Source organism: Xenopus tropicalis, chromosome 7 (assembly GCF_000004195.4).
Source record: "Xenopus tropicalis strain Nigerian chromosome 7, UCB_Xtro_10.0, whole genome shotgun sequence".
NCBI lineage: Eukaryota > Metazoa > Chordata > Amphibia > Anura > Pipidae > Xenopus > Xenopus tropicalis.
The window spans coordinates 53,635,382-53,760,161 of NC_030683.2; the positions used below are offsets into that span (position 1 = coordinate 53,635,382).

General features: G+C 39.0%; 2 protein-coding genes across 4 annotated transcripts; one reads left to right on the forward strand and one right to left on the reverse strand.

Annotated features, from left to right (window-relative positions):
* Window positions 1-42,465: 42,465 nt before the first annotated feature.
* rps24 (ribosomal protein S24) lies at window positions 42,466-52,242 on the reverse strand. 3 transcript variants are annotated; one of them, XM_012966613.3, is made up of 7 exons: window positions 52,142-52,242; window positions 50,057-50,122; window positions 48,521-48,730; window positions 46,811-46,921; window positions 46,008-46,025; window positions 43,865-43,888; window positions 42,466-42,553 (listed from the first exon to the last, which is right to left on the reverse strand). In XM_012966613.3, exons 1-5 carry the CDS (start codon window positions 52,142-52,144, stop codon window positions 46,020-46,022), a joined length of 396 nt encoding a protein of 131 aa, XP_012822067.1. In that variant the 5' UTR covers window positions 52,145-52,242; the 3' UTR covers window positions 42,466-42,553; window positions 43,865-43,888; window positions 46,008-46,019.
* Window positions 52,243-55,090: 2,848 nt separating this feature from the next.
* On the forward strand, window positions 55,091-120,778 carry polr3a (polymerase (RNA) III (DNA directed) polypeptide A, 155kDa). The gene is given in 31 exon segments (NM_001102708.1): window positions 55,091-55,200; window positions 57,879-58,014; window positions 58,244-58,381; window positions 61,609-61,780; window positions 63,502-63,656; window positions 64,546-64,785; window positions 65,002-65,164; window positions 65,329-65,465; window positions 66,941-67,044; window positions 68,827-68,968; window positions 71,748-71,888; window positions 71,999-72,068; window positions 75,653-75,780; window positions 75,921-76,059; window positions 76,295-76,459; window positions 77,628-77,800; window positions 78,053-78,164; window positions 79,462-79,580; window positions 81,373-81,510; window positions 83,918-84,088; window positions 84,164-84,277; window positions 90,068-90,154; window positions 95,247-95,329; window positions 95,967-96,137; window positions 98,756-98,849; window positions 99,047-99,139; window positions 100,568-100,732; window positions 104,882-105,046; window positions 109,168-109,299; window positions 114,979-115,111; window positions 119,692-120,778. Coding segments are annotated over 31 exon segments (4,173 nt in total). The 5' UTR covers window positions 55,091-55,159; the 3' UTR covers window positions 119,844-120,778.
* Window positions 120,779-124,780: the final 4,002 nt, after the last annotated feature.

Consider the following 124,780-nt stretch of genomic DNA (forward strand, 5'->3'; position numbering starts at 1 on the left):
TCCGCGGGCTGCTAGTTGGACAGCACTGCCGTAGCACATTATACACTTAAAGCAGATAGGAACAGTTATTACTGACAACCCATTATGCAGTTGTTACAGTAGTTAAGGTTGTCACCAGCACCTATACAGTAACAACAGTGAATTCTTCCATTTCTAACACATTATACAATGATCACACCAGGTGTTGCCAACCTTTGACATTATACAGTGAAAGCAGTGGGTACAGCAGCACAATTATTACTGGTATCCTCAGTACATTATAAGCTGTGAGCAGAATTAACTGGCACCCAGCATTGTACTGACATCTCCAGCACATTACATAATCATACAGATATTACTAGCATCCCAGTTATGACTTCCAGTTATGGTGCCTAGAAGGAAGGAGGGATGAAGGAGGGCCCCTTGCATCCTGCAATGTTATTGTCTGTAATCTAAGATAATGGTAAGACCCATTTATTTCAATACCAAATAAAACAAGAGAAAATACCAACATCAGGATGGGAACATCACATAGTAATACAAGTATTATGATGTAATATACAGCGAAAGCAATGGGAACTGGCATCCCCAGGACAATATGAAATGGTTCATAACAATTATTACTGGCATCCTCAGAACATTAATAGCCATGAACTTTGTACTGACATCTCCAGCACATAATTATAGAGTGACTTTTATCATTAAAGATAAAACCTATGTGTTAAGTGTAAAGTGTTAAGAACTGAACGTGCCTGAACTACTGATGTTATACGTATCTATAACCAAGAAGAAAGCAAAATATAAAGATGTGTAACAGTAAGTTAGGATGAAAAAAAATGCATGTCCATCAAGTTCAGCTTATGTAATTAATGTTTTATAAAGTCATACTATCTGGAGAAAAGCGGACAGTGACTCTGAAAGGAAGTGCTAGGCCAAGAGGTACATGTACCAAGATAAAGGAATAAACAGATTTTTTTATATTTAATTTTGAAATTTGACACCATGACATTCACCTGCCTGAATTGATAGTGCCTCCATAGGCTAAAAGTACTGTGGTGTCCTGAATTTTAGCGTGTGGTAAACAGGCAAAGCTACCTATACTGCCTCCTAATAATTATGGGTGACTTCAGGAATTTCTGCCAGCTAAAATACACAGTGGAAAAAGTGCCTCATATATAGTTACATTGTTAAGTTGGGTTGAGAAAAGACCAAAGTCTATGAAGTTCAACCCTTCCAAGTGAACCCGGCACACACAACAACCTATACGGACCTATCTATACACTCACATATATAACCTATATATACCAACATTAATACTAATTGTAGATATTAGTATCACAGTAAGCTTGGATATTATGCTTGTTCAAGAAATCATCCAAGTCCCTCTTAAAAGCATTAAAAGAATCTGCCATTCCACAACCTCACTGCCCTCACCTCGAACAACCACCTAAGCTGCTTCAAATGGAAGCTCCGTTCCTCTAATGTAAAGGGGTGACCTCTGGTGCAGGTACTTGTTATTGGAAAAATGAACATTCCCTAACTGTCTATAAACCCCCTAAAATGTACTTGTAATGTACTTGTAACGTAAAAAGTAATCATGTCCCCTTGCAAGCAACATTTTTCCAGAGAAAACAGCCCCAACCTTGAGAATCTAACCTCATCCCCTTTACCAGTTCAGTAGTTTTGGAGCCCAAAAACTGCACTACATACTCAAGGTGAGGCCTTACCAGAGACCTATAAAGAGGCAAAATGATATTTTGAGTCAATGCCCTTTTTATACAAGACAGCACTTTATTTTCTTTAGTAGCCACTGAATATGACAATCCCTGGATAACTTTTTATCTACAAAAATCCCCAGATCCTTCTCAATTAAGGATTCCCCCAACACACTACCATTTTTACTTTGCAATATTCATTTATAACAAATTTGTAATGGTTTTTGAGTTATTTGTATATATATAACTGCTTTTAAAAGCAGTGTTTGTCTGTCCTTTTCTATTCTCTACCCTGGTGGCTCTGACTTGAAACAATGTAACACAAGGCAGCAGCAATGTTGTTTAAAAAGTAACAACCAGGAGTTCATCAAATGCCTTTTTCAATAGCAATTACATATAACTTTTAAAGCACCGAAAATTGTTAATTCATATCAGAAAGTTGTTTAGAATTAGGTTTTCTTTTACTAAAAACTTATTTTCGGGGTTGACATGTCCTTTAAAAAGCAAAAGACCAAGAACAGACCCCTGCGGTACGCCACTAACACTGTCCCAATTAGAAAATATTCCAGTTACCACCACTCGTAATCTATCCTTCAGCCAGTTCTCTCTCCAATTACACATATTATGTTCTGGGCCAATATTCCTAAATTTTATCATTAACTTTCTGTGAGGTACTGTATCAAACACTTTAGCAAAGTTTAAGGAGATGACATTCACTGCCATTCCAGTGTCGAGGTTCCTGCTCACCTCCTCATAAGTGTCATTAGCCTCAATTAAATTGTACAGTAAAAGATATATACTGTACATATATACATACACACAGTATGCACTTGTAAATTGTGGTACATTGACTACAGAGAACAATAACTCCAGATACAGTGGCAACTAAAATGCATTAAATACAATAAGAAACAGAGGAGCACCACAAATACTGTAAATTCCAAATAGAGGAGCAGCAAAGCAGAAAGGTTTAAGGCAGGAAACGGCAGTAGCAGTGGGGAGTGGAACCAAGTGGTTGCTCTGAGAGAAGCAGAGGAGTTGGCCAGGAACCTATGGACACAAAAGGGAAAACATTTAGGGAGGTGCAGATGAATAAATGGCTTCTTGTTTTTATGGGAAGCCATGATAAGGACTTTAGCAATGGAGGGGCCTGAACTCTCCTTGATGAGAGGAGGAGAATTCTGCCAGCAGTATTTAGAGGGAGGAGATTGGAGTTAGGGAGTCCAGTTAGTAGCAGGTTACAATAGTCTAGTCGGGATAGGATGAGAGCATTCATGAGCATCCTAGCTGTTACAGTTGAAAGAAATGGGTATTGAGAAAGTTAGTACAGGTATGGAACCTATTATCCATAATGCTCGGGACCTGGGGTTTTCCGGATAAGGGGTCTTTCTGTAATTTGGATCTCCTACCTTAAGTCTGCTAAAAAAAATATTTAAACTGTAATTAAACCCAAAAGGATTGTTTTGCCTCCAACAAGGATTAATTATATCTTAGAGAAAAATGAAATCATTTTTAAAAATTTGAATTATTTGCTTATAATGGAGTCTATGGGAGAGGGCCTTTCCATAATTTAGAACTTTCCGGATAATGGGTTTTCGGGCCATTTGAACAGAGAGGGGAAAGTTCCAGATGCCAGAGAAGAATTGAAGATATAAATAGGATCTGGAGCAAGCTGAGCATAGAAGAATAGTGATGAGCGAATCTGTCCCGTTTCACTTCCCTGCAAAATTTTGGAAACAACAGGAAAATTTGCGAAAAAGGCGAAAAATTCGCCCATCACTACAGAAGAAGGCATAGGGTCAAGAGAGCAAGTTGTGAGTGGAGATAGCAAGCAAAGCCATTAAAGGATGGAAAGAATAAAGACATGCAGAAAGGGGCTCAGGAAGGAGAAGCTGAGCTGTGTTAGTTGAGTTGAAAATCTGATTGCGAATGGACTCATTCTACACTACATTATTTTTGCAGAAACATCAAAGTCTTGAGGAGAGTGCAATAGGTTGAGTGATACCATTGATGAGGGATGCAGAAGGGTATTAAATATAGAAAACATGCATCCAATGGATGTCTTTATCATACCAGTAGTGCACAGGGTAAAATTATACGGTTTCTTCATATAAAGAATGGCAAAATATGCAAAAACCATAATAAACTGTAAAGAAAAGAAAGTAGCCATTTGGTTACCTTAGGGATCTTAAGACTGGGATATTAAATAGCTTCCTTGGTAATAATACAAATTACCTGAGAGAAAAGCTATACACTTCTGCTGATGATACAAAAATCTACAACAGGGCTGATATCTTAGGGAGTTTAACAGAATGATTAATGCTGTAGTTAAATTATAGAAAAGCTTAAAATGCGTGGCAACTAAGAATGAAATAAGTTCAATACTTAAAAAAAAAAAACTTTATATGCCAAAGATCACATGATCTATTAAAAAAAATCAGCATCATAATTCTTCTGTCTAAATGACATAGAATTCCCTAATTGTGCTGTATGTTTCCTGAGCTGCTGATGCTCCATATTTGAAGCCCTCCTGCGCCTGTTCTGCTGCTTGCCATCCCTATAGGGTAACAGCACACAAATATCACACATGTAGCATTTCTCACCCAGCAGTAATTTCAGGGATCCCTTAGCAGGAGGTTCCAATGGCTGACACCACATTGCCACCTCCTCCTTTACTAAAAGATATGATATTTTGCATAGTGTTTAAGGGAACTAAACAATGCGTTATTGTGAACAGATCGTTACAGAGATTTCATATTAAAGGGGTTCACCTTAAAGTTAACTTTTAGTATGTTATAGAATGGCCAGTTCTTAGAAACGTTTCAACTGGTCCTTGTTTATTTATTTTTTATAGTTTATTAATTATTTACCTTTCTTGCCTCTTTCCAGCTTTCAAATGGGGGCCATTGACCTTGGCAGCCAAAACTTTTGCTCTGTGAGGCTACAATTTTGCTATTATTGTTACTTTTTATTACTTATCTTTATATTCAGGCCCTCTCCTATTCATTTTCCAGTCTCGCATTCACACCACTCCCTGGTTACTAATGTAATTTGGACCCTAGCTACCAGATAGCTGCAGAAATACCAAACTGGAGACCTGCTAAACAAAAAGTGAAATAATGAAATAACTACAAATAAAAAAATGAAGATCAATTGCAAATTTTCACAGAATATGGCTCTCTACGTCATACTAAAGGTTATGCAAAGGTGAACAACCCCTTTAAAGTATGAAATGTCAAAGGGAGTCAGTAAGGAATGTTACTACACATGCAGTAACATAGTATAGGAATATCTAGTATAAATAAATTTAAAGCAACTGGACTTGTTTGGTAATCATTGAAGACGTTTCACTACTCATCCGAGCAGCTTCTTCAGTTCAACTGACTGGTATGGGAAGTCCTCAGCATATATACTCTTCCACTAATCCAAAAATACAAAGACTTGGATTTGTGGAATTGTATACGGGCTCACTATTTCTGGAGCACACAACACTATTTTGTTAAAAATACTATTCTGCTGATGGGTACTCTCGGTTACTTAGTACCTTTTTGTTCTACCCAACTTTGACTTACCAGTGGCAACTCCCAGTACAGCATGTGTTACATGGGGCTTTCAGGTGGGCCCAATGTACTGCTGGAGAAAGGGTTAACCACATTGAGTTCAAACACAAAAAACTTGGTATCAGTGGTCAAGTGGTCAAGATCAGTGGATCTTGCTATATGAAAGTTTTCTATGCATATGTATAACAACCCAAGCCTTTGATAAAAATGACACAGGCTTCAAAATAAAGCAGTTACGGCTATGTATTTTTACTTGAGCTTTCATTTTATAAGTTAATCAGCCATTCTGGAAAAATGCATATCACTCTCCAAAGGTGGACATTTTACAGCTATGATAAGTGATACAGTAAAAATAGTACAATTTATATATCCATGCTTGTTTTTGCTTGCTCTATAATATATTTATTTAACCCTTAATCGCAAAAAATGATTTATGAGGGTTGCTTGGTGTTTCAACTACAATAGTTTTCCTGCTTTATTTACAGGGAACACATGTTAAATATAGTAAATTATACTAAATATATGTTTACACACTATGGGGCTGATTTACTAACCCACGAATCCGACCCGAATTGGAAAAGTTCCGACTTGAAAACGAACATTTTGCGACTTTTTCGTATGTTTTGCGATTTTTTCGGATTCTTTACGAATTTTTCGTTACCAATACGATTTTTGCGTAAAAACGCGAGTTTTTCGTATCCATTACGAAAGTTGCGTAAAAAGTTGCGCATTTTTCGTAGCGTTAAAACTTATGCGAAAAGTTGCGCATTTTTCGTAGCGTTAAAACTTAACGCTACGAAAAATGCGCAACTTTTCGCGTAAGTTTTAACGCTACGAAAAATGCGCAACTTTCGTAATGGATACGAAAAACTCGCGTTTTTACGCAAAAATCGTATTGGTAACGAAAAATTCGTAAAGAATCCGAAAAAATCGCAAAACATACGAAAAAATCGCAAAATACCGATCATTACGAAAAAAACGCAATCGGACTCATTTCGACCCGTTCGTGGGTAAGTAAATCAGCCCCTATGCCTACTTCACTAGATTCAGTACAGATTTAAAAAGAAAAAAAATATGTGTGTGCTGGGACTTCAACACACTACTGCACCCAGAGAAAGGAAGAGAAATTCAGCCCATAATCAATTGCTTTTGTCTTCATCCAGTCCTATAAAACCTGCAGTAAAGAAATGATTATGCTATAATAGGAAAGCTGTATCTAGACTGCAGATAATAGGTCTCATCTCTTCCTCTTAGGAAAGCATTCTTTACCCTAAAGGCAGCTAGAAGATGTAAAGTGTTCCCTGCTGAGACAGAACTGACAGCCTCAGTAAATATTGTGAGAGGTAAGGCATATATGAGAGAGAGAAGGAAGAGGGGTTGGTCAAGGGAAGGGAGGTAGAAAGGCAGGCAGTGTTACAGAGGGGAAAAAATTGAATTGTGTTGGAGCAAAGTAGCAGTAGTGACTGGAAATGAAGGGAGGACAAAAGAATTAAAATAAATAATGACAGAGAAATAAAATAGTGCTACAAGGACTGCATATTACATTCAAGTAGGGCAGAAAGAAAGGTTTGGGAGGGTAAAGAAGGAGAAAAAAGTCAAACATAATGTCAGAATAAATCACAGCACCCAAGAAATCGATCCTCAGTAAAGGTACAAAATACCAGGAAAATGTAGAAAAAATAAGAAAGTATAAAATACTGTGACCAGGAGTGTGATAAAGTAAAACATCAAAACATGTTGAAACTGAATTCTGAAAGCATTTGCATCATAATAAAGAAGCTTTGTAATCTGCCATATTATTAAATGCAGAATTTTTGTCCACATAATCTAACTGGGATGCTATACATGTGTCTGTAGAATACTGATTTCCAGATTATGCCAAATTTGAGAGGAAAGTTCAATTTTTTTGTGCTATATGTAATAGTTTTGTTTCAAAATGGCTGCATTGAGCACTGGAATTTCATAAATGCACTGGCAATCTTTACTCTGACACAAATAAATGAAATGGTTCCAAGAATGATGACAAATGAGGCAAAAAAATGAACCAGCATGTATTTTTGTAGCAAAAAAAGAAGAAATGACACAACTCTGCCCAGCCAACAAAAAAAAATGACCACTTTCATTGTACTTATGTATCTTACTAAGATTGTGCACACGTATGCATTTTTACATCTCTGCAGTACGTAAAAGAGTTCTGATGTTAAGATAGTTCAGTTGGGGTGTCAGATTATGAGTAGTTTATCTGGAGGGAAGATATTCTTCAAGGGGCAAGGATGAAAGTGGTTTTGTTTTTAAAACTATTGACCCCTGGTATATTGGTAGATTTTCTAATTAAAGTAATTAATAGTGCAACTGCAGCTTTTTCTTGCACCACTTCTTTTTTACACAATGGGAGTTGTGAGAGCACACCAGGGTCTGGATTGTATCTATAACGCTCTTTGTGTGTTCTTGTATTTTAGCAGAGTTATTCTGCAGGAAGAATGGTCAAGCTTCCATTGTGGTTGCAGCACCTCCACACCCATCCTATTAATGGTGGTCTTATACTTATATTTCTTCCCTCTAAAAGCTACAGTTTGGGAGGATCAGTCTGTAAGATGAATACTTTGGCCAGGGGACACTTTCCCCAAGAAATGCAACCATGTAGAGAGGTGCCAGCCTATAAAAAATATGACCACAGATAAATAATTAGGTTCTCCATATGAGGTTTATGTTGACATACATAGGGTGCCTTGGAAATTTACTGATCATACTTTGTAACTAAAGACATCTTGGGCCTGGAATGTGCACTGATCAACTGCCTTTTTTTGTATGTTTCTGTAAATATAGACTATGGGGCAGAATGTGAGTTTAAAGCTTAATTCTTAAAAACTCACCCATGTTCTGTGCATTCATATGGGATTTTAGAAGCATATTTATCAATGGGTGATAGATAGATCTCACCATTTGATTAACGCACTTAAATGCACTAAAAATCCTATTGGAATGAATAGAACTTGGTTGAGTTTTTATATATTAACCTCCTATGTTATGTTTTGATAAATGTACCTCTCTAGGGGGCTGATTTACTAAGACACGAATTCCGACCGAATTGGAAAAATTCCGATTGGAAAACGAACATTTTGCGACTTTTTCGTATTTTTTGCGATTTTTTTCGGCGCCTTTACGACTTTTCGGAAATTATCTCAACTTTTTCGTTACCAATACGATTTGCGCGAAAAAACGCGAGTTTTTCGTAGCCATTCCGAAAGTTGCGATTTTTTCGTAGCGTTAAAACTTGCGTGAAAAGTTGCGCTTTTTTCGTAGCGTTAAAACTTAAAAGGCGCGACGTTTCGCGCAAGTTTTAACACTACGAAAAAAATCGCAACTTTTTGCGCAAGTTTTAACGCTACGAAAAAATCGCAACTTTCGGAATGGCTACGAAAAACTCGCGTTTTTTCGCAAAAATCGTATTGGTAACGAAAAAGTCGCGATAATTTTCCGAAAAAATCGCAAAATACCGATCATTACGAAAAAAACGCATTCGGCCCGTTCGTGGGTTAGTAAATGTGCCCCTATGTGTCAGTTTGTATAATTGTTTAGCAAGGGATTGCAGCATGTAAGGGAGTATGTAATGGCCTCGGAACTTGATGTATCAGTCAATAGCAATATATAGGGTTAGCACTTGTTTTGATCATGTGAATATTAAGACACAATTTCTTCAAGTTTCACATTCGCGGCAGGAAGCAAAAGAGGATATTCAAAAATAAGGTACTATAGTTCTTAAAGTCCATGAAGCAGTTGTAATGGGGAGCCATTTTGTGTGACTGTATTTAAGGGGTTCCCATATTTCTATTCAAAATTAACATATTTTGGGTAAATTAAAAGTTGGTAACAGAAAAATTATTTGCAATGTGAAAAATATGTGCCTCTGTGTGAACAAATTGTGACTATTACATGGGCTTTGCAAACATGGAAACTGTTCCAACAGTGGCAGAAAGGTTGCAAATTTTATTGTTTGCAACAGGTGTAAACAATAAAATTTGCAAACTTTCTTATATACACTGTGCAAGTGTATGTAATAAAACTTCTTAATGAAAGAACTGTTACATTTGCCCCAAAAAATTGCGCCACTTTCAAACATGCTTTCAAAAGTTTACAATGTGCAATTAAAATTCTCAGTGCAATAACAAGGAACAATGAACAATATTACACTGCAAAATGCAATTTTTTATTCTTATTTGTGTGCATTTTTTTTTCTGTTTACGGCTTTTATTACAATCCCCCATCAGAATCTTAAGTTACCAATAATAAGGTCAAGTTTTACTGACCTCTTTAATTTATATAGGTTCCAATTAAAACAGATTGGTAGTTATTTTCCAACAGAATTAACAAACAAGTATCCATAGTGCACCGTCAGATTAATAAGGAATCCATTCATGTAATTTTAGTTCATAGTACAGAAAATGATTTATGTTGTTAAAGTAATTAGGTGCATCGGTTTTTCTATCCTATTTTAACTTGTATTAATGAAAGAGTAAATAAAGAATATATCTGCTAACAGATTTAGGCACTGCTTGCATTTTAAAGGCCTATTAAATGTAAGTATAGGAATAGTTTTTATTTTTTAGCATAAAGGAAAGGCGTTGTCTCACAGGTTAATCACACAGTGCTTGAGGTTTCAGAGATATGTCCTGCTTCATTACACCACTGAATAAAAAGCTGTTGAAATAGGTTGGTATAAACACAGTACTCCATTCACTCCCTGGCTTTGCATGTGCCTTTTTCCCATGGAATATAGTGGCACAGGGGCGGCATTGGTATTGATAACATCACCACCAAGCCAGACAATAGTTTTTTTCCTCTCGGTCTCCCCCAAAGGGAATTATAAGAGGTATTGCATTTTAAAATAGCTCTTAAATGTCCTACAGCTAATGGGGGTTAATTATCCTAGCAGAGATCTGAATTTTTAAAAAAGTGATACATTTGAGAGGGCTTTTAGTAAGTGACTTTGTGTAATCTAAGATAACACATTACTTGAAAGGTATTTTATATCTGACTGTTAACGAGGCAAGGTATGCAACCATTGCTAATGAAAAGCTAGAAGCTTGAATTTCACAATAAGGTCAAAAATACTCTTATAGTTTTCAAGCAGCTATTTTGGTAACACTAGATAATTTGTAAAGATCTAGTTGAAAGAAGGTGTGTAAACTGACCATTTTACTAGACTGTTGCATTTTGACATTTGTAAGGTTTGTACGCAAAGTTATTTTTAATAACTTGGAATGTTGTAACGTTTAATAACTTGGAATGTTATATTTAAAAAAAAAAACAATATTTAGACCTTTTTTCAAAGAAACTGATCTAGATTAGAAGAGTTAATTCAGAAATTGATCATTTAAGGGCAGAAAAGAACCCGCTTGTCTACTACATACTTGCAGCATGATCTTGACAAACTGGCAAAATGGGACGCTAAGTGGCAGATGAGATTTAATGCACCTGGGATGTAAAAATATGCAAGCCACTTATACCCGTAATAGGGCTGCACTAGGCAAATCCATAATGGAGAAGGACATTGGAGTCCTTGTAGATAATAAACTTTGCTGTAGCAAGCAATGCCAGGCAGCAGAGCTGTATTAAAAGGGGCATAGATTCACGGGAGGAGGGTGTTATTCTTCCCCTTTACCGAGTGCTGGTAAGGCCCCATCTAGAATATGTGGTTCAGTTTTGGTCTCCAGTGCTCAAACGGGACATTATTGAATTAGAGAAGGTCCAGAGAAGGGCAACTAAGCTGGCAAAGGAGGTTCCAAAACAAACTTTAACAAAATGAAGTACCAATATAGTATTTTGTGCATATTAAGTATCCATTCTCTTTGATAAAATTTGGTAGCCTCAATTTCCACTTCACTGAGTATGGATGAATACAAGGACTCTACACACAGAGCCACTAGGAGGTGTCCTACTGTATCATGAAATTGGCAAACTTGTGAAGGACATTAGTAGTATCCTTCACACAGGATAGTAATGCATGTACCATAAGTGTTAACAGATCTAAATATTTAATAACATGTTGAGTAACTCCCCTACCCCCAAAATAACTGGACATCAGATATCTGAAACTGCCCCATTGGCCTGTTTGACAGCTTAAGGTACTTAAGGTGTCCAACAATACAATGTTACAACTCTTATCTGATGGCTTAATGATTATATCTTCACACTTAATTACTTTAATCGCTTTAATATTTTAATAAAAATGAATGCTGGGGAACGGGTACAGACACAGGGAAATATTGCCCCCCCCCATTTTGATTTCATTTATTTAGCTTATGTAGAAAAGGTGCACAAACACTGTCTGAACTTTTAGAAACAAATATAAATGTATTCTATTTTTACACTAACATAGCTTATTCCACAGACTTAAAAGAAACTGTGAACTTACCTCCTATAAGAGGAAGTTGGGCAAATCCCTGATATTTAGTTGGTAGATTACATAGATTTAGACATTTTCACAATTTTATTATCTCATTCACTTAATTTTACAGTCTGTATCTGAATTTTATGGACTCTTTTCTGCCCCTTTCTAAAAAATGGCGAGTATCATTACCCCTTATGGGTTTCTGGGAGGTTTGCTGAGTAGTAACTCACGCCTCCTGTTCCAATTCATAAATAGATGAATAATCATGATTTGTATACTCTAAATTATTACTCTAAAATAATTAATTTTTGAATTATCATTGTAAATTCTACCTGTTCTATAATCCTCACTTTAGCTTTGAAATTGATGCGTCTTAATTTCTATGTAACCCCTATTTGGCTATAAAAGACAAATGTCCAGCTATGGGTACAGCATGAGGTACACTGAAGTCGCTTAATGGAGGGTGTTGTATAACTACACCTCCCACTGCCAAGTGTAAGTAAAATGTGTAAATGAAATGAATAGATGGACGCCAGAAGCTCTTGCAAAACAACTTAATAACTGTTTATTTGTCCCAGACAAATGATGTAAATGCAGGGTTGAAAATATTCACACTCCAAGGAGGTATAGCAATTACTCAGAACTACATATGATGTTATAGTAGATCAAGCATAAGAGTATGGTGTCCACCGTTTTATCCCAGCTCAGCAGAGTGTGGGAAGAGTAAAGACAGCCAAACAGCAAGCAGGATGATAGGAAGTCCACTGGTTTATACTACCTTGGGTAAGTGTGTGTAGTGTAAAGACTAACCTAATATCCCTGTTAATACTGTGTTCCTGTACTACTCCTTTAACTCTCCTCTCCCGGTTGGAGCCGAAAAGCTGCTCTTTTTAGCTAAACACTAACAGTCCGTTTCCTAGAAAGTGCTATGAAAGGGTTAACCTTTGCTTTCTATACCTCGTTTATAGGGTCCCTGCTCCCCAACGTCACTAGAGTTTTGATGATCTCTAGGGTAGATGACTTTACTGGGCCCTGTTGATCCTAGGCGCAGTGGATCTTCCCCTTGAGTCAACATATGCAGGCCAAAGAGGAAGATCCACCCCTTTGATAAACACTGTGTTAGAGTGTAAAAGGGAGTTGACTACATGTGAACCACCAATGCACAACATGCTAAATAGCAAAACAGATACATAAATCCTTGCTCAGTAACAAGGAGAAAACCCAACCCAAAAGTGTGCTGACAAACCTTCAGGCTGCTGATTTATATACCCGTGCCAAGGGCAGTTCCATCTTGGACGTGGTGCCGAAAAGGAGTGCCATCAGGTGCTCCTTACAGTACCCCCTCCTCTTGGGGAGGGGGGGAGCACTGAACCACAAAGAGCAGGTTTCTGAGGAAACTGTTTGTAGAATTCTCACACTAGACGTGGATGAATATTAGACTGTTAGAGTGTTTTACCAATTAAACTTTTTTCTCAAGGGCAAAACCATTCCACTAGATGAGATACTGTAAAGAGCCTCTGGAGGATCTAAAGTCAAGAATTTTCTCTACCTTATATTCTTGCTGGCCATTAACAATGGCAGGAGAAGGAAATAGTTGCCCAGAGGAGAAATGGTTAGAAATCACAGGTTTAATTAGAGACACGTGAAACACTTTAGGCATGCACATGTCTGGAGGAAGTTGGAGTCGAACCAGTGCCAGGTTGATAATTTCCATGATAAAGAAAACCAATTAACTTAGGACCCAGTTTGGGAGAGGGAATGTTTAAATAAATATTCTTGGTAGATAGCCAAACTTTGTGCCCAACAGAGTATAGAGGAGAAGAGGCGAAGTTTTTCTTTGCCACAGAACTTTTCTCCTAATTTGCTTTAGTCGACATATTGCAGTACAGGTAAGTAATGTTGTTGATGGCTGCTGGTACATCCAAAAGAAGAACATCCTGGCGAAAAGCTTGAGGATGTTGGCCATAGACCAGTCATCTTAGAAAAGTGATAAATGACATCTCAGAAATTATTTGAGTGCTGAAACAGCCTCCAGATCACTTATGAGGGCTCTGTTATTTTATGCAAAAAAAACTGTGGCCCTACATGGTTGGAGTCTCCAGCAACAGCTGTCTAAAACACCATAATACGCTCTCCATTCCCTCCTTTCCTTCCTCTTCCTCACTTTCCTCTTTCTATCATTTTCCCCCTTTAGATGTGTTTAAGTTAGTTTTATAGAGAGAGATGAAAGTTTGTGTAGCAGGATTTTAATGAAACAGTTGATTACCATCCATATAATGGTATTTCCTTTGGAAAGTTGCAGTTCAACAATAAAGTCCATGGCTAAATGGGTCCTAGGTCTAGAGGGAACAGGTGGAGTTTGAAGGAGACCACAAGGAATGGAAAATTTGGAGGAGACACAGAATAATACAGTAAGTGATAAAGTCTTTTTCCATTGACGCCCACCATTACTAGATAATTTAACAGATCCAAAGTCTTATTAATAAGAAAATCAATAAAAGTTGACTATTAAAAAAGACAAGAGATGGGAATATAAATAGTTAAGGGCCCTGCATGGAAAAATAAGTAATAACAAATTACAATAATAAAATTGTAGCCTCGCAGACCCCCATTTGAAAGCTGGAAAGCGGCAGAAGAGAAAGGCAAATTATTCAAGAATTATAAAAAAAAAATAATTAGAAAGACCAACTGCACAGTTGCTAGGAATAGGCCATTCTATAACATACTAAAAGTTAACTTGAAAGTGAACCACCCGTTTAGATGTGTTTAAGTTAGTTTTATAGAGAGAGAAGTAGTCGGTACTGACATCCCAGGCACATTATAAACAGTGAGACACAGTCTGTATTTACAAAACCAGCACATTATATGCAGTGAGAAGCAGTGGGTACTGACGGCAGATATTCAGGCCCTCGCACACTGGCACTGATACACAACATTGGCTCCACTGTAACTAACTAGAAATGAACAAAACAATGACAAAAGTAAAAAAAAAAAATAGTAAGTGCAAAAAACAACAACAAATATGTAAAAGCACAATTAGCTTTTTCAGGAGGAAAGAGTTAACTTACCATCCATATTTTAGGGTAGGTGATAGGCATATTATAAATGTCAGGTCAGGCAAGGATTAATTATATCTTAGTTGGAATCAAGTACAAGGTACTGTTTTATAATTGCAGAGAAAAAGTAAATCATCTTTAAAAATTTAAAATATATGCTTATAGTGGAGTCTATGGGAGATGGCCTTTCCATCATTTGGAACTTTCTAGATAACGAGTTTCCGGATAAGGGATCCCATACCTGTACCTGTGTATAGTACCTGTGGGATGAAATCTGCGGAAAAAGTTGAGAGTTTGTTCTTAGGTAAAGTTTACAGTCTGCAGATTCTTCTTTTCAGTCTTCATTTCTGCACTTACAGTTTGCAATATCTCCCGAGCCCTGTGCCTTGATTGGTCAATTTTACTGTCTGTCAAGAAAGCTGTGCTCTGATTGCAGAATCCACAAGAAGAAAGATCCAATCAGAGCACAGCAGCACAAGCTTGCAGGAACAGGAGAAGATTTCCAGGACAGTGCAGAAACGAAGTGAGGTTTTTTTTGTTTTTTTAAAGGTGCCAAGCAGGTTTGGGGAGGCTTAGCCTCCCCTAGCCTTATTGAAAATCCACCTATGGCTTGGGTCACAGGTTCTGCTGTTCCATTAGACTGAGTGTGGTAAGCAGAAGAAAATCGGAGAGAAAAGCCAAGAGATTTACACAAACATCGCCAAAATTTGGAAACAAATTGAGAACCTCTGTCAGACATTCCGCTGGGAATCCATGAAGCTGAAAAATATGAAATATAAATAATTGAGAAAGTTTCACTGCTGATGAAAGTTTGTGTAGCAGGATTTTAATGAAACAGTTGATTACCGCCCATATAATGGTATTTCCTTTGGAAAGTTGCAATTCAGCAATAAAGTCCATGGCTAAATGGGTCCTAGGTCTAGAGGGAACAGGTGGAGGTTGAAGGAGACCACAAGGAAGGGAAAATTTGGAGGAGTCACAGAATATACAGTAAGCGATAAAGTCTCTGATATCTTTTTCCATTGACGGCCACCAATACTAGATAATTTAACAGATTCAAAGTCTTTTTTACACCAGGGTGGCCCACTTGTTTGGAAAAATGGGTTTGCTGAAGAACAGAAAGATGAAGTTCAGGAGGAATATCATAGCAACAGGAGTATTTGTGGATAACTAAATTTGAGAAGCAAATTGTAGGAGCAAAGAGGCAACAATTCCGCAAGGGGAGATTATCCTTACTTTTGCAATCTTCTAGGATGAAACGTCTAGAAAGGGCATCTGCCTTTTTATTCTTGGGACCAGGAAAATAGGTAATAATAAAATTAAACCATGCAAAAAAGAGTGCCCAACATACCTGCCAAAGATTCAGTCTCTTGAGAGTCTGGATATTTTCCAGATTCTTATAGTCAGCGAAGATGGTAATGTAATGAGGTGCTCCTTCAAGAAGATGTTGCCAATCTTCCAACGCCAGCTTGATATCAAGTAACTCCTGATTCACTCCTGATGTTGTAATTCTTTTCATAAGGGGAACATCCTCTGAATGAACTGTCTATAAAAGTTGTCAAAGCCAACAAAATGCTTCATGCTGGTAGGAAGGAGCAAATCCTAAATTGGCAGGATCCATTTCAAGCCCTTCCTGAGAAATAATATGGCCAAGGAAGGGGATTTTGGGAATTTCCAGTTTAGCATAAAGAGGATTTCTCCTTAATCGAATTTTAATCTTGACTGGCTAGAACGGTGCATCACCTTTTCCTGCATCCTTAATCGAGAAAGCACCTCTCGCATGTGGTCTCTGTGGCTGATTAAGTCTTTAGAGAAAACTAGGAAATCATCTGAATAGACAACCACAGATTGACCTAGAAGATCTCTAAAGATTTTATTGATGAATTCTTGGAAGAAAGCAGAAGCATTACAGAGCCCAAAGGGCATTACCGGATACTCCTAATGCCCATCTCTGACATCAAAAGCTGTCTTCCATTCATCCCCCTCATGAATCCAGATCAGGTTATAGGCTCCGCAGAGGTCTAGCTTAGTACAGACCCTAGGTCCTTTCAGTTGGTCAAATAATTCAGAGATGGGGGGTAACGAATAATGATTTTTTTAAAATAATCTTGGATGAACATCTCCATCCTTTTTTTCTCACAAAGAAGAACCCAGCCCTGGCAATCATATGGGTGATGAGGAGGAAAAGTCATTATATGCAGAGAGAAGGGCCTGGAGATCAACAGAGGCAATTGGTAAGAGGTGAATAAAGGTAGAAGGTTGACAATTCTTGAGACAGTAGGGACTTCAAGGAGAGATGTCTCTGGTGGACCAGTATAGGCAAGCAGAGCCAAGGTATACCCAAGATCACTGGGGCAGATGGACAATAATGAAGAAGGACAACTTTTCTTTGTGCAGTGCCCCCGCAGTTAAAGGTAATTCCCCCCTAGTTTCAGAGATTATTCCTTAGGTCAATTACCAATGCCTACAAAGGGGCAGACATGGAAAGTAGAGACATTCCAAGGAATTTGGTCCATGAAATTCACTGCAACTTCAGAATCTAGAAAGACTTGCCAACTATCAGTTTTAGAAGCCAGAGGAAACTGTACTGGAAGCAGAAATCTATCAGTATTGTTTTGGGGAGAAGGTTCTATACTGCCCAGATACTTATCCTACTCTCTTATCCTACTTAGGCGTCAGTGTTTCCTTCTTAGGACAGTTTTTGGCAAAATGAGCCTTGCCATCACTGTACAAGCACAGGCCAGCTAAACATCTCCAAAGCTTCCCTTGTTCAGAGAGATGTGCCCTTCAAATTTGCATAGGTTCCTTGGAGAAAATGGAAGGGGACTGAGGAGTGGAGCTCTGGAGTAGAGGTCTCTGAAATCTTGGTGTCAGGATGGGTTCCCTGCATTCCCTAAGGCAGGTGTCAATTGTGATACTGAGAGCAGTCACATTCTTCAGCTGTTCAGGGAGCTCTGGAGACTAGGTCATCTTTTAGCTTCCAATCACACTTTCAATGCTTATAATGGAGAGGCAGAACAGATACGATACTTGAATACATTGCAAATAGTTTTATCGCAGCATAGTTTTATGTGTAACAGATCTTCCCAGACTAATTTAATTGCTTTTTATGAGGAGTTGAGTGGGAACCTCGACGCTGGAATGGTAGTGGATGTCATCTACTTGGACTTTGTTAAAGCATTTGATACAGTACTGTACCGAAAGTTAATAATAAAATTGAGGAATTTTGGCCTAAAACATAATATTTGTACTTGGATAGAGAACTGGCTGAAGGATAGATTACAAAGAGTGGTGGTAAATGGAACATTTTCTGATTGGAAAAATGTTGTTAGTGGAGTACCGCAGGGGTCTGTCCTTGGTCCTTTGCTTTTTAACTTGTTTATTAATGACCTTAAGGTGGACATACAAAGTACTGTTTCTATTTTTGTTTATGATACTAAATTGTGCAAAACTATAAGTTCCACGCAGGATGCTGCCATCTTTGCAGAGCGATTTGACAAAATTGGAAAACTGGGCAGGAAAATGAAAAATGACGTTCAATGTTGAAAAGTGCAAAGCTACGTACTTTGGTAGAAATAATATAAATGCAAGTTATACAATAATTGGTAGTGTGTGGGGTATCCTTTATTGAGAAGGATCTGGGGATTCTTGTAGATAACAAGTTGTCTAATTCCACGCAATGTCATTCAGTGAATGACAATAAAGCAAATAAAGTGCATTGATTCAAGGGATGAAAACATGATTTTGCCTCTTTATAGGTCTCTGGTAATGCCTCACCTTGAGTATGCAGTGCAGTTTTGGGCTCCAGTCCTAAAGAAAGATATTAATGAGCTGAAGAGAGTGCAGAGACTGCAACTAAACTGGTAAAAGGCTTTGAAGAGTTAAACTATGAGGTTAGACTGTCAAGGTTGAGGTTGTTTTCTCTGGAAAAAGGGAGCTTATGAGGGGACATGATTACTTTGTAAAAGAACATTAGAGGGGATTATAGACAGATAGTGGGTGTTCTTTTTTCCCATAAAAAGGATCAGCAAACCAGAGGCCACCCCTTTACATTAGAGGAACTGAACTTTAATTTGAAGCAGCGTAGGTGGTTTTTCACGGTGAGGGCAGTGAGGAATGCGGAATGCCCTTCCGAGTGATGTTGTGGTGGCAGATTTTGTTAATTCATTTAAGAGGGGCTTGGATGATTTCTTGAACAAGCATAATATCCAAGGCTAATGTGACACTAAAATCTACAATTAGTATTGATGTTGGTATATATAGTTTATGTATGTGATTGTATAGATAGGTCAGAATAGGTTTGTATGTGAGCTGGGGGTTCATTTCAACCCTATGTAAGTATTTTTCCCTGGCCCTCTCCATGTCAACACTCTTCGGGATAGTCCCTCCCTCTCCTCAATGAAGAACACAACCCCCCTAACCAATAAATTAGGAGGGATACCTCCCCCAGGTGTCTTTTTTGGGTTGTTTCTTCTCCTTGCTCCTGTTGTCAAGAGCCAGTTTTATTTTTATGTGAAAGAAGCAGGGGCTTGCTATTTGGCGTCCCGGAGGGAGGGGTTTTGCCTTTGGGCTTACCCCTGCAGCTTACCTCTTTCATCTGTCAGGTCCGCAGAGGACTTTTGACGCTGCTCTCCCTGCGCCTTAGTCCTACCAGCCTGCCTCTCCAAGGGCGTCTGGTGGCTAGGAGCTGTGCCTTCTCCAGCTCTCAATATTTTTAGGCAGCAGGCAGGGGTGGCGGCAGTTTAGTTCTATGGGGCTGGGTGCACACAGTCTGCTGAAGGAACTTCCTGGTTCGGGTCACTTCCGGGTCCCGGTAGTAGGGGGTCCGTGTTTTTGGTGGCAGAATCAGCTTTGCTTGGGGGAAGCTGGGAGCCTGGATTTGGGGTCTGTTCTGGGTTTTCAGTCCTCTTGCGCAATTGACTTTGTGAACCTGGGGGGGCTGACTATTTAACACAGCCTTTGTGGCTCTGCCTCGTGGCTGCCTGTTCCAGCTTCCGTTTGTGCAGGTTGTTTTCAGGATTTCCTGCATACAGGGGCCCTTCTTTAGAGGTACTTGATTTTGGATGCTATTTTTATTTTTGCAGGTGCCTTCCGCTACTGTATCATCCCAGCTGCCACCCCTAAAAAGTCTTCTTTCCCTGGTTGAGATCAGATGTCGTCATCTTCTGATGATGATGAAGAGTTACATTCTTCTTTTGATTTTGCCCTTGTGAAGTCTCTTATCAAGGCAGTTAGAGCTTCCCTAGCTCTGGAAGATAGAAGCCAGGCCTCTGCTTCTTCATCCTTCCTGCCATCTCCAAAGGCTAAAGGTCAGACTTTTCCTTTGCATCAGGAAGTCATGGATCTTATTAAAGCAGAGTGCGACATTCCTTCCAAGTGGTGTTCAGTACAACCCAAAGGCAATAAACTTTATCCGTTTAAGGAGGATGAAGGGTAGGATTTCTGTGCAGTTCCTAAGGTCAAAAAAGGGCAATTTTCCAAGCTTGTGTCTCCATAGACTTCCAATTTCGGATCTCATGATACTCCAAGGTCCATTCTCTCACCCAGATCCAGGATCTGTAGCCCTCACTGAGAGGCAAAAACTAGAAGCCCAAGGGCTATCTCAGAAGGTTGTCTCAACATTGCTACAGTCTAGGAAGTCTTCAACCAACACAAAGTATTCCAAGGTATGGGACATCTTTCGGACCAACTTTGGTTTTAGTTCTGTGGACTTGGTCTCTGTTCCCATGGTCCTGGAATTTCTGCAATCAGGCTTCGATAAGGGTCTGAGTATGAGTACTTTGAGATCACAGATCTCGGCTATCTCGGCGGTGACTGTTGTCAGATGGGCTCTTCATCCATTAGTAAGACGCTTAATCAAGGCAGCAGTTAGGATCCTTCCAGCCAGAAGATCAACTTGTCCAACCTGGGATCTTCCTTTGGTCCTAAGGATGTTATCATCTGGTCTGTTCTCAGTTGCTAACCCCATATCTCTTTGGTTCCTGACAGTCAAAGTGGTGTTCCTGGTGGCTATCACCTCAGCGAAAAGAGTGGGCGAACTACAGGCTCTTAGGTTTGGGGAAGGTAGTCCTGCCTTCTTCCCAGACAGAGTAGTATTGAGATTCTGCCCTTCTTTCAAACCAAAGTTAGTTTCTCCTTTCCACTTGAAGGATGAGATTGTGGTTCCAGCATTTAACCATCAGGATGCAGATCCAGAGTTAAGAGAACTAGATGTCATGGATCACGTGAGAAAATACTGTGATGCAACTGCAGCTATAAGAAAATCGGGCAGGCTGTTCATCCTTCCCAGGGGCCAGAGAAAAGGTGAAGCAGCCTCAAGTGCTACAACATCCAGTTGGATTTGTTTGGTTATCAGGAAAGCTTACGTCCAGGCGAGTCTCAAAAAACCACCCACAGTTAAAGCACACTCAACCAGGGGTCAAGAGGCATCATGGGCAGCAGAATCAGGCATGCCATTAGATGTCATCTGCAGGTCAGCTTCATGATCGTCACCGAGCACCTTCATCTCTCACTACAAGTTGGATGTTAGATCTTCAGAATACTCGCATATTGGATACAGCATCCTTAAAGTTGCTAGTTCTGTCAAATAAAGTGTTTTTGCATTATGTCGAGATCTTTATTTACCCACCCAGGGACAGTCAGCTTGCTAAGTCCCGGAGAGTGTTGACATGGAGAGGGCCAGGGAAAAGGGAAAATTGTGTCATACTTACCGTGATTTTCCTTTCCTGGTCCTCTCCATGACAGGATTCCCTCCCATGGATCAATGTACAGGCGATTAGAACTTGGTACGAGACACCTGGGGGAGGTATCCCTCCTAATTTATTGGTTAGGGGGGTTGGGTTCTTCATTGAGGAGAGGGAGGGGATATCCCGAATAGTGTTGACATGGAGAAGACCAGGAAAGGAAAATCACGGTAAGTATGACACAATTTTCCCTTATCTGCAGTTTCCACGCCAAAAAAAACATACAGGCAGGTAAATGGTAAATTGGCTTCTTGAGTGTGTGTGTGAATGCTATAGAAACCTTAGATGGAATGGGGGGTTTGTGGATGATGTATAATCTCTGTAAAGTGCTGCAGTATAACAATAATAACCAGTTCACCCCTTTTTGTCACCTTGGTGATATTACTTGGAGTTTATACTTTAGACAAAATTAAAAGTTGTTAAGGATGATAATTTGGGCACTTTATACTGGATTCACTGTCTCTCGCTTATACACCATGGATAACCAACTTTGTTTTGGGTGTTCCGTTATGTCTCATTGTAAATGTGTGCTCTGTAACACAAAAGAGTTGCAGTCTGAAATAGGACTACCCTATTAAACACAGCATTACACCTGTGCTGCATCCAAATATCTCTTGCCTGCCAGTGATCTTGATTTTTACAGTGACAGCTGAAGTAATGAAAAGTAGCTTCCACAACTGGCTATTGTTGAAGAATAAAGAAAATGGCTGGTGTACTCTGACAATGTATAAGTGTTTAAAAAAAATCTCTTATTCTCTTGTGATACAGCTGTGTTTAATAACTGGAGGCCTTAGCGAAAGCACAAGCTACTTTTGGTATCCAATAAAAATGGCAACCATCTGAAAAAAACATAGCCCCTGTAAAGATACCAGTGGAGTAACAATTACATATTTGGAGGGCCCTGGCTCACCTGCAAACCCTCCTAGCACCCTCCACACCACTGCCCACTCACATCCAGGTAGGAGTGTGGGCCAGGGAGCGTAATCTTAAACTATAGAGGAAACAGACCTTCCTTTAGGGGTCTGCTTCATGTATAGTTACACCACTGCATTGGACTTATTTACTAGCAGTTGTGCTAGAAATTGCCCTTTGCTCACTGCATTTGTTTCCCAGCTGTATAAACCCTAATACATTACTAGAATTTTTAATCCGAAGCAAAGCAGGGATAAGTCTAAAGCTAGCTATACACGTTAAGATTTTTTAAAAGATCTTTTCATTGTCGAAGGACCAAGCTTATCTTAAATCATTTAAAAGTACCATTTGTCCATCAATGAAAACTACCATTTTTAGCGATATTGTCTAGCTGAAGCTAGGAAAACTTCCTGCTTAATCCTGCAAACAATTGGACAAGGGGCAATTTTGATTTTGAACAATGAACATTTTTAAACCTGCCCAATCGATTTTCTGGCTAATGTCGGATGAAAAATCGGCAGATGTGTGATTGTCTAGTGCCCACTAACCTTACGATAAGTTGAAGGATTTGTCAGATCGCGCTGAAATTGAGGAGAGAAAAATCTTAGGGGTATATATATTATGCTGTGTAAAAGTAAAAAGTAAGTGAAGTAAAACATTAACAGTGATGTTGCTGATAGCAGCCAAACAGGTGCTTTGCTTTGATTTTCCAACTTTTGTTGAAATCTAATTGCTGATTGGTTGCCCTGGGCAACATTACCAGTAATGCTTTACTCCACTCTTTACATAGCATGATAAATATACCTCTTAGGGTTTATTTGGATATTGGATCATTAGTACTATAGAGATTCTGAACCTTTAGTTCAGTATATAAAACTGTCATTTCTAGCTGTATTAATTTATAAGGATTAGTTCTCCTTTAAATGAAAAAAAGCTTATAGTTCCAATGGTGTGGCTGCATTAGTCATTTTTTACAGAGTGAAGCACTTTGTTTGCAATAGATCTATTTTTATGCAAAGCCAATGCCAGCTGCCTTTGCTTTTGCTTCACTGCCTGTTTTCTCCAGGCTGCACTGTATGCACCACTAATATCAAGCACCCTACACACGCTTCCTCCACTTTACTCCTAAGCAGGGGCTAGGGGCATCTTTCCCAACAGGGGAGCTAATTAGCAGCAAATTTAAGCAACATGTCCAAACTCATTAGTTTCATCACTCAGAAATCACATGCAGCCTCTCAAGAGAGTATATGTAACAGATATTTTGTTTAAGGACAAATAAACTTTTTCTTTTTACAACAGCCTTATTCCTTTCTTCCAAAAAAAATTGAAAACGATCAACTGATTTCTTTTAAGCCTGGCTGTGTATCAGTGACCATACTAATGAAGTAGCAAAAACAGTATGTGGACATGGAGGTAGCAGCATTTCACTATTGCTAGTTTATATCTTGTCCACAGAACATTATCATTGGCATAACACATGGAGACACTTGGACATATATCCAATAACCATTTATAAAGAGCTTATAGAGAACTGAATGTCAGTCACTCTGGGTAAGGAGGAAAGTAATCCTTCTATATGCTGGAGTAAAGTTTACATTTATACATATGGGCTGTGACAGTTAGATATTCCCAAAAGACAATAATATTTCTAAATCATCTTATCAAGCTGTCAAATGCTTTATAAAGTATAATTTATATTCACCTGCAAGAAATCAGAATCTCAGTTATATCCAGGGCTACCTTCCGTAATCATTCTATGTATGACTATATAGAAGGTTCCATGTTAAGGTTCAAAAAAGGTTTTTATAGTGACATCTGTAAAGTTGTGGATTTTTTTTTTCTGAAGTGGTTGCCCCAGCAGATACATTACATAGCGTCAACAAATCTTTGTTGCCGCGGGCGACTAATCTCCCCGCAATGCCATCCCACTAGCAAATTTGTAAATTGCCGGTGGGATGGCATACGTGTCACTACGATTTCCCGATGTCGCTGAAGTTTCCTCGCGGAGAGACTTATCTTTCCATCTGCCACTGCCCTAAAAGTGAAATGTTGTCCCATTTTTGCCTGATATAGAATTTCAGCTGCTCAACATTTTGGGGAGTTTTGTAGTATTTTTCAATGGGTAACAGAACTGAACTACAGGCAGGCAATTTTACACCGATGAACGTTATTCTTTGATTGTTGCAATATTTGTTTGCTTAGTGTTTCACAAGGTGGTATACCCTTTCCCATGTTTACTTCAGAGAGACCCATCATCTTTGGGATGCTCTATATCCAATCATGTTACTGACTTGTTGCCTCTGGAAACCAGTCAGCTGTGTTCATTCTGGAGTTATTTGTGGATTCAAGATTCACCATGAGAGATCACCCCAGAAAAGAGTGAAGAGAGAAGAGAAAAGAAAATCAGCAAGAAATGCCATAGAAAAAAAACAACAATAATCAATGCACAGACTAAATCAAGTGTAACTGAGGAAAAGTAGCAGTGAGTCACTGGAAAATAAGCACTGAAGGTTGCAGACAGAGTTTAATGTGCCCATGGACCGCTGGGTATTCATTAAGGTCTTATGAGAGTTAATGGTCATAATGATCAGTGGATATGCCAGCTAATGCAGAATGCTTTATACATTCCTTTTCGTCAGAGAACCAAAATGTGCTATGCTGGGCACACCATGAAGGAATTCAAAGATGACTTTGTGCAGTGGCAGTATAAGCAACTAAGCCTCACATTCCGTACTGTGACCTGGTTCTTTCTAACAAATGCTTTGCACATTTCACAAAATGGGTCCCCTGCAGCAATTTAGAAACACTAGGAACTAGGATATTTTTGGCACATATCCATGGCATATGAACTATTACTGCCGCTACCTGGCAAGCTTTTTATTTTTTAAAAACATTTGTAAAAATCATGGGAAAAAATAATGAACTTATTCTTTTTTACATTATGTTGCCCAAACCTAGTATGTATGTATGTATAACTTTATTTATAAAGCGCCACAAGGGTACACAGCGCTGTACAGTCTTACAGAATACAAAATTACACACAGGGAGGACAAGTGATATAATAAATAAATACAGTATATATATATATATATATATATATATAAGTGCCATGTGGCACACAGTGGGAAGGAGGTCCCTGCCCCGTAGAGCTTACAATCTAAGTATCATAATATATGTTCCGAATCTCACAGGGATGTTTGGAAAAGGTAAGTTAGATGCAGTGCACCAACTATTTTGTTGCCCGGGCAGGTGCAATTTTTCCTAAAAGATGCTGCGGCCCAGGGAAAATAGTTAAAAATGAACTATTAGGAGTACCTAATATATTTGCATCCCCAAGTGAATAAGTTTTTCCTTGTCCTTTAAGCAGAGGTAATTTAATGAATGCCTTGGGGACTAATGGAATACACCTTTGAGTACTTTGAGCTTAGTTTGGTTTAAGCTATTCCATTTAGCTATTTCTGATTTTCTTAGACCCTTTCTTCTAATATGGTTTGATTTATCTAATGGATTGGAGTAAGCCTGATTTAATTCCAGTTTTTAAAAAGTATTTTTCATCCTAACCTGGTAATTATAGGCCTTCAAGTTTCACATTCATGAGCATACACTTATTGTAAACAAGCAGATCTGCCCCCCGATTTTACTACCCACATGCAGGGTCAAATCGGTTCGGTCAAATCAGGGGTCAACGATTGGATCTTACAGAGACAGGCCCACTGGAGGAGGACAGAAACATAGCAATTTAGTCCTTGTCAGATTTTTGCCCAGATATCAATCTGCCAGGCCCACTGGTGGTCCCCATATACCAGGAATCCCCAACCTTTTTCACTTGTGAGCTACACTCATATGTAAAAAGAGTTGGTGAGCCACGCAAGCCTGAAAAAAGTTCATTGAGTATGCTAAATAAGGGCCGTGTGGACTGCTAGCCTGCAGGAGGTTCTGCTTCGAATAAACCTGTGTCTTTATGCTTCCAAAACTTTCCTCCAAGTTAAAAATATAAAAATTAGCACCTACTTTGAGGCCACTGGAAGAAACATGTTGCGCTCATGAGCCACTGGTTGGGGATCACTGCTATATACAGACCAATACGCTGTTGACTCTTCCAAATGGACTAAGTCAACAGTTTTTATCAGCCTGTATATGGTGACCTTAACTGATAGCACTAGAAAATACTTGTATACAATACATTGTTTTGCAGATGTGCTTTGTTGATAACACAAAAAATATATTAACCTTGGACCTAAAATTCATGTATTTTGATACTATTTCATTTAATTCTTTCTTTTTACAAAACCAGTAGATTGTTAACATTTTGCTGTTTAAGTGGCATAGAAAAAGTTACATGTACGGGAATAATACAATTCCTTTCAATGCTTTTGAAATTTAAAATTTAATACATGGATTTTAAGGTAAAGTTATACTGATTTCATGTGCAACCAGCATAACATTTCCATATTGTTTGAATTATCCTAGATTCCAAAGTCATATACTCACTTCATTTCCAGTAATCCACCAATGGATTTTTTTTACAAAAATTAAAAGTCAGCAAAAGGAAAGAAAACCAAATGGTTTTCTAACATTAACTCTGTTATAATTACTCGGAACCTTTATAACCTTTTGTAAGTACTGGTGAGCTTGAACAGCAATAGGTGCTTAGGAAACCATTGTGTATGTTACAGGAGAAGGAAAGGCAAAGTCACTTGGGGGTGCCAAAATGTTAGGCACCCCCCAAGTGACTTAAATTGCCTACCTTTTACCCCGGGCTGGTGCCCCTGTTCGGAGAGAACAGCACCAGCCCGGGGTACCTGCAGCGCTTCCTCCTTCGCTCGCACGCGCATGTGCAGTAGAGTGAAAAAGCCAAACTTTAACAGAGAAGTCAGCTTTTCACTCCAATGCACATGCGCCTGTCCCGGGAATTTGCCAGCGAAACAAAGCAGGAAGGAGGAAGCGCTCACTACAGGCTGGTGCTGTTTTCTCCTAACAGGGGCACCAGCCCGGGGTACAAGGTAAGGGATTAAAGTCACTTGGGGGTGGCTAACATTTTGGCACCCCCAAGTCTTTCCTTGTCCTTTAATATACTGTAGCAAATATATTACCTGGTACAAAGTAAAGATAACACACTTGCTGTTTTTATGGTGAGAGTAAATGCAGAACCCTCTATTTTACTAGAACAGGTAAATCACAACCATAAAAGAACAAATACAAAAAGAATGTCAGTAAAGAACCAAAACAATACAGTAACACAATTTATTAACCCCTGTGGTGTAAGACATATAACTGAGAGTTCAGGCCTGATTGTTGTGTACACGTTTGGGCTTATTAATCAATTTTCGAGTTTGTGAATTTGAGTTTGCTTTTCTAAATTCAATAAACTTGCATATTGAGTGGTGGCTTATTTATTAATAAGAAAAACTTGTTTGAATAAAACAATATATAGCTTCACTTGGCCACGACAACTCTCATTTACTTCTATAGGTTTTTTACATTCAAGGTTTTTTATACTTAATAAATACCAGACATTCGAGTTTTTGAATATAACTTGAATTCTAATTTTAAGCACAATCAAACTCGACCGTTGATAAATCACCTCCTTTATGTTGGTGCACACTTATCTGTAATCCAAGGTGAAACATCCATAAAATCCAGGTTAGCTTTACATTAAGATTATACAAAACGTTTTAAAGGACAAGGAAAGGCTAAGTCTCTTGGGGGTGCCAAAATGTTAGGCACCCCCAAGTGACTTAAATCGCTTACCTTGTACCCCGGGCTGGTGCCCCTGTTAGGAGAAAACAGCACCAGCCCGGGGTACCTGTAGAGAGCGCTTCCTCCTTCCTATTCGCTCGCTAGCCAATTGTCCCGGACAAACGCATGCGCAGTAGAGTGAAAAGCCGACTTCTTGTTAAAGTTCGGCTTTTCACTCTACTGTGCATGCGTGTGCGATCGTTCAGGAAGGAGGAAGCGCTGCAGGTACCCCGGGCTGGTGCTGTTCTCTCTGTACAGGGGCACCAGCCCGGGGTAGAAGGTAAGCGATTAAAGTCACTAATATTTTGGCACCCCCAAGTGACTTTGCCTTTCCTTCTCCTTTAACAGCAAACAAATGTCACAGCTCTATGAATTATAACACCCTCTTGCGGCCAAAAAAAAAAAAATACTAAAATACCTGATATTTCTTTCTGCAATCACTGTTGTTCTTCATTGTATATTATTTCGGTGTTAAATATTCATTTATTCATGTATCATTAAAACTGCAATACCTATTATTATAGTAGCAGATGAATATTAATAACCAGTGCCCTATCTCCAAGAAATAACAATGAACTAACAGCAACTGCAATGTCCCAGGTCTCCATCTCTGCTGATAACCAGGGAAGCAGCTGCTGCCAACAGAAGAGAGGATTCACATCTGAGCCCATTAATTACCAGATGTCACCTACTACTGGAAATGTCTACAAAAGCTGCACAAAGCTTTAGCTTCATATTGCAGTTCATGCAGTGACACCTAAAGCTCAGTTCTGAGTACTGCAGAATGAAAGATTAAGTCATTTACAGAAGGCAAGAATGATGTCATCCCTTACTATTATGATTATGATTAAACCTGTTTCATGAGAGAAGAAAATGGGGTGGTCAGTCTGTACATTTATTAAGGTCTCTGCTAGTCCTCAATGCAAAGGAGAACAAAAAATGTGAGGGATCAGATTTCTTGACTGTAAATTACAAAGGTATAAGAATGTTTCTGACCTTATAAAAGAACTCAACCGAAGCTGTGACCAGCTTCTACCTATTGGCTGTCAGATCTTGGAGACTGCTGAGAGGTACAGTTCAGAAATACTAGGTCAGTAAGATGATCATTACTGTTTAATACACTGGTATAGATATATATTCTTTGTAATATTTTTTTTCACAAAAAACTCTCTAATCAGGAAAATCCTAGGTCCGAAGCATTCCTGACAATAGACCCTATACATTGTTTCTCAGTTTATTGTATCTGGTCACTTGATGGCAGTGTGGGACAGAGAATCGCTTCTAGCAGAAGGAGGATCTCCAAGGTTAGTAGATGTATAACTAATTTTAATAAAATCCCCAGTGTCAGCAGGGAAGGAGGATTGCCTTGGATAGGAAACAATAGAAAGAAAATGGTTTGGCTAATTTTTAGAGCTAATATATGAAGCCAGTTCAACCAACTTTGGAGGGTATGCCCAGATTGCAATATCCATGTCAAATGTATATATACTGTATATATATATATATATATATATACTGTATATATATATATATATATATATATATATATATATATATATATATATATATATAAAGAAGCAGAGAGCACACACACATGGACTCAAGCAATAACGGTGCTCTTCTTCAGGGACAAACCACAAAGAAGAAGAGCACCGTTAGTGCTCGAAACGTCGGATCTTTTTCAATAAATGCTTTATCTTTTTGCAAAGTCTCTCTACTTCTTTATTATTGTTTTTGCCAGCACCCAGGGCTTTTGATGCTCCTGTTTGTTCTTATATATATATATATATATATATATATATATATATATATATTTGTAGGTTATGACAGCATTCACTCAAATGAACAGGATCCACTTCACATAGGACTTAGAAGTAAGTAAAGTGTTTTAATTAAGGCGGGCAGATAACTAATGTTTCGGCTGAAATCCCTGCCTTTGTCAAAGCTGCACAGTGAGACAAGTGAAACCCTTATATACATTGCTTGGTGGGAACCCAGGTAAGTGGCGTGGAAATGTACATGACGTGTACCATGGATAGTGATGACACCACACATAGTGATAACACAAAAAGCATAAATTCCCAAAACATCAAAAAGTGTAATAAACAAACAAATGGAAGACAGACCAGGAATGGGGGGAGCAGGGAAAATAATATACCAAAAATACAATTAGAAAATAAAATGTACAAACAAGAACGCATGGTATTCAGTTCAATGAGACATGTACTGCAGAAACATATGAGTTAAGGATATTGGCGTAACTGATAATAAATGCAAGTATACAGAAATAGAAAATAAATATAGGATATACTCATAATCAGCACATTTGGTACTGTGTACAACACAATCTGTGTACAACACAACATTAAAGGAGAAGGAAAGGTAAAAACTAAGTAATCTTTATCAAAATGGTCTATGTAAATACAGCCATAAGCACAGGATTTGTTGTCTCTTTGATTTTCTGTGCCAGAGACACGCAGCTCTCCCCTCTCCTGCTCCCTCTCCCTGCTAAGAACTCACTCCCCTCCCCTTAGGAATGTGGATCTGAGCCAATCAGCAGGAAGCTTCCTCACAGTCTTACAAACTGCGCATGTACACCAGTCTTGGTCTCGGTGCAGGAACTTTCTTTACACAGCTAGGCATTTTTTTTTTCTATGAGGCTTCTCAACATCCTTATCGGGAGAAATATGGGGATGCTTAAGGGCACTATTGAGAGAACTGAAGGTGCATGCAGCTTGAGATTAACTGTTTATTAGACTTTCCTTCTCCTTTAAAGAGAAATATATATTCCAAAACTTTTAAGGATAAGTGGTGTTTACAACAAAAATACATGCACTGGTCTTTAAGATCTGCCTGCCTTAAATAAAACACTTTACTTACCTTCCTGTGTGAAGCGGATCCTGTTCATTTGATATTATCAAAGTTTCTTGAGGACTGCATATATATACACAAAGTGTACGTACAAAGCATACAGAATCTGCACACGCAGGTCTTAAGTGTAATTTAATACATATATATCTTCATCCAATAATTGATTGATAGGCCCCAAGCAACGGTGCAAATCTGTACCCGACAATAAATAATAATCTCTTTGACAAAGATGCAAGATTTGACCTTGTTTATTTTTGAATCTGCCTACTGCCCTATCCTGTGCCAGTATATTCCTGGATTTTGAGTTTCTTGACTCATGGCCTGCAATTCCCTTGTCTACCTCCACCAGATGGCTCCTCTTTATCTGAGTTTATGCTTTTTTAGTCAGGTTCTAAGTACTCAGTGGGCGGCATAGGCGAGGTTTATTACAAATTCTCCTAGTGGCCTGATGTATGACATACATATATATATACTGTACATAGCTATAAAAAGTTTCTTTTGTATTTCAAACTCTGCATAGCCCATGGCACATGGCTTTTTATTCACAGGGTTGCAGGGGAAGTTATAGTGTGCTGGCAGACTGGGGCCATTTGGATATGGTTAGTATTGATGAGCAAATCTGTCCCATTTCGCTTTGCCAAAAAATTAGCAAAACGTCTGAGATATTCGCAAAGTTAGTAGATGTTTTTTTGCTCTTTTTATGCAAAATACATTGAAGTCAATGGGTGTTTTTTCCCATGCCAAATGCTTTGAAGTCAATAGGCATTTTTTTTCTCACTCCAAATACACTGAAGTCAATGAGCTACAAATACACTTAAAGGGTATTTTTCCTCACTCCAAATGCATTACATTGCATAGGCTATTTTTTAATTCCCAAAATATCTGCTCAAACAATCTTAAAGGAAAAACATAGAGATATTATTTTGAATGAAGAAATGTTTGCACAGCGGAAAATGCCCCATTTTACTGAAGCTATCAATTACCACCCAAATTGGGATAGCGAGGTCGACAATGAAATCCATACGATAGTGTGACTAGGGACTAGAATTAATAACCACGTGGAAGGGATTGAGTGGCTCTGGTGGCCTGAATGATTAGTTACAACAAAACTAAATAAGAAGTAGGTGGACCATAGAGCTTTACTGTATTTAAGATTATTGTGATAATAGGTGTATAATGTGATGGGTAAAGGTGTTCCTTCCACTCTCACATGGGAATTTTTGGCATAGAGGTCCACTTGTCACTGCTCCATTCATGCTCTATTAATAATTGAAGGAGTGGCAACAGAGTCATATTAGCTGTCACAAGAAAGTAGCATGGGTGGTTTTAGGCTTTTCTCTGTGAGTTACACAAGGCTGCTGAAAATGCACCAAATATGCCATTAGCTTCAGAGTCTTTCAATAAGTGTACAATAAAGACCATAGATACACATGTAAAAAATTGTACAGTGGATTCCAACAATTTCTTCACATTCCAAATACTTTACACAATGAGAAAAGGAAGGTACACCCCCAATACATTAAATACAGTGAGAAGCAGCCTGAAATATATTATATAAAGTAAGAGGTCATGGGCCTTGAAACCACAGACACTACCTCACCCTACCAAAAGCAGGTTATCTGAAGGATGAAGTAAGTGACAGCATTCTACAAGTCATAATTTGTCTGCCCGCAGTGGGGCGGGTCTAGACACTGGGCTCTTCCAAAGATTTTTTTGTGGAGGGGCCCAGTGGTGTATCAAGGATTTAGGAAACCTCAAAGACATACTTTTGAGTGAATTCCTCCTAAACAGTACTTTTTTTTTATAGAGGAAAGAGGAAAGTACTTTTTTTTTATAGAGGAAAGTACTTTTTTTTTTTATAGAGGAAAGTACTTTTTAAACTTAGATATACAGTAATGATGACTTGTCAGTCTTTGAAAAAAATACTTGGATGTCATCCAAATAGACCAATACTGCTAATCCCAACAAGTCTGAGAGCTGGGAGGAAGAGGGTGTAGATGGCAAGCGCAGGCGGAACGTGATATTACATGTAAAGGAAGTAATGTAAAGCGTATTGACATCATTTACGTCTGGTGCCTAGGGTGGTACTTAACCTAAGTACAACCCTGGATAAGGTGAATGGTAAACACTGGCACACTCTCTAATCCGAGTCCCTTCTTCCTGGTTACTGAAAGCCTGCCTAAAAGCCTGCCCTCCCAATAGTGTCACTTTACAACTGCTTTTGCTGCCCATCAGCTGCTTTAGGACTCACAACGCCTTTACCCTGTCTTGCGTGCAATGTTAGAGGTATCATGCTGCCATAGTAACAATTATATTATTCAGAGGCTTGTCATGGTAACTCTTACCTAATTCCATCCCTCTTTCTCCATTAGATTGTATGTGTGTGTTTTTTAAAGTATGCTTACCCTGCTTGCATAGCGTTACTAACTTAACTCCATAACAACCTATTCCTTTACAAGCTCACCTCTTACAGCTCGAAATAAATAGATAATACAAATAATACATATGCTACAGGTAGTGATGAGCAACATTTTTCAGCTTGGATTCACTTCAAAATTCCGCATTTTGCCATCTGTGAACTTTTTAGTGAAACTGGCACAAAAATTTTCTGAAAAGAACAAAGTCATGCGCCAGAAACCAATAACTCATTGTAAATAAGAGTAAATATACCATACCCAAGAACTGGTAAGACCTAAAATTGGTCATTGAACCTAAGTCCCTGGTGCACTTTTAATTTGAATTTAACATTGTTTGAGGCTTGATGTCATCAATGGTCACTCTAAAACAAATATATGACCTTACTGTACTACTTGCTGGAATGGCATCTTTGAAATATTTGTCAAACATGTTTAGAAGTTGTTTGTGATTCTACTTTTTCAGACCTTTGCCAAATTTATGCTTTTTCACCTATTGACAGTCTAGGTTAGACCTAGACTTTCAGTTGTATGTTGTATGTTGTATGGGGATGTATTGCTTAAACAATGTATTTTTGTTGTTAATTTCTCTGTTAAAGAGGTACATTAGCAAAACTGTAAATTTTATAACTGTAAATTGTAACTTAAATTACCAAAAAAATAAATCTAGAGTTGAATTTGTGAAGGATCTGTTGTGAATAAACGGAATTTATTAACACCCACAAAGTTAGCTCAAAAATATTTCTGGCCCCACAATGTTTAAATCAACTTCCATATAAATAACATCTTTACAGCTTAGAAAGTTTGAAAATATACTATAAAATAAAAATAAACAAACACAGATAAAAAAATAATAAAAAAATATAGAAAATGCACTCTTTTCAAAAACACAATTTCATTTCAATTTTAGACCCATCTAATCTCCCTTTAGTAGGGGAGGGATCTCCAAGACTTACACCCATTTTAAAGGCATTTTAAACGCATTGTGGTTTATTCATTGGTCTTTCAAGCAGAACCTCTGTTATCTTTCATACAATGTTTATTTTCTATTCAGTTCCATGATCAAATTATCTGGGAATCTTAAATGGGCAAATCAGCTTTCTGTTTTTAAAACAGGATGGAGAAAAGAACACCTATATTAGAATACATGGCATCATACATAGATGAAAAATTATACAAAATGGAAATATGCACTTTGAGATCATCATCCTAAAAATGCAAGCCTTTGGATTTTTTAGCCTTTTGATAATAAGATAACAGCAAAGAAAGTTTAAAGGAAAGACAAACTCAAGAACATGTTCCGTAAAAGCTATATGCAACAAGAAGTAAAAACCAATGTTGGGTAACATTAGACCTGATCACTTTATCAAGGTGAAGCCTCAGACCATGAGGTCTATTGTCCCAAGTTCTATGTCCAAATGACTGGTTAGTTAAGATAAATTTAGATGTGTTGTGGTTCTCAAAAGTTTGTGAATCCTTTAAAATTTTCTATATTTTAATATGAATGTGACCTATAACATCATCTGATTTTTAAACAAGTCCTAAAAGTATATGAAGAAAACCTAGTTAAGCAAATGAAACACAAGTATTTTATCTGGTCATGTATTTATTGAAAAAAAGATCCAATAACATATCTGCATGTGGCAAAAGTAAGTGAATCCTTAGGATTATCATATAATTTAAAAGTAAAATCAGAGTCTGGTGTTTTCAGTCAATGGGATGACAACCAGGTGTGAATGAGAGACCATTTTATTTAAAGAATGGGGATCCAGCAATGTCTGATCACACATATAAAACATTTGTGGATGTGTACCATGGCTCAAACAGGAGGTGTCTAAAGACCTCGGAAAAAGAGTTATTGATGCCTATAACAGGGCCACCATCAGAAATCTGGGCCCCTCTCCTCCTCCTATGCCCCGTCCCCCCAAAGGCCCCTCCCCCAGTGACCCCTCCAATCACTACAAAGGACACACAAACATTGGTAGCCAGGGGCTATGTTTTGCAATGGTGCCAGGGCAGGGACCCCCTAAAACATTGCAGGTCCTCCCCCAGTGTCCCCATTCTATGGGTTGCTCCCCACTGCAGCATCCTCCAGCTCCCTCCCAGCATCCTCCAGCTCCCCCCTAGCATTCTCCCCAACATCCTTCAGCTCCCCCCAGCGTCCTCCCCAACATCCTTCAGCTCCTCCAACATCCTCCCCAACATCCTTCAGCTCCCCCCAGCGTCCTCCCCAGCATCCTCCAGCTCCCTCCCAGCATCCTCCCCAGCATCCTCCAGCTCCCCCCAGCATCCTCCCCAACATCCTTCAGCTTCCCCCATTGTCCTCCCCAACATCCTCCAGCTTCCCCCAGCATCCTCCCCAACATCCTCCAGCTCCCCCCAGCATCCTCCCCAACATCCTCCAGCTCCCCCCAGCGTCCTCCCCAACATCTTCAGCTCCCCCCAGTGTCCTCCCCAACATCCTCCAGCTCCCCTCAGCGTCCTCCCCAACATCTTCCAGCTCCCCAAGCATCCACCCAACATCTTCCAGCTCCCCCCTAGCATCCTTCCCAACATCCTTCAGCTCCCCCTAGCGTCCTCCCCAACATCCTCCAGCTCCCCCCTAGCATCCTCCAGCTCCCCCCAGCATCCTGCCCCAACATCCTTCAGCTCCCCCAGGCGTCCTCCCCAATATCTCCAGCTCCCCCCAGCATCCTCCCCAACATCCTTCAGCTCCCCCCAGCATCCTCCCCAACATCCTCCAGCTCCCCCTAGCATCCTTCAGATTCCCCCATTGTCCTCCCCAACATCCTCCAGCTCCCCCCAGCATCCTCCCCAACATCTTCCAGCTCCCCCCAGCGTCCTCCCTAACATCTTCAGCTCCCCCCAGTGTCCTCCCCAACATCTTCCAGCTCCCCTCAGCGTCCTCCCCAACATCCTTCAGCTCCCCCCAGCATCCTCCCCAACATCCTTCAGCTCCCCCCAACGTCCTCCCCAACATCCTTCAGCTCCCCCCCAGCATCCTCCCCAGCATCCTCCAGCTACCTCCCAGCGTCCTTTCCAGAACCCTCCAGCTCCCCCCTAGCGTCCTCCCCAACTTCCTCCAGTTCCCCCCTAGCATCCTTCAGCTCCCCCGCAGCATCCTCCCCCACCCCTCCCACTCGCCTGCTGCATCCCCTCTCATCTTATGTCCCCCAGCTTGCCCCCAGCTGTAGCTACTCTTTTATTAGGTTGGGGCCCGTGCGTGCTGGCGTCACACATACCCACGGGGCGCAACCAATAAAATTACCCACTGACCACCAGTGTACCAAGGGCCTGTAACTGTATCACGGCCGGGCCCCCTTTAAAGCAACGATCGTCCAGGCCCATTACAGCTGTCCCCCCTGTGCCCCCCTGATGGTGGAAACGGCCTATAAATCTGGGAAAGGTTGCAAGACTATCTCTAAAGAGTTTGGATTCCACCAATCAACAGACAGACTGTGTACAAATGTAGGTAATTGAAGACAGTTGTTACCTTATGTAGAAGTGGTCAAACTCCAAATTCAAGGCATCCAATAGTTTGAGAAGGTAGGAAGGATTCCTCCAGGGACCATCAGCCCTGAAAGATTTTCCACTGTTAAGTGTTGAAAGGAGTCCCAAGAAGGTCATGTTCTGGCTGGCTCGTGTTGATAGACCAGCTGCTCTCCTGGAGGTTCTGAATAGTCAGCCGGAGGTGCTGTTTGGCTGCCTCTTTGAAGCGGGCTTTGATAAGAAGGTTCCCAGTGGAGCCAATAAAAGGGCAATCATTTAGGGGTTTTAACACTGAAAGCAAGCAAGTTGCAGGTAAAACTCAGTCCCTTTGTTAAATGTATGTAGAAGCAGTAGAATTCTTAATGAGTCAGTTGGCCAGCTTAAAGTATATTGCAATATAGGGAAAAACAATCCATGTTTTGCTTAAAGGAGAGGGCATTTCTTGGTTTGGCTTAATGCACAGAATGTCTTAATGCCTGATAAGGAGTGAGTGCAGAGGATTTCTTGTTGTTGTCTGTTAACCCAGGCCAGTGCCAGAATAGGAAGGAGGGCTTAACTTGAGGCCAAGAACGTGGCCCTGAAAGCCGGATTTCTTTTTGGGCACCTAGAGGCCAACCCATTCTCTCCTCCCCCCCCCCCCCCTTGTGTTTCAGGATCGTGAGCATGCGCATCCTTGTGGCTCACATACGAGGCACTGGGGACAGAGCACACTGAAGTTTTCTGCATGTCTCATCGGCAGTGCTCCACATGCAAGCAAATATTAAGTGTGGCATGCTGCTCTAGGCCCGGGCCTTTGTGCCCTTGCCACAAATCCAGGCCTGGCCTTGAGGAACCCTTCATGCTTTTTTTGGGAAAAGGATAGAGCTTTGTGAAATGCTTGGTAACCTGGAACTGTTTCTCAGGTGCCTGACACTCATTCTGGATCAATGCCTGGAGTTCCCATGAGCAATGAATGTAGCTGAATCCTTATGGTGTTTTTTAAACAGGCTCTTAGAAATTTGCTCTGGTCAGAATCAGAGCCCTCTATCTGCAGAACCTCCAGAATTAACCAGAAAGAACCTCCGTATGAGACGCTGGAGGCGGAATCAATCGAAGTGTCACCTCCTTCAGAGTCTGAAGAAAATACTTCCCCTTCACTGACTTCATCTCAGAGGGGGTTGGGCTGGAAGAAAGGAGCCTAAGGGAGGCATTCTTCTTACCAAAATTACGCTTACGCTTAGCTGAGGTAACTGGTGTATCACCAAGTTTAAACAGCATCTTATTGATTGAGGCTAGAATGCACTGTAAGTCTGATAGCGAGCAACTGCGATAGCTCATGCTGGAGCATCTGAGGAGGCCTGATACCCCTGCCCAAGAAGGGTTTGCGTGAGGCTGGTTAGAGTTACCGGCTGTATGTGTCTCAGGGGCCTCTGTAATCTTGGCTACCTGCGGTCTACAGGATGCGCAAATACTAGCTTCTCTCTCTTTAAATTTAGTGAGGAACGTAGTACACACAAAGAAGATACCCACAGAAGGCAGTTGCCTACTACCCCTGGTCAATGTCCCCACCGCCTTCAGCCATGTTGGTAGAATATACCTGCTGAGGAGGTTGTGGAGAAGTACCTTGCACTGTAATAGAAACCTGCTGTGGAAGAAGCACCCGCACAGTTACAGTACCTTCCGAAGTGAATGAGGGGCAAGAGAGAGAGGGAGAGGCCGTTGGATACTCTTGCTAGTGTCACAAGTGTGTCAGAATAAGCTGCAAATCCTGGTCCTGCTTTTTTCACAATTAAGCAGTTGTAGAGTTCCACACTCAAGCTAAGTTAAACGGTCTGCCGCCATCAAGTGCACTAGCATCCATTTCCCAATGTATAAGGCTGAAGGTAGGTAAGGAAAGTGTAACCGCTTACCTCATGGGGAGAAGAACTGATGTGGCACATGTAGTCTCTTTAGGTCCCTGAAGGGACACACTAACTCTGCTGTATGTTCAAAGTCACTACAGAGAGACTCAGGAGTACCTGTGGCTCAGGGGGAGAAATCCAGAGGAAGGGGCAGATAGAGGGCTGGCTTAGGTCTCACCCCTGTTGTCAGTGCTATCCAATGACCGATGCTGTCCTTATGCAGGGCCTCTCTAGAGGCCAGTCCTAACCTCCTGTGAGGAGGACACTGAAAAAACTGAGCACTGCCAGTGAAGCATAAGGGATATAATCACAGTGTCCTGCCTCCTGGTGGGAGGGACCCATTACCCCACTGTTCCTGTGTCCCCCACAACATGCGAAAAAAATAAATTTTCTTAAAATAGACTGTATGAAAATTGGCCTTCCCGTAATTCTGGTTTCCAGAAAAGAGAACCATATAACAGGAGTGGTTAGCCCACTGCCATGTTTTGGTTAAGGAAAAGAAAATTACTGTAACTATGAAAGGATTGGGATTAGGATTGAATACATATAAAAAATACCTCACCCTAGGATTTATTACTAAATCCTTCCCTTTGTATTATTTCAGACAAATGAGACTGTCCCTCTAGGTCACCTCGTCTTTGAAAGCCACAGATGCAGAGGTCTTGTGAAGGGTAATTGAAACAGTGTGGATCAATAAGGTCTGGTTACAAGAAGAAAATACTGAGGAATATTTCTACAAAATGTCTGCAGGAGCCATCGGCAAGGTGAGATTTAATAGCAGGATTAATTCATGCTGAAAGTAAGGCCTGGCACATGTTCTTTTTTTTGTTTACCTACTGATAGAACTATTTAAACACTGAGCATGAAGTGTCAGATTGTTTACCCCATGCAATACAGTTGAAGGCCTGAAGCTAAAAAAATGGCAAGGTTTTTATCTATTCCACCAGTCAATCTGTAAAATATTACGACTTTAGAAACACGCATGGATCCACCCAATATGTGGCTATCTTCTAGTGATAACCTGTTCCTAACCTTATGACTTCTGAAAACAGCAAGTACAATTTGATTGAGGCACTAGTTAGTTGTCATCTTGGGAATTAGGGCAGGGGTACACAGGGAGATTACCCCGCAATGCTATGCTCGCTAGAATATAAATCACCGGTGGTATGGCATATGCGTCACTGCGATGTCCCGCAGTCACCCATAGTTTCCTCTGAAGACAACTTGGGGCAAACGCAGGACATCGCATCGCTGCAAATGCAATCCCACCGGCAATTTACATTCTAGCCAGGGGGTGGCATTGCAGGGAGATTTGTTGCGGTGCGACTTATCTGCCCCGTGTACCCCTGCCCTTAGGAAGGAATTCTCACCCTTACATGCTAATGAAGAGTTTTCACACAGGGTTTTTGCCAACTCTGAACGACTAGAAGCTAGCCAGGTTTCATTTAGACATGAAAGGTTGAAATTGATGGCCATGTATTTTGTTTAACCAAAGATATGTAACTGTTAAGCTGATGTATTCTATTAGCCTTTTAGCATCCACACTGTTAGATGAAAAAAAAAACAAAAAAAAAAAACAGGTCTCTAAGAAAAGGACCATTTTTATAAGGTTATAGCCAAGGAGACTTATTGCCAGATCAGAACAACAAGATATGCTGGCCCAATTCCATTTTTTTCTGCAGCTTGGGTAGAAAATCTTCCTGATTACCTTCCCAAAGATTGGTTGGAAATTGTTACAGAACTTTGACAAGTGCATCCACTGCTTGGCGTTATGCTATGTCAAAACAAATAGTGAAAGCATTGCTTTTACCTTAAGTCCATCAATCAGAACATACTTTCTAATTAAGACTTAAGACCCAAATGTTTGCGATTTAAAAATCTGCTAGAACATTTGAAAGGCCACCTAGATGTATTGCATAGTGACTATCAATTGTCTTCAGCCCTACTAACTTTTTTTGGCTCAATAAAAATTTTCCAAAATGATGATTTAGGTTAAAAAGTAGTGGTAACATTGACTTCCTACAAGTAGAGGGGAAGTAAATAAGGGGATCTTTTCCTTTTTTTTTTACTTTTAGACATTAAATGTTTTAGAACTTATAAACTTATCAGGAAGATCAGGCATGATCAGCCACAGTGGTTAGAACTGGTCAACTCATCTTAAAGGGATTGTCATTTTTTATGGTATAGTTCTTATTACAAAAACACCAATAAATCTCTTTAGAGCAATATTGGTTTGTAGGCAGTAATTTTAGGTCACTGCCTGATCCTGAACTTCCAGAAAAAGCATCTGCTCCAGATAAGCTACTCAATGTTATTTCCCAATTGGGGTCAAGACTTGGCTGTCTTTCTTCTGCTTGGGTGCTATTCTCATACCTACCACCAGGTAGAGCATTTTTAGCAATGCAAACAATATCTGACTTCATTTTGATTTATACAAAGACATCTTAAGGTAACTAAAGTCCCCACTGCCTAACTGTATTAAACCAGTTTGTGGCACTACTACCCCCCTCCCTTCACTGTATAATGTATTTAGGATCTAGGTCATTGGGGGGTCATTTATAAAGTTAGCTCAGCACATATTTATTTGCAAAAGGTTGTTTTGCGCATGTTTCCCCCTAAACGCTTTAAGTTTCCACTGCTGTGGCGGTCTATGCTTTTTCTGCAAATGAGACTGCGGTTTCTGTGGCCTCTCCATATTTGTGTAACTTTACCGCCAATTTCCACTTTGCGAATATAAATTGGCAATTTGCGAAATCAGTTTAGTGAATATTTTTTTCCCCGTCACCAAAGTTGTGGTGTAACTCTGATGCAGAGTGCGTGCATAAATATTTGCAATTTGTGATTATGTCGTATTTAAAAAGCTCTTAATTGCACTGTGAATAAAAATTTGCAATTATGTTTGCACATTAAATGTACCAATCTTGTTTAGCTTTATAAATGTAAACATGAAAAGGGGCAAATATGCTCACTGTGAATTCTGCACTGCACAAGGTTTATAAATGAGACCCTTTGTTCTTTGAAGTATACTATACTGTATCATTTACATTAAGTACATACCTGTAAAATGTTTAGCTGCTAAAGAAATGCCTGGGTAGCAGCCCTTACTACTTCTTATTGTAAATAGATTCCCACTGACTCCAGTGCAAAGGAATTGTCAGGGAAATTTGTTACCCGTGGGTAGCAGTTTTTCTGTGAGCAACAAGTCTCCCCTTGTGCCACCATCCTAAAGTGAATGGGAGGCATTACTGGCAGTTTTGTCCAATTTCCCCACAGGAATGTTTCTCTACCAGGAGTCCTATTCGCCCACAGAAGAGAAGTGACAGCAGCATAGAAACATGGAGAAACCGTTCAGGCAGCTACAGTGTAAATCCTTCAGAAGGTGTGTCAGGGAGTTATATTACCTGCCCATTGTTCTATTAGGCTGGCTAGTGGGAAAGGGAGGGGGTGACATCAACTGCAGCAGTAAAGAGTGACTGAAGTTTATCAGAGCACAAGTATCATGTCTGGGGGCACTTGGAGATAAAAAAAAAAAATCTGCTTTTGAAAAACTGATTTTAGTACATAATTTTACTGAAAGTCATTTATGCTTTTGGCTCATAACTGTTGTCTGTCCTCTCTAAAATATGTAAAATAATTTTTAAGAGCAATCTTGAGTGTCTCCCTAATTCAGAAATGCAGCTCTAGACTAGACAAACGACACCGAGTCACCAAAGAGAATCAATTTTTACAAATTTAATTACAATCACTTGGATTAAATCACAATCTTCAGAATCTCGCAATTCATCCTGGGATTCTTTAATCCTTCTGTAGAGAAAAAGAAAAAAAAAAATAGATTATTACTGAATCCCTCGTTTAAGATTTGGGCAAATACTAGACCGAATCCTAATTTGCACATGCAAATTAGTAGAATCAAGGGTTAAGTCACATGATTAAGGATTCTGTTTGGTTCAGCCATGAGCGTGGATTCGGCCAAATCTGAATCCTGCTGAAAGGCTGAATACTGAACCCAATCCTAGATTCGGTGCATTCCTAGTTGTGGTTGGTAGATTAGTCATCCCGATCATTTGACTAGCAGCAGTTTGCCCATAGTAAGCCTTATACATCACACACATTAAAGAAAAAGTAACACTAAAATTTAAGTAAAAAAATCTATTCTACCCTGCCCCAATAATTGCCCTGTCCTGCAAAACACTTAGTATTTGAATGTTTTATTAGATAATACCTGCTAAAACTTGGCTTCCGGTCATTTGAAATAAGGCGATACAGCGAAGGAAGGAGCAGCATCCAATTGAGCCTAGCCTTTCTTCTGTATAGGAAGGAGTCGGGCTAGGCTTGATCAATCGATCGCTGCATAGTGGATGCTGCTCCACTATGCAGCATTCAAAATACTGAGTGGTTTGCAGGATAGGGCAATTATTGGAGCAGGGTAGAATAGATTTTTTAACTTAAAGGAAAAGTAACACTAAAATTTTTTAAGAAAAGTGTCCAATTGAAAAGGATTACTTTGAAACTCAGACTCTTATCTGCAAAAACATAACCCCTAGTTATTACCCCACCCTCTTCCTCCTAAAACATTAAACAAATATAAATAAAATGGAATAGGAACTTTCATGATTTTCAAATATTTACTAAACTGCACTGGATATGAAAAGCATCTTGCATTAACTTTAATGGCACTGGACTGTCACTGCACAAGCAATGCAGATTCCTGCGTAAAAACAAGTGCACGATTTAAGGCATAAATCTTCAGAAGGAGTTAATGGATTCAGAAGAAGCAGCTCCCCTCTAAATGATTCAAACCACATGCTTGGATTGGAAATTGCTATTGTGCCCCTTCCAAGTTACAAATCAATACAAGGCTTTAACAAGCGCACAAAAAAAGCAAAAAATAAATAAATAAACAAACCGCAAAAGCAGACTGATTTTCAGCTTTAAATCAAGTATTGCTAATGTTATACATTGCCTGCCAATGACCATGCGCTTAAAACAGGTTAACCATTAAGGCATATTTGTAAAGCAGTAATTTTTGTAATCAAAGTCATCTAGTTCTAGTGCTGTGTGATCAATGTATATTTGTCCATGCAGGCATGCATCCTAGAAATAAGTTATGTATACCTGTGCCAGCCACTCCCCAGTTCACTGAGAAGCAGGAGAAAAAAAAGCAAAGGTCAAATGTTAAGTCAGTTAGAACAATTAAAACCAAATACATAGTAGTCTAAATATCACACACTGGATATGCAAGATAAGAATAAAGTATATGCACTGACAATGGAGAACCAGGAAAAACGCACTTCATGAATTATGCATTTTAAATGACATACTGATTCAGATTCATACATTTTACATACTACAAAGCTATAACAATAAAAAACAGATGAGATGCAATTTGTCAAAACTATTCATGCAAGATTACAACTTTAACATTGTAAGAAAGTATAACTAGTGTGCAGCTTAGCATTGTAGTCAGTAGGTAGTAACCGGCAGTAATTCCTAGCATCTCAGGTTGCATTCTGTAGAATGCAGCAAAATCTGTTTATAGATAATTTATGCTTCAGTTCTTTATTCCATTAATGCAGATAAACCCTTCCATGCAAGCCTATAATCCAACACTAAACTGAAAACAATTGTTTTGAATGCCCTAATGGGTATAAAAAGGTGAACTATACAACTGGAATTTTTTTTTGCAAAACTGCTTAATGCATGTAAAAGCATGTCTGCAATTTACAAACATTTTCCTGTCTTACGATTCGCTAATAAGGATTTTTTGAAAAGTACTACCCCCTTTTCTTGTTGGCCAGCAGAATGTAACATTACTGAGCAGAGAACCATACAGAGTGGCTTCTCTGCTCAGTAATATTCGGCTGGTCAGTTTAAAGAGACATGTGGAAGTAAATGTGGCTTTAGCTTCATATTCAAATGTTGCCCTGTTTAGGAAATAACTATGGTTGTTATTTCTATCTCTAATTAAAATAGTTAAATAGTATATTTAACACAAACCCAATTCACTGCATACTATCCCTTAAACAGCACAGCAGGGAAAGAATCCATTTCAAATTAATATTAGAAATTGTAAACTGTAAACATTTAAAATTAGAGAACTTAGCAACTTGAACTAAAATTCTGTTAATACTTCTATGAACAGAAAGGTATGAAGGAAGGACAGAAGTAATTTAGGATAAGGGAGAGTGGCAAGGAATGTAGTTCTATTATACAACATTCTAGCTGGTAAATCTTCTTGCCTCCTCACTTTCGCTCTGCCTTGAACTATTTTTTTTTTAATTATCTTTCCCTCCAAGAAGTTAATCAAATTTTTCCACCAAAAAAAAAAAAAAAAAAAAAAAATAGTTTTAACCATTGTTCCCAAACCACCAAATAAAATACTTTTAAAATAATAGACTGACTATGCAATCATTAAGCTAGGTCCATAAGTCATCCTAGCAAGTTATGTAGAATATGGACACCAAATCAAGAGACCACCTGTACTTGATAATGTACATAGAAATATTGCCATAAAAAACAAGTGCTTGTTTAATAGTCGTGTCACAAAGCATTTGAAAAATGTTACTTTAAAAATGTTTAGTTTCTGTAAAGTCCATGTGCATTAAAAAAAGCCATCAAGATGGATTGGAAAAAATATGCATAAATTTACAAACACTTAACTCTAAGGGGCACATTCATCAAAGTATGACTGGTCCAAATACAAAACAAAAATGTTTTATTTAAGGTTACAACTTTTGCGTATTTTCTGTGACTTTTTCGTACATTTGGGCAACTTTTTCGAACTCGACAAAAAGCGTGACAATTGTATTGTCACGTCGAGTATAAAAGTTTCGGATTCATTCAAGCTTCGGTATTGTGACTTTCCTTGGGCCAAGTTGGAGCTGCAGAGTGCCTATGGAAGGCTTCCAAAATCATGCACAGAAGGATCTAAATCAGCAAGGTTTTCCTGCATTTTACAATCGTTCAAATACGAAAAAAATCATACTTTTCGGCCATTATACGATCAGATATGATTTTTACGTATTTTGAAATATGAATTTCGTACTTTAAAAAGCACAAAACAAAAAAATCGTATTTGATACGATTTTTTGTATTGTGCTTTTTAAATGTGCGAAATTCGTACCTTGATAGATCTGCCCCTACGGGTTTATTAAATGCTATAATACAAGTCTACGGAATATCCTGTACAGAGTCAAAGTTAAAGCACATGCAGATAAGACTAGTCAGGCAGTTTCACACACATGCTGAATTGATATACCTGCAGGGAACTTCATTTCTGAAAGAGAATCCCAAGCAAGTGTGAAACAGAAAGGCAGAGGTTAAGTTGGAGATATTAGAAAACACTTATTATAAGAGCTATCTAAGGTATGAAGACCGCAGAAAAAAATCCTCTCACTTCGAAATTGATAATGCAGTAAAAACCAACCACAAGACAGCTGATTTTTTTTTTCTATGTCTGTAAGAACAATACATTTTTATAAAGACAATATATATTTCATTATTACTGGTATTGGGATAGCATAGATTGGCGAAAATCCACAAACTAAAAAGCCAATTATAGCATGTTTTTCGCAACTGTCAAGTGTACATATTTCTATACCCTGAGTGACCCTGCATATTTTAAACCCTGTGTCTATACTAGCATAGGTATTATGTTGTAAACGCAAAAAGGGGTAACTAGACAGAAGAGCTAAAAAACGCTTAGTTTACAACATTTATTAAACTAGATGAAAGCTGAACTCTGCACACAGCGGTTTGGCTTTGAAGTATTGCAGCACACTGAAAAGAAGCTATTGCATCTACTTTAGGGGTCAAACAATGTGTAAGGTACCATTTATAAGAAACAGCCATTTCATACAGAAGGTACAGGATTTGGAAAATGTTTGCACACAAACGATTAGCCATAAACCTAGTGCAACTAATATCAAGGATGGCAAGTTTTGTTACCTTCTAAATTCCAACAAGGTGTGATTCAGAAGAGAAACAGGATGATTATATTTACAAAAAAAAATGCACAAGTTTTGTTCAAAAACAAGCTTAAAAACTTTTCTAGACACATACCTTTTTACCAGCACCCACGTTGGCTTTGGCTGTACCTCTTACTTTCTTCATTCTGTTCTTACGTTCTTTGCGCTGTTTTCTGGAAGTCTTTTTCTTCTCATAAAGCCCATGCTGAACAAACAAGATGTGACATCCATCAAGTTTAACCTTTTAACTAACTTAATCCTACCAAACTAGTTGATTTAAAGAAAGGCAATAACAAAAAAAAAAAAACTTCAGCTTGCCTCAGAAGGGGAAAACCCTTAATTTGAAAAGATCCTCTTCAAGCCAATCCCTGCTCCTACACTGCACCAAGGACTAGTATTAAAGGCCTTATATAAACTCCCTTGATAAAAATTAAGATATCTGCCAGTACAACTTCAAAATGAACTTCAGTTACACTACACTAAATCTTTTCCCCTCTTTTTCTTTCAAGTAGACAATCACAGCAAGCATACAGATGCCATTTTGCATCTTTCCAAAATCTTGTTTAAAGGGACAGTAACACCAAAAAATGAAAGTGTATAAAAGTAATTACTATATAATATAATGCTGCCCTGTACTGGTACAACTGGTGTGTTTTCCTTAGAAAGACTACTATAGTTTATATAATAAAGCTTCTGTGTAGCCATGGGGCAGCCATTTACAGGAGAAAAGGCACAGGTTATTTAGCAGATAAAAAAGATAAAACTCCACTATATTCTACAAAGCTTATCTGTTATCTGCTATGTAACCTGTGCCTTTTCTCCTTTTTCCCAGCTTCAATGGCTGCCCCCGTGTTGACATAGCAGCTCATTTATATAAACTATAGTAGCATTTCTGTTGCACAGGGCAACTGTACATTATATTTTAATTACTTTAAAACACTTTCATTTTTTGGTGTTACTGTTCCTGTTCCTGTTCCTTTAAGATCCACAATCTGGCACCTGACTGTCATGCTCATGTACAGGATAGGGAGTGCAGAATGGAAATTGAAATTAATTGCCTGCTCCACCTCTATGCCTGAGGAACAGAGAGGCAGGGCAGGCAATATACTATTAACAGCTCAGACTTTTAAATACATTTCTAACAGGTATGATGTTTTAATAAAAAAGTGGGTTATTTGTTTAATTTGCAAAGGACTTTTTATGAAGCATTTTATGTAGGGTGACAGATCCCCTTTAAATTCAGTTGGCAGAAGTTTGTTACCCTAGCAGCTAGAGAGCATTAGGCTTTAGAAGTCTTATCCCTCATGTGTATTGTAAACTAACACAACCCAAGTTATGCAGGATTATGCCTACCACTTCAAAATCAATTACTAATTTAGACTCGTGTTAAAGTGTGTAATTAAATGCAGTGTATTCTGCATCACAAATAAACATCCCTCGTACTGCTAATTTTATTAGCATTCCACAACCCCTAAGATTGGCTCCTTAACAGGAATCCATGCACAATGCACTGGTACACAATAACATGGCCCAATAATGTAAAAAAACAGGGGGTCACTGAACAACTTTGTAGGTATGAATCATTACAGGTTTTCCTTTTTAAAGATTGTGGTGATAAGGTTTCATTGTATAACTGTATGATTTCCCCAACAGTGGCCCTATGCGGTCTAAGCTCTAGCCATCTACTTCATCCTAACGGTCATTGAGTTATGCCTACATTTCCAGCAGTCTGTCAAATAATATTGAACAACGGTGAAAAACAAATGTGAAAATAGTAATATACAACTTAGAAAATAGCTATTACCCTGGCAAGTCTGTGTTTAGGCTCATTCTTTTTTGCATAGTCAAGAGAGTCATAGATCATGCCAAAGCCTGTAGTTTTGCCACCTCCAAAGTGAGTCCTGAAACCAAAAACAAAAATAACATCTGGAGTTGTCTTGTACATCTTCGCCAGCTTTTCTCTGATTTCAGTCTTGGGAACGGTAGCTTTGCCTGGGTGAAGAACATCAATGACCTACAAGAAGCAAGAAATCCAAAGAATTGCACTTTATTAAAACCCCCACAGAAATACCTGAACATTTATAATATACATGTATATTGCCAATGTTTGAAAAGTAGCCAAAGTATCTTGTGTCATCTTAACAGGCTAGGAAGTTATAAATTATCAGTAATCTCATTCCTTTCAGCTAGAAATGGCAGCACTAGCCAACAGGCCCATTATGACAGACAAGCTGAAAAGCTTTCAATCTAAAAGGAGAAGGAAAGGTAAAAACTAAGTAGGCTTTATAAGAAAGGTATATATTAATACAGCCATAAACACTTACAGAACTGCTGCTCTGAGTCCTAACTGAAAAACACCACAGCATGAGCCTACTCAGTTTGCTCCTTTTTCCCCCTACCATCTCAGCTATAATCTGAGCCGAGAGCTGTTTCCTGCCTGCATGCTGCTGCCTGGAAGTTAGACTAAGCTAAAATGGCAGCTGCTATCTTAAACAGAGGGAGCTTCTAGAGCTGTTTACTCAGGTATGGTAAAGCATTCTGCAGAATAAATAAAGCATTCTAGCTTGTGACTTAGCTTTACTTCTTTAATCTTTTCCAACACTTGTTTATAAAAGACATTCTAGGTTTTTGCAGAATAAATCACAAAAAACATAATTTATTAATTTAATGCACTAAAACTAAACTTGGTGCTGCTCCAAATTATCAGGTATTTGTTGCCTCAAGCCCTTTGTCGCTGCTTCAGTAGCAGCCTCGGTATAGGGAGCCACTACTTAAGTAACAGGGCTTGCAGAGACAAGGTGTTAAGGTGGACCAAATAAGCAGTCTGTCTCTAAAGGGCAGCTGTTATCAGTTCATGTATTGGATGGGAGAGAGGCTGGCAAACCAAACCAGTTCATAAACCCTTGAGGAGAGGACCAAATCCACCCTATGCCATCCTCCCCCTCTATGGGCCCGATGCAGTTGTTCCAGGGACCAAAAGTTGAATAGCAACATATAAAAATATGTTCTAGAATGCCTTATTTTATGCTAAATTTGTCTTCAAAAACCAGGCACAAAAGGACAAAAAGTCCCCAGTAGATTGAAACAATTTTACATAAGGTTTAGAGAAGCCTGATTTTACTTTGTACCTATATGTACAGACTGAGTCTGAGTAATAGACTCATACACAAACAACACGTAAGGCCTCTGACCTTTATGCTCAATGTGCACCTTAAAATTCAAACTTACATAAAAAAACATGGCCCAGTTACAGCTGACCTGTTGATTAGCGTTCATTTTACTTTAAATTCTAGGACTGCCCCCAACCCTCAAAAATGATTAATAGAAATAGATTTCTTACCATCTGCTTGCGCTGCAGAAGTCGGTTTGTCATGAACTTCCTTGTTCTGATGGTCACTGTGTCATTCTGAGAAATGAAATGAACATATGCTTTGAGAATTACGCTAGTTGTGTTGTATGCACAGTAGAAAATATGTAAACATTACTGCTCAAGCCAAAAAATAGGGCTTGAACTGAAATCTACACTTTAGTATGTTACAGAATAATTTGCTGTCTTCTGACTTTCCAGCATTTAAATGGGGGTCACTGACCCATGCAGCCAAAAATACAATTACTCAGACTACAGTTGTTTTGATGTTTCTTTTTACTGTTCCTATTTATTATCTTTCTACTCAGGGCTCCACTATTCATCTTCACCACTCTCATTTGACATGACTGCTTGGTTGCTACAGTAAATCTAACCGTAGTAACCAGATAGCTGTTGAAATTCCAAACTGGAAAGTTGATAAAAACTAAATTCAAGAACTACAAATAAAAAAATATAGATCAATTGCAAATTTTCTCAGATTACCGTCATCATACTAATTGTTAATTTTAAGGTGACAGGGAAATGCCACAAAAAGGCTCAGAGTTTGGCAGGGAAGAAACACTGAGTTGCCCAATAATCCCTTTAATTCCTTCTCTGCCGTGCAAGCAAAAATATTCTTTTATATGCTCATTTTAAGACTTGTGTGAACACTTTTAAAAAGTGTGTGCTTGGCTCACAAAATTCTTTGTTTACACCACAGCTTAGAGAAACATTGAGTTGCCACTCCACAGAGTTAAATGGTAACAGCCTGGATTCTGCCAATACACTTCCAGGTCAGGTTACATCATGGGAAAACATAGCAGTAAGCTTTCATTGATAATTGCTTGACCCACAAGAACACTGAAGAGTCCAAGCCAATACCCAAAAGTGGTTGTGGGAATTACTCAAAGGCTAAGGTAAAATATAAGTAAAGTACAATGGAAGTGGGACTGATCTGGCCAAATTTACTACACACAAAAAAGTTGATCAGTGCACATTCCCGGTCCTGCTTAATGAGTAATATGTGCATGCATTTTCAAGAACTTTTTCTAGTTATAAAGTTACATTATAGAATTGCCAAGCTGCAACAGCACAGCTAAATAAACCTGACATGGTGCTCCTATTGACCTCATTTTTATAGGCTGGAACCTACCATCTTACACATAGCTTTGAAATTAAATGTGTCTAACAAACTTGAAACACTTTAGAATTATATTCTTTCATTGGACAAAAAAAATAAAAGTGAAGGATCAGTTTAATTGTTGTTAGTTGCCCAGTGGGAGGGGGACTTCATACAGTAGCTGTATAGAAAATATCTGCAGAACAAAAGCCTTTGTGCCAATTTTGAAGATGAATGGCACCCAGATATTCAGTACAACAGGACAGATACACTTTGGTGCCTTGACTGTAAACCTTACCAATATCAGAACTGCAAAGCCTCAAACTACTTGAGAGCAGTTACCCACTAAAATTGGGGTACAGCATGTCAGTTTGCACCAACAGGCAAGACTGAGTTCATACCCACTTTCTAACCTTGTGCTGCTCTCAATTAGGAGTAGCCTAATACGGCCAGACGTCAACTACACGTTTATTCTACAAACTAAAAGGCAAAATGCCACTACTTTAAGGCGTCCATGTGCCGCCGGTCAGGACTACAGGAGTCGTGCAGCAGGGTCATAAGCCCTAAAGCAGGCGGAGAAACGAAGTCGAGTTCCCGGTTTGAGTTAAAGCATTTTCAGCACCACAGTCGTTATAACAATATTTCATTAGAACCATGGGAAGCGGGGATGTGTGCGCCCCGTGAGCGGGACCATAGCCAGTGTGGGGAAACGTGCCTCACACATACTGTCATTGCAAACCCTGCCTTCCACCACTACAGACTGAAGGTTTTACATACAGCTAGGCCGCAATTCTAACTATCCGCAAACACCTATATTTTTTGACGCGAGTAAATAAATATCTCAACTATCCTCCTCAGAAAGGCTATAGGACAGAAATCCATAGCATATAGGCGCTTCTGGAGACGGATTGCAGAGATATATACTAGATAATCATTATAAATCCGGCAGCACCACTCACCATCTTGGTGGCCGTCTCTCACGGTGACGAAGGAAAGGAAGGAACGCCCGCCCTCAACCAATCATATTGCAAGAGGAGAGAATGGGGGTAGGGACTACATGGTTCTAGAAACCAATCATACCACAGGTCGAGAATTGCGAGAAGTCCGATAAAAACCGAAACATAGAGGGATGTTAAATTGTAATACTTCTCATGTCGGGGTTGCTAGTTTGTATAGATTTGTTTGCAAACTGTACCCGAAACGGAATAGGAAAGTCTTCTCTGTGACTTTCCCTTAGGATTTGGGCTGTAGTTTTAGGACCTAAGGGTAGGAATGCAGGCTTGCATTATGGTAGGCAGCCATAATAAAAGCTTTGCAATTTATGGAGGTAAAGTTATCTTGCTGTAAAATATGTCAAAAACTGGTGTAAAAGTGATACAATAAATTGGTGTATACACTGAACATAAGGGCAGTGGCAGACAGGGAGATCTTCCTTGTTGCGGGCTATTAATCTCCCCGCAATGCCATCCCACCGGCTAGATGTAAATCACTGGTAGGATGGCATATGCATCCTCGCAAGACAACTTCGGGTGACTTTGGGACATTGCAGCGATGCGTATGGCATCCCACCAGCAATTTACATCTAGCCGGTGGGATGGCATTGTGGGGAGATTAGTCGCCCGCAACAATGAAGATTTGTGGCAGGGTGACTAATCTCCCCGTCTGCCACTGCCCTAAGGGCTCTGGCACACGGGAGATTAGTCACCCGCGGCAAAACTCCCTGTTCGCGGGCGACTAATCCCCACGAGTTGCCTTCCCCTGCCATCCCACCGGCGAACATGTAAGTCGCCGGTGGGATGGCAGACGCGGCGGCGCGATTCCGCGTCTGCCATCCCACCGGCGACTTACATGTTCGCCGGTGGGATGGCAGGGGAAGGCAACTCGGGGAGATTAGTCGCACGCGAACAGGGAGTTTTGCCGTGGGCGACTTATCTCCCCGTGTGCCAGAGCCCTAAGTGTCGGACTGAGGTGTCTGGGGCCAGTGTTGGACTGGGTTACCTGGGGCCCATTGGGTACCTCAAGGGCCCACCCCAGCTCCATGCTCCACCCCAGCTCCATGCTCCACCCCAGCCACTGCCGCTCCTACTCTGCTTACTTAATGTGATAAAATAAGGATGGCCATTTCTATTTTTTTACAGCAAGTAAACAGCAGAGCAGGAGCGGCTGGGGTGAACTGAATGCATGCAACAGGGATGGGGCCCACAGGGTTTTTGGCTAGTAGCTTGGTGGGCCAGTCCGACCCTGCCAGGGGCCACCAGGGCTGCCAACTGATGTTACCCATAGCAACCAAATGTTTGACTGCAAGCAGGCCCTTGCTGGATGAAAATATGTAGAAGCCATCAGATACCAATACAAATATATATTTGGTCAAGATAAGATGATTCTACAGAATGGGGTGTATTTATTAACATTGGAGACATGCATCACTGGTGATGTTGTTCATAGCAACCAATCAGCAATTAGATTTAAACGGTCACCTACAAGTTAGAAAACAAAAGTGAAGATCTGATTGGTTGCTATGGGCAACATGCCTTAGTGTCAGTATGTATTTAGGCACCCTTTTTCACATGTTCCACCTGCATATGGCAGCTAAATGCGTACAACCAGATTTAGAAAAATGGCTTGTCTTTTGTAATGCTTTCTCCTGTAGTGAAACGCAGGAGAGTTCTACAGCAGGTTGAACCGTGTAAGAGCTCTAATGATGAAGCTATGAATATATAAATGAATAAGGTTCTCTGTGCATAATAACCAATGTTAGTATGTTATATCACACTTATTTCAAACCTAATCTAAAAAAACAAAGTGTGTTTTCTTTAAGAAGCATATAGTCCTTTGTACTGGCAGAAAAAGGCTTGAGGTGCCAGAAACAAAAATCCTACATTTGCTGGCAATTCCTCATTTTGCACTTCTTATTCCTTTACTGCACAATCTCCTGGACCATTGCTGTCTGATTACATGTAGTGGGCCAATATTATCTAGTGAAGCATTTTGGAGAGTGGGATTAAATTAAAAGGATGATGTCACATAATGAAGTCTATGGAGCTTCTGAGCAGACTGAGAGCCATAAAAATTCTTTGGAGGCCAAATCCATCCCATGGGCCTCCAGTAGGACAGCCCTCTCCTAGACAATAAGAAAGAGGGCTGTGTGATCTGTTTTGATACACTAGCTAAATGTGTGTGCAGCATTCACGCAGGCAGATCTGACATGTGGACAAACATAGGCAGTCAGGAGGGCTTACAAAAAATAACTGTAGTTTAGCAGCATAGAGGGAAGAACTGGGGATTATCATACATTTTTACTAAATTTAACAACACATGTACTTATAGACATTATTCACTAAGACAATCCTACAGAATATAGTACATTACACCAACCTATATGCTGAGCAGTTTGTTGCCCAAAATCCCCTACCAAACAGTTTATGTGGGAATTTTGTGGAGACATGGGCCTCATAAAACATTTTTATTTAAATTTGTTACACTGTTATATTCATGTTTCTCATTTACTATAACCTGCCTATCTATTGCTTTTTACACATCTGTTTGATGCAGGGGTCAGTAGGGATCATGTCTTCGAAAGGAGAGCTAAACATTCACAGCATGTCCTTCTCCATGAATTAAGGCAGGTATCGTCTTGTGTAGAAGAGATACTATTAACACTCGCCAATAGGATTGTACATACAATCTCACACAAAAAAAAAATATATATTGTTAGGTAAACAGTAACACGATGTTTTTCCAGATCCAAATTGTCTTAAAATTGAACATTTAAACTAAACACCATTAGATGGCGCTGTATGAAAAACATTAAACTCTATGAAATTCAGTATCCGCTTTTTAGTGTATGTGGATGTATCTATGGTGTGTGCGTCCCGGAAGTATTTTGTTACAGCATGGCTGCTTGAAGTATTTCTAGATAGGTGATTTCACGTGTTAACGCTGTGGGTTTTGACTCGGCAGCAGTGAGAACCGCAAAGATGAAGGAGCAATTCAGAGAGACAGATGTGGCGAAAAAGATGTAAGTAAGAATTAGTCGCTGAGTGTAGAGGCGAAATTAGGGTAAAGCAAATGCTCTTGTCTTAAGGTTGGAGCGGGGATGGATGTCATTTTGTATCTTGAAGTCTAGAAGTGTTAAATAAATGCAAAGCCAAACGGTGGGGGAATTCGAGTTAATGTTTAGGAAGCGAGAATGGACATTTTTCGAATGTTAGAAGTTGCTTTTATGCCTGTGTATAAATTAGTGAGTAAAGTAAGTGATATGAATATGTAGTTCGTATATTAGATATCACTATTCAAGGAGGTTCGTCATGTAAGTGTAGGGACATACATATCGCCAGGGTAAGGTTGCTCAGCAAACCAAGCTGTGGATAGTTATCATGTGCTTGTGCTGTGGGGAGGCAGGGGCATATGGAGGCAAGTGCAGAAATGGCTTTAATGACTTTCCAAAATAGACGGTTGCAATATATACATATTATTGTCTGATTCATCTTCCAAACAACCTTAAAAATATTCACCTAAAACCTGTCAATCCTGCACCCATAAGATGTGTCCCATTATATAAGCATATCTGCAGCATTAATCATTGATTGGTCCTGTTTTATTTATATGCAGATAAGGCTAAAACCCACTACTTCACCTGCCATCACTTCCAGGTTAACTTGGCAAGCAATCTCTTTGTGGTTTTATTTTCTAAAATCAACATGGATACAACTGACTGTGTGACATAAATATCACTGTTAAAAGCACCCATTTATTCCGAGTTCCCTAAATTCCCTGCCTAGGTTTTACTTTGCTTACTGTTTTTATCCAGATGCTAATAAAATCACCTCTAGTAACCTTACTGTATTTGACCCTTTCTCACACAAGAGATGACCAAAATACTCATCTGTTCTTATCTCATATAGACGACTATAGCTCACTGCTCTGTGTTCTTACCCTATTTAAATTGACAGATCTCCAGTCCTGTAAATATTGCTGCCAGACCTTTTCTCCTGCTCCACAGGTGCTGCCCTTTTCTGCCAGTTTTTGCACTGGCTATTCGTCATTCACATTTAATTACAAAGCACGCCACTTCAATAACTAAGTACACCCGCCTTCATAACTTGTGTGCTGAGCCCCAAAAGTTAGCAGGGGTGGCAGAAAAGCTACTCATGGGAACTTGACCCAAACTACTGGTTATTAAACTGGAAATTTGGTTATTCTATTGATGCAGCTCTGTTTGGATCCCCTCCAGTGCTGTAAAAGTAAGTGTGGGGGATAGTGAGGGGGGGGCGCGGCATTGCATAAGCCGCCTCAGGGTGGCAGAGAGGCAAGAATTGCCCCTAGTGCAGAGCAATACCTTCCTTTCTTCTCATCATTAATTCTTAACAATTCAGCATGCAGGGCTTTTTGCGTGCTGCACTCTTTCTCAGAAATGCATCCTCTTGTTCTCATTCTGATCCCAGGTCCTGCAGGCCTTTAAAGGAGAAGGAAAGGCTAAGTCACTTGGGAGTGCCAAAATGTCAGGCACCCCCAAGCCACTTAAATCGCTTTCCTTTTACCCCGGGCTGGTGCCCCTGTTAGGAGAGAACAGCACCAGCCCGGGGTAGCAGTGAGCGCTTCCTTCCTGTTTTGTGCGCTTGCGCATGCGCAGTAGAGTAAAAAGGCGAACTTTAACAAGAAAGTCGGCTTTTCACTCTAATGCGCATGCGACGGCCCAGGGATTTCACCGGCAGAAGAAAGACGAAGAAGGAAGCGCTCACTGCAAGTACCCCGGGCTAGTGCTGTTTTCTCCTAACAGGGGCACCAGCCCGGGGCATTCCCAGCCTATTATCCTAAACCCATTTATTTGATCATGTTCCTAACCCTTAAATATTTTCTCTCTCTCTTTCTTGATTTTCCCAGTGCCATCTTGACCAGCAGGGCCTTACAACCCACCTTAAGCTGCCCATACATGCACCGATGATATCGTATGAAACAAGGTTTCGCATAATATTCAGTGTGTTTATGGGGGCCGACGAGATGACCGATATCAGCAAAAGCCTTGGATATTGGTTGTCTCGTCCATTGGGCAGGACAAAAGATATCTTATATATAAGATAGCTTATATATAAATAATTAAAATGTATATTAATTAACATCATTTTCACTGATATAGACCACTTGCTCTCATCGCTTTTCCATACTACCCCTCCCCCCCCCGCATTCCTTGCATATTTCTCTGCTTTACTGATACTCGGTTTGCTTTTTTTTTAACTTTTAATGTGCTGTGCCGGCAATGCTCCCTCTCTTTAGGTACCTTAAGATCAGTCAGTTGTTTAAGTGTGTTCAAATCCATGTTCAGAAAAAAATCACTTTTGAAGGTGAAGTAAAGGTTTCAGATACTTGTTAGTACACTTCATGTTTACAGAAAATACTTGTCCTTCCTCATTGAAACCTTTTTTTTCCTTTATCCAATTTTGTAATTTTATGAGGGATGAATTTGGCTTCAGTGATTAAATGCAGGTCACATGCAATGTTGCTGTCCCCCAGGTTTAGGAACCACAGAGAGTGCTACATGTTTACAAGCAGGTACAATCATTAATCAATACACATACTGTATGAGTAATTAAAAGAGGCCTTAGTTCTTGCACATGTATGTATGTATGGCTTCCTTATCTTCCTTATCCTTTGATTAATATACCATGGTACATTTTTTTAACCAATTTCCCATTACAGAAGCCACATCTGTTTTGGTGTGAAGTCAGCAGAGCAGATGCGCCAGCAAGCACATATCCAAATTGTAAGCAAGAGTCTTTACAGCCAGGATAACAACCACACACCCCTTGCTTTTGGAGTCCTAGATCATCGCATGGTAACTATAAAATAATTAAATACTTTCCTTGGGGAAAAATTAAATAACAAAGAATCAACGGTAAATGTGCTACCAGCCATACCACAACTGTCATTTTCGTACAGATATTAAATAAACAAGCTCACCGGCAAATTGTACCTCTGCCAAGTGTCATTTTACACATGTTTTGTCTTACCTCTTTAAAGATCTGAAAATCTGTAAGTGATTATTGTTCTGTTATGCACCTCAGGGAACCAGTGAGAAAGATCGCCACTGCCAGACATGTGGAAAGAACTTGGCAGAATGTCTTGGTCATTATGGCTACCTTGACCTGGAGCTACCATGTTTCCATGTGGGGTATTTCAAGGCTGTGATTGGCATTTTGCAGGTGAGATCTGCTTTTGATGGGATGTTCGTGAATAAACACATTTCAAATCTTAATTATGGATGCACCTTTTTATAAGTAACACCAGTTTAATGTAGGGGCATATTTATTGTGAGGTTTGACATATCTTATATTGATATAATCATTTATCCATATGTTCATATACTTTGATATACCTTGGAGCTTAGCATATCATACTCCATTTTAGAAATATATCTCCATTTTGTAACTGCATACAGCAAGGCTTAAACATCTAGAACATAATATTTGTAATTGGATAGAGAACTGGCTGAAGGATAGAGTACAAAGAGTGGTGGTAAATGGAACATTTTCTAATTGGGCCAGTGTGGTTAGTGGAGTACCGTAGGGGTCAGTCCTTGGCCCTTTGCTTTTTAACTTGTTTATTAATGACCTGGAGGGGGGCATAGAAAGTACTGTTTCTATTTTTGCTGATGACACTAAATTGTGCAAAACTATAAGTTCCATGCAGGATGCTGCCGCTTTGCAGAGCGATTTGACAAAATTGGAAAACTGGGCAGCAAACTGGAAAATGAGGTTCAATGTTGATAAGTGCAAAGTTATGCACTTTGGTAGAAATAATATAAACGCGAACTATCTACTGAATGGTAGTGTGTTGGGGGCATCCTTAATGGAGAAGGATCTAGGGGTTTTTGTAGATCACAAGTTGTCTAATTCCAGGCAGTGTCATTCTGGGGCTACTACAGCAAATAAAGTGCTGTCTTGTATAAAAAAGGGCATTGACTCAAGGGATGAGAACATATTTTTGCCTCTTTATAGATCCCTGGTAAGGCCTCACCTTGAGTATGCAGTGCAGTTTTGGGCTCCAGTCCTTAAGAAGGATATTAATGAGCTGGAGAGAGTGCAGAGACGTGCAACTAAACTGGTAAAGGGGATGGAAGATTTAAGCTATGAGGTTAGACTGTCGAGGTTGGGGTTGTTTTCTCTGGAAAAGAGGCGCTTGCGAGGGGACATGATTACTCTGTACAAGTACATTAGAGGGGATTATAGGCAGTTGGGGGATGTTCTTTTTTCCCATAAAAACAATCAGCGCACCAGAGGTCACCCCTATAGATTAGAGGAACAGAGCTTCCATTTGAAGCAGCGTAGGTGGTTTTTCACGGTGAGGGCAGTGAGGCTGTGGAATGCCCTTCCTAGTGATGTGGTAATGGCAGACTCTGTTAATGCCTTTAAGAGGGGCCTGAACAAGCAGAATATCCAAGGCTATTGTGATACTAATATCTACAGTTAGTATTACTGATTGTATATATAGTTTATGTATGTGAGTGTATAGATTGGTAAGTATAGGTTGTGTGCTGGGTTTACTCGGATGGGTTGAACTTGATGGACAATGGTCTTTTTTCAACCCTATGTAACTATGTAAAAATCTCACAATAGTTTGTTTTTTCCAAATAATACCCCTGCATGACTTGCATATTGTGAAATACATATTATGTATCTTATTAGTTACATTCCTGTCTGGTACAGGCCATCCTTGAAGGCCATCTTTGAAACTACAATGGTCTTTTTCTATTTGCTATAACACACCCCTATGTATTTGTGTGTACACAGAAGGTTATAAAAGTTATGATCATGTAACAATGAATTGAACAAGTTTGAACTTCCATTGTGGTTGCGTCCTTCTTGTTCCTGTGCACGTCTTTGTCCTGGCAGGAGAGCTCCCACAGGTCCCTACACAGTCTGTGGTCAGGAACCCTACCATTTATCAAACAGTAACAACAAGGGCTCGCCACAGTTCACAAGTAACATTTTGGGAGAATATTTATCAAAACGTGAAAGAGTTTCCTGAGGTAACAGATTCTATGACTTGAAGTCCTAACACCCAATCTTCTCCACTCTGGGGAAGAGGTGATGTCCCAGCCTGGAGCTGGAGGAGACATGGTGGGTGGTGAAAATTTATTGGGAACAGAGAGACTTCAGTGTCCAGGTTCAACATGCTTGATAATTGTCAGCATCCATACTACCCCCCCCCCCCAAGTGACTTAAATCGCTTACCTTTTACCCCGGGCTGGTGCCCCTGTTAGGAGAGAACAGCACCAGCCCGGGGTAGCAGCGAGTGCTTCCTTCCTGTTTCGCGTGCATGCGCAGTAGAGTGAAAAGCCGATCTTTAACAAGAAAGTCGGCTTTTCACTTGAATGCGCAATCGCCGGCCCAGGGATTTTGCCGGGAGAAGCAAGTGCTTGCTGCAGGTACTAGATAATTCCCAGCCTATTACCCTAAACCCATTTATTTGAGCATGTAAGGGCCTTACAACCCACCTTAAAGGAGAATGCAAGTCACAATTTAAAAAGCATACTGCCCAATAGTCCTCCTACTGATTAGTAAAAACGCCATACTTTTAGCTCACCTAATCAAATATTTACTCAGTCACACTTCACATTTTCTAGAACAGGCAGCCATCTCTAAAAAGGTATTCTCCCTTCCTTTTCCTCCTTGCTTCATACTGCACATGTGTTTCATTCCCTCCCCTCTGCCAGATCCGCTTCTGATTGGCTGGTGGGTATGTGTAGCTCAGAACAGGAGACAGGATCAAGTTACACACATGCTCAGAGAATAGGAAGGCTGCCGCTGGCAGCCTACAGGAAGGGGAGAGAGATTTCAGTGATGTCACTGTAGTCTTCACACTGCTGTAGGCTGTCAGCCCCATATCTCAGAGAAGCAAGCAGGGATCTGGGAATTTAGATATGCAGTAAGTACTTAAAAAGAATGCCTTTAGACTTACTTTTAATTTATATTAACCTTTCATTGTCCTTTTAAGCTGGCCATACATGCACCGATATTATCTTATGAAACAATATTTTGCATAATATTCAGTGTGTATATGGTGGACTGACGAGATGACAATATTGGCAAAAGCCTTGGATATTGGTTGTCTCATCCATTGGGTGGGACAAAAGATAGTGCTATATAAATAATTAAATATTAAAGAATGAGTAAACAAAAGTTGGTTCAGAGACCAATAGCTACTTTAAAGTCAGGAAGGATTTTTTTTTTTCCTCTTCAGGTGGTAAATTGGAGAGTCTTCAGAAGGGTTTTAGACATAAAAAGTTGAATTTGATGTTACTTGCTGTATCTTGATGTATCTTTTTATTTAACCTAAGTTGCTATGTGATTATCCTGACAAGCGGTTTAATTTGTTAAAACTGATATTGTGACTTTTAAATTTAATCTAACCACTTACTGTACCACAGATGATTTGTAAAACTTGTTCCCGCATATTGCTGAACGCTGAAGAAAGGAAACAGTTTCTAGATTTCCTGAAGAGGCCTGGCCTTACATACCTTCAGAAACGAGGTCTAAAAAAGAAAATCTCTGACAAATGCCGCAAGAAAACAGTTTGTCTTTATTGTGGGGCCTATAATGGTAAGAAATGGAGAATGCAGTTCTACAATTAATATTGGCTTCTAGTGGTCTATTTTGCTAGATAGCTGCTAGATATTGCTGAAAATTCTTTGTTCTACTGGTTGTGGTAAAACCATTTTACTGTGTTCATGTTGATACCTATGGAATGCCAAACAGTGAATACTACTTTAAAGATGACTGAAATACTGATAGCTAATTCCTTGAGCTGGCATTATTAGCAGCAGTATCAGTGGTTTTATTAGATGCTTTTGCTAATGCTTTTGCCATTTTACACCAGTACTACCCTGTGTACAGTATTTTCCACTGTGAGCCATCCTTTCAGAAAGCTCATGAATTGGGCAGTCTAGTCAACTTGATCCTACTCTAGAGCAACAGGCGCCTTTCATAGTTTTCTTTCCTTTCTCATCAGTGTAACAGTGGTTAAGACTTCAAAATTACTTAGTGGGTTAATGGAGAATGTAATCTGCATAAATAGGACCCCGGAATGCCTATATTATAGTGTTACACTGTCCTTTGCTAAACCGACTCCAAACCTCTAGTTTCTGCAGAAGAAAGATGGCAGGAACATTCACAAGCTGTCGTGTGGAAAGACATTCTCATTGGTTCTTAAAATACAATAATATGAGAGATGACAGAAAATTCTCAACTGAGCATACCTAATACATCCATACTGATTAGATTTGAATCAGAACCTCTATTCACAAACCAGACATTGTAGGTACTTTTTACATGTATGCTCCAGCAATTTTTCTGCTTTACTCTATTCATTTGCCTCTTCGGTGTGTGATCTGGGTCTAAGTCTACAATAAACTACTGCAGTTACTCTAAAGAATCCTTTTATAGTAGCCCCACAACCTACCAACATGCCATATGGGTTATATGGCTGACTGTACAAATTTAAATTATATACCTTGTAACTATTGTAAAGTTCTGTAAAGCTCTAGGCCCACTGCCTCCATCCCATTATGTTTTCTTAATTTTCCTTTTCCAAGTTGTAAAGTTAAAACAAGCTAAAAACTTCAAACTTTAAAAACTTCTAAAAAGACTTAGGGTCAGATTCATTCTCAAGTACGAGTTTGAATCCCGAAATGGGTAAAATTCGGATTAGATACGATAATTTCTGATCGGAAATGTCACAAAAATGCTTACGAAAAAATCGTAATAGTCACGATAATATCGTATTGGCGATCCGAAAGTCACAAAATTTTCGTATCCGAACAATTGTAACAGTGGGAAAACCTTTCTGACTTTCTGATCCTTCTGTGCTTGTTTTTGGAAGCCCCCATAGGACTCAATGGCACTCTGCAGCTCCAACCTGGCCAAAGGAAAGTCACGATAACAAAACTTTAATGAATCCAAAACTTTCATATTCATTGCGACAAATACGATTTCTGCGTAAAGTTTGTCGCAAAGTATGAAAAAGTTGCGTGAATTAATGAAAAATAAGCAGAACATAAGCACAGTTCTATAAATTAGAAAAAATACAATTTTTTTTGTATTCGGAATCATCAATCGTACTTTGATAAATGTGCCCCTTAGTGTTAAAACTTTCACTCCCATGATTCTATGTCATGCACATTGCTTCATCTGTGCGTTGTATATTATACTGGTGTGTAATTTTTTATTTGTGCAAGCTCTTTAAATTGCCTTGGTGCTCTTATAATGTACCATGTATGAGACTTTAATGAGGAATTTCTTTTGTATCTGACTGTCCTTTACAGGATCAGTAAAGAAGTGTGGCTTACTAAAAATCATCCATGAGAAGTACAAGACCACTAAAAAAGTAGTGGATCCTATGGTGTCTCATTTTCTTCAGTCATTTGATACTGCCATAGAACACAACAAGGAAGTAGAGTCTTTACTTGGTCGAGCGCAGGTGAGTGGCTTTTTGAAGTAAGGCCAGTGTTTCTTGCTGCATTTATTTTCAAGGGTGATTATAATGTCAAGGAAAGTCGCCAAGTTGGCGCCAAGGAAAGGCTTAATCTTATTGTTTCCCCATAAGATGCATACACCTTTGCTGAATTATTTGCCCACAGTAATGCCTCCTTCACTTACTTGGAGCTTCAGAAACTTTTTCACAACACTGTACAAACCCCCACTATGTTTCTTATCTTTGTGCTGTTAGTGCACATGTGCCACAATTACCCTTGCTGACCTGCATCACCATCGGAGAGAGATCCTTCCAAAGAGCCTGTGGGACTATAGCAACCGATGCTAACTATGTAATTAGCTGGGTTGCTTTTGAAAATGGGCAATTGGAATGTCAGTCAGGAAGAATAGAATGGAAAGCTCCCTCTTCTAGTCAGTGATTTCTGCTCATGCTTCAATTCCCTGCAAGATAAGACTGCACAGAATCACAGTCTTTGTACAGAGTGCTACTGTATGGGTATTTTAGAATTTACTAGTTGCCAATATTTTTGCAAAGAAGCTTCTGCTGCATGAAACTCAATATGATTTAAGGTAAACGAACAGCATTTCATAGCATCTTATAGTTTGCCATTTCAAATGAGAGGCAGGTTTTTTTTTTTCCCCGTGGGCCGGAGCTCCAGACCAGGGAAAAAACATTTTGATTTCACTGGAGGGTGCTAATCATGTTTGCACTCCTTAGTAAATACGAGTTTCCATGTCTATTAATGCCCCATATTGACAGGATATTAAAAAAAATCCTCTTTTAAAAGCCTTGTATTCTGATATTTGCTCCTAACTATTTTTAACCTATCTTCCTTTTTCTAGTCGTTAACCTATGCCTTTATTTATTTTTTTAGGAGAATCTGAACCCATTAATAGTGTTAAATCTATTGAGGCAAATCCCAGCTGAGGACATTCCTCTACTGCTCATGAACCCAGAAGCTGGAAAACCTAGTGACCTAATCCTGACACGCCTGCTTGTTCCCCCACTTTGTATACGCCCCTCTGTAGTGAGTGACCTTAAATCTGGCACCAATGAGGATGACCTTACTATGAAACTAACAGAGATCATCTTTTTAAATGATGTCATAAAGAAGGTGAGAAACTCCAGATTATAATTTACAGAACACATATACTTGTCAGCTCCCTTCTAATAAAAAAAAAATGTAATTTTTTTGGCATGGCATAAACACAGGTTTTTATGCATTCATTATTTAGTTATGTCTAATTCAGCTGCCGTTTTTTTTTGTTTTTTTTTATTAAGTCGCCATTGACATTGGACTCACTGCATTTCTTTTACCTCAAATTTGTAGCATAGAATTACAGGTGCAAAAACACAGATGATTATGGAAGACTGGGACTTTCTGCAGTTGCAGTGTGCTTTGTATATTAACAGTGAGTTGTCTGGGATTCCCATGAACATGGCACCAAAGAAATGGACTCGTGGTTTTGTCCAGAGGCTTAAAGGAAAACAAGGTGAGATGCCTTTAGGGTTTTATTAATGAAAAATAAAGCCATTTTAATGTGTTGGTATTAAAGAAATGTTAAATACTTTTAAATACATCGTTCTTTTAAGTTTGTCTGTTTGCATATTATTGTGCGACTGTGTGATCTAGTGCTCCAATTTCTTTTCAATGCAGGTCGCTTCAGAGGTAACTTATCGGGAAAGAGAGTAGATTTCTCTGGCCGAACTGTGATTTCTCCAGATCCCAATCTGCGCATTGATGAGGTTGCTGTTCCAGTCCATGTTGCCAAAATACTGACTTTTCCAGAAAAGGTGACACTCTAGTACCATACCTTCAGATAATCCTTTTTTTTTTATTTTTTAGCTGCTTTTGCTTCAGTGGGAACAAAAGCAAAAAAAAGTGGATGATTTAAATTTCAAAGACAAAAGAATAAGCACAGCAATATAAATAAAAGCTGAAGAGGAGAGCATGATGACTGTGTTTTGTTTTTTTTTTTTTTTTTTTTTGAGTATAAGATAAGTCTGATAAGTTGTTGGGTTTGGTGGTAGTAAGTAAGTGCACCTGTACTTCAATTGGCAATTTCAACACCTGTACTATCTTGTTTTGGTATTTATTATATATCTATCAGGAGCACAGTGGCAGGCACATGCAGGATCAGTTACTCTTTATGTTCAGAATTAATTTATGAATATCTTTGATCCATCACTGCAAAAGATAAGACATTTTCTCTTTGTGCTGCCTAATTCATCCTCTACTATAGGCATGCTTCAGCACTGCCATTCTCACTATCACACACTTTCATATTGTGATTTTTTTTAGGGTGATCTGTATACTTCTGAGCTGCCTCCCCATTTAGGGTAATATCAGGGCAGCTCCTTTTGGCATTAACTCTCCCTGTAGTATGCCTTAGCACTATTTTTATGTCAACACAAGTTTCCAGTATGTGCTGCTATAGCACTGCCTCCAAAGAATCTCAGTCACTCTTAAAGGATAAGTAACACTAAAAAATTAAAAAGTAAAAAATCCATTCTACCCTGCCCCAATAATTGCCCTATCCTGCAAACCATTTATTATTTTGAATGCTTTAGTACAAAATACCTGTTAAAACTTGGCTTCCAGTCATTTGAATAAAGGTGATACTGCGATGCAGGGGAAGTATCGGGGGAAGCAGCCACTATGTGGCGATTGATCGAGCCTAGCCTGACTCCTTCTTATACAGAAGCAAGGCTAGACATGGCTGTATAATTCATGCAGCAAAAAGCTCCCTCTCATCCTCATGGGTCTTTTTGGGGGTCATATTCAATTCCATTTTTCACTGTGAATTTTCCTACCAGGAAAAGATAACAACAAATATCAGAATGGTAACTCTTTCTGCCATCTCCAAGTCAAACATATCAAACCGAAACTGCAGTACTCGTATGGTTTTCCGGCACGGAAAGCCATGGACTAACGGGCAACGAAATTAATGTTTTGGCAAGGAACAAACCCTTCTTTTTCATTTTGTCCATTATGGTTCACCCACATTTAGAGGAAAAAGACTATCAAGGCCCTAAGTGTCTACCTAGGCTCATGCTAATCAGGCCTCAGCAGGCCAAAGTGCTTGCATGGTCATCCATGTATACCGTTCACAGTAATAGGGAGTGTCTGCTGGGCTATAAGTTTTTTTGTCCAATTTGTTTCCCATGCATGATGGAAAATACAGGATGGTATTATAATGTCCTATAGCATTTCCATAACTTGCTTACTAATGCTTCTTATGACTTGTTTGCATTTTCATTTTCAACAGGTTAACCAGGCAAATATGCAGTTAATGAGGAAATTAGTACAGAATGGACCTGACGTTCATCCAGGTGCTAACTTCATTCAGCAGAGACATACGCAGATGAAAAGGTTAGTCTCTTTCTGTTTTACCTCATTTTCCTGTACAAGCAATTTTCTGCTGAGCAACGAACTGCAGTATGATGGAAATACATTAATTTTTTGATATTACTATATCCGCAACCCTGGCAGATTAAAAAATGTGTTTGACTAAGGCTCGCTTTAGTTGCCTTTTGCTGTAGTAAGAAATAAGAGAATAATATAAGTGTATTAAGGCAGTGAAAGTTTGTGCCATTAGAGAAGAGCCATTTACTGAAATTTCAGTAGATTCTTTCTATCTTCTCTGATTTTTTCACACAACTGTAATCAGTAAGGGTCTTGGCCAAGATTTAACCTGCTGTATACATGGGTTACATCTCTTGCTTCAGTGTTCTGTTTGTCAATTTCTGAGCCACATCCCCTATTCCCACTTAAAGTCACTCCAAGTTTTTGCTGCTTTATTGCCTGCTTTAGTATTTCTTTGCTAAACACTCATCATCATAATTGCTGCAGTAAAATGTCTCACTTCTCTTTTGCATTGTCAGCACTAAAGAGGTTAAAAAGCTCATTCTTTCTTATGATTATGCTTTTATTTTCTCCTGTCTGGTTACCTCTGTGATGCCCAGCATATGGCTGCCTACACCAGGCCCACCCTCCCAGTATGGGGAGTACATTGTTTGACCCTTGATGAATTTTAAAGGGCACCTATAATATAAAATGTTTTTCTGCTACCCTAGATGCAGGCAGTCTGCGCTAATGGATGAAACAATAGTAGTTTTTTTTTTCAGACATGCACACTATAGAGCGATGTTCTTCCAGTGCGGGCAGCCAATTTGGGAAACATGCATGTTCATAATAAGTATCCCACTTGGGATGTGCGTAAGGATCATATGTTTAATAGGTTCTATGAGAAATAATTATTATTATTATTCTTGTAATTAGGACTTGTAAAGCCTACATTTGGCTACAATGTTTATCAGTTTGGCACGTCTTCCCCCACCCAAATGGCATAATTTGTACTGCATATATCCCCTCCATTTGCCTGCACCATCACATTTTCCTAAACCAAATAGCAGCTTTCACCTGGTGGCCATTTTTACTCTGATACATAATTGGATACGTTTAAAACTGCAAACAGCCTACACACACAAAAACTCTTATTCGGCATACATTTCATCAAGAATACAGGCTCACATAGACAGAACTGTCTTTGATAAAAGTTCTGCTTTGTTTGAGCACTGTAATGGTAACGCTGAGCTCGGGAGAAAAAAATTGAAGCAGACCGCTAGAGCTGAGTTTCTATGGGAACCAGCAATGCCATCTCTTTACTGGCTGCTAGACTGGACAGCATGTTTAGTAATCTGAGCTTAGAACAACTGAGCATGCCCACAAGCCAACAGCCAAAGCAAATTCCTGAGTGGGTTACAGGAGGAGAGTGGGTTACAGGAGGAGAGTGGGTTACAGGAGGAGAGTGGGTTACAGGAGGAGAGTGGGTTACAGGAGGAGAATCAAATCTAAGTGATTAAGGGGATGTTGCAGCCTTACTATTAACCTCTGGATACCCAGTGTGGCAGGTATTGAAAGATTTTAAAGAGGCTGTTCACTCATTAAATTTTTGTGTGAGGGGTTTACATGTCCTTTAATTTAAAGTATGGGCTTGCTAGCCTGCACCTCTGGTGGGGAGAAAAACATTTTTATTTGATAAGTGCTCTTTTAAGGAGAATGCAAGTCAAAATTTAAAAAGTATACTGCCCAATAGTCCTCCTATTGTTTAGTATAAACGCCACACTTTTGTTTTGTTTTAACTTCGACTAGGTTTCTTAAATATGGAAACCGTGAGAAGATTGCACAGGAACTGAGGTTTGGAGACATTGTGGAGAGACATCTAATAGATGGAGATATTGTTCTGTTTAACAGACAGCCATCCCTACACAAGCTCAGCATCATGGCCCATATAGTGAGTGCCTAAAGTCATCATGTCTTTTAACAAAGGCACACTATGTTTTTGTTATTTTGAGTAATAAATACAGCATTCGTGTTGTAGTACGTTAGGAGAACTATACCCCCCGGGCACAAAAAGCACCCATAACTATGCCACCTTACCTCTCCCATATCGCATTGTTTTTAAGTTTAATGTCTGTCCCTATTGCTAACTGCTAGCTAAAAATGCAGAGAAGCGCCACGTACCTCGCCGACATAATCTTACCGCCTGAAGACAATTTGGATCTCTCCGCTGATACAAACCTGCTTGCGCAGTTGGAGGTGGCATGAAATCCACTTTAACTGCGCATGCGCAAGCAGGTTAGGTTAGTTAGGTCTGTGGTGAGACCAGAAGTGTCTTCAGTCAGTAAGATGATGTCGGGCAGGTTGGCGGCTGCGCTCCTCTGCATTATTACTCTGTACAAATACATTAGAGGGGATTATAGGCAGGTAGTGGGTGTTCTTTTTTCCCATAAAAACAGTCTACGCACCAGAGACCACCCCTTTAGATTAGAGGAACGGAGTTTCCATTTGAAGCAGCGTAGGTGGTTTTTCATGGTGAGGGCAGTGAGGTTGTCGAATGCCTTTCCTAGTGATGTTGTAATGGCAGATTCTGTTAATGAGGGGCCTGGATAAGTTCTTGAACAAGCATAGTATCCAAGGCTATTGTGATACTAATATCTACAGTTAGTATTAATGGTTATACAGTGGCTTGCAAAAGTATTCGGCCCCCTTGAACTTTTCCACATTTTGTCACATTACAGCCACAAACATGAATCAATTTTATTGGAATTCCACGTGAAAGACCAATACAAAGTGGTGTACACGTGAGAAGTGGAACGAAAATCATACATGATTCCAAACATTTTTTACAAATAAGTAACTGCAAAGTGGGGTGTGCGTAATTATTCAGCCCCCTTTGGTCTGAGTGCAGTCAGTTGCCCATAGACATTGCCTGATGAGTGCTAATGATTAAATAGAGTGCACCTGTGTGTAATCTAATGTCAGTACAAATACAGCTGCTCTGTGATGGCCTCAGAGGTTGTCTAAGAGAATATTGGGAGCAACAACACCATGAAGTCCAAAGAACACAACAGACAGGTCAGGGATAAATTTATTGAGAAATTTAAAGCAGGCTTAGGCTACAAAAAGATTTCCAAAGCCTTGAACATCCCACTGAGCACTGTTCAAGCGATCATTCAGAAATGGAAGGAGTATGGCACAACTGTAACCCTACCAAGACAAGGCCGTCCACCTAAACTCACAGGCCTAACAAGGAGAGCGCTGATCAGAAATGCAGCCAAGAGGCCCATGGTGACTCTGGACGAGCTGCAGAGATCTACAGCTCAGGTGGGGGAATCTGTCCATAGGACAACTATTAGTCGTGCACTGCACAAAGTTGGCCTTTATGGAAGAGTGGCAAGAAGAAAGCCATTGTTAACAGAAAACCATAAGAAGTCCCGTTTGCAGTTTGCCACAAGCCATGTGGGGGACACAGCAAACATGTGGAAGAAGGTGCTCTGGTCAGATAAGACCAAAATGGAACTTTTTGGCCAAAATGCAAAACGCTATGTGTGGCGGAAAACTAACACTGCACATCCCTCTGAACACACCATCCCCACTGTCAAATATGGTGGTGGCAGCATCATGCTCTGGGGGTGCTTCTCTTCAGCAGGGACAGGGAAGCTGGTCAGAGTTGATGGGAAGATGGATGGAGCCAAATACAGGGCAATCTTGGAAGAAAACCTCTTGGAGTCTGCAAAAGACTTGAGACTGGGGCGGAGGTTCACCTTCCAGCAGGACAACGACCCTAAACATAAAGCCACTGTATGTATATGTGTGTATATATATATATATATATATATATATATATATATAATGTGTGCTGGGTATATTTTTAAGGATTGAACTTGATGTAACTATGTAACTATTATTCGCTAGCAGAATAAAAACAATGCGATAAAGAAGAGGTGAGGGGGCTCTAGGCAGTGATAGTTATAGCTGACCATACATGAATTCTGGTCCAAAATAATGGAAACTCTGGCAAGCGAACTGGGGACGCCACAGGTAGTGGACCCAATAACTTGTTTGCTAGGAGTCGTAGACCAACACTATCCACCAACACGGGCAGCGTTAGGCTACGCATGCTCATGGTCTACGCCAAAAAAACCTGTAATTATGCACTGGATGCGGGGATACCCTTCCCTCCCTAACATTCTGGAGACGGCTGGTGGATGTAGCTCTTCCCCTCATTAAATTAACTTACAAAACAAGGGGTGCATATGACAAGTTTTACAAGATCTGAGGAAACTGGTGCAACCAAGTTTCTGGGGAAACTGGTGCAACTTGGACACATAACTCATCCCCTTAGATTGACCGACTTGACCATAACTAAACCCAGTCACCTATATAGCGAAAACTGCAGTGCCTAGCAATAGTATCCTTGCTTGTATATCAAACACTGTTTTATACTTTGTTGTTTTGTGTTGTAAAATTAATAAAAATTTACCTTTTTTGAAAAAAAAAAAGTTAAATGTGAACTACGCCTTTAAGATTGGTTAGATTACTTTTTGGACAAGCTACCGTAATCTCATGATCTGCAGTTAGTGTTTTGAAGTCTGTATATATTTATGGGTGTATTTTTATGCACTGGATATAATTTGATTTGGTAAGTTTTAGGACTTTTTTTTTTTTTCTCCACCAACTCTAATTAACTAAGTAGCTCTTATGTCCCTGATAAATGTGTACTCTTTTAGGCAAGAGTAAAACCACACAGAACATTTCGCTTCAATGAGTGTGTCTGCACTCCATACAATGCTGATTTCGATGGAGATGAAATGAACCTTCATTTGCCTCAAACTGAGGAGGCCAAAGCAGAAGCATATGTGTTAATGGGGGTAAGAGATTCTACTTAAGATATATTTCTTTATGGAAGTTCATATCTTGCACCTAATTGATTAGTTAATACAATCTAAAATGAACTGACATTTTATTTTTTGTATCTCAGACCAAAGCTAACTTGGTAACTCCTAGGAATGGAGAACCCCTGATTGCTGCGATCCAGGACTTCCTTACAGGTCTGTACAGATATATAGAGAATGATTATATAGCCATGAACGTTACTAAGCGTTATGTTGGGTGTATGTATTTTGTAATGCCTTTACAGAATAGCTGTTTAGAACAATACACTTTACAAGTATATACAACATAACTTGTCAGTGTTACTAAAAGAATTTCTTTATAATCTATTTTTGGATTATTATACATGTATGAGGAAATCCGGTTGCTTTGATTAATATTATTTATACCATTATTTTTTGGTGACTATTCTGTTTAATGATTGTGTGTCAGTATAATTGTATGTGTCTGACTAACTTAAGGGCCAGCTATACTTTAGGTAAAGATCCTGTGCATAATACAGTTCAGTCCATAAATATTTGGACAGAGACAACTTTTTTTTTTCTAATTTTGGTTCTGTACATTGCCACGATGAATTTTAAATGAAACAACACAAATGCAGTTGAAGTGCAGACTTTCAACTTTAATTCAGTGGGGTGAACAAAACGATTGCATAAAAATGTGAGGCCACTAAAGCATTTTTTCTAACACAATCCCTTCATTTCAAGGGCTCCAAAGTAATTGGACAATTAACTCAAAGGCTATTTCATGGGCAGGTGTTGACAATTCCGTTGTTATGTCATTATGAATTAAGCAGATAAAAGGCCTGGAATTGATTTGAGGTGTGGTGCTTGCATGTGGAAGATTTTGCTGTGAACAGACAACATGCAGTCAAAGGAGTGCTCCATGCAGGTAAAAGTAGCTACAGTATTAGGAGTGGAAAAATCTACAGTTTGGTACATCCTGATAAAGAAAGCAAGCATTGGCGAACTCGGAAACACAAAAAGACCTTGATGTCCATGGAAAACAACAGTGGTGGATGATCGTAGAATTATTTCCATGGTGAAGAGAAACCTCCTCACAACAGCCAACCAAGCCAACAACACTCTCCAGGGGGCAGGCGTATCGATATCCAAGTCTACCATATAGAGAAGACTGCATGAAAGTAAATACAGAGGGTGCACTGCAAGGTGCAAGCCTATCATAAGCCTCAAGAATAGAAAGGCAAGATTGGAACATCTAAAAAAAAAAACCCAGCACAGTTCTGGAAAAACATTCTTTGGACAGATGAAACCAAGATCAACCTATACCAGAATGATGGCAAGAAAAAAGTATGGAGAAGGCGTGGAACAGCTCATTATCCAAAGCATACCACATCATCTGTAAAACACGGTGATGGCTTGGGTGTGCATGGCTGCCAGTGGCACTGGGACCCTAGTGTTTATTGATGATGTGACAGAAGCAGCTGAATGAATTCTGAGGTGTTTAGAGACAAACTGTCTGCTCAAATCCCGCTAAATGCAGTCAAATTGATTGGGCAGTGTTTCATGGTACAGATGGACAATGACTCAAAACACAGAGCCAAAGCAACCCAAGAGTTTATTAAAGCAAAGAAGTGGAAGATTCTTGCATGGCCAAGGTGGTCACCTGATCTTAAGCCAACTAAGCATGCAATTCACTTGTTGAAGACTAAACTTCCGACAGAAAGCCCACAAACAAGCAGCAACTGAAAGCCGCTGCAGTAAAGGCCTGGCAGAGCATTAAAAAAGGTGGAAACCCAGCATCTGGTGATGTCCCTGTGTTCAAGACTTTACGCTGTCATTGCCAGCAAAGGGTTTTCAAACAAGTATTAGAAATAAACATTTTATTTCCAGTTGTTTAATTTGTCCAATTACTTTTGAGCCCCTGAAATTAAGGGATTGTGTTGAAAAAAAACAAACAAAAAAAAACGCATTACTTGCCTCACATTTTTATGCAATCAGCTTAATTCAGTGGGGTGAGCAAAACAAAAGTCTGCACTTCAACTACATGTTGTTGTAATATACAGAACCAAAATTAGAAAAGAGTTGTCTTTGCCCAAATATTTATGGACCTAACTGTATATTGTTAGAATAATCTTTGTGTGTTACTGCCCAAGATTACCCATGCTCTCAAGTACAATTTTTTTATTGTTTTTGATGCTAATGGGGTTATGTAAAAATGGCACTGTTTGTCTAGAAGCTGTAACCCTTGTAAGCAATTATAGTATTTACTGCACACCTGTTTAAAGGAGAATTATTGGTATCGACACAACTCACTTTCTATAGGTAGTTCTCCTCTCCCGGACTGCTAATTTTCTTTTTTTTTTTTTTTTTTTTTTTGACCTGCTCACATTGATAATTTCAAATGCCCGAAAATGAAAGATCTTTTTCGCCCACTATGTTTCCTGGTTACTTCTCTCTAGACTTGTCAGGACTGCATGTGCCAATTTCAATATTTTCCACATGTTATTGCCTAAAATTAAAAAAAAACATAAATAATCTAAACATCATGTGGTGGGCTAGGCATGTTTCACTTGTGCTTGCTCTCCGGCCAGCAGGATTTATATAGTGAAATGGAAGTTTTGTGACATAACCAAGCTTCTCCTTTTGTGTAATTTCTGTGAAATAATTGCTTAGTCTTGGAAACACCATTAAGCTGCACATTAAGGTTAAAGACAGCCTTTGAAAATTCCTTTGCTGTCGAGGTTGTATGTTAGCTTTCCTTGTCCTTTAAAAGCAAACTCCTTATTGGTCACAAAAGGGTTACTGCACATGGCAGACTTGGTGGCTTTTATAACATATGAGGGTATGTGTACTCATGTGTTTATATTTATGTATGTATGCACAAAAGGGCTTAACAATGTGTGAAATTTAGAGCTAACCACAGAAAAATGTGGTATTTTTAGAAGTTAAGAGTTCACCATTTGAATAAAATAATCTGGTTAATAGATGGCCAAAATGTCGTTTTTTTTTTTTTTTTTTTTTTTTTTTTTTTTTTTTATGCAGTGTAACCCATATAAACAGTAAATAAGCAAAAAATGGAAAAAGAAAACTAAAGTAAAATAATTTCTTACAAATAGGCATGGCAAAACCTTTTGTTGAGTGAAGTTGCCAGATGATGAGATCTTTTCTTGATATATCCACTAGAACTGTCTGTTTCAGGCTGATACAAACGTTTGGCTCCTGGAACATGGAATGGAATATAGGGTTGCTCTCTCGCAGACCTGGCTGATCCAACAAGTTTTAGTCTTACAAGATTTTTAAGACTTTAGGCCCAAGGCGCACGGAGCTTTTCCTCCGCTTCACTCAGCCTGTGTGTGTAGGTGTGCAGAGCAGAGTCTGGCCTGAAAAACATGAAAACAGGCATTCGGGACGCCCTCCGCTCTGCTCTTTGTACCTGCACTCAAGCAAAAGCTGCACATATAGCTGCACTGAAAAGTTGCGGATCCACTTTTCTCGGTCTGCAGAAAAAACACAGGCTAAGAGATGCTGAGGAAATGTTCCCTGTGCCCATGGCCTACTGGATATCTGACCTGATTTGGTATTGTTCAGGAAACCAATTGTCATCCAGGAGCTGTTAATATTAAAATATATTTGCCTTCCAGTGGGTAGACCACACCATTTTGGAAAAAGCATGGTAGTCATCCTAAGTGATACGATTTACTGAGGATTAAAGGCTAAATAACATGTTATTTCAGACAGAGGTGAATGCGTAAGTTACATGTTTATATTTTTTATTCCAGCTGCTTACCTCCTCACCCTTAAAGACACTTTTTTTGATCGTGCCAAAGCCTGCCAGATCATTGCCTCCATCTTAGTGGGAAAAGATGAGAAAATAAAAGTCCGTCTTCCACCTCCTGCAATTCTTAAGGTGGCATGTTTATATTTTTTTTTATACAATAAATGGGGTCAAGACTATCTCTAGTAATTGTGTGCAGTCCAATTACAGTAACTTTTGTGTTTTTTGGGTTTTTTTTTTTTAACCTGTTGTGTTGCTATCTCTTTCCACAGCCTGTTACCCTCTGGACAGGGAAGCAAGTTTTTAGCCTCATTTTGCAACCTAGCCACGACAATCCAGTTCGTGCCAACTTGCGTACCAAGGGCAAACAGTACTGCGGGAAGGGAGAGGATCTTTGTCATAATGATTCTTGTGAGTACCTGTTAGCCTTTAATTGAACATCCTTTGCATATAATGCACATTGTGGTTAAGAAGCCTTTAAAACGCCAAATAAATGTTATACTTACAGAATTCTTCTCCTGATTCATTTTTTTTATTGAAGTTTGCTGGATTTTTTTTAGGTTTAATGTATGATATAATAACTGATAAATTTACACATCTGCTGTATATCTTAAAGTTAATTTTTGCTCATCTCTTCTTTTCATAGATGTGACAATTCAAAACAGTGAACTGATGTGTGGCAGCTTGGATAAGGGGACGCTAGGCTCTGGCTCCAAAAACAACATTTTTTATATTCTTTTGCGAGACTGGGGACAAGTTGAGGCAGCAGATGCTATGTCACGGCTTGCCAGATTGGCACCTGTTTTTCTGTGTGAGTTTGAGAAGTAGGGAGTTGTTAACACTATGGTTAACTTTGGTATCATGTAGAGACCAGTACTCAAAATCAATTTGCAATATTCCTTTTTTGTGGACTTGTTAAAAATATTAACATCTACACTAATCTTAAATCTACACTGCCTGCAAGCGACAAATCTCCTCAAAATATATAATCATTAGTATCGCTGTGAATACAGTGGTAAAACATATGAAAGGCATATTCTCCTGCATGTTCTGATGGTTAAGTGATTCACTTGTTTTTTCATTGCCGATTCACACTGACACCAGGGCTAAGCTAGTTAAAGGAGATCAATTTCCCACAAATAGTGCTGATCTCTGTGTTTGCCATAGGGTTGCCACCTTTGCCAGTGGCTAAACCTAAACAAAGAGGGCGCAGCTGATGATATCGAGGGTGGGGCAGTAAAGCTAGGGGTGGGCATGATGACATCCAGGCACATTGGGTGGGGTTATGATGCCAGGGTGCGGTTACTGCATCACTTACTATTGGCTGGAATTCCGTTTTTTTTAATGGAAAAATGGGATGTCCAATTCAATATGAAATGGTTGGCAAACCCTAGTTCTGTCTATATTTTGCCTGATGGGTAAGGCCAATCCTTTCAGTTGTATGGGGTCTGTTAAACCAGTTATCACGAAAGCCCTGAAATTTAGTTTTTTTTCTGTAACAATAAGAAAATAATTAAACTTGATAACTAAGCCATTTTGATAGAAAAAGAATCTCTGTATTTAAATATTTTTTATTGTCTAGATAAGTTCAGAACAGGCTTAAGGAAAACCGAACTGTTCATGTCAAAACCAAACAGGTGGCAACACTAGTCTGCTGTTACCCCAGAGGTCTGTGTGTTTTGTTTTTTTTTTGCTGGGATCAGTTTCTCCTGCAACCAGATAGCTATTTAAGTTTCAGCCTTGAAATAGGCAGGTTACTAACTGAAAGAATTCCCTTAATATAGGTCACTCTAGGTCACGGAAAGTTAATTTGCACAGTAGATTAATAATGTTGTTATTTGATATACCAAAGCACGTTTTAGGAGCAAAATATTTCAGATTTATTGTAAAAATGAATGATCAGTGAACTGGAAATCCATCCACTTTATTGAGAGCCTCAAATTTTAATTTGATTCTGCTTGTTTTTGTTAAAACTGCAGCTAACAGGGGTTTCTCCATTGGGATTGGAGATGTAACTCCTGGACAGGGGCTACTGAAGGCAAAGCAGGACCTTCTTGATGCCGGTTATAAGAAATGCGATGAATACATAGAAGCTTTGAATACAGGAAAATTGCAGCCGCAACCTGGATGCAGTGCTGAGGAGACTTTAGAGGTGACTGCCATGTAAATGTGGCTGTGGGTGGGTCTTTTAGGTTGTTTGGACTTTAGTCATAATCGCAGAGCTTTTATGTCAGTGTTACAGTTTGCATTGTCCAAGGCATTCTTAATAGACAAATATGGCAACCACTGTAGCCTGCCATATGTGTGTGTTTTTTTTTTTTTTTAACTTCAACCAGACTATTTAGTCCATAAATGAGGACTCCTTTATATATTGAATTTACCTCTTCATTTAATTTTGACGTAGGCTTTGATTCTTCGTGAGCTGTCTGTAATCAGAGATCATGCTGGCAGTGCTTGTCTTCGAGAACTGGACAAGAGCAACAGTCCACTTATAATGGCCCTCTGTGGTTCCAAAGGTAGCATCCTTATGACCTTGAATATTCTTAATTCTTACTAAATCACCATATAAAAAAAATAAGATTTATGTGCATCATGCAGCAACTAAGCAGCTTGTGTGAGTTTAATAAAGAATGCCAGGGTATTCATTTAGAGGATTTTGACAGGAAATTAATAAATGTGTGTGGGGGGGGTTGTGTATAAATACTGGGCAAATTTGAATCTGGGCAGTAACCGATAGCACCCAATCAGTGATTAACCTTTTTCATCTAGCTGCAGGTTGCGCAGTAAAAGCAACCACCTGATTGGTTGCCATGTGTTACTGCCCATGTGTTAATTTGCCCAGTATTTAAAAATGACCTCCGCTGTTGCTTTGCTGTCTACAACTAAAAGAATGTTATAGTAGCGTTACCCAGTTTGCCATACATTAAAATATCTTGATAACTGCCTCTTGTGTAGCATGTATTATGCGCTGACTCTTTCTGAAAGCTCAGAATCAGGCACAATGCTGTCTACACACCAATATTACAGCTTAAAATAATTATAGTTGTTGGTTCAAGAATAAAATTTTAAATGGTAGAGTGAATAATTTGCCATGTAAACAGTGTAATTTAGATGTCTATAAAGATTCTCATTCATCCAGGTCATGATATACAGTATCTAGTAGAATTGAGTCTAAAACAACTGGACTTTTCTGAGTTTTTTTTTTTTTTTTTCCTTTTTTTGAAAGTCCAGTTGTTTTAGACTTAATTCTGGCATACATAGTGCTGCCGGGCAGTGATGTAGATGGTGGTGGCATCTCCTCATCTTATACATTGATCTTCCTTGGGCCATGCAACTGTCCATGAACTTCCTTAAATTAGCATTCTGTCTTGATTATCTACTAGACAGGCTAGATGACAGGGTAACTGAACCAAGGTAAATCGCAAAGCAGCTAAATATCCCTAACCTTTACGGAGAGGGCAGTGACAGTGAGTCCAAGTTGCCTATCTTTTTAGGGAGAATCTTTTACTCGGCAAGGAAGAACTTTCTATTGATCACTCAGAGTAAGAAAGCAAAAGCCTCTTCAGAAACTCTTATCCCCCCCCCCCCTTAATGCTTTGGACCTTAAGTGTCTGCACCTCGAGGCACTAGACTCCCTTCTGATTCTTCAGTCTCTTTTTCAAGCCTCAGAAAAAAAGCTTTGAAGATTTTTTGTTTGCAGATCCAGATAGAATTATACTATTTTACTGTGATATTTGTGTTTGAAGTACAACCAGTGACTATTATGCCCTCTTCTCATCCTGTTACTGTGCTTTATTGATGTTGTATCTATAGGTTCTTTCATTAACATCTCACAGATGATTGCCTGCGTGGGCCAGCAGGCTATCAGTGGCTCTCGCGTCCCTGATGGCTTTGAGAACAGATCTCTACCGCATTTTGAAAAACATTCTAAGGTGATGGGCAACTTTTTTTTTTTTTTTTTATAACGTTGATTTTACAACATAAGTAAAGTTTATTAAGCTTGTTAAATACTGTCTATGATGTGTAGTACAGAAGGTAATGACTAATTATTTTCATTGGTGAAGGGGGACAACAAGCTTGGAATCGCCCCTTCATTTATTCATATGGAAATCAGCTGTGCCTCTAGTAGATCTGCTTGTTATTGCTTGAAAATGCTAACTAATGATTTTTGGTGTGATAACCATCTGACCTGCAAGCGTAAGAATGAATGGATGATTTTGAGCTTTTTGTTGCCTGCATGTCGAGCTGGAAAATGCTCTGTTGACCAACTGTCTATAATTTTTCATGTGCCGTTAGACTAAAAGTATCCTGAAAATTTTGGTTGTAAGGGTGCTTGGCTTTGGTGTTCTTTATACCATACTTCTCAGCAGTACTCTGATTATTTTATATATACAAGTATGGGACCTATTATCCAGAATGCTTTGGACCTGGGGTTTTCCTGATAAGGGATCTTTCCGTGATTTGGAACGTCTGCTAAAAATCATTCAAATATTGAATAAACCCAATAGGACTGTTATGCCTCCAATAAGGATTAATTATATCTTAGTTGGGATCAAGTACAAGGTTCTGTTTTATTATTACACAGAAAAAGGAAATCATTTTTAAAAATTAGAATTATTTGCTTTATAATGGAGTCTATGGGAGACGGCCTTTCCGTAATTCGAACTTTCTGGATAACTGGTTTCCAGATAAGGGATCCCATACCTGTATGTATATACAGTTAGGTACATAAATATTTGCACAGTGACAACTTTTTTCTAATTTTGTTTCTGTGCATTACCACAATGAAATGAAACAACTCGGATGCAGTTGAAGTGCAGACTTTCAGCTTTAAATCAGTGTGGTGAACAAAATGATTGCATAAAAATGTGAGGCAACTAAAGCATATTTTTTTTCAACACAATCCCTTCATTTCAGGGGTTCAAAAGTAATTGGACAAATTTAAATAACCGGAAATTAAATGTTCATTTGTAATACTTGAAACTTCTCTGCTGGCAACGACAGCCTGAAGTCTTGAATTCATGGACATCACCAGATGCTGGATGTCCTACTTTTTAATGCTCTGCCAGGCCTTTACTACAGCGGCTTTCAGTTGCTGTTTGTTTGTGGGCTTTCTGTCGGAAGTTTAGTCTTCAACAAGTGAAATGCATGCTCAATTGGCTTAAGATCAGGTGACTGCCTTGGCCATTCAAGAATCGGCCACTTCTTTGCTTTAATAAACTCCTGGGTTGCTTTGGCTGTGTGTTTTGAGTCATTGTCCATCTGTATCATGAAATGCCACCCAATCAATTTGACTGCATTTAGCTGGATTTGAGCAGACCGTATGTCTCTAAACACCTCAGAATTCATTCAGCTGCTTCTGTCACATCATCAATAAACACTAGGGTCCCCAGTGCCGCTGGCAGCCATGCAGCCATGAAATATTCAAAAAGAAAACCTTTGCTTCCCATGTGCAGCAAAATTTTTTTTAAATAAGCATATCTCTTCCAGTCCTACATCCTCAATAAGGGGTTTGAAAACCTTAACTTCAACTTACATTTATTTTGAGGTTTAGACCCTCTTTTATGGAGTGAATGAAACCATTTTGACAGAGTTGCTCTTTTAATACAAAGCAAGCAGGAGTTTGAAAAACTGCACGTAGGGTGATGTAACAGGGTTGAATATTCATGTGAGTGTTTGTTATATTAAGAATATTATAGTTAAATAAGGATTTTATCTTTACAGCTTCCAGCAGCCAAAGGATTTGTAGCCAACAGTTTTTATTCAGGCCTTACTCCTACTGAGTTCTTCTTCCACACAATGGCAGGACGAGAAGGTCTGGTGGATACTGCTGTGAAAACAGCAGAGACAGGATACATGCAGGTAAGAAAAATTTGATTGTGATTGGGACACAGAAAAGGATACAGTTGATTGTACCGACTGTGTGAGTCCTACAACCATAAAAATAATTGGAGGCAGCTTTTAAGGAGAACTAAGGTCTTTACAGTTGTCACAGGAGCTTTCCCATCTTGTATTCTGTAAGAACTGTTCCAGGACAGTGCAAATGCCCAGTGTGCTCTGAGCAGCTGATGAAAAGCTAAGCTTAGGGGTTGTTGCAAAATATCAAGCAGAAAATGAGGTTGGCCTGTCATAAAATCTGATGCTAACTGCATTGGTTTTAGAACTGCCTTATAATGTGAATCAGAATGAATAACCAGCCTTACACTGTTACATTTATATGCTGTATATAGTAAGTCTGGCTGGTATAGAAGCCCTAAACATAATGTACAATATTTTTAATTAAATATCAAATGAAGACTCCAAAAGTACACCGGACAACGAGGGCATACTGCCTATGACTAAGTGCTCTTGCACACGAAACGCGTCAGACGTAGTGTTCTTAATGGATTAATAAAGCTGTTTTCTTTTCGTGGATATCCTTGTTGTCTGGTGTACTTTTGGAGTCTTCATTTGATATTTGGTTTTCTCCCTTAAGCTAAGGGTTCGGGACTCCAAGCGCCCGGACCATTTTGGGAATGCAGTGAGTTACTTTTAACTGAAGCTAAAACTAATTTTGCTGTGGTTTTGACTTTTCATGGACTAGCTATAGACCCGGGTGTAGTTACACCTGGGTCTCCCCTTCTTACTTGGAATGAATCAGAATAATTAATCCAGCATCAGTAGCAAATCTTGTTTGTTATGTTAAGTTTTTACTTAATTTTTTTGATTTAATTTAGTTTTCTTTATTTGCACATTTTATTTCAATATTTTTAGCCTGCTTCTTTAGTTAAGCTTTATTTCTCCTTTAACATCCCAGGCACAAGCAAACAAAAAAGGTTGCTTCTTTTCCCAGTGTCTGGAATTCAATCTTGTGGGGGGTGCATTACAGTTAGCTAGATTAGTTTTATTAGAGTTTTAGCTCATTTTAAAATCTAAAATACTACACCTATTGTATATGCCTGTTTTTTTTTGTGCTGTAAATTAGTTTCTTAATAATGCAATGCTGAGAAACTCGCCTCAGACGGCAGCACCCCCAAAGTTACCAGGGGCGGCAAAAAGCCATTCCTGGTAACTTCAAGAGCCGAATTTACATTTTTTAAAACAGAAGTTTGGCTCTGCGACACAGGGGCCAAAACCAGGGCTGTGGAGTTGGTAGATAAATTCTCTGGCTCCGACTCCTCAGTTTCAGATACTTCCGACTCCTCTGTTTTTAATATGCTAATGTATTTTATACATCCAGGAAGGGGCAGGGGGGAAGGGGCACTTAAAACACAACTGAACTGATAATAAACTGATAGACAATTTTATCTATACTCCTACTCCTAATGATTTCCCTAGAATCCCATAGTCATGTTTAAAGTTTAAGCTAGCATTACAGCTGAATTACAGCAGTTTTTCAAATGTTTTAAAGCTTCAGTCTTAAACTATTGACTATCCATTCCCTTCACGTATACAAGTATTTCAGTGAGAGTTAGGCTAGGTTCCCAGTGGGCATTGTGTTCCCTGAGTCCCAGAGGAACACGACGCAGTGGAGCTGCCGCACCTTAACTGCGTTACGTCCCATTTAGTGAAGCATACAGTCAATGAAAAGCATGCTTCATGGTCACTCAACGTGTTCATTTATGCACTGTGTGCATTGGGCTTTTTTCTTATAGCAGAGAAGTAATTAATTATGACTGTTAGTGAATTGGGACATTTAAACTTGCTTTATTTCCGACTCCAGGTACCCAAAATTGCCTCCGACTCCACAGCCCTGGCCAAAACGCCCCTGAAAATACTGAAATTTTTTTTTTTTTTTTACTAAAATGTTATTCACCTACAGCTTTTCATGCCTTTTGTGCAAAATGTAAAATCTCATATTTGATATGGAAAGGATATTGTATTTTTACATTGTTGCAAAACTTCCAGTTTTAGGTTGGACTTAAACAGCAATTCTCTCAATGACTTGCTGACCACAAACTTGAAAACCTCCTAAAGGGTTCTGTTGTTTTGCTGATGAAGAGGTCATGGCCTAGCACTTGGCGTGTGTAGTACCCATGTCACTTTCTATTGTAAATTGTGTAATGAGATAATTAACAAATGCCTTGCTTTCTAATGAACACTGTTCTTTTGGAAAAGTATAAGCCCACCATATCTTCAAATGTTTTCATTTATTTTCTTTTTTGCATTTTTTTTGCATCTATTTGTTCTGGTTCTAAATATGCAATACACATATAAAGATGACTACAAAAAGAGAGCCTATTATAAATGCAATAGATACTGTTAATTTATACTTATCATGTGCTTGCAGAGACGACTGGTAAAGTCTTTAGAGGACCTGTGCTCTCAGTATGATTTGACTGTACGTAGCTCCACTGGGGATATCATTCAGTTTATTTATGGTGGTGATGGACTAGACCCTGCAGCTATGGAAGGCAAAGATGAACCTTTGGAGTTCAAACGTGTCCTCGAAAATGTTAAAGTAAGTTGCAACTTACTTGAATGAAATTCTCCAAATTCTTACTGCCTGCCTGAAATATATTCTTTTGTATATTAGGCTGTATACCCCTGTTCAGAGGAACCTGCCTTGAGTAAGAATGAGCTTATTTTAACCAGTGAATCCATTATGAAGAAGACAGAGTTCCTTTGCTGCCAGGATTCCTATCTGCAGGTAACATCTCCATAATGTCCATTAGACACTGTAAGATACTACCACGGTTTATTGAGGTAATGTGGTTAGAATACATAATACAACCTTCAGACTATTTCCCAACCTACATTTAAGCCATTGTCTTAAAATAGTTACAGACAAAGGCAGCAATTTAAATACAGAAATATGTAATACAATAGTTATATTTTACTGGCACTGTGGCATACTAACAATTACTTCACATGGCATTATGGCATGGCTTCCACCTGTTCTATTTGCTGTGTTTGTTTACCTGTTTAAACACCTGTTAACAAAAATAGTATCATGCACATTTCCAACTCAATCAATAGGAAATTCATATTTCTTAGGGTAAAATACCTACATATTCTAGTACCATTAATGTAATCTATAGTGGTTACTAACATTGTTAGTACAGGTCTTTTTAAACCACACTGTTCAGAATGTGGCACCGTATTCACCAAACATACACAACACAGGTTCCAAATCTAAAATCTTTAAATAAAGTCAAAGGAGTTTGTTTCAAAATTTTATGACCAGTCCGCTTACTTTAAAGGAGAAGGAAAGGTAAAAATTAAGTAAGCTTTATCAGAAAGGTCTATGTAAATACAGCCATAAGCACTCAGTGAAGCGCTGCACTGAGTCCTCTATCAAAAGAACACAGTATTTATTGTCTCCTTTTTTGTAAACATGTTGTTTGACAGTAAAATGCCAAAGTGACTTTCCTTCTCCTTTAAACCTGTTTTCGTAAAGCATATGTATCACTACTTTTTATCTCTTTATTAATGCTGGGGTTATGGTTTAATAAGAGTTTGGATAAATAATTTTGTTTTTAACAAGAATAACTTTTTCCTACCATAGTCACTATATATTTTTGGTTGGAGAAATTTCATACCGCCAGTGATGCAGTACAGGTATGGGATCTGTTAAACAGAATACTCGGGACCTGGGGTTTTCCAGATAAGGGAAATGTTTCCGTAATCTTTCCGTAATTTGGATCTCCATAATTTACGTCTGCTAAAAATCATTTAAATATTGAATAGACCCAATAGGATTGTTTCACCTCCGATAAGGATTAATTATATCTTAGTTGGGATCAAGTCCAAGGTACTGTTATATAATTACAGAGATAAAGGAAATAAATTTTAAAAATTAGAATTATTTGCTTATAATGGAGTCTATGGGAGATGAGCTTTCTGGACAACAGGTTTCCAGATAACTGATCCCATACCTGTACCTATGTTTCTGGGTTATGGATAGACTGTGCAAAATAAAAAATATTTGCAATATAGTTGGGCAAAAAAGTATCTACTATAATCTATAAATGGTGGAGTGGACAGATGTATAACATAATAGCCAGAACTGTTCTTTTAGATCTCTAACCTCTTAGTCAGTGACTTAAGGGAGACGGCATGGGACATAACTGTTCATTATTTTTTTCACAAACTAACTGAATAGTTGTGTTATGGCCATTTTTTTTTTACATATTTGAAAAAAGTTCTGCCAGTTCATGTTAGACTGGTAGAAACTTATAAGAAACACCTACTCTGTTACCTAGTCTGTTTCTGCCAAATCGAGCAATATCCGGTACCAGATTCAAGAGTGTACAGAAGGAAAATACATGTTATTTTTTGAGTCATTGCAGTCAATTTCTTCTTGTATTTTTCTCTAATTACATTTATTGAATGAATATAAATTATTAATATAGGCTTATGTTAAAAAAAACAAAAAACCTTTTACATGAGGTCTATTTACTTTTTTCACAACTGCGTGCTATTGTTGCTGGCCCTATTTGGGTTTAAAGCTTTGAGTTTGATGAAGAATACAAAAATAAAAAATTAGTGAAACTTGCATGTCATTGGATTCATCGAATTGGTTTTTTTAATGTTGTGTTGCATGTAGATGTACTTTGTTTGTCGGCATATAACATTCATGTGTGTACAAACACTCTCACCCTTTTGAAAAAGGCATCCAAATGTTGCCTCATGTGTCTAAACAATTTTATGAATAGATAGAAATGGTTGAACTGTAAGGGTTCTTAAGTGTGGTAGGAATCTGGGTCATATAGTGTCATACACATGTCAGTCTTTTACAAGTACCTATACAGGTTAAATATGAGAAACAATTTGTTTAGTTAGTTAAAAGGTATAATGTATTTGGCTATGTGTGAGTGTGTTTAAAAACCCCCTGCCAGTCCAAAGCTTGGTGACAGCAAAGTAGTAAAACAGAAATAAATATATGTAATATTGAACTTTTATTCAGAAATGTGAGCACATATGGGTTATAGTACAAGTGCTAATACACAGATTCCATTTGGTAGTACTCAGGTTTGTGTAGTATATCACACTTACCTCATTTAACATACAAAGATGGGACAAACTGTATAGCATAAAAAATGTGAGAATATGTGGCACTGGTGTTCTTTATTTAGGCCTATCTCTCTGTGCAGACTTGCTTTCAGAAAAATTGAAACCGTTTCTACCAGGTGGTTTCCAGCCCACACACATAGCAATATGCATTTTCAAGTCGACAGTGTTTAAACAATTGTCACAAGACGGTTTCCATGCATCTGAATGACAGGTCACACAGGGTTTTAATGCTGACTAAAATACACTGGTATAGATTCATTACATTGCATAGGCAAAAGTTTATAGTTCAGATGACAAAATATGAAGCTACAAAACAAAATTATAAACAATAAAAAAAAAAAGTTAAATTCAAATAAAAAAAAAGTGTGCAAACTAGTAGTGCATGTTCAAATTAAGATATTTGCCTTTTTTTTTGTTTTGTTTATTTTTTACCTGTATGTGAAGTCCCTTACAGACACAGGGTACAGACATTATTATGAGGTAACTAGCATGTGTTTGCTAGTGTGTGCATATATTTTTTTAATTTTGTAAGTTCTGATTTTACTGGGTAATTGCTTTGTGCCTTCTGATATGAAATGTGCCGTTTTATGCATCGTTATTCATAGAATTAGCTTGGAACACACACAGTTATATTTTAGGTTTCCATCACAATGTCTTAAATATAACTGTATTTTGTACAAGAGTAATGTCACAAACCTAAATCAAGAGTCAACAGGAAAATTAATATAAGAACCATAAACCTTTTTACAATAAAGTTAGTTTGTCTTATTACATTGTTTCTGGGGCAGTGCCTGCTACTAACCCATGTATGCTGTAGTTATAATTGCATAGATTTCAAAACTTCTTGTAATAAGAACACTTTTATTTTACATTAATCTTAAGGATGAGAAAGTAGTCTATATGTTCTTAAACTTCGGAATTGGAAAATATATTTCTTAACCCAAAAATGGCACTAGAATAATCTTCATGATTAGTCTGAATTTATAAACCACAACTACTTCCTTTTATAATTGCAAGACATAAAACCAGTCAACCCCTTTAAATTCCATTCTTCTCTCCAGGGAACTGTCACTATGCTTGCAATAAGAAGGGACCCAGGGAAATAAAATGAAATGGAAAGATGTTTATGATCATGAATATATTTGTTCTTGATGATAATTTAGATCTTATATGCATCACAGGACAACTTACAGTTTGCAGTAATAGTATAGACGGGATAGATAGGTAACAGGCAGTACATTTTGTTAGTGCTTAGTTGTAGGGATATGTTTAATGTTATAGGAATTTGAGGGTTGTTTTCCAGAGTTAAGGAACAGCAAGAGAGATACACCGCCTCAAAAGGCAGCTATTTCCAAATTAAATAGTGCCTTTATCAGGGTGAAAAATTAATTCACTTAAAGGATAACTTAACCCTAAAAACAAATATGGTTACAAATGCCATATTTTATATAATGCTCTTAAAGAGATACTGACACCAGAAATGAAACCCTTTTTGCAACTGCTTGCTTGTTCTTTATAATTTTGCCATAAATGTATTTGCCCAATGCTTTTACATTACCTGTCTGATCCCCCATGTTTCTGTATGAGGGGCAGCCATATTTGTGCAGCAGTAGTCTGTTAGCATTAGAAGCTACAACTGGCAGGTTGAGAAGGGTCAGTCAGGTTGGCAAAACTGTCAGGTTTAGGAACTTCAAGTAACAATTATTTACAAATGCAGCCCTATCAGGCAAAAATGAGAAACATGAACTATAGGTAACTTTTTACACACTAATATTATGAAGAGTAGTTTTTTAGTGTCCGTATCACATTAATGCACAAACCTAATAGTTTAGCATCTCTATGATAGTGTTATATGACAATGTTCCAGACCTTTAAAGTGGAGCTCAGCATCTTAGATTTTGTTAGAAATGTCCGTGACATGCACATGCTCAATGTGCTATCGAGAAGCTAAGCTTAGGGGTCATTGCAAAACATCAAACAGAAAATGAGATTTGTCTGTCATATAAGCTAGTGCTACAGGACTGATTATTAAATTCTGATGCTAATTGTTCAGAGCCTCAATGTACTAATCTGAATTAATTACTAATTGGCCTTGTATAGTAGCATTTTATATTCTGTATATACAGTATATTGTGAGTTGGTCCCTAAGCTCAGGTAACTGACAGGGGCACAGAGCATGTGCAGTGAATCAGCAGAAAAGTAATGGGGGTGGGGCAGCTAATAGGGGCATGTTCAGAGGCACAGATCTTCACTGCAAAAGGGTTGTGGTGGCCTTGGGCTGGTACAGAACTCCAAAGCATAATGTTTAGCATTTCTGCCCTATCTCTTTATTATCTTAAAGGTGAACTAAAGATACGTTTTTGGGTTTTTTTTTCTGTGTGAGACTACAATTTTATTGTTGTTGATCATTTTTATTACAGGTATGTGATCCCTTATCCGGAAAGCTCCGAATTACGGAAAGCCCTTCTCCTATAGACTCCATTTTAATCAAATAATTAAGAATTTTAAAACTGATTTCCTTTTTCTCTGTAGAAATAAAACAGTACCTTGTAATTGATCCCAGCTAAGATATAAACAATCCTTATTGGATGCAAAACAATCCTATTGGGTTTAATAAATATTTTATTGATTTTTTTAGTAGACTTAAGGTATGGAGATCCAAATTACGGAAAGACCTCTTATCCGGAATACCCTTGGTCCCGAGCATTCTGGATAATGGGTCCTATACCTGTACTTTCTGTCTCGGCCTTCTCCCTATTTTAGTATCTCATTCAAACCACTGCCTGGTTTTTAGGGTAAATTGGATCTTAGGAAACCAGACGCTGCTGAACATGTAAAATGTTATAACAGAAATGATATCATCATCATTCAAATATGTCCCTGCCCCAGTGGCGTTATTGTTAACAGGCAAGCATTTCAGGTTCAGTCATGTCGGTAAAAAAACAAAAAAAACACGGCCAGGTGTAACGTTGGATACAAACATCACCGGTGATCAGCAATTAGATTTGAACTATCACCTATAGGTTAGAAAACAAAAGCAAAGATCCATTGGCCACTATGGACAAAATCACCAGTGATGTTTGTCTACAGTGTTAATAAATACACCCCTTAGACATGCTTCTAGCTCCACTATCTGGAGATCTTAAATGCAAAAAGCAAAATATATATTTAAAAGGCTCTGTAGCTGTGCACCTTGTGGTGGCGGCATGTTTGATTTCCTTTCTGTATTTTGAATACAAGGCATGTATTATAAATAAGATTGCTTTTTTTTTTTTTTTTTTAAATCCTTCTGTGCTTAATGATTTTATTTGTAAGTAGAGGTTTTTGGATTACTGAAAATTGATTATAAGTAAACTTGATGCTGAAAGAAAATTTTTGATTTCACAATTTTATTCTTGAATACTTTTTCCTTCTCATCTTACAGGAAATTAAAAAATTTGTCACAGGAGTCTCTGAACGTATCAAGAAAACCCGTGATAAATATGGTATAAATGACAATGGCACCACTGAGGTAAGTAGGCAGAGAAAATTTTCCAGTCCTTAAGTTTAGTCTTGGCATTTAAAGAACATACTAATAAGATAGCAGCACTCGGTTAGAAACAATGCTGGACCGGTATAAGAGGAGCACAGTGCTAACTGTGTACTAGCCTTTTTTAACATCAGTTCTGAATAGCATTATCCATCCTAACCATACCAAATTTTTCTTTTATGGATGTAGTAGCATAGTAAAAGAGAAAAAAGACACACAACCATTAAGTTCAACATTTTGTCTAAGTAAAAATATGCTTTTAAAGCTCAATGATCCAGTGTAAAATTAAAACAAAACCCATCTGAAGCCTTGCCAATTTGCCTCAGATGGCATTGAAAACCATTTCTGGATCAACTTTGTACTAACTGTGTATTTTTCTACTACAGCCTCTTCTGTCAGTGCAGACGCTGTGGGGTTAACTCTGGAGGCAGTACAGGAAAAAAAAGTCTGCTTCTCCCTCACTATATATGTTGGAACTCACTTAAAGCTGATTTTTCATCTTCTGTCCTGACAGGAGGTAGAGGACAGACACTTTTCTACTTAATTATTTACTTATTTACCCTGTGCACCACAGTCATGCAAAATAAAGGAGAAGGAAAGGCTAATAAAGAGTTAATCTCAAGCTGCAGGCATACATTCAGTTGTCGAATAGTGCCCTTAAGTCTCCCCATATTTCTCCTGTTCAGATGATCAGCAGCCAAACAGGAAGAAAAAATGCTGAGCTGTGTAAATAAAGTTCCCATAATGCCTCGCTCCTACACAGCTTCCTGCTGATTGGCTCAGATCCACATTCCTAAGGGGGGGGGGGAAATGAGTTCTTAGCATTCTTGAGGTAGGGGGGAGCAGGAGAGAGCAGAAAGCAAAGAGCTGCGTGTCTCTGGCAGAGGAAAATGGACACAACTAATCTTTTGACAGGGAACTCAGTGCAGCATTTCTGTGAGTGCTTATGGCTGTATTAACATAGACCTTTCTGATAAAGCTTACTTAGTTTTTACCTTTCCTTCTCCTTTAAGTTTCACCAAGGTAGGGTTAACTAAATACGATACATTGACCCATTGCACACTACAGGTCTGCAAAAGGGCACACATTGTTTAACATTATTGCACCAATACCACTCCTCAATGCTGGCGAATTGGTGTTGGAGAGACATTTCTAGGCCATCATTCAATGTCAGACCACCTCAACAATGCCCCCCATTTAAAACTATTCAGACGGGACACAAAGCAGTGTTCTTTTTTTAATATTGGTGTGATAACCCTAACTGCTTTACAGGCGCAATTTCAGTTACGTCACATGGGCACTGGATACTCGTAAGCAGACATGCTTGACATGGGGCATCACCTTATCTTTTGCCCCAGATGCTCTACATTTCGGTGTGGCCAGGTTTCCCAACATCTTAATAAGTAATGTCATTTACTGCATTACATCTAACTCCCCTCAGGAAGGGACCAGTGCATGCTGCAACGTACAACCGCTTTCTGAGGGTAAGCAAATTCTGTTTCATACCTCATGGCAACTGAGAACTTTATTGATGAACTGAGGGGGTGTTATATGCCCCTAAATACATTTAAGCCACCTGAAAAAGATATCACACCACTATTACTTACCCATCTGACACAGATCATGTAATTGTTAGAGAACAGACTGAGCTATCTGATGCTGATTCTATAGAGTCACTCCATTGCAGACCCAGAAAAAGCACGGTGCCTCCAAAGTGAGATGTTAGCAACTGTTAACCAAGGAAATATTTTCCCAATTTTAGATCAATTTTACAATTAGTTGACAACAAATGGACAAAGCCAGATCACAGAGTCTGATTGCTGACTCTCAACCTGTCCAATTCTAGCTGATCAGCAAAAGCTTTGGGACAAAGTGCCCAAGGTTCACTCAAGCCACAGCAATCCTTAGACCAGTAACAGCAGCTGGTGGTTTTGCTCACACCTGCAAATTTGGTTTCAGGAGCAGGCTAGTCACCCTACCCCCCGCCCATCTCAACAGGCCTTCCAGAAATAAGTGTGGAGAGTTAGGGCCAGATTCATTAAAATCCGAATCACAAAATCAGATTATTTCTGATGATTCCAAAAGTCACGAAAATTCCATTAGTTTCGATACTAAGATTTCGTACTTCTGATCCAAAATTTTCGTATAGAAACAATCTTTGCCTAATGGCGATCCAATAGTCACACAATTTTCGCATCTGAACCTTTCTGACTTTGAACCTTCAGTGCATGATTTTGGAAGCCTCCCATAGGACTAAATGGCACTCTGCAGCTCCAACTTGGGCCAAGAAAAGTCACCATACCGAAGCTTGGATGAATCCGAAACTTTCTAGTAAAACAAGAAAACCGCTTACATTAAGGGGTCTATAGCTTAAAAAAAACAGGTTTTCTTGCAGATAGTAAAGAATCCACCAAGTTAGTGGTAGGGGTATGCTATAGACCCCCTAATGTAAGTGAAGAGGAGGAGGCTCAGCTCCTGTTGCAAATAGAAAAGACTGCTAGTTTGGGGCAAGTGATAATAATGGGGGATTTTAATTATCCTGATATGAACTGGAGCAATAGTACTGCCAGGACAGTAAATGGGAACAAGCTTATAAACTTGTTGCATGACAACTTTATGTCACAGGTTGTTAAGGAGCCAACCAGAACCCATGCTATATTGGATCTAGTGATCTCTAATGACCCAGAACGTATAGCAAATGTGCAAGTGGTTGAACCCATGGGTAACAGTGACCATAATGTTACTTCATTTAATGTTTGGTGCAGGAAACAAATTTACACTGGGGTAACAAAGACCCTAAATTTTAGAAAAGCAAATTTTAGATCCTTAAGGGCAGTGCTTCAGGGTATAGATTGGGGAATTGTGTTGTCATTTAAAATTATATTAAATCATTACCGGTTTCAATTTATTCCATTAATAAGAAAAAGTAGGGAAAGCTCTTAAGAAATATACGTCAGAGGGGACAGTAGCTGCATTTAAGTGTTATAAAACAGCAATCTGGAAGGCAAAGATAGAAAATGAGGAGCGCATTGCGGCAGAGGCCAAAACTAACCCCCAAAAGTTTTATATTATATATAAGTATATTGTAGTAAAAAGATGCAGGTTGAGGGCGTGGCCCCATTGGGTTACAGCGGATACAGAAAAGGCAGATGTGCTAAACCAGTTCTTTTCTTCCGTGTATACAGTAGAGGAGCCAGAGTGCCAATCCCACCCAATAGCGGCACTGTTGCCTCAGCTCCAACTACGCAGGATATGGTGCTTAAAGGGTTACACAAGATAAATGTGAACAAGGCACCTGGGCCAGATGGAATACACCCTCGGGTACTGAGAGAGCTAGGTCAGATTTACAGTGGCCTCTGTTTCTGATATTCTCAGACTCTCTCTCATCAGGCATGGTACCTTGGAAGAAGGCTAATGTCATTCCTATATTTAAAAAGGGAGTAAGATCTCAGCCTGGCAATTATAGGCCTGTAAATTTGAAATCCGTGGTGGGCAAGTTATTTGAAGGCTTGTTAAGGGATCACATACAAAATTATGTACTGGAGAATGGCATTATGAGCAATAATCAGCATGGCTTTAAGAAGGACAGGCCATGTCAGACCAATTTAATTGCTTTTTATGATGTGGTTAGTAGGAAGCTGGACAGTGGGGGTGCAGTAGATGTGATCTATTTGGATTTTGCCAAAGCATTAGATACAATTCCCCACAAACGACTTCTTTCTAAACTAAGTTCTATTGGTCTTAGTGAAGTCGCTTGCACATGGATAGAAAACTGGCTACAGGATCGGGTACAAAGGGTGGTTGTTACATAGTTACATAGGGTTGAAAAAAGACCAGAGTCCATCAAGTTCAACCCATCCAAGTAAACCCAGCACACACAACCCACACCCACCAATCCATACACCCACATACTGTGTTAATGGCACATTCTCTACTTGGAGTAAGGTTCTCAGTGGGGTCCCTCAGGGTTCTGTACTGGGTCCACTTTTGTTTAATTTGTTCATAAATGACTAAGGGGAGGGTATTATAAGTAAAGTATCAGTGTTTGCGGATGACGCAAAACTGCAGACCAGTCAATTCTATCCAGGATGTGGCATCCTTGCAGCAGGATCTTGACCAACTGGCAATCTGGGCGGCTAAGTGGCAGATGACATTTAATGTGGATAAATGTAAGGTCATGCACCTGGGATGTAAAAATATGCAAGCCACTTATACCCTTAATGGGACTGCACTAGGCAAATCCATAATGGAGAAGGGCCTTGGAGTCCTTGTAGATAATAAACTTTGCTGTAGCAAGCAATGCCAGGTAGCAGAGCTGTATTAAAAGGGGCATAGATTCACGGGAGGAGGGTGTTATTCTTCCCCTTTGCAGAGCACTGGTAAGGCCCCATCTAGAATATGCTGGAAAGACTGGCCAAGTTGGGTCTGTTTATCTTGGAGAAGAGGCGCTTAAGAGGTGACATGATAACTATGTATAAAAATATAAGGGGATCATATAATAACCTCTCTAATGCTATATTTACCAGTAGGTCCTTCCAACGGACACGAGGTGCCCACTCCGTTTAGAATAAGGGCGATTCTGTTTAAATATTCGGAAAGGATTTTTTACTGTGAGAACTGTGAAGTTGTGGAATTCCCTCCTTGAACCAGTTGTACTGGCTGATACATTATATAGCTTTAAGAAGGGGTTGGATGGCTTTTTAGCAAATGAGGGAATACAGGGTTATAGAGATAGCTCTTAGTATATGTTGATCCAGGGACTGGTCCGTTTGCCATCTTGGAGTCAGGAAGGATTTTTTTTCCCCTCTGCGGCAAATTAGAGAGGCTTCGGATGGGTTTTTTGCCTTCTTCTGGATCAACTAGCAGTTAGGCAGGTTATATATAGGCATTATGGTTGAGCATGATGTACGTATGTCTTTTTTTCAACCTAACTTACTATGTTACCCCTTATATGGGAAACCCAGGTCCTGTGTCTGTACAACAGGTCGATCACATAGCTTTATATAAAAATGAGGCATAATTCATTATGGTGTAGAAATTAAACTGTGATCATGGTCTGCCTGTTTCTGTTTAGCCACGTGTCCTCTACCAGCTGGATAGAATAACACCCACACAGTTGGAAAAGTTTTTGGAGACTTGTCGCGATAAATATATGCGGTATGTACTACTATGGTTATTAATGCCCTGAGGTGAGAAAGTTCAGTGCCCCTTGTTATTTTGATGTAAACCAAGTGATTAGGAATGAGTTGTGAGAAAGTCTACTTACTGGTAGTGCTTCAGAGAAGTACCGATAACATTTTTGGACTGTGTGGGCTCAGAATTATCGCCCTAATAATTTTTCTACCATGGCGATTAGTCATCTAGTCGATTGGCCAGGTTAGAAAATTTTGGTCGGATAACGATAAAATCTGTTCATGTATTGGATGACCTACAATGGAAGTCACTTTCGTAGGATTGGTGTCTGCCAAATATTTCATGTTCAGAGCAAACTACAATTTTGTTATTTGTACATTATACAGTTTCAATCTGAATGTTAGTTTTAAACCTTTGCATTCAAAGCTGAATCTGTATGACCACCTTTATACTTGATAACTACCCTGTAAATCACAGTTCCGTATTCAGTTTTTAAATCTTTTTCTTTTGTTATTTTGTGATTCAATGGCAGGGACTTTAGCAGAGCATTTAGCAGAATAGTCAAAATAACCTGTCTATTGTCTCATTAGCATCTTCTCTTCACAAATATTTACAGTTGAATGTTTGTCCTTCTTTGTCCTGTATTTGTCTTTTCTCGTAGAGCTCAAATGGAACCTGGCTCTGCTGTGGGTGCCCTTTGTGCACAAAGCATTGGAGAGCCTGGCACGCAGATGACTCTGAAAACGTTTCACTTTGCTGGAGTGGCATCAATGAACATCACCTTAGGAGTTCCACGTATCAAGGAGATTATAAATGCCTCAAAAAATATAAGGTAACAAAAAAAAAAAAGTACAAGTATGGGATCCTTGATCTGGAAACCCATTATCCAGAAAGCTCTGAATTATGGGAAGGCCATTTCCCATACAATCCATTTAAAGCAAATAATTCAAAATGGCAAAATTCTAATTATAGAACAGTGCCTTGTACTTGATCTTAACTAAGATATAACTAATCCTTATTGGAGGCAAAAAAATCCTATCTGGTTTATTTAAAGGGGACATATAGCATACATTTTTGCAATGCAGTAAACCATGTAAAATAATGTGAAATAGAAGGAAGCGTGTTTATTTTAATACATTTCGGGTCAAGTATGTCTGAACCTGCTTGAAATCTGTGCTGGACCCGCCCCTTTTGCAACTTTCTGGTCTAGAAGTCTTAAAGGGCACATCAAACCCAAAAATAATGTTTTGCATAATGAAAGAAAACATAATTCTAAGCAACTTCCCAATATGAAGTAATTAAAAATTTGTAGCGCTTTAAACGTTACTTGTAAATGTAATTGCTATTGAAAGCAGCATTTGCCGAACTCCTGGTTGTTACATTTTAAACAATGTTGCAAAGGTCTTGCTTCTCCAGCAATACAGATCCGTCAGTCTGCTGCCTTGTGTTACAATGTTTCAACAGTCTGAGCCACCAGGGCAGAGAATAGAAAAGGACAGGCAAGCACTGCTTCTAATAGCAATTATAAATACAAATAACTCAAAAACCATTACAAACTTGTAATAAATGTATATTGCAAAGATGCTTAGAATTTTGGTTTCTTTTATTAGGCAAAAAATTATATTTTGAGTTGCCTTGTCCTTTAAGTGAAGGCAGTAATATTGAAACTGTGTTTTGTACCTCAGGTTTGTTTTATCTAATATAACTTGTTTAAATATCATTTGGTGTAAAAAAAAAATTATGCATTAATAATGAACATCAGGAAGTAGCAAACACTTTTTACATCATTGTCCAAGAATGGACAAAATGAACAAGAAAATCCAAATGAAGGTTTGTTGAACACTAGTGCAAGAAAAAGTGTGGGTTATGCACAAAGAATTAAAAACTGGCATTTTGCTGCCTTTTGCATGAATTTGTATGCCAGGCATAGGTTTTTGCTCTACTATTGTTTGCTACAGTTGACTTAAAGTAGATGTTTCCTTAAGATACCTCTCAAAAAAATATCTTATTACATGTAAATATATTTTGTAAGTTCTGTAATAGCCCTGTTATAAATGCTACTTTGTAAACAGATGTAGGAAGGTGCAGACTTATTAAATAATTTCTAATATACTAGTATAACTTAGGGGTGCCAGAAATTTCTGTCTCCGTAATAGAGCCATATCTGCTGAGGGAAGACTGTCCTTGCACAGGTGGGCAGCACTATCATGCTCCATCCCTCCCTGCAGACTGCGTTCCTTCCTGCCCTGCATTCCCCCACAGATTGGATCTGCCTGCCATGCTCATTTCCCCCCCCCCTTCTCTAAGCTGCTTATCGTTTTCCCTCTCCTCCCCCTCCCTGCACTGCTCATTCTTCTCCCTCTTTGCCCTGCTCATTTCTTCCCTACTCCCCCCTTCCTGCACCGCTAATTCCTCACTCTCCCTGTTCTGCTATGATTGAAAAAAAAAAAAAAAGTTCTATAAATGAAATGTAATTTACTAGTAAAAGTATTGTATTATTTTCTGAGGCAATGTATGTCAAGCAGGTCCATACAATAAATGAGCAATTTTATTTACTATATTACTGTAATATTTCTCTACACATTATCATGTTGTATACAAAAAACAATCAGTGTAACTCCCTGCATCTCTAACTTCAGAATAACAGCTGCATTTTTCCCTTGCAACTCCCTGCACCTGATCATATACTGTTCCAACAGCTGCAGCTTTGTTTTACCTGTAACCTCCTGCACCTAATCAATGTGCAGAAACAGTATATAATTTTGTGCAGGCAGTTGCAGAGAAAACAACACCACAGTTGTCAATCTGGAATTGGAAAACCGTACATACTAATGTATTTAATAATAGATGCAGGGAGTTGCATAGTGTGTAACAATGTAATATAGACCATAGATCATGTCCATTTGGGCACATACATTTGTGAATGATACATATTTTCTGAATCATAGGAACATACCATTGCACCATATTAAATCATATTTCCTATACTTTATATCTTATATAATTAAAGTTTTTATTACAGTTAACATCTTTATCTTTATTGCTTTATGCTGAGCATTTAAAATAGTATAAGACAGCTACTGTATGTAAAGTCTGGGGTCAGAGAGAAACACAGGTAGGAAAGGTGGAAGTGGTTTCCCTGTTACTTCAGAGTTTAGCCTGTCAGTTATTGCTGTGACCCCTTCCTGTGCCTAGCTTCTGCCTAAGAGGTCATCTTTGCAGCTTTGATATAATGGCAGTTTTAGGAGGTAAAATGCAAAACGGGTTTTATTTTTCTGCTTCATTACATATTTTGAGGATGGATGAGTTGGAGATTGGTGTTTAATGGAATGGTTGCAGTTGTTTGTCTTAATAATGAGAGCTTTTTGGAATTTGCATGTGTGATAGGTGGCTAAATATAAATATAAAATTCCATTCTGAGAAGATTTTAACTAATACATTTTATTAAAGCACACCGATCATTACTGCCCATCTGGATATTGATGATGATGCTGACTTTGCCCGACTGGTGAAAGGCAGAATTGAGAAGACTTTGTTGGGAGAGGTAGGTGTCTGGTAACTGGCCAGTGTTGAGGGAATAGCTACTTTATATCTCAGGGACCATTAAACCTAAAGCATACTTGTCTGATGCTTTAATAAACAATTCCTGGGTTCTGCAAGATTTTTTTTTAACTGAATATATATTTCACAGTCCTACCGTTGCTTTGATTTGTATCTGTTTTGTGTTTTGATCCTACTTAGATATCAGAGTATATTGAAGAAGTTTTCTTACCTGATGACTGCTTTCTTCTAGTGAAGCTTTCCCTGGAACGCATAAGGCTGTTAAGGCTGGAAGTGAGTGCTTATTTAGTTACATGCTTCTTATTTCCAGTGGTAAGCTATGCTGTATTACAAAGACACCATAACCTTGTTTATCACAAAAACATAAAAATACTCTTACACTGACTGTTATGATGGGCACAGGTGGAAACCGATCACATGGGCATTTTACCACAGCCTTAAAGGGATTCTGTCATGATTTTTATGATATTGTTTTTATTACTAAATTACAATGTTTATATTCAAATTATTGATTCTACCATTTAAACATGTTATTCTCTAGCAATATTGGTGTGTAGGCAGCCATCTTAGTGCATTGCACCTGATTCTGAGCTTTCAGAAGGAGCCAGCACTACACAATAGAACTGCTTTCGAATAAGCTATTGTTTCTCCTACTGAAAGTAAGTAAGGAGTCTTGACTTGGCTGAGCCGGGCTTGGATTTTTACTATTGAGTGCTATTCTCTTATCTACCACTAGATGGGGCATGGGAGCATCTTTAGCATGCAGGTGTCAGGGAGCTGTTATCTAGCTACCTTGCTGCTACCATCCCATTGTTCTGCTGACTGGCTGCTGGGGAGAGGGGAGGTGATACCACTCCAACTTGCAGTGCAGCAGTAAAAGGTGACTGAAGTTTATCAGAGCACAAGTCACATGACCGAGAGCACCTGGTAAACTTACAATATGTTGAGGCCCATATCAAATTTATTAAAGCAACAGTAACACCAAAAAATGAAAGAGCTTTAAAGTAATAAAAATATAATGCACTGTTGCCCTGAACTGGTAAAACTGGTGTGTTTGCTACAGTAACACTACTATAATTTATATAATAAGCTGCTGTGTAGCCACGGGGGCAGCCAAGCTGGAAAAAAGGAGAAAAGGCACAGGTTACATAGCAGATAACAGATAAGTTCTATAGAATACAATAGGGTTTTATCTGTTATCTGCTATGTGCCTGTGCCTTTTCTCCTTTGAATGGCTGCCTCCATGGCTACATAGCCGCTTATTTATATAAATTATAGTAGACTTTCTGAAGTAAACACAACTTTTACCAGTGCAGGGCAGCAGCACATTATATTTTAGTTACTTTTATACACTTTCATATTTTGATGTTACTGTTCCTTTAAACATAAAAAAATCTGTTTGCTATTTCATTTCAATGCAGGATTCTGTTGGAGAAGTTGTATTAACTGATGAATTTTGTAAAAACACATATTTTCCCATAACAAAATCCCTTTAAATATATTTATTACGGTTATCCTTTATGTAGTACATTACAGAGAAGGTTCCACATCTATCGTTGCTATAGGCACACATCGTGGTCACTACCAGTTCCCAGTAAGGAAAACTGAGGCATCCTGAGAAAACACACACTCACAATGGGAGAACTTGCAAACTATTGTAACACCATACCACCTCTTTATTTTTGGCTTACTTTTCTCCAGGTAAATGCAGAGACTGTGCGGTATTCTATATGTATGTCCAAACTTCGTGTCAAACCTGGGGACATAGCTGTACATGGTGAGGCTGTCCTTTGTGTCACACCTCGAGAAAACAGCAAGAGCTCCATGTATTATGTTTTGCAGTCTCTTAAAGAAGATTTGCCAAAGGTAAGCTTTGTATTTCTCCAATAATTAAATTTCAATTTGATTATCAGCCCTGTAACAATCAAACTCTATGAATAGGTTATAAATTAGTGCCTGCCAGGCTTTAAGGGACAGTAACACCAACAAATAAAAGTGTATAACAGTAATTACAATATAATGTATTGTTGCCCTGCATTGGTACAGACACACTACTATAGTTTATATAAACAAAGCTTCTGTGTAGCCATGGGGACAAAGGAGAAAAGCCACAGGTTACTTAGCAGATATCAGATACACTCTGTAGGACAGTGATCCCCAACCAGTCGTTCGTTAGCAACATGCTCACCAACCACTTGGATGTTGCTCTCAGTGGCCTCAAAGCAGGTGCTTATTATTCAATTCCTGTATTCAAGGCAAGTTTTGGTTGCTTAAAAAACACCTGTACTGCCAAACAGAACCTCATTTAGGCTGCCAGTCCAAATAGGAGCTATCAAATAGCCAATAACACCCCTTACTTTGCACCTTCAGGAACATTTTTCATGCTTGTGTTGCTCCCAAACTCTCTTTATATTTGAGTGTGGCTCACAGGTAAAAAAGGTTGGGGATCCCTGCTGTAGAATATAATGGGGTATTATCTGTTATATGCTATGTAAACAGTGCCTATTCTTCTTTTTTTCTCCAGCTTTATTATGCTGTGTAGCCACAGGGGCAGCCAAACTAAAGAAGTGTTCCTGAAGCAAACACACCGCTTTAACCAGAGCAGGGCAACAGTACATTATATATTAATTAATTATTTTAAGGGCTCTGGCACACGGGGAGATTAATCTCCCCGTGTGCCAGAGCCCTAAAACTTTCACCCTTTATATAAATATATATATATATATATATATATATATATATATATATATATATATATATATATATATATATATTTAAATTTAAATGTCTTAAAGTCTATATATTATATTATATTATATATATATAATATATAGACTTTAAGACATTTAAAGCATTAAGCTACTAGAAATGCCTCTCCCTTTAAACAAAACAGGGATTGTTTATCTAAATATTGCAATATATTTAAGCTGGTAAACTACATCAAAGTCGTCCCTGGGCTGGTCAGTCCCTACACTCACTGAGTGAGGTATCCTTTTCTCACTGGTCAGAAAGGTGGCAGCCCTGAGCTGCTTGAACCACTGCCATCTTACAATAAGTACAACATGTACAAGCCTGTTTTCAAAAATGTTGGGATGCTGTGTAAAATATAGATAAAACAGGATTCTCTGTAGATGAAAAAATCCCAAAATTGTATGCAGTTGTATGTTGAGGGACATTATTCTTAAAGGAGAAGGAAAGGCAAAGTCACTTGGGGGTGCCAAAATGTTAGGCACCCCAAGTGACTTTAATTGCCTACCTTTTACCCCGGGCTGGTGCCCCTGTAAGGAGAGAACAGCACCAGCCCAGGGTAGCTGCAGCTCTTCCTTCTTCCTGGTTCGGGTGCGCGCGCATGCGCAGTAGAGTGAAAAAGCCGAACTTTAACAGAGAAGTCGTTTTTTTCACTCTACTGCGCATGCGCGCTTCCTTTAGTCCTTAGAAAACAAAGGAGGAAGCTCTGCACTACAGGTACCCTGAGCTGGTGCTGTTTTCTCTTAACAGGGGCACCAGCCCGGGGTACAAGGTAAGCGATTAAAAAGCCACTTGGGGGTGCCAAGAAGCTTTCTCCCTTTGCTTAAGATAGCAGCTGCCATTTTAGGTAGCTTTCTGCCTGCAGCTCTAGCCTTTATAGCTGAGATCACAAATTCGTAAGGGAGGGAGTTCTTAGCATTATATTGGGAGGGGAGAGAGGAGAGAGCTGCGCAGACTTGAGAATTAAGGATGTTTCCGAGAGAGGAAGTTAGACACTGGAACATCCTGTTTACAAAAAAAGAGACAAAGTGTTTGTTTTGATAGAGGACTCCGCATTAGTGGAGTGCAGCATTACTGTAAGTAATTACTGCAGGAATGCAGCATTACTGTAAGAGCTTATGGCTAAATGTACATAGACCTTTCTAGTTTTTACCTTTCCTTCTCCATTAAGGAGTGAAAAGGGCATTTTACAGCCCTTGTGGAATTCTCTTCCTGAAGCTTTCTATTATCAAATATATTTTCTTCCAGAAAAGGTTGGTCACATACCCTTTTTATCAAGGGAGAAAATGCATTTTGAGCAAAGTTGTTCCTGGGAACAGCTTTGATTGCTCTCTTAGAATCAAATTGAAAACTGGAAATGGCTTCAGATTTTTTTTTCCTTCCTCGGGATGAACTTGCATTTTCATTTCATAAGGGTTGAAAATTAACCTTTATTACTAAAATTGTTATGTGACTGTATGTATGATTCTAGGTGCAACTATTTCTGCACATAAAGTAATATGAAAAAGTTTGGGAACCCCTCTTAGCCTGCATAATAATTTACTCCACTCTCAACAAAAAAAGATAACCGTGATACCACTGTTATCTTTTTTTTTTTTGTTGAGAGTGGAGTAAATTATTATTTGTATGTCTTTCATTTCCCAGGAACATCTGAGTACTGTGGTGTTTTCTGAACAAAGATTTTTAGTGAAGCAGTATTTAGTTGTATGGAATTACATCAAATGTAAAAAACTGGCTGTGCAAAAATTTGGGTACCCTTGTCATTTTTGCTAATTTGAATGCATCTAACTGCTCAGTACTGATTACTAGCAACACCTAATTGGTTGGATAAGCTCATTAAGTCTTGAACTTCATAAGCAGGTGTGTCCAATCATGAGAAAAGGTATTTAAGGTGGCCAGTTGCAAGTTGTGCTTCTGTTTGACTCTCCTCTGAAGAGTGGCAGCATGGGATCCAATCCTTAAAGCAACTCTCAAAAGATCTGAAAACAAAGATTGTTCAGTATCATGGTTTAGGGGAAGGCTACAAAAAGCTATCTCAGAGGTTTCAACTGTAAGGAATGTAATCAGGAAATGGAAGGCCATAGGCAAAAACAAAAGTCCATACACTCATGGTTCCCCTTTATGAACTCAGTCCATTATCCGTTGGTGCAAATCCCCCAAGTGCACCTGGCTAAGTGCATATAGCAATAAGCAAAAGAAAGGAAGAGGAAACACACACAAAATGATTTGCTGGTGTAAAAAATACCTCCAAACTGTTTATTGGTTATTGTGGAGTGCACATACAGACCAAACGTTTCAAGCTTCATGCCCTCTTCATCAGTGGAAAAAGCGATGTAAAAACCCAGGTCTGGTAGTCCAAGAAAAATACAGGAGTGGCATATGTGGACGATTGTGAGAATGGTTACAAACAAGCCAAAGATCACCTCCAAACACCTGCAAGAACATCTTGCTGCAGATGGTGTATCTGTACATCGTTCTACAATTGCGCAAATTGCACAAAGAACATCAGCATGTCAGGGGGATGAGAAAGATGCCCTTTCTGCACTCACACCAAAAACAGTCACTTGCTGTATGCAAAAGCTCATTTAGACAAGCCAGTCATTTTGAAACAAAGTGCTTTGGACTGATGAGACAAATTAAGTTATTTGGTCATAACAAAAAACAATTTGCATGGTGGAAGAAGAACACCGCATTCCAATTTGGCAAATTTGGTTGAATGAATGAATTCAACCCAATATCAACAAATTCTTCAGGATAATGTTCAAGCATCAGTCACAAAGTTGAAGTTATGCAGGTTGGATATTCCAACAAGACAAAGACCCTAAACACAGTTGGAAATCTACAAAGGCATTTATGCAGAGGGAGAAGTACAAATTCTGGAATGGCCGTCACAGTCCCCTGACTTGAAAATCATTAAAAATCTATGGGATGATTTGAAGCAGGCTGTCCATGCTCGGTAGCCATCAAATTTAAATGAACTGGAGAGATTGTGTATGGACGAATGGTCAAAAATACCGCCACCCAGAATCCAGACACTTTATCAAAGGCTATAGGAGGCGTCTAAAGGCTGTTACATTTGCAAAAGGAGGCTCAACTAAGTATTGATGTAATATCTCTGTTGGGGTGCCCAAATTTATGCACCTGTCTAATTTATTATGATGCATATTGCATTTTTTCTGTTAATCCAATAAACTTTTTACATGTAGATATGGACCATTGTGGTTCTTGAGTCATACAAATCTCTTTCGTGCTACTCTTTACTTTTAGGTGGTTGTACAAGGAATACCTGAAGTTGCACGAGCAGTTATACACATTGATGAACAGAGTGGAAAAGAGAAGTACAAATTGCTTGTGGAAGGGGATAACCTTCGTTCTGTCATGGCCACCCACGGAGTCAAGGGGTCCAGAACCACATCAAATAACACTTATGAGGTAAAGTGCACTTTTCTTAGAATCTTGCCAATTCTGGTACTTGCAACAGACCCTTTTTTTACATTAAAACAGTGATGTCTAACTTCTGCGGTGCCAAGGGCCAGAATTTCTCTAGCATACATGGTGGAGGGCCATTAATGGAAGCCAGTTTGACCACTCCCCTTTTTTAAAAACCCCAAATGCTTGGTCTTTACTGTGGGGATATCAACAGTCATTCATATGTGAAACAATTCTATTATGTCATATTAAGGTAAACCCTGCCAGGTTCACCTCCCACAGGCAGCATAGGGCAGGCAGAGTATGGCACACACAGGCAGCTCTATGCCTGCCCTACCCTGCCTGTGTGTGCCATACCATTGCTACCCTATGCTACCTGTGTGTGCCATACCCTCCCTGCCCTATGCTGCCTGTGTGTGCCATACTCTGCCTGTCCTACCCTGCCTGTTCGTGCCATACCCTCCCTGCCCTATGCTGCCTATGTGCCATAATCTGCCTACCCTATGCTCCCTGTGTGCCATACACACAGGCAGCATAGTCCAGGCACTACCTACAATGTCTGAGGTGTGAACAGGTGAACAATGGGGGTGATTACAGCCTGAGCCTGAGGTGTGAACATTGCAGTGGGTGAACAATGCAGGGATTAACCCTTTTACTGCCAGCCGTTTTGGTCAAAGCAGAATTTGTATTGCCAGAGAGTTTTTGAACATTTTGCATTTGCATTTTGTTTCATTTTAGGGGCCTTTTCCTCAGGGGGACTTTTAGTTTACTCAGGAAAACAATATATCATTTTTTTCAGGACAACCTAAGCTTTGAAAATATGGTAGCATTTTTGTGTAATTCCAATTCTGTAACAAGATCTAGGTTTCTAAATGTCTAAAAATGAAAAAAAAAAAATCTAATTTTCCATAATATAAACACACGTACTAGAAACAAATTATTTTATGCACGAATATACAACTGATTTGGAAAGTCCCATGTCTCCTGAACGTGCCAATACCAAATATATATAGTTTTATGAAGATTTGTCACTTGTATAGGTCAAAAACTCCCAGCAGTACACTACCAAATTTCCAAAGCACTGCTTCAGAAAGCTGCATACTTTAGATTTCAAGGGCAAAAATTCCACTAAGAGAAGGTTTATCCCAGAAAATTGTACATTTTTGGAAAGAACAGATTCTGGGGAATACAGAATAGGCACAACTGTCTGTCTACTCCAAACTATCAAGTCGCAATGCTTTCCTAAAGTTATTGGTTTTTATCAAAATTTGTGAAATTTTTAAAAAATCGCTTCAAAGCTTCCAGTCTATAGTATCTTATCTCTTACAGGTCATAAAGTAACCAAATAAAACACCCTAAATATGAATGCCAGGGGTCCACTGAACAGTTTGATGCCCAATATGTATAGGTTTACCTAAGTATGTGGCATGTAGGGGCCCCAATGTGAACATACCCCCATATGATCAATCATTTCTGTTATTTCAGCTCCAGCAAAATCAACACATTTACATCATTGTATGTGGGATAAAGCTAGTAAAAAGTACGCGCACCCCAAAAAGTCATATATTTTTGTAAAGTACACATTCCCCCAAATCTAAAATGGGTACCCGTGTCTTTCTACTCCAAAGTACCAAGCCGCACAGCTTTTCTAAAGTTAGCAATTTTGATGACATTTCCAAAAATCCCCTCAAAGCTTCCACTTTGCAGCATCTTATCTCCCACATAGTGTTAGGTACCAAGATAAAACACCTTAAATTTGAACGTCAGGGGGCCACTGAACAGTTTGATGCCCAATATGTATAGGTTTACCTAAATATTTGGCATGTAGGGGCCCCAGTGGGAACATACCCCCATATGATCTATCACTTCAGCTCCTGCAAAATCAACACATTTACACATTCCCCCAAATCTATAATGGGTAAACATTTCTTTTTGCTCCAAAGTACCAAGCCGTAAAGCTTTCTTAAGTTTGCAGATTTTTATGACATTTCAGAAAATCGCATAAAAATGTTGCAATTTGCTGCATTTATCTCTCACAATTTCTTGATAAAGATCAGTTAAAAGGCAAATCACCCCAAATAGGAACACCTAAGGTCTACTGAACAGTTTAATACCCAATATGCATAGATATACCAAAGTCTGTCGTATGTACTGACCCCAAAATTAAAATAGCACATAAGGATTTTTCGCCTGCCAGCTCAGCTTTTGCACACAGAGCCCCCTGTCAGTGTATTATGTGCCGAAACACCCCCTAACTATACAGAGACCCCCAGAAAACCATATATTTTTGGAAAGTACACATTCTGACAAATCCAACAAGGGTAAAGAGTCCTTTCTACACCAAAGTACCAATCTGCAAAGCTTTCCTAAAGTTATTGGTTTCTATGACGTTTAAGAAAATCGCCTAAAAATGTTGCAGTTTGCTGCATTTATCTCACACAATTTCTTGCATACAAAGGCAAATTACCCCAAATAGGCACACCTAAGGGCTACTGAACAGTTTGGTATATCTATGCATATTGGGCATCAAAGTCTGTAGTATGTACTGAACCCAAAATGAAAAAAGCGCATAAGGATTTCTCGCCTGCCAGCTCAGCTTTTGCACACAGAGCCCCCTGACAGCGTATTATGTGCTGTAACCCCCCTAACTATTCAGAGAATCACAGAAAACCATAGATTTTTGGAAAGTACACATTCTGATGAATCCAAAATAGGTAAAGTTATTTTTGTACACCAAAGTTACACATGGCAAAGCTATGCTAAAAACAGATCAGGAACACTTATACAGGGATGAAAATGCGATAAAACTACAAAAATTGTGCAAATCAGTGAAACAACAAAATAAGTCACACGACAGTGTAAGTAGTGGTCAGAATATCTGATCCAATAGTGTCAAAATAAACAGTTTTTAGGGTAAAGAAACTAAAAACAAAGTGGTAAAGTGAAAAAAAACAACGAACAAAAAAAAAAAGTGTGTGTACATGTGTAAAAGTTGTGTGACAGTGTGTAAGTGTGTATATGAGTGTATATAAGTGAAAAAAAAAAAAAAAACCTGCTAAATTGTGTGTGTAAATGTATGTAAGTATGTATAAATGTATGTAAGTGTGCAAGTGCAAAAAAAAAAATCAGCCTTACCTGTCCTGAAGATCATATCACTGCTCTGTCTTTCTTCTGCAGTCCTGGGAGCAGGAAGTCAGTGGGCCGGCGCTGGGGGGAAGGAGGAAGCAGGAACAAGCAGCAGACGCGATCGCATCGCATCTGGATGCGATCGCCCCCTGGCTTGTTGCCCAGGGGGCTGTCATCACTACAAACTCTCTGCAGCTGAGGCACATGCCACCGCTGCAAAGAGAATCCTTCAATCTGCCGACGACGTATGGGACACATCGTTGACAGTTAAGGCCTTTTACTGCCACGATGTATCCCAGATGTCGTTGGCAGTAAAAAGGTTAAAAGGTGTGAACAACACAGGGTATTACTTTTTAAACAATACAGGGGGATTACAGCCTGAATCTGAGGTGAGAACCATGTAGGGGGCCAGTTAATCTCAGTATTGATACCATTTAAATCTTACACAAAGGTAAGCCATCAAAGCAGCCAGACAGGTGGGGAGCCACACAGAGGGGGGTCCCGCGGGCCGCCAGTTGGACAGCACTGCATTAGAATAACTCATCTCTTTAGTGGCCATTTTGCTTCACAGAAAATAAACTAGTTTGCAGACAAATGTTACATATTGGAAAACTGTAAGGATGCTGCTTCAGTAATGCTGCGAGAGCTTCAAAAGCTTGCCGTAGCAAGTCTGCATGCTTTACCTTTTACAGGCAGACAAGCAAGACCACCACCTACATAGTGACAGTCAGTTAATTTGCATAAAGGCCATTTAAAGGGACAAACTTTTTCTCATATCTTTTTTGTTTAAAGTAGGGGCTTTAAACAGCTTGAGGAAACTGAATACAAAGGATTTGTATAACATGGATGGTATTATGCATGTTAGCACAAACAAAAAACAGAATTGTACTTTTTATAATGGAATGACAACCTGCTCATCCATTTGGTGCCACAGATTTTGCAGATGGTTTTTACGTTTTTGCTTTTACTACAAACGTTTCATTTCACAATTTTTGCAGGTAGAAAAAACTCTGGGTATTGAAGCTGCGCGCTCCACAATAATCAATGAAATCCAGTATACAATGGTGAACCATGGTATGAGCATTGACAGGCGCCATGTCATGCTGCTTGCAGATCTCATGACCTACAAGGTGAGAGCAGCTTAAGAGCATGGAGGAACAAACCTACATTGAGTGCATGTAACAATGTAAAATGTTTAAGTCATCAGGTTTAATTCATGCAAAAACATCCAGCTTTTTTAGACATCACTATTTATATTGTTTTATTTAATATTTGGTCATGTTCTTAGTGAGGTTAGAAAATAAATGGACATACTGTGGTATGAGCCCCAATCTACAGTTTTCGCATCAAATCTCACATTAGAACTCATTAGAAGTTTATGAATCTGTTCCAATTCTTAATTGTTCAGTCTTCCACTGACCCTGAAGATGAAAAGTAGCAAGAACAGTGGTGGTATATAGTGAGTTTGAAATAAAAGTAAAAATATAAAAAGCAGTATGCAGACCAGAGTTCTCAGTCTGTAACTTGTAAGAACTTCCATGTGAACAGTAGGAGTATATATACATTGGCCCACCAAATGGTGGTGTTAAATTTCCCTTTATATGAAGAGCAAAATGTTCTTGTAACACTTTTGCTAACACAATCCGTTTTGATTGAATAAGCTGTCCTGTATTTCAGCTATTGGTCGGGAAGTATACAGTGGCTGGCTGACTTTATATACACTTGTATAATGGGGTTAAATGGCCACTGTACATTTGGGTATTTAAGATTTTGTTATTGTACAAATATAAAGAGTCTGTACAAACCCAAAACAAAATAGATTAACCTGATAGAAACCCAATTTTATAATTCATTATCATGTAGCAATGACTGTTTTATTTCTGATAGTAGGCCTAATGTCCCTTCTAGAATTTATATTATACCTTTCTGTAAAGAAATTCAAGAGATGTGTTAGGATCTTCCAGTATCTGTGACGGTGATATCAACATGAGCTAACTCTGTTGTTTCTGGAGCCTTTGCAAGTTTCTTTTTAAATTTATAAAGCACAAGCAGATCATTGTTTGTTTTAGTTGCCCTGTATTTAGTAAAATTAGTATAAATAGAGATGGGCAACTCATTAAATTGAAAAGCTAATGATATATAATGGAAATAGACATTCTAATTTAATTAAAAATGATGTCCTGTTTTTAAGATAACCAAATTAACCTGCAATACCTCCTTCTTGACCATGAGGGCTCATTTAAAACTGTCAGTTATTAACTTTGTCAGCGTCTAGCAAAATGGTTAAAACAAATATTTAGTTGGTTGCTATAGGTTGTCTTCCAGATGCAAATTCATCACCAAGGTGGCTACAAACATTAAGTCCCCAAACGAGTAGATCTTCTCCCAATATACCCACTTAAGGTGGGCAATATAGGGCTAATTCGATTTGGTCCTAGGGCCAAACAATTGAATTAAAATGGCGGGTATATGGGCTGTCAAACTGAGGACCACATCAACAAGCAGATGCGGTCCCCGGTCCAACAGGAAAATCAAACTTGCACGATCAAGATCTGTCCAATTTTACGCAAAATATCTCTCAAGTAGGCCTGTTGGAAGTGCCCATATAGGGGCAGATAAGCTGCTGAATCAGTCTGAAGGACCTGAACAGCTGAGATCTGCCAGTGTATGGCCACCTTTAGTAAATGAGAAAAGAGAACACACATGTTAGAGCTAACTGTCCATCAAAAATTTCCTTGAGCTGAATCTTATATTATCACAATTTTGTTTTAATAATAGTTTGCCTTACTAAACAGATATGGCTACTGAGAAAAGCAATACTGAACATACAGTGTTCTGTTAATACAGGTATAGGACCCATTATCCAGAATGCTTGGGACCTGGGGTTTTCCGGATAAGGGGTCTTTCCATAATTTGGATCCCCATAACTCAAGTCCACTGACAAATCATTGAAACATATTAAAGGAACAGTAACACTAAAAAATAAAAATGTTTTAAAATAATTAACATATAATGTACTGTTGCCCTGCACTGGTAAAAGTTGCGCGTTTGCTTCAGAAAGACTACTATAGTTAATAGAAATAGCTGCTGTGTAGCCATGGGGGCAGCCATTTAAATTGAAAAAAGGAGAAAAGGCACAGGTTACATAAGAAGATAACAGATAAACTGTGTAGAATACAATGGGAATCTGCTACTTATCTGTTATCTGCTTAGTAACCTGTGCCTTTTCTCCTTTTTTCAATTTAAATGGCTGCCCCCGTTGCTACACAGCAGGATATTTATATAAACTGCAGTAGTGTTTATGAAGCAAACTCACAACTTTTACCAGTGCAGGGCAATAGTACATAATATATTAATTATTTTTATACACTTTCATTTTTTGGTGTTACTGTTCCTTTAAACCCAATAGGATTGTTTTGCTTCCAATAGGGATTAATTATATCTTAGTTGGGATCAAGTACAAGACTCTGTTTCGTGATTACATAGAAAAAGGAAATAATTTTTAAAATCAAAATTATCTGCTTATAATGGAGTCTATGGGAGATGGCCTTTCCGTAATTCTGAACTTTCTGGATAACGGGTTTCCGGATAACAGGTCCCACACCTGTAGTTCTAGAATTCAAAGAAAACCAAGAATTTAAACTGTTTAACCAGTAGAGGAAAAAATGATTTTGAACTTAGGTATATATTATCTGTGGCAGTTTAAGTTCTGAGTAAATTGTTACAAAAAAAAAAAAAAGTATAGCATTCATATATGTATGTATATTGTGTGCAGCAGGACAAAAAATACAAAATCTTATCTTACGCCACTCAGATCCTAAAATGTACTGGACAAAATAGTAGCACCTTTTAGAAATTGTTAGAAATATGTGGTTTTCTACCAAACTGAACACAAAGAAATTACATAAAGCAGAGAACTGTCTGAGTAGGTGAGACAGAAAAGCATGGACAATCTTAAGGCTACAAGCCATTTTCCAAAAATCTTTGTCTGTCATGCACAGTTTTATCAAATACTTTGAAAGACAATTCATTGTAACCATCTCCCTGGACAAGGATGCAAGAATAAAATGTCAAATTTGATAAAGATAAAGATTGTTCAAGTTGTGGTTAAATTAAGCTAACCGTTTGATTTAAGGGTACAACAGCTTCAACTAGTGCCATCTGTTGCCAACTTAATTAAAAGTGAATACATGGTGTTAGACCTAAAAAGACCCTCTGCTGACAGAAGAGAAACATAAAAAACCTAATAGATTTTGCTATAACATACCATATAAGAATTCAAATCCCTTGTGTGCAAATGTCCTGTGGACAGATGAGACATAATTACACCTTGGTGGCAAAGCACAATGTATTTGCTTACAGGGAAGAAAAAAAGCCTTCAAAGGAAAGAACACCATTCCTTTTCCTTTAGTCATAAAAGTAATGAATTTTTTATGTAATACTAAATTTAATTACACTACTTTGCAGTGACGTTCAGGGTTTGTTTGATCCAAAATAAAAAACATTTGGAAGGGGCAAGAAACTTTTGAGTGTTTTGACTGGAAGCAGCCTGTATAGCCATATTAGAAAAACTATAACAACTCCAAGTCCTAAACAACTCCCAAGGTTAAAATCCAGGAAGATTAGGAAAATAAAGGCCTCAGGATGAAAAGTAATGCATCTGTCAAAAAGAGGCAATGCAATGAAAGGAATACTTATACTAAGTAGACACTGAGCAAGCTATACTTATTTGTTCATATAGAAAACACGTGGTTTTGTATGTGCACGCCAGTTTTTTTAAAGTACACACACAGTTTTAAATACTTTGTAGAAAATTAGAGGAAATATTGCTAGAGGGCCAATGGATGTCCTGTTTGTAAGTAACATTCTGCGTATGTATATGTGTGTGTGTGTGTATATGTATATATGTATGTATGTATGTATGTATGTATGTATGTATGTATGTATGTATGTGTGTGTGTGTGCATGTATGTATGTACAGTGGAGGAAATAATTATTTGACCCCTCACTGATTTTGTAAGTTTGTCCAATGACAAAGAAATGAAAAGTCTCAGAACAGTATCATTTCAATGGTAGGTTTATTTTAACAGTGGCAGATAGCACATCAAAAGGAAAATCGAAAAAATAACTTTAAATAAAAGATAGCAACTGATTTGCATTTCATTGAGTGAAATAAGTTTTTGAACCCCTACCAACCATTAAGAGTTCTGGCTCCCACAGAGTGGTTAGACACTTCTACTCAATTAGTCAACCTCATTAAGGACACCTGTCTTAACTAGTCACCTGTATAAAAGACACCTGTCCACAGAATCAATCAATCAAGCAGACTCCAAACTCTCCAACATGGGAAAGACCAAAGAGCTGTCCAAGGATGTCAGAGACAAAATTGTAGACCTGCACAAGGCTGGAATGGGCTACAAAACCATTAGCAAGAAGCTGGGAGAGAAGGTGACAACTGTTGGTGCGATTGTTCGAAAATGGAAGGAGCACAAAATGACCATCAATCGACCTCGCTCTGGGGCTCCACGCAAGATCTCACCTCGTGGGGTGTCAATGATTCTGAGAAAGGTGAAAAAGCATCCTAGAACTACACGGGAGGAGTTAGTTAATGACCTCAAATTAGCAGGGACCACAGTCACCAAGAAAACCACTGAAAACACATTACACCGCAATGGATTAAAATCCTGCAGGGCTCGCAAGATCCCCCTGCTCAAGAAGGCACATGTGCAGGCCCGTCTGAAGTTTGCCAATGAACACCTGAATGATTCTGTGAGTGACTGGGAGAAGGTGCTGTGGTCTGATGAGACCAAAATAGAGCTCTTTGGCATTAACTCAACTCGCTGTGTTTGGAGGAAGAAAAATGCTGCCTATGACCCCCAAAACACCGTCCCCACCGTCAAGCATGGGGGTGGAAACATTTTGCTTTGGGGGTGTTTTTCTGCTAAGGGCACAGGACAACTTATTCGCATTAACGGGAAAATGGACGGAGCCATGTATCGTGAAATCCTGAACGACAACCTCCTTCCCTCTGCCAGGAAACTGAAAATGGGTCGTGGATGGGTGTTCCAGCATGACAATGACCCAAAACATACAGCAAAGGCAACAAAGGAGTGGCTCAAGAAGAAGCACATTAAGGTCATGGAGTGGCCTAGTCAGTCTCCGGACCTTAATCCAATAGAAAACCTATGGAGGGAGCTCAAGCTCAGAGTTGCACAGAGACAGCCTCGAAACCTTAGGGATTTAGAGATGATCTGCAAAGAGGAGTGGACCAACATTCCTCCTAAAATGTGCGCAAACTTGGTCATCAATTACAAGAAACGTTTGACCTCTGTGCTTGCAAACAAGGGTTTTTCCGCTAAGTATTAAGTCTTTTTTTGTTAGAGGGTTCAAAAACTTATTTCACTCAATGAAATGCAAATCAGTTGCTATCTTTTATTTATTTTATTATTTTTTCGATTTTCCTTTTGATGTGCTATCTGCCACTGTTAAAATAAACCTACCATTGAAATGATACTGTTCTGAGACTTTTCATTTCTTTGTCATTGGACAAACTTACAAAATAAGTGAGGGGTCAAATAATTATTTCCTCCACTGTATGTATGTATATATATATATATATATATACATACAAAATAGTATAAATATATATATATATATATATATATATATATATATATATATATATATATATATATATATATATATATATATATATATATATATATATATATATATATTTATTGTTATATAATATTAAACATGCATATTTGGTGAGATGTGTAACTTCTTTTTTTGTATCTCCTACTTAGGGTGAGGTACTGGGGATAACTCGCTTTGGCCTTGCAAAAATGAAGGAGAGTGTCCTGATGCTTGCTTCATTTGAAAAGACTGCTGATCACCTGTTTGATGCAGCCTATTTTGGACAGAAAGATTCAGTCTGTGGTAAGTGCAGGGTTTCAAGATTAGAAACCAAAGCAATTTGAAGAAAAAAAAAAAAAATTCTATCTCACTCAAAAGCCAGTTGGACTAGTTCCTGAATTAGTGTGTACTTGCCAACGTTAGTGACTTTGTATCTCTTCCCTTGCTAAAAAGGCACCAAAGTTATTGTGAAAATGAATGTGTTTGCCAATACAGTGGCTTCAGAATACGTTATGAGCTTTGTAGAGTAGAAGCATTACCTTCTCTTCTCCATGCCTTTTAATACAGTTTCCTTTTGGCCCATTCTGCTGCTGGCTGGTTTTAATTTTTATGTGCCATAGGAACATACATTTATCAACACTATCAGTTACCCAGATTGCTAAGGATGACGAATAGATGTGTTGGCCATTTGAAAACCAAAGATAAATTGCTTGACTTTTTCTTTTCAAATGTTGTTTTATTAGTTTTAAAATAGGCAAGCAAAATGTAATGCAGACAAACAGTAGCAGCATTTAGTACTATATGAAAGTACATGAAAAAGAAAAAATAAGAAAGAAAGAAAATACTAATTAGAAACAGGTTTCTTTATAAATCCAGAAACCACCAGGTAACGCTTAATAATTTTTCTGGGAATGTGAATGAAAGTGAAATGAGTAAACAAAGTTACAAAGGAGATGTTTTTCATTATAGATTATTCTCCATAAACTGATACTAACCTATTATATTTTTAGTATTGACTGAGTTCAGGTAGAAGGACCAATTAATTAAAATTAATTAAAATTAGGGATGCACCGAATCCCGGATTCGGTTCGGGATTCAGGCCGAATACCAAGTTTTTTTGCAAGGATTCGGTTTCGGCCAAATCCGTGCTGTGCACCGAACCGAACCCGAAAGTACCCCCAACAGACCGCGCGTGCCGTGCCCCGCCCCCCATAGAAAATACCCCCATAGAAAGTACCCCCAACAGACCGTGCGTACCCCCCATAGAAAGTACCCCCAACAGACCGTGCGTGCCGTGCCCCCCAACAGAAAGTACCCCCAACAGACCAAGTCATCGGCGGCGGCGCCTTCTCTCTTATGCTGCGGCAACAGGCCCTTTTATAAGGTTGCACCCGTGCGTATGACGTCACACGTCAGCGACGAGGCACAACCTTATAGAAGGGCCTGTTGCTGCAGCATAAGAGAGAAGGCGCCGCCGACGATGACTTGGTCTGTTGGGGGTACTTTCTATGGGGGCAATTGGGGGGACCGGCTCTATAGGTAATTGGGGGCACTGTGTGTGGAGGGTACTGTCTATGGGGCAATTGGGGGCACTGTATGGGGGCAATTGGGGCACTGTGTATGGGGGCACTTTCTATTGGGGGGCACTGTCTAAGGGCAATTGGGGGGACTGTCTATGGGGGCACTATGGGGCAATTGGGGGCACCTTCTATCGGGGGCAATTGGGGCACTGTGTATGGGGGCACTTTCTATTGGGGGCAATTGGGGCACTGTGTATGGGGGCAAGGTCTTTGGGGGGTACTGTGTATGGGGCAATTGGGGGGCACTGTCTAGATCTGGACTGTGACTGGGCCATTCTAACACATGGATATGTTTTGTTTTAAACCATTCCATTGTTGCCCTGGCTTTATGTTTAGGGTCGTTGTCCTGCTGGAAGGTGAACCTCCGCCCCAGTCTCAAGTCTTTTCCAGACTCCAAGAGGTTTTCTTCCAAGATTGCCCTGTATTTGGCTCCATCCATCTTCCCATCAACTCTGACCAGCTTCCCTGTCCCTGCTGAAGAGAGGCACCCCCAGAGCATGATGCTGCCACCACCATATTTGACAGTGGGGATGGTGTGTTCAGAGTGATGTGCAGTGTTAGTTTTCTGCCACACATAGCGTTTTGCATTTTGGCCAAAAAGTTCCATTTTGGTCTCATCTGACCAGAGCACCTTCTTCCACATGTTTGCTGTGTCCCCCACATGGCTTGTGGCAAACTGCAAACGGGACTTCTTATGGTTTTCTGTTAACAATGGCTTTCTTATTGCCACTCTTCCATAAAGGCCAACTTTGTGCAGTGCACGACTAATAGTTGTCCTATGGACAGATTCCCCCACCTGAGTTGTAGATCTCTGCAGCTCGTCCAGAGTCACCATGGGCCTCTTGGCTGCATTTCTGATCAGCGCTCTCCTTGTTCGGCCTGTGAGTTTAGGTGGACGGCCTTGTCTTGGTAGGGTTACAGTTGTGCCATACTCCTTCCATTTCTGAATGATCGCTTGAACAGTGCTCAGTGGGATGTTCAGAGCTTTGGAAATCTTTTTGTAGCCTAAGCCTGCTTTAAATTTCTCTAACTTTATCCCTGACCTGTCTGGTGTGTTCTTTGGACTTCATGGTGTTGTTGCTCCTAATATTCTCTTAGACAACCTCTGAGGCCGTCACAGAGCAGCTGTATTTGTACTGACATTAGATTACACACAGGTGCGCTCTATTTAGTCATTAGCACTCATCAGGCAATGTCTATGGGCAACTGACTGCACTCAGACCAAAGGGGGCTGAATAATTACGCACACCCCACTTTGCAGTTATTTATTTTAAAAAAATGTTTGGAAACATGTATGATTTTCGTTCCACTTCTCACGTGTACACCACTTTGTTTTGGTCTTTCACGTGGAATTCCAATAAAATTGATTCATGTTTGTGGCTGTAATGTGACAAAATGTGGAAAAGTTCAAGGGGGCCGAATACTTTTGCAAGCCACTGTATGTGAATTGTTACACTGGTGAATTGTTAATTGGTATTAGTGATGGTGAACATGATTATTTGTAGGTTTAAGTTTATGACATAGACTACTACTATGTGACTGTGCAAAAGTGACTGCTGCATGTTGTCTGTCTTTCTGATGAGTGTCACTAAGTTTAAGTTAGTGATCATTAGTTCAAGTTGCCAACTTGCCACTGCCAGGAGGAATTCCACATATTCAAGCTATGTAAAAATGCAATGCAATTAATGGCAAAGCTTTTCTTGTACTAAGTGACTACTACTGGTATAGTATTACTAGTATTTCATTATGCTTGATGCCTCTATTAGAACAGTCTTTAACAGTCTAGTCTTCAACTCAGTATGGCATGTACAGTCTGTGTGAATTCTGGACTTTTTCAATTCAATATGTCAATTCAATATGTCTTCTACAACTCCTCAATCAATAAAAAAGCAGCAGTAACACATCAAACATCTCTCTTTTTTATTTTATTATTTTATTATGTATAGCATAATAAAAAATTAGTCAATTTCAGTTAGTTAGTCACATACATTCTTATTTTTTTGGCAACTAAAAAGTGTTTACCATATATTACAATAATTAAACAAGCTGTAGGCAAAGGCTTGCTTTCTGTAATACCCTAGCCCTGCTCTACATATGTTTCTAATGTTTTCTGTAGCTTTAGTAAATGTTTTACTATCTACTCAATCGGATTCGGTTCGGGATTCGGCAGAATCCTTCAGGGTGGATTTGGGTAGAACCCAAAAATTGGATTCGGTGCATTCCTACTTAAAATTACTTCTAACGTTCTGAGATCCAGATCTGTATCTAATAATTTCTTGTAGACAAAGGTTATATAAATTAATCATTAGTATTTTCTAAAGAAGGACCTTATCTTGGATCCAGAATTGATACAAAGGTTTTGCGGGAAGAGGCCATAACCATAAATAAATTAGATATAGTAAGAGATTTCTGTTTCTCTTTAAATTTAAGTAATTTTTTAGGTCTAGAATTGCAAATTGAAGAGTTAACTTTAGTTTAATCTTAGTGACTGTAAATAAGAAATGTTCCAGGTTGGACCACATTACACAAATTTTAGGACATGTGTTCTGTCCTCACTACGTGTTACCCTGAGGCAGTGTGTAGTTTGACATATAGCTAAACTCATTTCAGACACATGTACTATATTTATTGGTCTGTGGATCATAATGCGCCACTGTAGCAAAAGCTTTGGAAAATTCTAAGTAGATCTACTGCAACCTCACTATCAATGTTTAACATAATATGTCCTTTATAAAGTCATGTGATCACTAGAGCCACTCCTTCAGCAAGCTGTAAATTGAATCACACCTGAAGTCCTAAAAGTTGTGTTTGTCCCTTCTGATTAGGTTCATATGGCATTTATAGTTCTTTGTTTGGGGAATACACCGAGAACTGTAATGGTTAAATATAACTTTAGTTATGATAAGTTAAGTTTAACTTTTTACTATTTTTTTTTTTCATAAATTGTCAAGAAGTAAACAGGAATTCTGGGACCTTTGAATTTTGGAGTGTCGTCATGAATAAGCTAGTTTAAACTTTTGCCTTCTTTTCTTTAAGGGCAAGAGCACTGGATTGTCAGTCTGCGGATAAGCACAAGCTTATTCCCTACACACAAAAAAACTTCTAGTTGTTCCTTTACCAGGAACCATTGAATCTGCCCGGGAGCAGGCACGTGCAGCCGATATCCACTTATCCGCAGGGTGACAAACCACCTTGTGTGCCCTTGCCCTTAGATTTTGTGCTGCCTGTAGCTGTATTTCTGCCTGTAGCAGTGTGATTTGATAATGACTGACATTACAGTGTTGCTTGTCTTTCTTTCAACAGGAGTCTCTGAATGTATTATCATGGGAATTCCTATGAATATTGGGACTGGCCTCTTCAAACTTCTGCACAAAGCAGACAAGGACCCCAGTCCACCTAGAAGACCTCTTATATTTGATCACGAGGATTTTCATCACCCATTTCTGAACATGTAGCAGCGTGTCACATGTACTTAGAAACAACACTGTTGTTTCAAATATATTTATTTAAGGTTATTGTTTCTTAAAAGTAAACAGTCGTCAGACTGAAAAGTATTTTTGCAGAATGGATATGCAGTAGTCTGAAGGAAAGTCACAATTGCCCCTGGCTTGTGAAAACTGGCCCAGCCTAGGGGTTCTTCCAGCAAGCCACTGAGCGATGCTTTTTCTTTGTTCGCTACCCTGAGGCCGCCACATGCACAGTAGAGTGAAAAAGACTATTTTTTTGTTTCTCACTCTACAGAGCACATGCACACTCACTAAGAAAGGAGCAGAAAGAGAATTGCTGTGTGGTGCTCGCTGGAAGAGCCCCAGGCGAGTGTAATTTTCTGCTAACAAAAGCACCAGCTCAGGGTATCAGGCAAGTGAATACAATCACTAGGGGGTTGCCGAACTTTAGCTACTCCCCCTGCGATTGGGAAAAAGTTGATACTCAGTCATCATGTAGAACATTTTTTTCAACACTCATGTTATTAAAACCGATGCTATTTGTTGCATTATGCCTAATTTCCCTCAAGACAAAGCAGGATCAATACTGTTATGACAGTAGGCAATTTATTTAGAAATTCAGAGAAGTTATATATTTAAATTATGTGTTGAATGCAACAGACTTGGCACAAAATACTTTGCTTTTTAAAGCAAATATAATAATGTAGAGTATTGTAAATATGTTCTTTAGTACTGCGTAAGTACTGGGTAATAAAAACAGAATAGCAGAGTTCTGGGATATACAGAAATGCCAACTGTAAAAGTTATATACAGTTGTATATGGGAGAACTCGCATGTTGGATCATGGCATTTAGTTCAGAAATTCTGTGTTGTATATACATTTCCCTGTTAATTGAGCTGTAAATTGTACCTAATAGATTAAATGCAATTTGACATCCTTGAAATTTTGTGCATTGGTTTAATTTTCACATTCAAATTCTTTCTTTTTCCCCATTAAACTGATTATATAAAATTGTCTTGCACTTCGCATGGTTATATTTTATCCTCACAGGTTTCAAGTTTTTTTTGCAGTGCAACATTTTGTAGTTGCACTGCATCAGAATAGGTCAGCAGAATAACCCTTTCACTGCCAGATGATTTGGTGTTTCTGGTACTGGTCTTGCCAGACACTTTTTGAATATTTTGTGCTCCTTCACTGTAGAGGCATTTTCTGTCATTTAGAGGCATTTAATATATTTTTTTTTTTCAGGAGTTTTTTGTGTAATGCTACTTCTATAACAAGATATGTCTAAATATCTAATGAAAAATTAAGAAAAATCACATTTTCCATAAAATAAAGACATAAATTATAATTGATGTATTCTATGCATAAAAATATAACTGATTTAGAAAGCCACATGGCACCCAGTCGTTCCGGGGATGTGGAGGGTAGTCCCTCCTCCCCGGCACCTTTCAAACCTTTAAAATAGTGGTGCGGGGGAGGAGGGACTGTTCACATCAGGCAAGGGCATCAAAGTTACACTACTGATGCCAGGGGTCCACTGAACAGTTTGATGCCCATTGTGCATAGGTTTACCCAGGTATAGTGCACGTAGAGGCCCCAAAATGAAAATAATGCATACATGTTTTCATTCTCCTGCTCCAAAATAAACACCTGAAATAAATTTTATGTGACTTATGTGGATCTCTGAAAAGTACATATTCTGACAAATCCAACATGGAGAAATATATATTTCTATTCCAAATGTTACTACTCCAATTTCTTACATACAAGGATAAATCACCCTAAATATGAGCACCAAAGTAACAAGGACATGCTAAAAATTTTTTTTTTTACAAAACAATTGAATGACAAAATAACTGATCCCACAGTGTGAGTAGTGGCTAAAATACCTGATCTGATACATTTGTCTATGAAGATTCTTATTCATCCAGGTCATGATCTACAGTATCTAGTAGAATTAAATCTAAAACAACTGGAATTTTTCTTAAACGATTCACCACCCCTCCAAGTGGCTTCTTCAGTTCAAATGACTGGTAGGGAATTCCCTGGCATTTAAACCCTTGAGGGTAGTACAGTCACAGACATCCAATCACAATGGTTCCATCAGTTAGGTGTTGGCTAAAACTGACAATTGTAAGAAGGTATGATCCACTCACAATGGCACCATGATTCTCATTGATGCAGGTGTTAATCTTTCAAAGTAATCCTTACCGCCGGGGTAAGGATGTCAAAGCGGCATTGTGTGTTGTTGACAAGCGGTATCGCAGGCCCCACTCTTCTGTTCAGGGATGGTTTTTCCAGGCTGGCAAAAATCTCTTTTAGACCTCTTTCAAAGCATCTGTCCCCACGGTCCAAAATACGCATGTTAATGCCCTCCAAACAGTTTCCTTTTTCCTTGAGGCGTAGATAGACTGCTGAGTCTTGTCCTGAGGAGTTAGCCCTCCTATGAGCTCCTTTTAAATGTTTGTATTTAAATTTAACTGGACCCTATCTAAGAGCACTCCAAAGCCTTTACAGCAACCCATCCACCTATCTGACACTAACAGGCCAATCACACAGGCCCATACAAATCAAACCAGACAAGGTTGCCCCCTTTCCCCCTTACTCTTATGGACTGAGCATTATACCCCTGGTGGCTGTAATTCGAAACTCTCTAGACATGGGCATAAGTGTGCACAAAATGCTTAAAAATAGCCTTATTTGCTAATGACGTATTGTTTGTTAAGCAATGCCCCCACTTCATCTCACCATGGACTTCTCAACCAGTATTCTGCTCTGTCAGGATACAAACTTAATATAACCAAAACAGAGGCTATAGCGCTGATTTTACCCTCCTATATGGTAGAAAGGCTTTAAACTAAATGTAAATACAAATGGAGAACTGATTGGGTGACCTATCTTGGCATTCACCTTACGCCTCGGTACAAGTCCCTATACTCCACAAACTTTCCACCCTTGATTCAATGCACCAAACAGCTACTACAAAAGTGGAACGCAACCTCTATATCTTGGTTTGGATGAATTTCAGCCATTAAGATGAACATCCTTCCCAAATTTTTTGAGACCATTCTGACTGCAGTCAGCACCAAAATACTTAAATACAAGACCGCATTTCACAAATGTATCTGGGCTCAAAAACAACAATCTCCAGATCAATTCTTACCGCGTCAACTAACAATGGGGGCCTAGGGGTACCTTTGCTCCAAAAATATTGTGAAGCTGCCAACCTACACTAAGGGGCACATTTACTAATCCACGAATGTTGTCCGAATGTGTTTTTTTCGTAATGATCGGTATTTTGCGATTTTTTCGGAAATTGTCGCGACTTTTTCGTAGCCATTACGACTGTTTCGCAAAAAGTCGCGACTTTTTCGTAGCGCTACGACTTGGGCGAATTGTCGCGACTTTTTCGTAGCCTTCTCGCCGAGTACGAAAGTTTCGTATTCATTCAAGCTTCAGTATCGTGACTTTTCTTGGGCCAGGTTGAAGCTGCAGAGTGCCATTGAGTCCTATGGGAGGCTTCCAAAATCATGCTAAGTCTGAAAGTTTTGCCCGCAGTTTACGAGCACTCAATACGAAAGTCGCGACAAGATACAAGCAAATGGTAATGGCTACAAAAAGTCGCGACAATTCGCGCAAGTTGTAATGGTTACGAAAAAGTCGCAACAATTTACGAAAAGTCGTAACAGCGAAAATACGAAAAAGTTGCAAAATGTTCGTTTTCCAATCAGAATTTTTCCAATTCGGATTCGTGGGTTAGTAAATTAGCCCCTAAGCGTTACTAGCTTGGTCACATTGGGACCCTGCAACCAAATGGGCCCAAATTGAAAACCTGTTTTCTTATAAACAACTTAATTCAATAATCTGGTCCATTTATAAGCCTCTAATGCTGCCCCCAGCACTGCTAAGATTGACTATCCTCAGTCACAAAGCCAGCCAGATCTTATTGCATATAATGTCCCAAAATATAGAGTCTGGACTTCTCTGAGGAATAGGTCTTTGTGTATTGTTGGAGAGGTATGGAAAATCAGAAGTTCAGCCACGTTGTGTAGCTCAACCCTCTAGACACTCTTATTTTTTTTTTTTTTTTTTTGCTTGAGGTTCTGATCTCTGTGATTTATACGATGGTGATAAGTATGGCCAACAAAAGTGCTGCACGATGTGTGTGCTTCCTTATAGTCCCTCTTTAATAAGTATGGCCAACAAAAGTGCTCTGATGTCAACATCACATGATAATATATGGGTGGTTTAAGCTTAAAGAGGAGAAATGCTTGTGAGGAAGAAAAGGAGAGACTGTATGTGTTCAATATAGTGTGGCAGCCCACTGGGTATAGCAGTCATGTTGATTTGAATACACAAAGCAATCCAAAAGATTGGAATAATACCTGGGTGCCAGTGCAGTGAATAATCCTATAGAAAGTCCCAATAACGGCACTTATCATTTTGTGCAAATTCCTGCTGAGTGCCGTCATTGGGATTTGCTATATACATTTTTATATCCGGGCTGGAACTAGGGGTAGGCAGAAGAGGCAGCTGCCTAGGGAGCAACAATTAGGGGGCGCCAGGCAAAAGCCTCTCCTGCCTACCCCTAGTCCTCCTTTGCCATTGCCCCCGGCGCTTGTCATTAGTGGCGGGGGCAATGACCCATCGCATTGCACACCCCCTGCGTGTGACTGTGCATGCGCGAAAGCACGGGGGGTGGTGGCGAGGCAGCCCACCGGGATGCCTGGTCGGCTTGGTCCGCCCCTGTTTTATATACACAGTAATTCATACTGAAAAAAGAAGACAAACGTCTATTAGGCTCAACAAAGTTCATGCAGTGACACAGGGTAGCAGTGGATTGGGTACAGATTACCACTCTTATTCTTGGGTGCCAAAGCTGTTACCGCCACAGGTGTGTAGCTGTCAGCAGCTTTGCCAAAGGGGTACTTGCTGCCTCAGC

Coding starts and splice junctions, on each gene's coding strand:
- rps24 (XM_012966613.3), bottom strand. Junction 48,731..50,056: donor TTCTGCAGCGCAAGCAGATG/GTAAGAAATCTA, acceptor TGCTTCTTGTAG/GTCATTGATGTTCTTCACCC. Junction 46,922..48,520: donor CTAAACACAGACTTGCCAGG/GTAATAGCTATT, acceptor TTGTTTGTTCAG/CATGGGCTTTATGAGAAGAA.